The sequence below is a fragment of the Glycine soja genome, chromosome 5, assembly GCF_004193775.1.
Source record: "Glycine soja cultivar W05 chromosome 5, ASM419377v2, whole genome shotgun sequence".
NCBI lineage: Eukaryota > Viridiplantae > Streptophyta > Magnoliopsida > Fabales > Fabaceae > Glycine > Glycine soja.
Window position 1 is genome coordinate 37,583,325 of NC_041006.1, and position 113,781 is coordinate 37,697,105.

A 113,781-nucleotide genomic window follows, 5' to 3' on the forward strand; every position below is an offset into this window, starting at 1 on the left:
TTCTTGATGCCATTTTGCGGGCTTTTGTAGGCAGTTGCTTCCTGCACCTCTCTGAGGACACTACTACCCTTCTTGTTACCCAGCACCCCATTGCGACGGCCACAATTCACCCAGTTACTTTAATTGTGGCATCGGAGCCTAACGATGTAATTTGCTCTCTTGGTTTAAATACTTTTTTTCCAAAATTTAACGTTTTTTTTAAATAAAAATTGATAAAATAAGTTTATTTTATTTTTTGTCTTTACAATATTAAAAAAAATTAAACAGTAAATTTTTTTATCTAAAACACTTATAAATTTAAAGATGAAAAAAATAAACACATCTTGCCATAATTAAAAAAATACAAAAACAAAAATAAAAAAATGCATTAAATCACGGAAAAAAAAGTATTTAAACCCTTGTACTGGTAGTATAAAAATTGATTCAATTCCAAATTCAAGATCGGATGAAGGGGTATTATAAATTATTACACTTAGGTGGAATCATAAAAAATAATGATTTGGTGTGCGGATAGGGAGGGTTCAGCGTAGTACCTGTGTGTACCCACAACACAACATAACACCGACTTTTCTCTCAAACCAACGACATAATTCAGCTGCTGCACTGCAAAGGTTCATTTCCAATCTCTAAACCCTAATTTTCCTCCCTCCAATTCACCTCAAGGAACCACGAAACTAATTCACTTTTCCTATTTTCGATTGGCTTAATGGAATTCCCTTGTTTAGGATGCTATTCAAATGTTCCGTTATCCCTTTCTCTGCTTGTATTGAAATTGGGTTTAACTATGCCCTCATTTTTCTTAATCAGATTGAAACTTATTGTGAAGAATGAACGTGGATTTTGGTTTTGTGCTTGGGATGTGAATTTTTTTCCTTCACCCTTGAGTCACTTGTACTTGGATATGTGCTTTTACCTCTCTATATTCTGGCTTTGTGGATATATGTTAACATATGGTATAACCAATATGTATATACTATTGGCTTCTGGTGTTTTAGTTTTCATTTCTGTTTCTATCACTCTATTTTATCTGTATAGAATGCACCTGAAATACTTCTAAATTCTGTTAACAATCTCTGTTATGGTTCCAGGTTTGGACAGTGTTACGTGCTTCACGAAACATGACCTCTGCTCACGACCTTACTGGTATTTTACATGAGCAATATCCTTGATCCATTTTATTGTTTTACTGTAACTTTTCCATTTATAATGAGTGGATTACCCGCATCTTTCAAGTTTAGTTAACAAATAACAACACATGGAGCAATATCATTGGTGTTTTTGTGTCTAATGGGATTGTTACAACAACAATAGCTTTGTCTCAGTCTAATGGAATTGTTAATGGAGAAACTTCTATTCAACAGAAATTAGTAAAGTTGAAGATGTAAAAGATGAATAACTACTGTTGTGAGTGTAGTAAAATCTTCTTTTATCTTGTATTTTGTGTGCTGGAATTATTCCTTAGTGAAAATCATAAGAAATAGTAAAAAACACCTTTCTTAAAGAAAAAAAAAATGACAATTTTCACGAACAGAAAGTTAAACTCTTTATTTGCATAAAACTCATGTTTCTTACTGTCTAGTAACTTTTAATCTTTGGCTACAATTCATAGGGAACTACACTGGATGTTACCCTTTCCGTATTAGTTGCCTTGTGAAAATTATTTTGACCACTCAGTGTGATAGATCTATAGCTCCCTAGCTTTTGGGTTTGCCTATGTATCTTTTAATCATGTAAGTCATTGAACCCATACTCTTGCACAGAAGCTGCATAAAATGATTTATGCCTTATCTTCATCCTCTTCTTTTGCAATTATGTTGTGTGTAAACCCCTTCGCAGTCCACCCTTCAGCAAGGCAGAAAGAGGTAAAACATGAAATAGACATTTAGCTTCACTTTTAATCATGCGTTGAGAAGCATCTTTTTTGTATGTCTTGCCTAGGGACTGCAATCAATATATTCTAGCTATTTTATTTTTCGTTATTACACATGGCTTCACCTTACACTATCTTTAAACTTAAAGTATCTTATTTTATCTTCATAATTTGAACTTCAAAACTTATTTCAACTTTAATAAGTCTCGTACTCCTCTAATCCAGTAACCATTTTTGTTTTTACCTAACTCCTGCACTGGCCACCCGTCTGACCTACAAAATATGTCAATGTATTGTTACTGCTTTGCTGTTCATTAGAGTAGAACCTAGCCCTCAGCAACTCTAGTGTACTCTAGACTCTAAACTTCACTGTGTGAAAATGGTGAACTGTAATAACTAATAACTATGAATGTGTTCATATATTTGTATTGGAAAAAATTTAAGTCTCACATTGGCTAGAGATAGTGCCAAGATAGAGTATATAAGTGGGAGACAACCTTTACCCCATGAGTAGTTAGCTTTTAGGATTGAGTTAGGCTCAAACTCACATTTTAAGATGGTATCAGAGTCTATCCAAGATTCATCAAAAAGGGTCACCCACCATATTATCCACGTACCAAACCAAAAAGTGTTGGACGTGAGGGGGTGTATTGAAAAAAACCCAAGTCCCACATCAGTTAGAGATAGTGTCAAGACAGAGTATATAAAGTGGGAGGCAACCCTCACCCCATGAGTTAACTTTTGAAGTTGAATTAGGCTCAAATCACATTTTAAGATATTACATGCTATAGCTGTACTACAATACTAATACCTGGAACAAGTGAAGCCAAAATGTCTATTTCATGTTTTTCCTCTTTCTGTCTCGCTGGAGGGTGGACTGTGGAGGGGCTTAGACTTTAGATAATATTAGTCTTTAGATAATATTAGTCTTTAGGTATTATTCATATTCATCTACTTATTGTGATTACTCGCCTTTCTTATTTCTGCTTTATCTATTTCCCTGTCTCATGGTATGGGGTGAAAATATCAGTTCCCCCTTAAAGTTGTCTCTTTGAACATAAGACCCCTTTGCATTCTGACTTAGTAAGAAATGAAGAGTCATTTGTATCTATTGCTTGAGAATATTTATGTTGCTTTCCCTCTCCTTTGTATTTCTTTTTCCACCTTTGTTTATGATTCTCTGTTTTCTTGACTGATCTATTGAATTAGCCCTCATCCAGGCTAATTTTTTAAAAATTCATAAAGGGATTAGTTTTAGAATGCAGGAGTTTGAAGCAATATCTTGTTATGTAGCTGAGGAAATTATTTTCTAGCAAAAAAAGTGTGCATTAAGTTGAAGATAGGTAAATTTAAGATGAAAGGAATGAAATTATAAGTGCTCACATGTTTGGTAGTTGAGAGATTTGGGCAGAAAAATTCACTTCAAACTAATGTTTTTTGACAATCACTGTTTCTTCTGTATTTACAAACTCAACATAAATCTGGAGTTTGTGTTCCTATTGTGATATATGCTTCTGCATTCTGATTGCAGCTCATGCATTATAAAACACTAGGTTCGTTTTTAAGATAGTGTTAATTTTTTATTGAGCTTCTTTGCTATTATCCTATTGGAAATTTGGTGTTTTTCTTAAATTGAACTATTGAAGCATTTCACTTGTTCCCTCACTCCATCCCAAGCACAAATTTACTGTCTGAACTTATGTAGCAAAATGTCTATCCAGATAATGAAGATGATGGACAGCAGCAGTCAGAATCACCAATGCAGCCCCCATCTGTAAATGGAATATCTGATCCAGGTATTAGTACCCAGAATGTCAATGTACAGTATGCAGCACCTGGCCAGCTTGGAACTGGGCATGCAATGGTATGAACTTCAAGTTTCTTTGAGTTCTCTTCTGATTTTGTCTTGGAAGAACAAAATATAAATTTCTTCAATGATTTGACATCATCAGTCTAATTTGAATCAGCGTCCTAATATTTAATCAATTCCAGAAATACTAAGGAATATTTTGTTTTATATAGGCCATAGCCATTGTATATCATCCAATGTGTCTTGGCTGTTGTAGGTATAAGATAGACACACATTGCTGCTGTTTTGTCATTGAAGCAAATTGACTCTGAATATTAGCAAATCATGATGAAAATTTTCCCCAGGTTTATTCTTCCTCTAATTCATGAATAAATTGGCTCTTAAATTTTTTTTCCCCGTGAAGGTGGCATTCCTAATTTGCCACAGCAGGCTAATTTGAAAAGTAGCTATTATATGAAAGGAGTTCTGGATGCCATAAATTTCTTGATCGTGTAATAGTTAAAATTGAATTTCTTAATCAGTACCTACTTTGGCATGCGAAAACTTAAGGCTTCTGGTCTGGCAAATAATGATGCAATCTGAAGTTTTTCTTATAAAAAAGTGTTCTTTAGAGGTTGTGTTTGGTGAATTAAGGTTGATTTTTAAGAAACCAGAGTTTTTTGTCATGGATATTGAAGGTAAATGAATAATTGCCCGAGTGAGTACTGGTGTCGGTTGTTATTTAGATGTGATATTAAAGTTTGTTCAGAATCACTGTTTGCACTAGAATTGTTCTTGGTATTTGATTTTAAAATGTAAATTTCTTATGCATTGTACTAATTTATGTTACTTTCTTATCTAATTGAAGGTACCACATGTGTATCCATATCCAGATCCTTACTATAGAAGCATCTTTGCTCCCTATGATACACAACCTTATCCCCCACAAGCCTATAGTGGGCAGCCAATGGTTTGCTCTAATTCTTTAATGTTGATTCTATTAATATTATAGTGGCTTCTTGTGTCTTTTTCTGATCCTCCAATTATTAAGCCTTATCCTGTGCCAGGTCCATCTTCAGTTAATGGGAATTCAGCAAGCTGGTGTTCCTCTGCCAACTGATGCAGTTGAGGAGCCTGTGTTTGTCAATGCAAAACAATATCACGGTATATTAAGACGTAGACAATACCGTGCGAAAGCTGAATCAGAAAATAAAGTTATAAGGAATAGGAAGGTATATCATTCTCTGCATCTTTATAGTTCTTTCTAATGACACCAAAAGTAGCGTTGTTATTGTTGTAAGCTGCCTGCTTCTCTTCTCTGGAAGTACTTGTTCTTATAATAAATCTTGCAGCCATACTTGCATGAATCTCGACACAAGCATGCACTGACAAGACCAAGAGGATGTGGTGGTCGGTTTCTGAATTCAAAGAAAGACAAGAATCAGAATGATGATGTGGCATCAGCTGACAAATCACAATCCAATATCAATATCAATTCTAATAAAAATGATCAAACTTCATCAGATAGGGCATCCTAAACTACAGAAATGATGATACCTTAGACAGTGGGGATCTATTGTATATCACAATATCAATAATACCTGCTTTGGATATCCCACTTTTGCTTCATTCTAGCTTTGTACAACACTGTAGGTGGTGTGTGGTAGGTAGCGTTAGGGTGTCGCATGATGCAGGTAAAATGTAAATTGAAGTGATTTATCAAATATTGTCCTTTGGTAGGGGAGATTTTTATGGTGAGCATTTCTTTGTATTTGGTTCTGTAGAGAGGTTAGAGATTGGGGTTTTGTTTGGTTGAATCGTATTTATTTACCTTGCTAGTGACAGTCGAAGAAGTTTCAACCATGATTGGTGATGGATATTGATAGTTGTTTTTGTTCAGTGATTAATAGATAGATAAATAAGATTCACATGACTTGCTGATATTGAAATGAATCCCGTCTTTCGTTAGAATTTGTCCTACCACCCTTCGCCTGCACGGGTTACTTGAAAAAATAAATGTTACATACATTTTATATGATTCTTTTATATCTATATATTTTTTTTAAAAAAAGTTGTAACTAAAAAAACATTTTAATTTTTTTACCTGCATCAACACGTTAAACTCAACTATATCACTATTTTATAATATTGTTTATGAAAAGAAAACTAAATTTACTAATGATAAAAACTCAATTATATATATATATATATATATATATATATATAAACATTCATATTAATTATTACATAAAAATTAGACGTAATAATAAAATAATATTTATAATTCTAAAGAACAGTCAAATAATGTAATGACAAAATCCGCAATATTTCTTTAAAACTTCCATAATAATAAATAATTATAAATTACTCTAATATAATAAAATGAAATAAAATAAAGAATATAGTATTTGTTATCAATAACTATTATTTAATTCATTAAATAATTATAAAATTATATTCCAAATTATTATCCTCTAGGTATTAAAATACTTTATAATCATATACGGGACATTTTCTTACTACGTAATGTTATTTTATTATTTTTTTATTTAAATAACACTATAAAAAATAGGAGAGATTAAATTGAGTAACTCATTTAATGTTGTTCTCATCTTTATCATTTTTTTAAAATTTAATAGTTAATAATAGTTATTTGTTATAATCATTAGATTTAAATAAAATAAATTGTAAGGTCGAAGAGTAATCATCTATCTATATACTACCTGTAAAGTAAACTTGAACTTAGTCATATCAAAATTCTAATTTATCAACAATTATAGATTTGATATGTAAAAGAAGCTTTAAGATTTATTAGTTGTTGGATCAAATTTTTAATTTATATCATTCAATAAATATACATCATACTTACATTTGTGAGTTATTAGATTGAGATTTTAAGTCCACAGAGGCCATTGATTTGACTAACAAGTTCAAGACATTTTTCTTCCACTCACCCTCCCCTCCTCAATAATTACATAATCTTTTCTTTCATCTCTCCATTGAATTTCATGATTTTTTGCATCCTCTTTGTGAATTCTCCTGGTCTGAATTTGAATCTTATTTATCTTACTAAAACATTTTGTTACTTTTGCCTCTTCTCGTGAGGCATTTTCTTTATGTGAATTTGTATTTCATTTATCTTACATATTTTTGTTTTGTGTGCATACACATATTTGAATTTAGGAAAATGATTGTTTAGTTGGTGAATAAATTTAAGTAATCATTCTTATCTTTGAAATTGAGTAATCATCATTATCTCTAAAATTGAGTAATAATCCTTATAGTGCATTTTTTTTCTTCAGGTGTTACAATAATACTTAATCTGAACATAGAAAAAAGTAAAGCAGTGGGGTAGGCGATTAATTGATAGTGTTGGAGATTCAGAAAAGAAAAATAAGCATAGAGAAAGAATTAACTTTGATCAGAAGAGAGAAAACAAATAATGAAAAAACTCTCGTATTTTATAAACATTTTTTTTATTGTGTTTTCTTTTTACGTCTTCATCCTTTTTTAAAGATTTTTGTTACGTGTTTCATCTCTTCTCCTTTTCTTTAGAACGTCTTTATTCTTTGTGTGTGTTTTTATATGTGGTATCATCTATGTCATGAGTATGTCTTATTTCAATGCTTGTATGAGTTCATTAGGTTCATTTTTAATTGTGGAAGTTCATAATTGTGATTTCTCATTGCGTCTCTTTTAATCCTTTCCATCTTTTGTTTGTTTACACACATGAATTGGGTTTTCAAAAAAGAGTTAATTGTTTTACATTGATTTTGAAATTATAAAAAAAATTATGATAATTTTCCATTTTAAAAATCAAATAAACTTTAGTGGAATTTTTATCAAACAAACTAAAAAATATTTATGTGCCAAAAAATTAAATATATGTCTGTTTTTTTATAAAAATAAATCAAAATCAATTCAAGGGCAACTAATTACATTTAATGAGAAATTAAATTGATCCATTAATGATATTTATTATATAATTTTAAAAAATAATTAAGTTTTTTTAAACAAAGCAATCAAGTTAGAAGCATATGTTTTCAACTCAGATTCTTGCATATCCGTTAATTGGACCTGATTAGATTAAAGGGACCTAATTACATTTAACGAGTACTTAATTTGCATAGATTAATCATATTTTTTTTACAGAATACATAAATGGTATTAAGTATTTTTTTATCAGAGAAGAAATATTTAGTAAGTATATAATTTTAAAAATGTTAACTAAGTTAATAATATGCATTTCCAAATATAATTATTGCCCTCTGCATCGTAATATAACTTCATTGTATAATTTTATAAATTTCATGCTAAAAAGGAAGAAAACTTAAGAAATTTAAGGGTTCATTTAATTTAATTTTTTTTTCTATTTTCATTTTGTGTTTTTATTTTTTGAAAATAATTTTTATTTTCAAAAAATTTTAATTTAGAAAATATGTGAGTCTCGAAACAACAAAGCATCAGATTTACCAAAAATAAAAAAGATTATGGTATTGCACATTTAAATCACAATTATGAAATGTGAACTTGATTTTTGTTACTCCATTTTCTCATACTGCCGTAAAGGCTACTTTTTTTTTTATCAAAAAAGGGTAAATATTTTCGTTATTTTTTTAATGGGGGTATGTTTTAAAAAATTATTCTACAAGAGATAAGTTATAACAGGTGTTATGATTTATGAGTTAGAGGTTATAACACGATTTTTTATTTTTTTCACGAAAGTCGTAAAATTATCTACTTAATTTTTTTTATGACTTTGAAGTCATAATTTTTTTTTTAGTTTTACAATTTTAAAGTTGTAAAACCTTTTTTCTTATAGTTTACGATTTTAAAGTCGTAAAACATTTTTTTTCTTTTTTTATGTTTAAGTTTTTCTTTTCAAATTTATAATTTTTTTAGGGTTTTTTTCTTTTTTTATAATTTTTTTAAAAAAAGTTATTTAAATATATAATAAATAATATTAACTTGACTTATTATTAATATATTTTTTATGATTTTATTTTCTATGTTACTAATTTATTTTAATGTTTTATTATTTCAACCATGTTATATATTTTTAATATTATTTTATTTAAATATCTTTATTCATTTAAAAATTATATAATTTATTAATAAAAATACTTAATAAACTTAAAAGGAGATATCATGTGCACACATTAAAACACTGCATTAAATAAGCTCCATGTAAAACCAAAATGGTGCAGTCTTATTCAGCATTTTGTATCACTTTAACTGCATGTTAATCTCTGCATTAAACGCAAAAATATAAGTGCATTATGCAATGAAAATAGCCCAAAACAGCAGACCAAGCAACTGCAAATTCGCGCGCAAAGAAGTCAAGAAGAAACAAACGACTTCAAAGTCATGCTCCTTCCTACAATTTCACTGTTGGGGATTCAATGGTCAAGATTGAAGCATCAAAGAAGAATGGATGGCGCTGCTCCAACTGAATTATTGAAGTAGTGGAAGATCACACGACTTCATTCTTCATTTTGTTATTTTATATATATCCATATATTGATGGCATGTTGTTGGTGTATACGCGTTCGTATAGTTATGTTTTACTAATTAGGGTTAGTTATTATTAATTTAGGATTTAGTTAGATTAAATTATTATACATGTTAACTTACTTTTGTTTAGTTATTATTTTATGTTTTACTAATTAGTGTTTAGATATTATTAATTTAGGGTTTAGTTAGATAAATTATTATACATATTCAATTATTTTTTTAGTTATTATTTTATACTAATGTATTGATTATGTTGTTTTTAATTTTATTATGTATTTTTATTAATAGATTATCTAAATTTTAAATGAACAAAAATATTTAAATAAAACAATATTAAAAATATATAACATGTTTTAAATAATAAAATATTAAAATAAATTAATAACATATCAAATAAAATCATAAAAAATATACTAATAATAAGTCAAGTTAATATTATTTATTATACATTTAAATAATTTTTTAAAAACTTAAGAAAATTATAAATTTGAAAAAAAAAACTTAAACATTTTTTTAAAAAAAGCAAAAAAGTGGTTTATGATTTTAAAGTCGTAAACCATAAAAAAAAGGCTTTACGACTTTAAAGTCGTAAAACCAAAAAATAAAATAAAAATTTCTTGCGATTTTAAAGTTGTAAAAAAAAAATAACTAAAGTTATAAATAATTTTACGACTTTTAACTCAGAAATCGTAACACTTTTACGACTTACTCCTTTTTGGGTCATTTTTTATAACATATCCCCGATTGGAAAATAACGAAAACATTTACTCCTTTTGGTAAAAAAGAACTGTCAAAGGAAGAAGAAATTATATAGTATACTTTTTTTAGTTGAATATAAATTAAAACCTACAAATGAATAAATCATGTAAGCTTTTTATAATATTAACAAAAAGCCCAACAATTAATTAATATAAAATATAAATGATGAAATATGTCTTCAATTCATGAAAATATTTGTTTTTACCAAAATCTAGAAATTGAGCACATTAGGATTGACACGATGAATGTGGGGTCCCATACCTTACAAGTTGGTTTAGAAAGGTGTCTTTGTTAAGAAGACAAGAGGGAAGACCTGCAAAAAAAGGACTTTGACGCTGAAATAAGAATATAAGTTAAGAGAAATAAGTAAGTATATGCATATAAGTGTCGAAAGTCCGAGGTGTGAGTAAATGTGAATGTTGTGTTTGTAATATGCGGAGCGTTCGAGGGAACCTGACATTTACACGAGAAGAGTAGAGTAGTGGGTCATTGTTTGTAAGGATCGTTATAGCCTTTACAGATAATTATCGGATTATAGATAATAGCTAGCTTATAAATAATGTCAAAGATAAAAACTAATAGATGATTGTACCTTGCAGATAACGTGTGTGACTTTGTAAATAATGTGTGTGACTTTGTAGCCAATTAACTACGTGCGAATATATAAAGATATTCAAATACATACATTTAAACATAAGATGTTAGAGATAACACACACGTCAATTAAGAAGTCCGAGTGTTAAGGGACAAACACATATACATGTCTTGAAGTGCTATGTAAGGTATCACGTGTATTTTGTGAACCCGCAATATTTAAAAAAAATAAAACTAAAAAATTAAAATGAACTGAAGAAAAAATAATATGAATTTTTAATGTTATTAATGCAATATTTTTATAATATACAACTAAATATATTTATATTTGAATAACATTAATTATTGTTATTGTTTATTTTTAAATACAATACATATTCAATTTAATAAATAAAAAATTTAATTTCAATAATAGGAATTTTAACTATCTTATAATTTAGGATTATTTTCTTAAACCAATTTTAATAAAATTATATTTAATATATTACTAAATATTTTAACAACTGATAATTTTATTTATATAAATATATTTTAAAAAAACTAAATACAGATATAAAAGAATATAATTTATATTTTTTTATTTATACATCTAATATTAGTATTACATCATTAATATTAGTTGGAAAAAGAATAAATCATAATAAATTTCAACTTGCTTACATTTTTTCATAATTATCAATTAAAAATGTAATTAATTATTTTTATCAATTTTAATATAATTATATTTAATATGCTACTAAATTTTTTAAAAAATTATTTTTATTAATCTACATAATTTTTTATATATAAATACTACATATAAATATTTTTTAAAATATGATTTAATCGAAGGGTTTAAAATCTAGTTTTTATGATAAGAATCGTATTTTTTTGTAGTACATATTTTTGAAATATTATTTAATTTTTATTTTCTCATCTTTGTCATTCGTATCTTATAACGTGACAAATCAATGTTGAAATTCTACTAAACATGGAAAAAATTAGTCATTCAAGAGAGAATACTTGCAAGAAAAACAAGTTATCAAATAAAATATAACAAATCATCAATACTTTGTTTATATCTAATCTATATATATAAAATCCATAATAGGCTAGAGCATAGATCTAGCACTAATGTGTAATTCCACCCCTAATTTGTTCCGGTCTCCTAGGGTTCTATTCTAACAAAGATGGCAGCGATACTCAGTGAGGACCTGATAGTGGAAATTCTAACATGGGTTCCAGTGAAATCTCTGATGCGTTTCAGGTGCGTTTCCAAGTCTTGGAATTCCCTCATCTTCCATCCCGCATTCGTCAAATTGCACCTTCAAAATCAAAGGGCTTCCAAAAACACCCACCTCCTATTAAGGTGCCGCCGAGATAGCATGCTTAATCTGTCTGACGAATTCATCGGACCCTGTTCTATTCACGGTTTACTTGAGAACCCATCATCCACTGTTGATGATGCTTGCCACCAATTACACCCCGGATACTTTTTCATAGGTTCCTGCAATGGCTTGGTTTCCTTGCTTTATCATTCTCGTTCTCTTGTTAGACATGGATCCATAGAATACCGGGTCCGGTTTTGGAACCCGGCCACAAGGATCATGTCCCTAAATTTGTCTCACTTAACTTTCCATTCATCCCAGGATCATGATCCTGGCTTTGGGTTTGGTTACGATGATTTGAGTGACACTTACAAGGTGGTGCTTCTCCTTTTGGACATTAAAACAAACAATTGGGAGGTGAGAGTTCACTGCTTGGGTGACACTGACACTTGTTGGAGAAATACTGTAACTGTAACTTGCCCTGATTTCCCACTTTGGGGAGGACGCGATGGAAAGCTTGTGAGTGGCACTCTTAACTGGTTAGCAGTTCGCTGGGAAACCGATACCGTGAATCAGTTGGTAATTTTTTCGTATGATCTAAACATGGAGACATATAAGTATTTGTTGTTGCCTGGTGGTCTTTCTGAACATGCTGATAACCCTAGTCTTGGGGTTTTGAAGGGTTGCCTGTGTCTTTATCATGGTCAGGAGCAAGTCAGAACCCGTTTTGTTGTTTGGCTAATGAGGGAATTTGGAGTTGAAAACTCTTGGACTCCGTGGCTGAATATGAGTTTTGAGCTTGTTCAACTCTTTCCACCTTGGCAATTATTGGCAGCGCCTTTGTGTATGTTTGAAAATGATGATGTCATGTTGCTGGCAAACTACCCGCGTTCCCAATACATTTTCTATAATCGGAGAGATAATAGAATAGTCCGTACTGAAGATTTCAACGACAAAGTGCCGCTGTTCTCCCATGATGATTATGTTCAAAGCTTGGTTCTACCCTATCGAAATTAAGCTACCCTACATTTCCTTGCATGAATTTATGTTAAATTGCGTAAGTGATTTCAGAACCTTGCTATTTAATGTATCCACAGGACAGAGAGTGTGAATAATTTTGGTGGTTCCTTAGTTTAATTGATTCTATTTCTATTGGCAATTGCTAATTGTGTGTGTCTGCTTTGGTTTTGGCTGAATTTCCTTTTCCTGGTTGATGCCTTGTTCTCATCTCCAATGAGGCAAGGGAAGTATTTGGTGTTCCACTTGAAGTGTGTTTAGAGAGTAGATACTCATTGACATAATGACTGAAGCTGAAATCCACTGAAAAGGCCTATGTCACTGACAGTAACACTGTATTGTATAACTGTATAAGTTATACATGTCATGTGGCTAATTTGTACTCAATTATGACTGTTGCCCTTTTGAGTTTTGACAACAATGAAACAATGTATTTTCCTTATTATGGTGCAAAGTACTTTCTTTGTTTTACAAAGTTAAACTACGGTGCATTTCATTACTTGAAACTCATTTCTTATAATGGATATCCAATACAAATGTGTACATTTCATTACTTGAAACTTTACTTTTTTGTTTACATGGGCATCTATAGTTATAGGAAGATTACCAACCCACTCTGATGCAAAATAGCCTTTACTGCCAGGTACCACTGTTAGCACAGTTATAACTTGGCCTGTAAATGCTATACAATTCACATTTCAATCATAAGATGTTAAGGTGTACATTTACCAACTCTTGACACTAAAATCTAAATCATGTGTAAATTTACAATTTCAAGCCTTCCACCTTGGTCTAAAATTGCTGTAACTTACCCAGTTACAGTGGAAATATCTGGGCCTTGCCAGTAGGACTAGTTTGTAATATGAGTCATTAGGCTGGGTAAGTTTCAGGCACATTGCAAGCGATAATAAAGGTCTTGTATAAACAGAATTGTGGATTCAAAGTACAATTGTGACCATGTTTACTCCACTATTTATATTATTCTTTTATAATATTTAAGGGGATTGTAGTAACTGTTGAATAATTCATTGACTTCATATAGTGAGTAAACTTAAAGAAGTATTTTAGTTTTGTTGAGAAGTGAAAAGGCAATAGTATAGAGTATATTAACCTTGAGTGACATTATATTTTATTTTTTATGGGCACCGTTTTGATCAATTGAGCTTGAGTAATGCATTACGAGTTAAAATACTCCTTACCTTACATCTTTATATTTTTTTTCTCTCACTCTCTCCCTTACCCTCTCAAGTGTTCAACCTTTGTAGCCACCATCAAAGATGGAAAATGTTGTCGAGGACTTGCTAGGTGTCCATGTGTGATTCTAGTTTCGGGTTTTCTAATCTTCCATTTTTAACTTCGCATTTTGTTTTTAATTTTGATACCAATTTCTAGGGCTCCAAAAATTATTTTTTATTGTTAGACGATGTATATTACTACACCTAGAATTTATTTAAAAACAAATGGACATTAAAAAAATGAATATTCAGTTGAGGAAATAAGTATCCAATTTTAACCTTTCAATTAAGATGAGGAATAAGAGGAAGGAAGGAGAAACACGTACCAAGCAGAAAATAACAACACGAGCATATATACCAACAAAATTCCTTTCATAAGAAAACCCATCCATTAAGTTATCCTTTCTACACTACACTACAAAACACAACATACTACTACCGGTCAAGGGACAAATCCAAGAAAACATTAATCTAGAAAAGGCAATAATTTTAGCTTATTCACGCGTCTTTATATTGATAAATTTTTTTAGTATTTTTATAAACATAATAATTATTTCGAAAATGCTTCTTGGTACGAAAGAAAATTCGTATTAAAAGTATGAATGGCATGACACACAATTCCCTTTCATATTGACTTTCTTTCAGCAATTAGCCAATATTTCTTATTAAAACTTCAATCGAACTTCAAGTCTTCCAGGCCTTCCCCTCCTCCCTTAGGGTAGTGATAACAACTAAATAATGTAAAGCCCACTTATAATTGCAAGTTTTTTTTTCCTTGTATTTGAAAGGCAGCATTTTTTGCTTATTTTATAAGTGTCCTTCTTATCAAATAATTTTTTTGGTTTAGGGACCTTCTAAAAACTTCATAATCGAATTGTAGAATCTATTTTCAGAAGATATACCAAACATAAAGGACTCTTTTATTTGTGTCATAGCACTTGTGAGAGGGCATTCATGATTAGTAGGAAATCTCGGCTAGAATCAGAAAAAAAAAATGTTATTTTATGTTTCTAATACTATTTTAAATTATTATTTTTTAAATAATTGCATTGCACATCAGAAATTGAAACACACACGGCTACACAATAGCTATTTCGTGCGTTTTGGTCTAGTACATTACTGTTTTTTATATCATAATTTATGCAGCAACCCAATTATAGAAAATGCTTTTTCCACCTTAGTTTTTCCTTTTAACACCCAAAACTTTGTTTGTTATTTCTCATTTTTTATACACCTTTGATGGAAATACAATTTTGGTGTACACTATACATAATGAAAACATGTTTTCATTAAATTAAGGGATGCATTCTCCATATAAATGTTTTCATTAAATTAAGGGATGCATTCTCCATATAAAATGAAAATGCATTTTAGTTATGCACAATACACGACAAAAACACATTTATGTTCTGTAATTAATTTTAGATATAAAATAACTCTTCTTAAAAAAAATGCCTTTTTTTCAGTTCAACAGGGCCAAAGAAGAGAAATTACATTAAAATAAAAGAGGAGTTGACACTCCACTAAGATAAGCTGGGAGCAACAAACTCAAAATAGAAGGAAGTTTTTGATTCGTACTTTTTTTTTATTCATAGACAAAAGGAAGTTGCTCGTACATCATAAAATCATCATGACATCACATGCCAAGTTTGCCAATGCATACCTTTTAATAGTAGTAAAAAATCTAATTAATTATGACATAACTTTCTCTTTTTAATAGAAATCGAATATGATACAAATAATTTTTATTTTCATTGAAATTAAATTAGGTATGATAGAAGTTAACATTTATAATAAATAATTGAATTAACTATGATACAATTTTTTTTAGCAGTAACCAAATTAATTATGATAAAATCATAACTAATTCAATTGATTAAAAATGGTAATTTATGTCATCATTAATTCAAAAGTATTTTATATCATAATTATTTCTATTACTATTAAAAAAATAACTTTTATCATCAGTTATCATTAAAATAATTTGTATCATAAAGTTTACCATTAATGAAAAGAGAATATTCAAACAAAATTGAATGCGAGGGAGTAGAGAGAGTGAAGGTATGAAAATTATGTGTGTATATATATGGATAATAAACAAATATCATAAAAGGCGCAAATTATATATATTTTTGTTTGGAGAAGACCGCAAAATATTTTTATGAGTGACAATATTTTGGTTTAAAATGAAATTATCAAAGAAAAATGTATTATTTTCTATTACAAGATATAGGATAAGGGATAATACATCTGTCATATCATATCCGCGCAAAACAAAAAACCTTTACAACAATTGTAAAATAACTATCCTATCTTTTCGTATATTAGCCACCAAATAAACTCTAAACTCTCTTTGCAACTCATCTCTATATTCTTGATTTTTTTTTATAAAAAAAAGTGAACATATGATTCTTTTTAAGAGGAACATGAGATTATGTATTCAGGTTTCTTAGGAAAAAAAGATTTATGTGATTGATGAGATAATTAAGCCAACAGTTCATATAGAGATAAATAAATAGAAATAAGACTCGGGTGGGGTATAAATGCATTAGTTTTTTTTTTCTTAATGGTCCAATTCAAGAGGGAAAAAAATCCTGATTACTTTAGAGTTGAATAGTAAAATAAATAAAGATTGATTAAAAATTACTATTTTTAAAAGTTTAAACTCGAATAATATTCATACAATTTAATATTAACTTTAATATATTAATCCTTTATTATTTATGTCCAATCATTTTACTATAAGTGTACATACCATAAAAATTAAAATTTTAAATAGTTAAATTTACTTTTAAAAGTATAATATGATGATGATAAATAAATTCTTGAAAAATAAAAAATAAAAAATTAATTTTTAAACGTGTAAAAAATATGATAAATTAATCTTATAATTAAATTTATAAGATTATTTTGTTATCAAATTGTAAAGGTGAAATACTAGTTTGATAATAAGGTGTATTTTTGGAGATTAATTTAATATTAAATTATTAAATTTAGGATGAATATGTAATTAAATTATGTAGAAAGTTAATTTATTATATTTTTATACATTGAAGAATTAAATTTAAATTTTTGATTATTTAGCTAGAATAAAAGTAAAGAAAGAAAAAAAAAAAAGGGTTTGGACGACAAGCGTTGTTGTATGGTAGTAGTAGCAGTGATCCTGAGTGGGGATTCGATAACATTACTGGATGGATGGATGGATAGACATATAAGAATGGCTGAGTCCGTAGCGTAAGAGAGAGAGCTTAAAACCCTTTCGCTGCGCCTCATCCAATCCTAAAACCTTATCTCTAAATTCATTCCAATGGATTCTTCTTCTTCTTCCGACCCTTCTCTTCCCCAAACCTCTGTTCTCCTCTCTGACCAATCGCCCTCTCTCCCTCCCGCTTCCGACTCTGAGAACCACCATGGCTTCGTAAGCGCTGAAGATGGCGCTTTGGAGGCCCAACCCTCCCGCCCCCTTCTCGTCAACTCTTCTGAGCCCGTCCTCGATTCTCCTCCCGACGATGCCCACAGGCCCGTTGCGAAGGTGTCCGGGGACGATGATGAAGACGGTTCCGTTGTTGAGGGCGCGGACGACGTCGTTGAGGTTGCGAACGATGTCGTTTTGGAGGAAGGCGGCGAGAAAGAGGAATCGGGGCAGGCAATGAAGGAGGGGGATTTTAGCGATAGTAACGAGGTCTTTGTGGAGGCTTCTGGCGGTGATGATGATATTAAAGAGATTCAGAGTGGTGTTGTTGCCGTGGAGAATGGAGTCGAACTGAGTGGTACTGATAAAGGGTTTGAGGCTGCTGCTGTTGAATTGAATGAGGAAGAGGCGAAAGAGAAGGAGGTGGAGGAGAAAGTTAACGACGGTGGGACCGACAATTCGGATTCTGTGGTGGATGAGAAGAGTGAGGGTGTTGATGTTGAAAAGGACGATGGTGGTGGTGTAGATGCTGTTGTTGATAGCGTCGAGGTTAATGTGTTGGGGTCTGGGGTTGCTGTTGTTGGGGATGAGCTGGGGGTTGATGAGTCTGAGATTAAAGGGCTAGAAGAGCCGGAGAGTCGTGGGGTGAGTCTGGATAATGGTTTTGAGCCCATTGAGAAGGGTGAGGAGGAGGTTGTTGATAAGCTTGTTGATGGGGGTGATGGTCAATCGGGTGCTGAAGGTGTTGTCGTTGGTGGGGATGATGTGTCTGGTGAGAATGGAGATGATGGAGATGGGTTGAAGAGTGACATTGTTGTTCCTCCCGAGGAAGGTGGTGGAGGTTCGGAGTTTGTTGAGAAAGATGAGGTAAAGATGGAGGGTGATGTTGTTGAGGGAGAAAATGGGAGCCGTGTGGAGGAGGAGGTTGGTCATCATGGTGACAGGGAGATTGATGATTCGGAATTGGATGGGAAAATTGGGAGCCATGTGGAGGAGGTGGAGGAGATTGGTGCCAATGGTGACAGGGAGATTAATGGTTCGGTGTCGGATGAGAAGGGTGATGGAGTGGTGTTTGGAAGCACGGATGCTGCCAATAAGTTCCTGGAGGATTTGGAATTACAGCAATCACGTGCCAGCGGGAGTTCCCGGGATGATGGCCAGATTGTTAGCGATTCGGATGAAGAAGAGGAGACTGATGATGAAGGAGATGGCAAGGAGCTGTTTGATACTGCTACATTGGCGGCTCTTTTGAAAGCGGCGTCTGGTGCGGACCAGGATGGCGGCAGTATCACAATAACCTCTCAAGATGGGTCCAGGCTTTTCTCTGTTGAGCGCCCTGCTGGTTTGGGATCATCGCTCTCCTCAGGTAAACCTGCCATGAGGCAAACTCGTCCGAGTCTTTTTACTCCTTCCATTAGTAGAGCTAGTGCCATTTCTGATAGCAATTTGAGCGAAGAGGAGAAAAAGAAACTGGAGAAATTGCATGAAATTAGGGTCAAATACTTGAGACTGGTTCATAGGCTGGGTTTTACTACCGAAGAATCAATAGCAGCTCAGGTACTGTACCGGATGACACATGTTGCGGGGAGGCAAAGTGGTCAAATGTTTAGCGTAGAGTCTGCAAAGGAGACTGCTTCCCAGCTTGAAGCTGAGGCAAGAGATAATTTTGATTTTTCTGTAAATATTCTGGTTCTTGGGAAAGCAGGTGTGGGCAAGAGTGCTACGATCAATTCAATTTTTGGTGAGACGAAGACCAGCATTAATGCTTGTGGTCCTGCTACTACTGCTGTGACAGAAATTGTTGGGGTGGTTGATGGAGTGAAGATAAGGATTTTTGACACACCAGGCCTCAAGTCCTCTGCATTTGAACAAAATTTCAATACAAAAGTCCTGTCCGCGGTGAAGAAATTGACTAAAAAATCTCCCCCTGATATTGTGCTGTACGTGGATCGCCTGGACCTGCAAACTAGAGATATGAATGATCTGCCAATGTTAAGATCAATTACCAGTGTCCTGGGTTCATCAATATGGCGAAATGTCATAGTCACTCTGACCCATGCTGCCTCTGCTCCTCCAGACGGGCCATCAGGTGCCCCATTGAGTTATGATGTATTTGTTGCTCAAAGATCTCACATAGTTCAACAAACCATTGGACAAGCTGTTGGGGACCTACGTCTTATGAATCCGAGCTTAATGAATCCAGTTTCTCTTGTTGAAAATCATCCTTCTTGTCGGAAAAATAGAGATGGCCAGAAGGTGCTTCCTAATGGTCAAAGTTGGAGGCCTCTCTTGTTGCTCTTATGCTACTCAATGAAGATTCTTTCTGAAGCCAGTAACGTTTCAAAAACTCAAGAATCACCATTTGACCAGCGCAGGCTGTTTGGTTTTCGTCCTCGCTCCCCACCACTTCCATACTTGTTGTCTTGGTTATTGCAGACACGTACCTACCCAAAACTCCCTGCTGATCAGGGTGGGGCTGACAATGGTGATTCTGATATTGAAATGGCTGATTTATCTGATTCTGATCTAGATGAAGATGAGGATGAGTATGACCAGCTCCCACCATTTAAGCCTATGAAGAAATCTCAGGTTGCTAAGCTTACTAAAGAGCAGCAGAAAGCATATTTTGAGGAGTACGATTATCGGGTGAAACTTCTACAGAAAAAGCAATGGAGAGAGGAGTTGAGAAGGATGAGAGAGATGAAGAAAAAAGGTAACACTAAAGAAAATGACTATGGTTACACGGAAGAAGATGATCAAGAGAATGGAAGTCCAGCAGCAGTGCCAGTTCCATTGCCTGATATGGCCCTGCCACCATCCTTTGACAGTGACAATCCAGCCTATAGATACCGTTTCTTAGAGCCAACTTCTCAGCTCCTGACAAGGCCAGTCTTAGACAGCCATGGGTGGGATCATGATTGTGGTTATGATGGTGTAAACATTGAACAGAGTCTAGCCATCATCAATAAATTCCCAGCAGCTGTTACTGTTCAGGTAACAAAGGATAAGAAAGACTTCAGCATGCACTTGGATTCCTCAGTTGCTGCAAAACTTGGAGAGAACGGATCAGCCATGGCAGGCTTTGACATTCAAAACATTGGAAAGCAGCTAGCTTACATTGTTAGAGGAGAGACCAAATTAAAAAATTTCAAAAGAAATAAAACTTCTGCTGGTGTGTCTGTGACATTTTTTGGTGAAAATGTGTCTACTGGGCTGAAAGTTGAGGATCAGATTGCTGTCGGGAAACGCGTGGTATTAGTAGGTAGCACAGGGGTTGTGAAGTCTCAAACTGATTCTGCTTATGGTGCCAATGTTGAAGTGCGGCTTAGAGAGGCAGATTTTCCAATTGGCCAGGACCAGTCTTCACTGAGCCTTTCTCTTGTGAAGTGGAGAGGAGACCTGGCTTTGGGGGCTAATCTTCAGTCCCAATTTTCTGTTGGACGAGGTTATAAGGTGGCTGTTCGCGCTGGATTGAACAACAAGCTCAGTGGACAGATCTCTGTGAGAACAAGTAGCTCAGACCAGCTTCAGATTGCCCTTATTGCTATTCTTCCGATTGCCAAGGCTATCTACAAAAACTTCTGGCCTGGGGCTAGTGAGAATTATTCTATCTACTAGATTGTGTCTTTTTGTTTGCGTTGCCAGCAAGGAAAAGTAGACTACGAGTTTATCATATCATGTTGCTTCTTTTCGTTACTGTCTTATTATAATGAGTTTTTTTTTCTTAGTTTCGTCTAGACTATTGAATTCCTGCTATATTAGTGCTTTTATGTGCCTGAAAATTGTACTGCAATTGAGATGGAACCTACAAGAAATTGATTCATAAATTTTGTTAGCATCTATTTGAATAATGTTGATGTCAGATTATGCTGTTATTGCTGATTTCTTTGCTTTATAACTTCTGTTTATTGGTTATACATTGAAACCTGTTTGCTGAGCAATTCCTGAATATGATAATGTGCCTAGTTTGATTGGCCCAGAATGTGGTTTGCAACTCGATGGTATCTTTATATTTACTATTGGCTAAAAGGCTTTCTTTTGTCTCCCATTTTATTCCTTTCTTTTCCTCTTTGTTTTTTTTCTAATCTCTAGCATGTTGCTGCATTCTTAGATTTCTCTTTATGATAATTAACAATGCTTGTCTATTGACATTTAATTAAGCATGATTTAGCTTTCCAAGTTCTGCAAATGGACTGAAATGCAATGTGAGGTTTTTGATGTCCTTTATGGAAGACAATTTTATTTAAGGTAAGATCATCAATGGATGACAGAGCCTAGCAAAGCCCAACGTATCACATTATGGAGAATATGATCGAATCACATAATGTCAGAATTTCTTAATTAATACAAGGTTTGGAGTTTATTTTGGTACGAGTAAATGTTCCAACAGAAATCACTCTAGATATATAGATTTTATGCTTAATTGAGTTATTGATAGGTAATTTAATGAATGAGAGGCTTTAATCCTATCATTTCAATTGTTCAAATCAAATCTCCATACCTTTATAATTAATTAAATCTAATTTATAATCAATTTTATAATGACGTGTTAGAGATTATGTGAGTTGATATAATGATGTGACATTCAAAAATGGGATTTGAAATTTGTAAAAAATGTTTTATCCTTGCTTGATTAGAAAAAAAAAGGAAAATTTTTCAAAAATTAATTTGGGTTTAACATCTTCATTTCTTTATTTTAATTTAAATATTTTTCTTTCTTTATTATTCATAAGAAGTATTAAAGCCGAAGGAAATGGATAGAGAAATTATTCTTTGCCGTCATTACTAACCATATTCGTCAATTATTTGCTAACCACGAGGGACCTCAAAGTTCAAAAGGGAATTGCTGGCATCTTTTAGTTGCAAGTATCTGATTGTCAAGTGAATCTAGCCAGCAATCATTTAGTATTTGTCTTACTGTTACAAAAAAAAAAACTGCGTGGTTTTTGTTTTCTTATTTAGCAGAGGTTGTTGGATCAAAGAAAACTTCTTAGTCATCGTTGTTATGGGCACACCACTACACGTAACTTAGTGAAATTGTTATTACATCCAATAATTTCACAAATTTCTCATTTTATCCCCTAAGTAAGAATTGAACTTATCACTTTCAGATTATTGACATTACGTCCTAACCAACTAAGTTAATAGACCAATTATGTTATAAAATAAATAATATTATTATATATAACACTAAGCTTTCTAATGTATATTTAATGTACATGTAAATTTAAATAATAAATTTTGTGACAATTAATTTTGATATAACTTATACAAATTATTTAATCTGTATACTTTTTTATAAATAAAATATATTTACTATTAAATAATTTAATATATTAATAAATTAAAAAAACACTTACGAATTACGTGATCTGTAAGTATTTTTTTAGCTCATACGGATTAAATAATTCGTATGAGTTATATCAAAATTAATTATCACAAAATTTATTATTTAAATTTACATGCGCATTAAATACACATTAAAAAGTTTAGTGTTATGTATAACAACATTATTTATTTTATAACATAATTTGTTTATTAGCTCAATTGGTTAAAATGTGATGTTAATAACTTAAAAGTTACAGACCGAGGGATAAGTAATTCGACTCATTCACATCCAGATTATGGATGTTTGAAATCCATATTATGCAAGGAGACATTGCTTTTGCTAATTCGAATTAAAAGGTGATATAAAACCGGTTTGATTCTTATTTGGGTCATTAATTTTAAATTAATTAGTAACACATATTTTTTTAAAAAAAAAACTTTCAAGTTGGGCTTATACGGATCCTAGCAGTGTCCCCTTGTTATTTGCCCTTGTCCACCTATGAATATGATTCTATTCTCATCATTAATAATGCTGCTAAAAGGTTACACGGAAAAACAGTCAAATTATTATAGACTTACACTAAGCCCTCTAATCATAGCCCATAACATTACCTTTCAAAAAATAAAAAAGTCCATAGCATTTAGGATTTAAGTAGAGCTCCTTTAAATTGTGGTATAATATAATGTAGCAAAAGAGGCACATCATATATGGATTAGAACTAATCAATCAATAAAAGCATTTCCCTATCATGGACAAGCAGCACTTTTACAATCAGCCTCAGGCTCGGTCCAAGGATAAAGCAGTTCAAATTCTTATTTTAGACTCATCAAAAAATATATTTTTTATTATTAATATATGTATATCAGCCTTCTTGTATTTTTCTTTTATCATTGTATAACAAAATTTGGAAATTGACGGAGTCAAAGTTTGTAAGAATTACCAAAAGTGAGTACCGATAAAATCATGTTTGGGAATCTTATTCAGAAATACAATAATAATGCTTTTGACTTCAACAACTTCTTAATTATTTGTGACCCAGATTTTGAATTACCAAGAACATGAAAAATTTAGATTTATAACCTTTTGTTCACATATGAATTGATACTGATCGTTGAATGAACCTTACATTACCTACTCATTATTATTCCTATTATTTTGCTGGTACGTTATACCATTCTTCAAATAGCATCAATTTTTTCTGATGATTCACTATTATAAGCGCATTCCAAATTCTGAAGATTATGAATACTTGTCTTGGCGGCTTGACTTGATTCCAGCAATAATTGAGTAGTATACTATAATATATATATATATATATATATATATATATATATATATATATATATATAAAATACATTTCAGTCCAGAGGACTTGCATGATTAATTTTCAATCCTGAGTTTTTCTTTATAAACATTCTAGTTAAATTATGGATGATATTATCAAGCTAGTGTGTGTTAATATTACATTATTCTTCATCCCAAACATTAAGATCCACAAATTTGAAGTAAATGAATTTTTTATTGAGTATAAAAATGTGTCAAGTCAAATTAAATTTTACCCAACCTATACATATATCATATCTCCACGAGGCCTAACCATTTCAGGGAGTTTTCAACATAGCCAACACCCAGAGTAAAACTATTCCAAACAAACATCAAATTCTAGGCGCTCTGTGTTGCACTACCAACACCACTATAAGAGATACACATTTAATATGTCTTCTCAGAAATATGGCCACCAAATTAATCAATTTTAAGATACAAGACTAAGATCAAGTTGACTGAAATTAGAGGGATTCTAAAACGCATTTTACCTAAAAATACAATTGAATAGAATAAAATTCGCTGAAGACCTCTTTTTTTTTATGTGAAAATCAATTGGCTAAGTTAATTTTATTATAATTATTAAAAATGTAAGATACTTATTATATATAACAGTTAAATTATGTAATTATAATATTAATACAATTAACTTGGCCAATAGGATTTCCAAAAATAAAAATGGTTAGTTAAGGAGATAAATTTATTATTTTTTTATTAAATTTTGGGAGATATGTATTTTTAGTCAATTTTATCTACATCCTTATTTCTTAAAATTGATGAATTTGATTCTCACATTTTTAAATAGTTTTTTTTTATGTACATGGTAGCTATGTTATGCGTGACAACCATGTGACTGTCATGTTAATTGTAGCTAGCCAATAAATAATTTTAATGACATTATGAGTGAAAGTTTAATTTCACAATTTTTCAGAAATGGAAGGATCACTTTTATTAATTTTGAAATACAAATAGTAAGATTAAAAATATAAGGACGGCAAGGATCACTTTACTAATTTTGAAATACAAAGAGTAAGATCTGAATTAAAATATAAGGAATTAAAATATATTTATTTTCTAATAATGAATGACTAAATTAATCAACTATTGGAATGAATTTTGTCCATCTCAACATAATATTTTTTATTTTCATTTTTCATCGTTAGAGCTCCTCACATGAGTTTTCTTCTTCTTCTCTCTCTTTTATTATATTCACCTGAGCTTCTTTTATGACCCACCCATGAAAAATGGATAAATAAATCTAAGCAAATACCAAAGTCTTATTTGTGATATTCGTTCAAAAATTAAAAAGAAAAATATTTTTATTGAAAGGTATAAAATTATGTTATTTATAACTTTTTTATACTCTTTTATGGTTTTTATAATAAATATTTTTTATTTTAATTTTGTAATTAATATTCTAAAAATATCTATAAAGGTAAAAGAATGAATCAATTTATGCAGGTTGAATTCCTGATACAAGACAGCCAAGTTGGGAACTTAATTGTTAATCGATATTATGTCGGGTAAATAAACACATCCGAGTATAACTTGCCATTTAAATTCACAGGATTTAATTTGTTAAATACCGCAACTAACCATGACAATAATAAATGATATCTTGTTATAATTAATTGCAGTGACATTACATAAACAACCAATATATAATCGCGGGGCTTCCTTTTATTGTCACAGGATTTTTCAGACTCATAACTGTCGACATACCCTTTCACACTTCTTTCCATCTTTATATTTCCTTCCAATTAAGTATCTCATCATAGGCTTTCCAATCCAAGCTTCTAATATAGGTGCAATGTCACACAAAAAGAGAGTAAAAAACTCTATCCAATTTCTCTGTATATCAACCTTACATGTTTCTTCTCTTGCATGGATCCCTTTGACACCTCAAGAACAAGAGTGAGATTCAGGAAAAGTTTAAAATGAAAGTAAAGACACTCTAGATTAATTGAGAAAGTTGGTGGGAGGGGTCTTGTAAAGAAAATAGATCATTACTCATCACCCAAAAGTCTAGGACACTCTTTTGGTGCATGTCAAGAAATAGATCATCACCCATCGTCCACCAAGGAACAAAAAACCCTTAGGTCCCCCCCTTGGGACTTGAAGGGGATCTCTACCTTAATTTATATTTGTTTTTCTGTTAAGAAATTAATGTATTATACTATATATGAAAAGGAGATTTCAGTGGACCCAACCCCCACTCTGTCCTAAAACTCCTCCTCTTCCAAGAAGTTATAGGCGCAAATTGATTTATCCAGAAGGATGCAATCATGCAAAGCCATGCATCTATTCAATTACAAATTATTACATAAGATAATTTTATTGATTTTTATAATAATTATTCTTAAAATTATATTTATTACTACAATTTTTTATTTACAGTGTAACTTTTTTTTTTAACTTTTGTCCTGTTATTCTCTTTGGATATGAAACATATAAACTTTTATTGTGGTCCAGATTCAAGAAATCTTCCAACCCCATACAATGCTCTAACATTTCATTCTGGCCAAGGCATTCCTCACTCAATCACGTACGTAACGTGGGAGTTGGCACCGAACGAATTTTCAAACAAAGATGCTGCTAGTATTTCGTACGAATTTGCTAATACCAAAATGTCACAAATAGGTACTTTAACCAATCATGATGTGTATAAATCACACGTATAGATGAGTTAAAATGAAAAAAAAAGAAATTACCCGTCAAATTGTATGAATTCAATTTGTACTCTTTAATTTGTCTAGTTTGTTTTCGTATTCTTTATCATTTTCCAATTTCAAATCCTCGTAAATGGGCCAAGTTAAAAGGTATTCATTGCAATGTTCAAGTGATTAAAAGGAAGACTAAAAGCAAAATGTAAATCTAATTCTTAAAATTAGTCTTACTAATCAATATGGTTTTTGACATTACAAAAAACTGTACTACTATTTATTTTAATACATGTTGTTGTTGTGGCAGATGTACGTGCAATTACGTTATTCCCTTAACCGCGAGATGCTGTTTTAGGTCAAAGTTTGCGAACCTGGAACCTTTACACCCTACACCACACTCTGCAACAACCAGCACACAAAACGCTTGGCCATATCTTCCTGTCTGCTAACTCCCTTCACGCCTAACGTACCATGTCTACATCCCCATCTCTCTCTCATCTATGCACATGCATTATACTACATGCATCACATGCCCCCCACTCATGCATGCATCACAACCCATCAACATTGAATTTCAAACCATTTGTCATGAAATGAAATAGTGTTATCCAACGGATTAACCCTATACCCAAATTGTTTCCACCATCTGTTTTTTTTTTATTTCTTTTAAATTCACATTTTGAATTAATACTTGCCACCTAACGTTTTGAAATAATGAATTAGTGAATATTGTACCAAGCATTCCTTTAATTGATCCACAGACAAAATGTACTTCCACCAATATCTTTGTCTTGCTCAAAGAGGAGATAGATTATTAATTAAGCATTTTTTAGCCAAAAGGCTTCCTCATTATAGATGTGTGATATACTATTTTCCCCCTCTAATTCTATTTTAATTTTATTACAAAAGTAATACAGACTAAATAGTAATAAACAATCATCAAGAGGGAGGAAAACCCCTATCATCTTTAAATATAATTTGAAAACCATAATTTAACTTAATAAAATTGATTTATTAGGTAAACAATCTAATTCAGTTAACTAAATACAATACGTGAATAAGTATTTTTATTTTTACAAATAAAAAAATGATTTCTAATTTATCAGAAATTATTAGTATCTCAATATCTTATTATTACTTTTTACAAAAACATCTTAGTAAATTTTTGGCTATTATATTTACAAGACTCCTTCTATATTGTCTATTACATTAATTGTTTTATTTCTAGGTCAGGTTTTACTTTTGGAAGTAGTTCTTGACATATTCTAGGAAAGGTTCTAGTTTCTTTTCACTTTGGTGTATTAATTTAAGAAGTGTTGTTGGTTGCTTTACTGATTTTATAATGATAATATATAAGGATTAAAATATTGTTTGTATACGAATGGAGTTGGGTTCGGGGGAAGTAGTTATTCTCTTAGTGAATTAATGTTTAAATACTTGATGGGGGGAGTATTCATGTATAGTATTCAATCTTGTTTTCAACATGATTATCTTTGAAGTAAGAGACCTTGGGAAAACCAAAAACTATACTATTTGTATTTTCAATGTAGTAGTATGTTTGCTTGAAGAAAAAATATTATGGATAAATTACACATCCTCTCTTGAGATTTGAAAATATTACATATGTCTTCACTCCTTTTAAAAAATCTACATATATTTCTTATGAGATTTTTAAAAAATTACATATGTCCCCTAAAATTTAAAGAACTTATATATATATTCCTTTTGTTTTAAAAACCTACATAAATTTTCAAAATATTGTTTAAGCATTTGACAACAACAAATCATGTGTATTGACAATGTTGATTAAAAGAAGGTTAAAATATGTTTATTGTCTTTATAAATATGAAAATGTTCAAAATATGTAATTATAATTTTTTTGTCTATTTTTCATCATTTAAAAAAAATTAGATTTGTTATTTTTTTTTCTAGAGCTAAGTTCGGGTATATTTGATCCTATGTGTATGTTGTTATTGAAAATGTTAGATTTTTTACTTTTCTACATGGATTATATGTCCGAAGTTATATCCAAACCTGAAAACTTACCGTTTCTATAATAAACATACATGTAACTTTGGATGTATTAAAACTTAATTCTAGGATAAAAAATAACAGATTTAAATTTTGTAACAACGAACAATAGATAATTTTTTTTTTAGAGACAGATTTCAAATATTTCATATTTATGAAGACAAAAATATATTTTAACTTTTTTAATCAAAATTACAAATACACATATAACTTGTTACTATCAAATATTTAAATAATATTTAAAGGATTTATATAGATTTACAAAGTAAAATTAAAACATGTGTAATTTTCTAAGAAGAAAAATGTACAAGTTTTACAAATAAAAATAAAAACATATACAATTTCCTTAAATTTCATGGGAAATATGTATAATTTACTCCAATATTAATGATTTTATTTACACAAATATATTTATTAAACACCCATTAATTAATTTAATAAAAAAGTAAGAGAATATTTACAATGAGATCTTTAGTTTAAAAGCTCCAGCTGATAAAATGCAAAGGATCCATCGTATACTATTTTTCAAAAGAAATTTCGATAAGTAAAAAAGACAGATGATGTTATTAAAAAAAAGACAAATGATAGTTTTTTTTTTTATCAAAATAAATGAAACCAAACCATATAAATTTTTCACCGACGTAAATTACTAAATTACAATTAAATCGTGTAATCATTAGTAAAAAAAAGTCTGTTTTTGATTCTGCTGTGCTTTTGTTGGCAGGGCCTAAAAATAAGCTCCATGTCCTTTCATTTGCTATTCTCTCTCTTTTTGATAAAAAAAAGAAATTGTTGCTTTTCATTTTGGCATCACAGAGTATCAGAGAGAAAGAGAGAGAGAGCGGTTTTGCAGAAAAAATCCAAGTAAATTTAAGGAGCCACCACTGTTCCAATCAGCCCCTTTCATTTTGCAGTGCCCGTTTATTTTTTCGTGTTTGCATTCACCGTTCCACAGAAGGAAAAAAGAGTGCTTTGTTCCATCTCTTTCTGTGGTGTGTCTCAAGATAAAAAGCTCACTCACTCACAGCAGCAACAACCCTTTTACCTTAACTCTTGAAACTTTGTTCAAAGTTTGGATTTTGAGGGAGCATGATCTGATGAAGGAGTGTGGAGGCTCTCTTGGGGGAGAGGGCAAGGAAGAAGAGGACTACACAAAACAAGTGTTGTCTTTTTGAACCCCAAAAAAAACGTTTTTTTTGTTTTGTTGTTATGGCACTTTGTATGCAGAGTCAGCAGAGAGATTCAGCATCAAACAAGCTGCTCATGGATTGTGGCAAGTATGTGAGGTACACACCTGAACAGGTGGAGGCTTTGGAGAGGGTGTATGTTGAATGTCCAAAGCCTAGTTCTTCCAGAAGGCAACAAATCATTAGGGAGTGTCCACTCCTTGCTAACATTGAAACAAAGCAGATCAAAGTGTGGTTCCAGAATCGCAGGTAGGGAAGAAGAGAACCAAAACATGCATATCATTGTTTGGTTTCAACATTGCCACATCATAAAAAAACTGTTTTTGTCATGTTTTGTGTGTGTGTGTGTGTGTGTTCTATGGTTGAGGATGCTCAAAGGGTGTTTCTGAGCTTCTTTCTCTTTGTAAAGTTGAGTTTTTTGGTGTAGTATATTTGTTATTCAGGGTTTTTTTTTTTCCTTTTCAAAAGTAGAATGTCATAAAGTGGTTTTTCATTATTTGCATTTTTTTTTAAATGTGCTATCTGGGTTCAATTTTAGAGAAAAAAGAGAAAGTCATCCCTCTTGAAAGGAAGATCTACTGGGAAAGTTACTTCATTTTTGTCATTTTCCTTGTGGTTATCTAACTAGTTAAGATCGATCGTTTTTATTTATTTATTTCCTCTGAAAAGGAGTTTCTCTTCTGGAGTTGATTAAATGGGAGATAATGACAGCTGGCTGTTCATTTTTGCTGATGAGTTTTTTTCATCTGCTTTCCTCCGACCTTCATCATTTTTGTTTTAGATCATTTTCTGATGTTTCTGTGTAAGATGCTTTAACAGAAATGCTCATATGATCATTTGCCTTTTGTTTTGGGATTGGTCATAGATAAGATGAAGGATAATGACAGCTGATTTTAATGACTTTTCCCACTAGATTAATCAGTTTTCAACTTTAGCTTTTTTTTTCTTTCATTTTTCCTCTTTAAAGATTTTTTTTTTCATGTCTCTAATATTTTCTCCTTTTGAATTACGGAAGAGAGGAGATTATGTTTTGTTCTACACTCTAAACTTTGCTCGAACTAATTTTTTCACCTTGTCCATGCATTAATATTTTTTTTTATTAAATCAACATGCATATATCATGTTTCTAACCTTTTATCTGCAATTCTGCATTGACTGATTAAAACAAGTTTTAGTCTTGGTCTGATGGTAGGTATTTTAATTTAGTATGTAATTCTTGTTAAGGATATTAACATGTATAATAGTCTTGGTCTGATAGTGTAAGGGACTTGTCCAAAAGTAAAGTGGGAAACTTCAAAGAGTGAAATGAATAATGAATGACTATCATACAATGTTATGGTAAATTGTATGGGAAAGATGACCTACTCTACCTGCCTTATACTCTGCCAATTTTCTTCTGTAGATGTCGTGAAAAGCAGCGGAAGGAAGCCTCTCGTCTGCAGACAGTGAATAGAAAGCTGTCTTCAATGAACAAGTTGTTAATGGAAGAGAACGACCGACTGCAGAAGCAGGTCTCACAGTTGGTTTATGATAATGGATTCATGAAACAACAAATACATACTGTGAGTAACTTAACCTTTGAGCAATTGCTCTTCTCAATTATCATTCTGAATGTTCATTGGTGTACCATTCTATCTATATACAAGAATATGTGTAGTGTACTATTTTATTGTTATTGAAGAATCTCATTTACTGGTTTCTTAACAGGCATCTGCTACTACTACTACTACTACTGACAATAGCTGTGAGTCTGTGGTAGTGAGTGGTCAACACCAACCGCAAAACCCCAAAACTCAGCATCCCCAGTGGGATGCCAACAACCCAGCTGGGTAAGTAACTTCATTATGCAAACAAATTTGTTTAATTAATATATACTCATTCACCATCATTACGGGTCTCTAATTCTTTATTCTGCCAGTCTTCTTGCTATTGCTCAGGAGACCCTAGTGGAGTTCCTTTCCAAAGCTACTGGAACTGCTGTCAACTGGGTCCAGATGATTGGGATGAAGGTATGACCTACTTCTTCATGGTCATTGCTTGCATAAATATATTGGTATAATTATATTTTGCCTCATTTTTTCTGTCTTAATGTAGCCTGGTCCGGATTCTATTGGAATTGTTGCTGTTTCCCGCAACTGTAGTGGCGTAGCGGCAAGAGCCTGTGGCCTTGTGAGCCTAGAGCCCACAAAGGTATTATGCTGTAATGAAGCTTATTCATTGCTGAACAATGAAACCTTGTTTTATTGAACTAATTGCTTTCCACATCATCTCAGGTTGCCGAGATTCTCAAAGATCGTCCATCATGGTATCGTGACTGTCGATGCCTCAATGTATTGAGTGTAGTCTCCGCAGGGAATGGGGGCACAATAGAGCTTATGTACATGCAGGTCTACTGATTATTTTATGCAAAAAGAAAAAAGTTGAACTGTAGTTTAAATTATTTTTTAATTATTCCTCTGTTTTTTTCTTGATATTTAAATTTGATTTTTTTTCCAGACATATGCACCAACAACATTGGCAGCTGCAAGAGACTTCTGGACTCTGAGATACACTACTAGTTTGGAAGATGGAAGTCTTGTGGTACTGAGTGGAATCTTGATTGTTGTCTTTTTCTTGATTTAGGATGTGGCTTCTTTCTTAGGAAGAGTTTGTCTCGACAGAATGGCTATTTTTTTTTTTTTTGCCTTGCAGATTTGTGAGAGGTCCTTGACTTCTTCAACTGGTGGCCCCACAGGGCCAGCTGCTTCAAACTTCATACGAGCTGAAATGCTTCCCAGTGGCTATCTAATTAGATCCTGTGAGGGTGGTGGATCTATCATTCACATTGTTGATCATGTGGATTTAGATGTAAGGAAGATTATGCTATTCAAATCATTTTTTAAATTTCCATATATTTGAACTTCTTCTTCCTAAGTATATTAATTTTGTTTTTGATGTAGGTTTGGAGTGTTCCTGAAGTACTTAGACCCCTCTATGAATCACCAAAATTCTTGGCTCAGAAATTGACTACTGCTGTGAGATTTCTTCTAACACTGCATTATATGTTTCACCATGCCAAAAGTTGTGATTTAAATTTCAAATATTATTGTGCAGGCATTGCGACATGCAAGACAAATTGCACAGGAATCAAGTGGAGATGTTCATTATGGTGGGGGTCGTCAACCTGCTGTCTTGAGGACATTTAGTCAAAGGCTTTGCAAGTAAGGCCCTTTCATATTTGGTGGTTGCATAGTTGGACATTTGATTAATCACTTTGTCTTCATCAATCCCTGCTGACTAATAATTTTTTAAAATTTGATTTAGAGGGTTCAATGATGCTGTCAACGGGTTTGTGGATGATGGTTGGTCACTGATGGGTAATGATGGGGTGGAAGATGTGACCATAGCCATAAACTCGTCTCCCAACAAGTTTTTCGGTTCCCATTACAATACATCAATGCTTCCAGCATTTGGAGGTGGGGTCATGTGTGCCAAGGCATCAATGCTGCTACAGGTACTTCTCAGACCAATCTATGTGACTCTAGTATAGTAGCAGCAATCAATTCCAAGAACTCCTCCTCCTTGTTCCCCCATGTCCCAACTTGCTAGAATCTTCTGGATTTTTGGAGTGTTTATCTTCATTATACTCAATTATAAAACGGTGGTCTGCAGAATGTTCCTCCTGCTTTGCTTGTTCGTTTTCTGAGGGAGCATCGTTCAGAGTGGGCTAATTATGAAGTTGATGCATACTCTTCTGCATGTCTCAAAGCTAGTCCTTATGCAGTTCCTTGTGCAAGACCTAGTGGTTTCCCAAGCAGCCATGTCATTATACCACTTGCTCATACTATTGAGCATGAGGAGGTATTAATCTTTTTCAGTGAATGATTGATGAACTTCATTTTATAATTCCTATTTTTTTATATGCTCATTTTCCACCCACTGCAATGATGCAGTTCTTGGAGGTAGTTCGTATTGAGGGTAATGCATTTCCCCCTGATGATGTAGCTTGGGCATGTGATATGTATCTAATGCAGGTAAAGTTATTTTTGTGTTCGGGTTGTTGGTCTGCTCATCTTATTTAAGCAGTAACTAGTAACTGTTACTGTGAATGATTTTTATTTACCTTATTATGCAATTTGATGTGGCAGCTGTGCAGTGGAATTGATGAAAATGCAATTGGAGCGTGTGCACAGCTTGTGTTTGCACCTATTGATGAATCATTTGCAGATGATGCTCTCTTACTGCCTTCTGGTTTCCGTATCATACCATTGGATCCTAAAACAGTTAGTGACATTTCTCATTAGCTTGATAGTTTTGAAGGGAATTGGTCATGAAGTTATTTTGTTGGATTTTTTATTTTTTATTTTTTATGTTCAATTGCCATTTCACTACTTCATTTTATCTTTAGTTTGAGGGTCTAAAATTAGCATGAACCATCCAGGTTGTAAAAATTCATAATTGTCATATCTTGGTGCTTCTTTTATACAATTTATACCTAGGCTGTCTAATTGGCTGACTAAATAATTATCTATCTTGAAGTCTTAGTTCACATTTGTTTCAATGAAGTGATTTGGGCTTTTAGCAAAACCAACCCTTTCTTACAGATGCTATGCTACTACATATGAGCATGCATTGACTAACTAGATTTCTTTTTTCTGTATGTTTTGCATTGCAGGATGGTTTGGCTTCAACTAGGACATTGGACTTAGCATCAACACTGGAAACAGGATCTGGTAATGCCCGCTCAGCTGGTGAAAGTGACTCGAATAACTACAACCTTAGGTCGGTCCTCACAATTGCATTCCAATTTACCTTTGAGAACCATTTGCGGGACAATGTGGCTGTTATGGCTCGCCAGTATGTGCGTAATGTTGTGCGATCTGTTCAGAGGGTTGCCATGGCAATTGCTCCCTCTAGGCTCAGTACACAGTTGGGGCCAAAGTCATTTCCTGGTCCACCAGAGGCTCTTACCTTAGCAAGATGGATCTGCAGAAGCTACAGGTTTGTATTCTTCCATTGATCTTGTCTGTAAGTCTATTTTTGTTATGATTAATGTAGTTTCCTAAATCATTTGATATCCTTGTCTTGAGTTGTCTTCAAGGTTAGTTAAAGTACGTATAAATAACTTACCTTGTATTTGTTAACTTGGTTATTCACCTTGTATTTGTAATTTTTAGCTGTGTCCTGTAATTGTCTGAAAAAGGCTCAGTTTCAGATACAAATTGCACAAATTTTACCATCTTATTTCCTGTGGCTGGTATGATATGGTAAAGATTGTTTCTTTCAGGCTCCACACCTGCACAGAGCTTTTCAGCGTTGAGTCCACATCTGGTGATGCAATCTTGAAACAACTTTGGCACCATCCAGATGCAATATTGTGCTGTTCTGTAAAAACAGATGTAAATCACTTGCTGCCTCTATATAATCCTAATCTGCCTCAATTTTTAATTTTCCAGAAGTTTCTTATTTTTAGTCCAATAAACTCTATCAAGTATGGCATTTGACTGCCAAAATTATGCAGGCATCTCCGGTGTTCACCTTTGCAAACCAAGCTGGACTTGACATGCTTGAAACCACTCTTGTTGCTCTTCAAGACATAATGCTGGATAAAGTTCTTGATGAAGCTGGCAGGAAGGTTCTCTGCATTGAGTTCTCCAAGATAATGCAACAGGTGATTCACTTGTAAACAAATTCATGTCCTGGTCTTTTTAGTGTTTACTTTTTTTTATTGGCAAATGTTACTTGTTAGAATGTTGTTTTGTTAGCAGAGGGGATCGAAAGCTGACATTTTCTCCCTTCCCTTCTCCCTCAACCAACCCACCTTATATATCCTTTTAGTGTGTACTAGTCAATAATTAGTGCTCTTATCTTATTTGTCCTTTTTCATTTCAGGGATTTGCATATCTGCCAGCAGGAATATGTGTATCAAGTATGAATCGACCAGTGTCTTATGAGCAGGCCATTGCATGGAAAGTTCTCGATGATGATGATTCCAATCACTGCCTTGCCTTCGTATTCATGAACTGGTCTTTTGTCTGATGGGGGGAACCATCATTTAGATACTTTATTATATCTATTAATTTATATTTTGAGTACTTTACTAAGATATTGTCACACCAACAACGAATGTAACTAATGACTGGATTTCATGAACTCATGGTTGTGTGTGCCATTAGATTAGCTTTGCTTTATGCTTTTACCAAGGATGTACCTTTCTTACTATATAAACTCCTTGTTGAAGTATAGCCTACTTATTCCTAAAAATTATCCTTCACTGGCAGTTTAGTTTTTGTATTTATTTATTTAGAGTAGTTACTTAGTCTTTTAAATTTATAAATCTCACGTATATATCTTTTTGGTTTTTAATTGAACTCTATGGCATTGTGATTTATGTAGACCTTCGTGGAATAAGATTTTTTATTGTCTTAATATCTTTGTAGGTATTAGAGTGAGATGCAAAAGTAGGATTTTTTTCGTTTCAAAATAAGTGTCAGATTTAGATTATCTTACATGTACTAAGAAAAGTTAATAAGTAAATAAAAGTGATAATTTTACAAAATTAGTTTTAGTATTAATATTAAATTGAAACTCTATAATGATATTTATTGGGGATATTAGTAAAAAAGTAATTAATATCATGTTAAAAAGTTAAATATGACATTTACTTTGGATACTTTTTTTCTCAAAAATGTGATGCTTAATTTGATAAATTCATGAATTAAATTGCGAATGCCGGACTTGAATTTGTCAAAATATTGCCTAAAATGTAAAGTTACAGAAGGTGTATCACGGATTGGTTGCTTAACAAGCTTGATTTGTAGGTGTAATGTGTTGAATGAGGGTTTTTCTTTGCACCTTTTTTTAGAGGCGTTTTGATTTTGGCAACAGATCCAGCAGGATTCCATTGTTATTGTTCCCGGAACATGTCATGATTGTGTTTTACTTGTTTGTTGAAGGAAGCGTGTCTTGATTTCAACAATAATGAGTGAGATCTTAGAAGGAATGTTTTATGATCAATTTTCTACCTATTTATCGTTTGTATTTCTATTTATGGTCTCGGAGGAAATTCAACTTTCTGTCTGTCACAATTCTTTCTTTTCAAACAAGTAATGTGAAATTGTGAACTCTGTCGCAGCGGGTTTTGATGTTAAACTTAAGATTAAAGTAGTGCCTCTTCCTTCTAGAGAATTTAAAACTAAGATATATTTTCTTATTTAAAATATTACATTTTTTAAAGAGACTATTTTAATATAAATGAGTGTGTCAGATAATAAACTATGATCGAATTACCAATTGTAAATGTGTTAATAGGATCACTTTAGTTCTTGAATTTGTAAAATGTTATCAGATTAGCCTTTCAATTTAATTTTTTTTAAAGTTTCTAAAAATGTAAATCAAACAATCACAATCCAAAATTTAAAAAAAAGACTAAATTGATAATATAATATATATTTAGAGACTAAAATTACTTTAAGTAGTGACGGCCACATTGTGATACATTGCATGTGAAATAATAACAGGATTTGAATTTTAAAATATACAGTTAAAGAATTTAATTCAGTGTAAAAAGTTTTTTATTTTTGTCTTGAGTTCAAGTTCTTGTGTAGTCGCTTCAAATATTTGAAAAACTTTTCTATTCTTAATGGTCTTACTGGCTCAAGCAGATTTTCTTACAAAATTTTTAAGATTTATAATTTTAGGATGGAGATCCTCTCCTGCCTATAGTGTCGAGTTACTGGATTCACCTCCACCTGGACTGGATGAAGCTATTGGGATCTCCAAGACAGGAATTTTATGTGCTGTGATTAATTATTTCATTGCTAATTATTAATGTAATAATCCCTTCTTTGCTTTCCTAACAATTAAAACCCTCATGTCAGTACTTCAGTTTGTTTGCATGCAATAGTCAACAAAGCAGTAAACGGAAATGCCCTGAAGAAGAGAGAAAGACATATATCCTGAAGAAGAATTGATGAAATGAATGTAGAAACATTTCTATACAGTTTGAATCTTCACTCACTGATGGAATAATAAATCATGCCACCTTTGGCTATGACATAAAGTCCTGTTTATGGTTGTCTATTTCTTTAAGAAATAACTAGCTACTTCAAGAGTCAGTGTATGTAAAAAGTGTCTAGATTCAAAACAAACAAAAAAAAAACGAAAATCAGAATCAGTTCACTGAAAAACTAAAGCAAATTGATGATTACAATCTCTACTTACTAAGAGAGAAATTTCTTAAGTTTTCAAAATAAAGCAAGCTAAATGTTGACTAAGGAAACTCGCAAGTTACAATAATTCTCTCTATGGAAACCAAGCACTTTCGTGCAGAACTTTGCACAAGGCCTGATCCTGTTTTGGGAGTCACCACAAAGTACAGAATTTACCCTCTTAGGAAAAAATTCCCACTAATATGATCCTGTTATAATGAAGATCAGCCTTTTTTGTTCTGGCATCAAAATGACAGATTGTTTCAAAAATATCAAACCAATTGGTCTTGACATTGCTCATGTAAAAAGTTAAGTTAAATACCAAAAATGAAATAAAAAAGGATATGAAATGATAATATAGATAGATACGTATATAATAGATAATAATACTATGCTTTGAGATCCTTTATTATGAAGTAAATTAAATAATTCAAAACACAAGGTGGTACAACCCCTGGACATCATTTCAATATAGAAATGAATTTAACTAAAAGGCAACTAATGTGTACCAGCAAGCATATTACAGGTTTACAACACAAACAACATGGAATCCAGAGTTACCATCTTCTCCTTGCTTGACTATTTGTCAGATAGGAACTCTGAGGTGTAACCTCCATACTTTATCATTATATTAATTGAATCACCAATAGGGCGCAACACCTATTCATACATGACAAAGAAATTCAGTATAGATGCAATTGGCACATAAAAGATGAACCAACAAATTCATTAAATATGTAGCACACAGAGACATTTACTAGATTTTTAGCAACAATAGTAAATAATTATTTCATGTCACTTGACTAAATAGATAGCAACCAAACAAACACATGCTGAACTCTGAGTCGAACCATGCCTAAACTGGAAGGTGGCAATTAACATGAACAACATTAATATTGTAAACCAATAATTCACACAATAAAATTACCCATGATAAAGCGAAGTAAACTCGAATGAAAAATTGTTAGGCCAGCCAATTGATCTCCTATTATCAAGGAATTTTATGCTTATCTGTTTGTTATTAATTAGACTTGTCTGTTTGTTATTAATTTGAATTGTATTTGCTTTGAATTGATGATAACACAACAAGTTGTTATATACCAGGTTGTTAACCTGAATCTTATCTTTTATAATCGTTTGTGTGTATATACACCTCCAAAGCAATAGAAAGGCTGAGTCATTATCATTCAATTATGAGTAATGATAGACGTACAACAATTTCTTCAATAAATTGTACAACGCATGTCATGTCAGCCAAAAAAAATCAAATTTTAATTCTAATTAATGAAGAATAAAAAGTCATCGGAAGAAATTATATGGGAACCACAAAGGCAACTATGGTTCTAACCAGTGATTATGCACACATGAACAAAATAAGATACAAGAAATAGAAAGGTAGCAGTGTTATCTTTTAACAGAATAATATCAAATTTAAAATCTTAACTAAATTAACCCCAAATCTTTTACAAATCACATTTATGATTGATATCAAATTCAAAACTTTCAAAAATAATACTACTCCATCATCAAGTTGGTTTATCTCCTCCCACGTTATTGGAAATCATAAATGTTCTACCATTATTGTACCGTGAAACAACCACAAAAGCTCTTGCCATATTTATGCATGGTTGCTTCCCAGAACAACAATGATAGAGGTGGAGGCAAGAGAGACCACAAAACATGAAAATCTATTTTTTTTTTTTAGTATAAAAAATGTAATTAGGATTGAACCCTGCTTAATTTTTTTTAATGGAAACTTAATTATCTTTTTTGTTTGTTAATTAAAATTAAAATTTGATTTTTTGGCTGATGTAATATTTGTTTTACAATTTATTGTAAAAATTGTTGTTCGTCTATCATTGCTCTTCAATTATCTACTACAAAAATGTTTAATTAATTTAAATGGACTAAAAAAACAGTACAAAGGGACATTGATAATAAATTCTTATTTGCGTACATATCCTTACTCTTATTTATATAGTCAAGACTGTCAAGTTCAGACCACATCCATTGTACTCCGATGCCTCCAAATTTCATCATTTTACCTTATTTTAATAATTACACAGAGCATGGGTCATACCGTTTTTGTACTAAAGTTTACACACGACTAGAATAGAGACAGTTAGGTAATGCCAATGTCACACTCATCACTCATGCTTTGTCTGTTTAGGAACTTTTTTTTTTATTTAGATGGTGAAAATTGGTTCTATTTTTTTTTCTGATCATTAAATGGCTGCTAAAACTCAAGCTTCCCTCATGTTCTTAGATGGCATGTCTCAATTTTTTTTTACCTTAATGACTCTTTTCTTCTGAATAATATCAATAATAAATAAAATAACAGCATGTGAAAAAATTGTAACATTTTTTTCATGTTTTCAACTTTTAAAAACATTATATGTAAATAAATATTAAAATTAAAATATTTCATGTATTAATAAATCACGTGTATTATATTGAAATTTTATTTATTTATTAAAATATAATTTATAAAATATTTTCAATATAATTTTTTTCAAAATTTATAAGATATTCTATAAAATTATTAATATTGTTTTACCCATTTTGGTAGCATTGATGAAATAACAATAAGTATTTTAGACATTATATAAAAATAATCAATATATGGCTAACATATTTTTTTTTAAAAAAAATAAATTATGTACTTATAGTATAAAAAATTTTATGTTATCAACCAATTATAAATGATCATATGTAATATATTTTTTATTTTTATAATAAATATCTTAAAAATTATACTATCAATAATTTTTAATTGATTAAGTAAAATTATTTTGCATTGATGATTATTAAATTCTAATTTTTAATAGGATAACTCTACTGTCATTGTAGTAAAACTTTTTTATTGGTTTTCTTACTAATATTCTAAAATCTTAGACCAGTTTGTTTATTCAGGTGAATGGACAAATGTTTTCAAACAATATAAAAGGTCTTATTTATTTATTATTTTCCCCCAAAGCTCATTTTCACCCTATGGCCATAAACACTTTCTCACACCACAATGCAGCACTTGCATTAACTGCCAGAAATAGTGAATTAACTTTTTAATACAGGAAGATCTTGTACTGGAAGTGGGGCCCACTGGATCTTCAGCCGCATTTAAAGCCAGCACCATTATCCATCCCATTGTATGTATACGTATGAATGACTATGTGTATGTCCTAAACATACCATGGATCATTCCATATTATCATGCATGATGAATTGATCACATATCACTACTTTTTTGTGTGTGTGTTTTTCTTTTATTTTTCCGAAATTTGGATTGTCCCCGGTTAAGTAACAGGACCCTTATTTTTTTTTTATGAGATAACAATGATACACGAATTTAAATCATTTTAATTACAAATACAAATGATAGACAATTACATTTAAATTATTTTTATTTAAAATATTATTTTCACTTTATTATTTTTTATTAATGCTAAGGCTAAAGTTAAGAAACAAATTTACCATCACATAAATTTCAAAACAGATAAATAAATAAATAAATAAATAAACTTTTCAACTCCACAAACTCAAATATGAATAAATAAATCAACTGACATAAGATTATTTCAAATTTAATTAGATGTCTCGAGTTTAAGTTCTAATACATAACACTTAAGGAAAAATTTTATGATGTATAATAATTTTATCTAATTTAAATAAGATTTAATTATATAAAAAAAAAAAAGCTCTACAAGCTCGGTCTCTATTCCATTTTAACAACTTCGATCCCTTTATTTCTTCCTCTCTCTAATGGTGCCTCTTTCCAAATCATTGTCCCAAAAGTAAACACGTAGATCTTATTAGCATCAATGTATGGGGAAAAAAAGAGATTCAAAATAAGCACAATTTTGCATGCAGTGTTTAATATGGTTTCTTAGCATGTAAAAGTTGGAAAGATATTGTAGATCTCGAAATCCAAGGAAAGTGCGTATCTTAATTCCTAGCTCTTGTAATGTCACGTTAGGGAGTGAGATTCCAGATGCCAAAAAGAAACGCACATCGGTGTCTTGCAGCCTTGCAGGTTTTAAAAGACTAATCAGAACAACAAATTAAAGCACTGGAGAAGAAGAAATCAAATACTAGTGGGGTAGGAGGATACTTGTGTTCTGTTCTGTCATCATCTGTGAACTTTTCACTGTTTTAAACATTTTCGTGAACTCAACTGGGTATTAATTTCTACCTCTTTTGCTTCAAATATGTAATTATGTACATAATAATCTTTTGGTTGTCTCTTAATTGTTTATTGTAAGATGGAAACAACCGGCTCGTTCGTGTGTGTGTGTGTCTGAATAGGACTTTTTGGATTGTTTTGTTTGTTTCGGTTCTAGAGTTAATAATTATTGTTGTTCTATTGTTTTTGGGATTTTGTGTTGGGTCACACCTACTCACCGTATGAACTTTGGGTTAATAACTTTTCTTTTGTCATAACGACAATGACCTTAAGATTTAAGAATGCTTGAAAACATAACTTATTACAGTAGATCATTTTGCAATTAGGGTTTCTTTGGTTTAATTTGTGATTTAACGACTGTTTGAAGATCTTCTAACTGAAATCAAACCTACACTTAATCTCTTAAAGTAGGATTAGTAATTTTATTATGTACTACCTCTAGACTTAAAATCCATGTATACTCTTTAAATTTAGTATTTATTTCATTTAAAAAAAAAAACTCTTTGCATTTCACCAAAAAATTTCAGGCTTCAACATTTCGTTGACTCTCAAAAGGTTTGGTTCTAACTGTGACAGGAACACCATCATCGACTTTGGGGGCACCTTTCTGTTCATTCAATCCGTTAAGTATTTGGTTGCCCAAGAATTTGAGAACCTGTTGGCCTATTTAAATGACTTTAATATCCCTAAAGTAATTTATTAAAACAAAAACAAATTATTTTTTTCCAAAATTTTTGGTGTAGATAACCTACTCCAACTGAAAAAAGTGAGTATTAGCAATTCTCAAATTTAAAATGTCCATATACTTATTCGAAACCAAAGATACAGTTTTTAAGTATTTTTAATAGACTTTTGTTATTTATACCCCTATATCCCCTTTCTACCCCTTAATTATCCATTATACTCTTTTTTCTTAAAAAATACATCCTTTTTATTTCTTAGAAATATATTTATAGAATTACATATACCTATTTTGAAAATATATCTTCGGAACTATAATTCATAATTTTTAAGATATATTTCTGAAATAAGTATATATTTTTTAATAAAATATCACTTAAGAATTAAGATGGTTGACAAGAAATAAAAAAATGACAAATGCTTATAAATTCATATTTTTTAATCTTATTTTCATCCTATCGTTAGTACTCTTTAAATTATATCTAAAATCTATTTTTTTATCTTATCTTCATTATTCTTTAAACCGTAATTTTAAATTATCTTTATCATATATTCATTATATAATATCGCATTTTCATCATTATTATATAATATTTTACATTTTCTTTCATGTGGTAATTACGTTCATCACTAACTTTATGTGTGACTTAATCATTGATGTATATTTGAATTAAAAAAAATGAATAAATGCACTTAAAGAAAAGAAACCATTTGACAAAAGTTAACGTGATCCAGATCCATAACAAATTGGACCCATAGGCCCAGTTTGGTGCTAATGAAACGATGCGTTTTGCGATGGTAACGAAAGAGAAAGACAATGAAGGAGGTAGAGCAAGTGCAGTTTTGTTTTATTTGTTGAGAAGAGAATAATGTCGTCAGAGAAGGAAACTGAGAGTCGGAAGTTGGGTTCGGAAGAGATTTCACGCGAGTTCAAAACCCTAGTCAGCTCCAATGATCTCCACTCCCTTAACCACATGCAACACACCATGTGCGTCTCACAATCTCCAATTCAATTGGTTTCTAACTTTGTGTGTTCGTTAATTGATTTATTGAAATGTTTTTCAGATTGGGAAGGTTGCAGGACAGCAATGCGGTGTTGTCGCATTTCAATGACTTCTCCCAGCACTGCTTCGCTGAGATTTCCGGCGACATCGCTAGAAACACGCGTGTTTTGAAGTCTGTCAAGTCTGACCTTGATTACATCTTTCAGAAACTCAGGTATTCCTTTTCTTTTCATAGCCTTGGTTACTCTCCAATGTTAGTAGGTTTGTGAAATATGGGTTCCAACTTTTCTATCATTCTTGTAAGGCTATATATATATATATATATATATATATATATATATGACCGTATTAGTTCATCAATATAGGTCAAGTTTTTACTCTTTACTATTTTGAGTTACTAGCTAGTGATATTAGAGCCCCAATCAAAATGGCCTGATTCTTTATAGAGACTTGGAGAGAATATGGCAACGAATAGTGGATTTTTGCCATCAGTGATTCCAAAGTTTGGTGGACTTATTACTTGAGTATGCTCATGGAGAATTTTCTGCAATCTAATTGAGGAAGGAGTTCAACATTGAGGGTGCAAGAGTGAAAGATATGAAGGCAAAAAATTATCTCTTCCAAAGCAACGAGATCAATTCTAGAGACCATTTTGAACAATGATATATATCTAAAAGCATCTAGGACGCCTAGAAGAAAAAGAATCAAGGGACAGTGCAAGTATAGTGTTGGGAATGTCAATTGCAAATTTTCAAACGTTAATTCAGGTGAGTGGTTTTCAGATATAATAAATTGATGAGGGAAAAATGGTGACTATTTTGTGTGTGTGATGATAATTTCTAAGGGGGCTGACTGTTGGAATTGTAAGAAATAATTAATCGGTGTTTATCCAAAAACTCTTCAAAAGTCATTCACCGCCATTATAAGAGAAAGTCCCTGTGAAGAGAAGAGACACCACCTTAAGTTGAAGGGGGTTCATATGAAGGATCAAAAATCTTAAATAGAAGAGATGTGAAACAAAGATGTGAAAAGATCTCTTGTGAGTGAGAATGTTATAATCCCTTGTAACTCTTGAGTGGGAGTCTCAGGTTTGTAGGGTGATAAATTATTTGGGGAGGGTTTTTCCAAATTTGTCCAGAAAACTTCTAATCTTATTTGAGATGGTCCATATTTGTTGAGATGTTTTTGTGGATGTAGGCCGGTGGTGTCAAACTATTAAAATTATGTCTCTTTCACTATTTCTATCAGTAGTGTGATTTTGTGTGTGATCCTATAGTCAATCTTTGTTGCTGCAGTTTCTTGCACCTGTCAAATCATTTACATAAGAGGAATTTTGAATAATTTTAATCCTGATCAAAGTGATGGCACAACAAGTTTCTGTGACAGTTATTCAGCAATTGAGCTTTCAAAAAGTCCTGTTTTTCATGGCCATAGCTAGCACATAGATGTCAGATTTTACTTTTTTCGTGATCTCACAGGGGATGGAGTTGTAAAGTTAGTCCACTGTCATACTCAAGAACAATTTGCGAATATAGTGACCAAGCCATTAAAGCTTGATTTGCATGTAAAGCTTTGAGGTCTTTCAGGATTATGTGTTGGTCCAAATGTAAACTGAATGATTTGATATTCAGTTTAAGGGAGGATGTTGAATTGTTAACATTTGCATTAGTTTGACTTTGAACTAGTCTTTAGATATTTTAGTGATTTCCTTATCTTTTAGAAATTAAATATTGACTTCCATTTTAATCTTCACGTTAGTAGGTTTTACTGGGCTGCAACTTTATGTTATTCTTGTATGTCTATATATATGGTTTTATTAGTTTATCAACATGGCTCAAATTTTCACTCTTTCACTATTTTGAGCCACCTACATGTAAAAATGTCCTAATTTGAAGATGATAGTTGAGAAGGGAGTAAGAAGCAAGTGAATGATTTTGTTTTATATTTTGAAGATCTTATTCTTATATGCTATGTTCAAAGGGTGTTATTGTGAAGGAGCGTGTCAGATATAAAATCATTTGTGTTCTGCTCCACCTAACAACTTAAGCCTTTGGTTTTCTTGTGTATGAAAATTAATAGACAGATATTCATGTAACTCCTTCTTCATTGGTTATGCTCCTAGGGAATTAGCATTCATTCTTCTTATCAACATATCACAGGGTGTTTTAATGGAGATGGGCCTGCTGAAACTGGCTTTTTCAAGTCATAATCGATTCTGCCTATATTTATCTTCAGTTGTCTGAAAAGAACTGTCACTGTATACCTATGTTAGTTCCTGCTATTTCCTGTGGTTGATCTACATGAAAACCACGAATTTCTCCTCTAATTGGTTCTATCCCCATACTCCCTGTGTGGGCTTTCTCTCCAGTCTCGAGCAAATCAAGTTTATCATATATATGTCTCACAATTAAGATTAGTTCTTAAATTTCAATGATGTCCCACATAAATACATTACAATAATACATAATTTAGTTGAATTGTTATACTTAGAGTTGGAGGCTTTGGTTGTGATTGCATAAGCATAAAGGTTTCCGCACTTTGTTATTGTCTCCTCATGTTTTTGTTCATATGGTGAATGCAATTTTGGGATTCGACACTTCCGTGTCTCTGTATATGGTTCTTAAGATTCCGTTTATGGACCTGATCTGGCTTGACAATTAGCTAGCTGGTGTGTTGGTTCTAAAGACCAATCAGCAGCTAGGATTTTAAACAAAAATGGGTCTTGTGTTAATTCCTTAGATGCTCCATTTCTCTGTATGTTACAACTTACAAGTATCGAATATCCTAGCTAGATTGCTAGTATCTACATTTTGACGTTACAAATTACTAAGTTTTTGGTCTTCACCCGAAAAAAAATTGCGAAATTGAGGAGTGCCACATGTGATAAACATGATAGATGATAAAGTGAGGCAACAGTAAAATAAGGATTGAAAGAGCATAAGGTAACTGTATATAATGTAATGGAACAACCACCTATCTGTGCATGCTACCCCCCAAGCCACACACACATTTCTATTTTTGTGGGTTCTTATTTTCTTATGTTATTTACTTTACGAAGTCTTGCATTAAAAGCTTGGTTAACCCTCTCTTGCAGAAGTATGAAATCAAAAATTATGGCAACTTATCCCGATGCGTTTCCTGAAGACTCAACGAGCGAAGTGATTGATAGGAGACCGGATCTTGAAATGCCCAAGTAACTAATGTTATTAGAACACAGATTAGAAAGAGTTATATGAGAGTTTGTTTCTTCTTGGTTTTTCTTCTATTCTTAATAAACTTGTCCTATTTGTCACTATCGTTTTACCAGAGCTTCTTGCCCTTAATCAAATTCTCTAAACTTTTTGTCTATACACTTTTATATTGCAGACAGTAAATGCATTACGTCCAAATGATAAAATATTAATTTCAGATAGAACTTTGGTTTTGTTATGGATGACTATGGAAATACGGGCGGCGGTGGTGCAACTCGTGTGCTTCACTTGAGCAAAAACGACTGAACAAAGAAAGAGAAACCCTCGGCCAACATTATCATTTTTAGTCTCTGAAATTATAAAAGAATCTAAATTTTGGAAATTAATAAATTATCAAATGAAATTTTAAAAATCAAAATTACTGTCTCATGGATGAATATGATCTACAAATTTTAATTTCATTAGTTTTGTAGTCCCGAGACAAGAAATACTAGTGATACTTTTCCTAACATTTTTTCGAATACTCTCTCTATGATTAGTTAAAATTTAATAAAAATCATCATTTTTTAATGATTTTCTTTCCTAATTTATATTAAATGAAAAGAAAAACTTACTAAAATTGGTAATTTTTAATAAATTTTAATCAATCATAATTTCAACTAAAAATATCGTTAGTATTCATCTTCTTGAGATTATTACTATCTTTGGTCCTATAAATAAGAAACAAAATAAATCATTAAAGATCAAGAAAAATAATGGTCACATTTAATGCCACCATAAATTTAAATTGTATTACAAAAATACCTTTAAGATTAAATATGATATTCACATTTAATGTCAATACTCATAATTCAATGAATAAATACCTAATAAATAGAATTAATAATAAAATTAAAATATAAAAAAATTTAACCCTATAAGTTTGAAAACTAATCATTATTTCTTATAACCAGTAACACAATTCATTTCCTAAAATAGTAGTTTTATATTCACAATTTAGATATTAAAATAGTAATTAGTTTGTGGGGGTCAAGTGAGGGGTGGTTTGATGATACGTTTGAGTGGAGAATTGAGGAGGGTAGAAATTTAAGATTTCGGAAGGACACGTGGTGTGAGGATGGGTGTCTAAAAAACATGTTTCCTAGAATCTTTGTTAATTCCGAACAAGGAGAAGCTACCATAAAAAATATGAGGAGGTTGGAGTATGGTAGGTGAAGGTGGGATCTTATATGGCAGAGGGAGTGCTTTGAGTGGAGAAGGCCTTGGTGGAAGAAATGTATAGATTGGTGGATGGTATCACCATTTCGGGACATGGAGATGATGCTTGAATTTGGGCGGAAGATATTTCAAATTCATTCACTGTGAGATCCAGCTATGAAGCTTCACATAGATTAAGAGTTGGGAGCCAAGAGAAGGACATCTTTATTAGCCTATGGAATATGGAAGATCAAAGTGCCACCATACGTATCCTTTTTTTTTGGCGGGTCTTCCTAGATAGGTTTCCTTCTAAGGATAATCTAATCAAGAGAAACATTGATCTTGAGGATGATAATGGTTCCTGCCCCCTCTGTCACGAATTGGCCAAGACACTTACATCTTATTCTCTTCATCTCTTGTCTTGTTGCATACAATATCGGTACAATGTGCTAGGGGTACTCAGCGAAAAAGCCTTGATTTGATTGGTAACAAGGCAATTGGTGGGCAACAGGTTGGAGTGTCATCGTTAGGAACTTATGGCAACAAAGTAATGTTATGGTGTTTGAAGGAAAACCTTTCGATAAGGTATGGCACAAAATCATGTTTTCTATGTGGACTTGGTTAAAGTCATACCACAGATTTTGGTGCTTCATTCCAGCAATGACAGTGCAATCCCTCGGCGTGCTTGTTGTGAGTGGTGATGGACTTTCTCTGTGATGTGTGGCTGATTGATACATAAGGCTCGTATCTTCCCGTATGCAGGTTCTATGTAAGCTAAGATTCGACCTCTTTTGATTAGGTCGGCGGCACTTGAGACATCATCTTTGTTTCTTTACAGCTATTGTTTCATAGGCCTCAATTTTTGAGGATCCCGATATGTGTATAGATTTGATTACTGTACTCAAATATTTGCAATCTTTGAACACTTCTGGTGCAAGTTAATGATGTCATTTGCTTACAAAGAAATATATTAACATAGTAATTTACTCAAATTTATTAAATTAAATATATTAAATACCCCGAGACTAACGAGAAGTCATCAACACAAGAATGAAAATGTCTTTATAGGGTAGCTTCCTACCTCTGATGCAACTAGTCAACTGTTACTTTACAGTTTTACCGCATGTATTCTGAGCTATGCAACATTTTTTTCGAGAATGGTGGAAACATGCCATGAATTAATTTAACGCTTCAGGATACCAAAATTAATAAAGAACTTGCTAGATTAAAGAAAAAGACGGACAGGTAGTGTAGTACCATAATACCAAACAGTAACAAATGTGATTGATTTAATTGAAGTGTGGTGTTAATAAAACTAAAAAAGTAAATCTGAGATACTAGCTAAAATTGACGGTGAAAAAAATCTAGTTAAGAGCAGGAAGGACTACTAGAACTAAAAAATATTGGGACCTTCATAGCCAGAAAACACCTATTACATAACAGATTGTCCACAAAATATTAAATCTTTTTCAAGTATGCCCAAGTCAATCATCAGATAGAAAATAAACAGACTAAATTAAAACGAAAACTCAAAAACTTAAAAGCCAACTATATTTCAGTATTTCCCACCTTGCTTCTACCCCTGTTGAAAGTAACAAAGTAAGCTGCTCTGCAACAAAGTAGATCTGAATTTACAAGACAGGAAACGACCAAACAAGTAAAATAAAAAAAAAAGAGAAAAAAAAAAGGCTTAGAGAAGGATAAACCCGAACAAAAACCAAAAGATATAAGCATCTTAGGCAGAAAACCCTAAAAAACCCCAAAACCCTAGGAGTAAACCCTGTTAGGAGCTAACCACTGTAAACAAAACCCAATGAGAAGGGATTGGTGCTAGCATTCTATGAACTAACTCCGCCCAGCCAATCTCAATATACAGATCTTTATCTTCACTAGGCAACCAATCACACTATCTTCAGACTGCAAGAGAAGGCAAGACAGATCAAATCCGGGCGGTACCAAATTGCTGATAAATATACTTCTAAGAACACCAATATATGCCACTGAAGTGTATTGGACCGCCTCCTTCAAACACAGTAGAGCTTAGACACCATTAGAAACAACCCCATTGGCTACAATCTTACTCTCGGGAACAACTGGTTTAGCACCCTTTGGGGCTTCTCCAGTTTTTGTAGCAGATCCATTCTCGGGAACTTTGTGGTCATCACTATCCTTCTCAGCAAGGGTAGACTCCTTGAGCAATTCCGAGCTAACTTCAGATTTTTGAGTATTAACTTCCCCATTTATCTCAATCTTCTCATCAGCAGGTTTCCCTTCCCATACCTGCATCAGTAGAGTTAAGATAACAAAAATACCTCATCAGCACACGCAATCTATTTTCACTTAATTAGAATAATTGAAATGTGACTTGCCTGCTTTGGGAATTGTTGCTTTGCTTTCTTCTCCAAAATAGTTTTCTGGCGAGCCTCATAGAAGCCAAAATCATCCAAAATGCATGTCTTGCTGCTATATTCCTTGAAAATTTTAATTAATTTCAGCCCAGGCTCCAACATAACCTGCAAACATAAACTTGGTTGATCAGATTAAAAACAAAACATTACAAAGAACAGACAACTACATGCGCAGAACCAAATTACCTCTTGTGTATCCCTACTATTAGTGACAGGTTTGTTCTCATTGTTGTCCAAGGTAATGTGCCTCAACAAATTGTTAGGAACATCCTTAACAATGTGCCACTTAAGAGGAAAGCAACCATTCCACTTGTCTTGCTGCCAATACTCAACACTCTTGTTAAAATCAACAGGACCAATCATCTCAGCAAGCCCCACAAATTGCCCACTGGTATTAACCTGCATAGGCACATAACAAATTAGCTATAAATAACCAAAACTGCAATTAAAAGTAATGACTGCCATCATTCACAGATACTTACTGAGAAAAAGAGAAAAACAGGGGTGCTGCCAGGTTTCTGCTGTGCCTCCTGATATGCAGCATCAAGCTTCTCGTTGCCATTTTGTGTACTAGCCCACACATTATACTTAATACTCTTATGGATATCATCCTCGCTGTAAGACTTGATGACAAAAAATTTGGCATCAGTATATTCTTCTGGAAAATCAGCTTTGTTATATTGATCACATTCCAGAATGGTACTAGTCTTGTCTTTCTCTTCATCTGTGCCTAAAGTTGCAGGCAAAGTCTGCCCTTTGACTGCCAGAATAGTTGGTGCAAAACCTTTTTGGTTTTTGCCACCCTTGGCCCTAGGCCCTCTGTTCAGCTCGTTCAAACCATCTACGTTCTCATTGCCATAGCCAAAGTAGCCACCACTTCTTCCCCTAGTTTTGTATTTACTGTCAACAGCTAACCAAGCCCGTCCATTAGTGCGGGAATCATACCCATGTGTACCATAACCCATTCCAGATCTGACAGTGTTCCCATATTGACCATATAGTTTGCTTGGGTACATCCTATTTATGAAGCTATGTGTGGCTCCCATGGCAGGCATTGGTCTTGGGTGGTGCAAGCCCTGACCAAAAAAACAAATTGTGTATAAATAATCATAACAGCAGTCTAGATAGAAACATGACAGTATATCACAGTAAGATTTATCAGAACAGATGGACCAAGCAACAAATCATTAGGACTTGAAGGCCATCAGATTTAACAAATGGAACAAAGTAAAACCAGGCACTTCAAAATAGGATACTTACCATAAACTGAGAATTAGGGCGGAAAGTTGGGTTCCTTGAGGCAGTGTTGTTGCCACCTGATATCGAAGAAGTGATGGTTGTGCTACTTACAGGCCTTGGCTGCCCATCTGAAAATAGTGGGGCATCTAGCCAGGGGATAGGTGAGCGTACTCCATCAAAACCAAATCTTGGATCCTGATAACCTGAAGTTGGACCCCGACCTGGCATAGCAACCCTTTCATTCGATGCTTTGGAACTAAAAGATGAATTCTGATTGGCCTGTTTAATAGAAGCAGCAGCATTATTACCTTTTGCATTCCCACCATTCGCAACACCATTAGAATTTCCATTGGCTGCATCGACAGGGAGAGGCTTTTGATCAGCAGCTACAGAGGTGGAAACCTCACCCTGAGGTAGGACAGCAGGAGTAGGTGTGAATGGCGCACTGGTTGGTGTTAACGGTTGGAAATATGGAGGATACTGATAGTGTTGAGGCCCATACAACTGACCATCATTCCCCATGGTTGGAACTGGAGACCCTGCTGGCGAATAGGGGCCATAGGGCGCATATCCATATCCATGGTGATAAAGTAGAGACCCATTATCCCCATAAACTCCCTGCAAATGTTATAATATATTAATGTAAATAAAAACATTAGCAGCAGAATGACAAAGCCAGCACAATAATTTTGGAAAATGAGAAGGAAAAAAAATACTTACTGAAGTCATCTCAACTCCTTCCGAATTCACATATCTTGAATACTCATCCCACTCGTTACCAGTTCCATCATAACCTATAATAAACAAAACCTTGTCAGCTTGAATAAGATTTACATGTGTTTACAGAATTTTTCAACAGGCATTCCATGTCGTTTTTCAGAAGCACTTATCCATAAACTTACCACCGTAATAATAGGCAGTGGATGGGTAACCATTTGGGAGGTAACACATAGTAGGATCAATAAAATCCTGCAACACGGGGGTTACAGACCGATCATACGACTGGATCTGGCCATTCGCGGCATTTCCTGAATCAACTGATCCATACTGATTCCCAGTGGCCTACACAATTGAACAAATCCACTCAATACCACACAATTCACTAAAAGAACACAGAAACAGGTACAAATACATCTCGCTGAACATTCCAAATTTATACCACTAACACAAGTGAGTGAAATCACGAATTTTTCAATAGCAGCCATAAAAAATACAAGATTTTACCTTTTTGGTAGGCTCAGGAATCTCCAAGGGCTTGGGCTGAGTTTCTAACGATAGCTTCTGTAGCAAATCAGTTGCTTCTGTGCAAACAGGAGTAAAGGAACACAAAAACATGTCGCAAAATCGAACTTTTCAACAACCTCAAAACCTAAAACTCGCAAGACACAAATAAAAATTCAAAAAACCTAAAAGAACCAACACCCCGCAACCCCAAACGAGTCAATCTACCATAAAGTCAACACCGTCAAAAACTCAAGCAGATTAACAAGAACACAAGAACAGAAATACTCCAACGCCCGAACATAAAAAATCAGCAAGCCACACAACAAACCCTAAAAGATCACCCTCCCCCGAACCCAAAAATCAAGTTTCAGAAACAAAAATCCACCGGATCCAATAAACGATTCAATACAACAGATCAAGAAAATACAAACAAAAGAGAGAAATTGCATAGCAGAGAAGGATACGATCCGCGGGATTAGCAACGGTGGCCATGACGAACCAACCACGAGATCTGTTTTTCTTTGGAGGCGGAATAGAGAAAGGGAAGCCCTAAATCCGAATCTGAATCGGAGAGGGTTTAAGCCCCAAATCGAAGAGTTGAGAAAACCCTAAAAGGAGCGAAGAAGAGAGGGAAAGAGAAAAAAAAAAGAAGAGAGAGAGAAGAGAGAACACAACGGGTCTCGCAGCCGCCAAGGGTTTGGGTTTTTAGGGAGAGAGGGTTTTGTTCCTCCAAAAGCAGTGATTCAAATAGCACCACCACCTCTTTTTATGCACTCTCGCTCCCTTACCCGCAGGTCACTCTGTGATCTCATTTTCCTTCTCCCATTGGTGGATCCAGCCACGTGGCGCCTCTCCACTGGACTTCTTCTTTGGAAATTATTTCTACGGTCGGGTCGTTGTTGGTCTGTCGTGCTTGTTTCTTTAAGGCGGTGGGTGATGTTAGTGAGACCCCTTGTGAATCTTGTAGATGCGGGGTTTGGGCAAAAGATGGAAACCCTAATTAGAAAATGACACGGATGTCCTCGTCCAGCTGGACTTGTGGGCCTTCTTCGATTTTTTTCTTTGGGCACCTTCTGTCATGTGCTCCACCACACACGTATCGTGTTCAAATTCATTTCCAGTTTATCAAAAGAAAAAAAATAAACAAATAATAATTAATTACATATTTAAATCTTATACGTTATTATGCGTTTCAATTAATACTTTTAATAATAGAATTCAATTATTATAAAGATAACTTGGATTTTAGCTTTAAGAATGTTGGCAATTTTTCTCTACATTAGATTAATCGTTTTAAATTTGAAAGAATATATAAAATGTTTATTATTATTAAATAAGTACCTTCGATATTAAGATACGACATTTAAAATTATTTGTTAGTCAAGATGGGGAAGATAAAAATAGGACCGCCGCTTACATTGTTTTGATTAAATCCATCTAGGCATCTATTGTTTGATAAATCAATAGGATAAAAGAAATTTTTCTTTGCCGTAAAAAAACAAATTTATCTTATTTTATTTATTAGTTCAAATGTTTAAATTTGATTGAATAAAAAGTTTGTTTTATCTTAAAAAATAGAATAGAAAAAGTTTAAATTGCAATTTTAGTTCCTTATTTTTACAATTTGATAATTTGGTCCTCTGGAATTTTATTTATATATTTGATCTTTCTACTTTCATAAATTTACAATTTTAATCCTTATATCAATTAGTATTTATTGATTTGACACTTCTTTACACATGTATAGTGCAAGCATTCCTCTTTCCTACACGTGTATCATTGCTTCAATCTCACTTAGACATGACAAAAAAACTTATATCTTTGAGTATTAGTCCACCCTCATCCTGACCTTGATGGGAAATTTCTGCTTTGATCAAACATGGATACAGGTATAGGTAATACCTGATTTTTTCAAACAGGGACGGGTATGGGTATGTACCTATCAACCCCTACCCATACTTATATCCGACAATATAATTACTAGATTGCCCTTTAATGTAGGATTATGTATTTCATAATTAATTTTATTAAATTTATACTTAATAATCATTGTCTATTTTTTTTATTTTTTTAAAGACTAAAACTAAAACTTTAAGGTAAACATAAGTCATAAGGGATTACGATCTCTCTCTTAAGTCTCATGTGTTCAAGACAGTTTTTAGGTGATGAGAATATGATTTTCATAGAAAAAATTTTATTGTGACATGATTTTATGTTGGGTGATGGCAAGTTAGTTATCTAAGCTTAACTCCTTGAATAAATAATATATTTAGTTTTGTTTTAAAAAATTAAAATTATTTTTTTATGATTTTTTCTGAACTTTTTTAATTATTGGGTGGGGACAAGTATGAGGTGGGTATACCACAGAGATGGGGATACGAAAAAAATCCATATCCGTCAAGGATGGGAAGGAGAACCACATACCCATCATCGCTCCGTCTCGTTGTCATGTTTAATCTCACGACTCAACAACTAAACTTAGTCTTCTCTGTGTAACAATATCAAATTCTCATTATGTATTTCCCTTGATTTCCAACACGTTTTCTCCTTTGTAAAAAAATAAATAAAACCAATGTGTTCCCATTCCTTAATCCCCTACATCACAGCCCATGTCCCTTACCATAAAACATAGAAGAAGAGAGAAACGTATAAAACAATAAGAACCATTAGTAGATCTAAAAAAAAACCATCATTATATCTAAAATAAAAACAAACAAAATAGAGAGAGAAATTGGAGAAAGAAAAAACTATAATCAGGTGATGCACGGTGAAAATAGTATTTCCTATATTTGTTTATGTGTTTCCTGTATTTGGTGGAGAATGGTGATGTGCAAGGACCAGTTCACAAAGTTGTGAGGTTCATCTTCGCAATGCAGAGGTTTTGACAAAGAATTTATGATGGTAGGACGATGGCAACGAGGAGGGTGAGAATGGTCCAAAAGACACAATAACAACATAGGTTATGGTGAGAGCATTTGTTAAGATGGTGGTTTTTGGTGTTTTGTTTTGTTTAGATTTTGTTGTTTATGCCTGTTCAAAATTAGGATTTGATTTGTATTTCTCTGACTCAGGGTTAAATCCGGTGTTATGTCTCATCAATTCATCTGTGATTTTTGTTTTGTTTCTGTCTCATTAATCCGGTGTTATGGCTGTTCACAGTTTGAACGTAACTTATGCATGCAATTAATCATCTGATCCGCATAGGGTTGGAGTAGTATTAGAAATCCTCCTTCATGTCCAGCGCAGAATCTCCCCGTGTGTGTACTACTTCAGATGAAAGTCCTTTGTTGACTAATAAAGTTGTTAAGGGTCCACGCAAGTCTGATGAAATCTGATTATTCTGGGGTGTGATGAAAAGCTTTGTTGTTATAGGAGCTGAATATGTAGTAAGACCTATTTACAGTTTAAAAAAATGAAGTTTAATTTCAAGATTTGTATTAATAGATTTTTTCGCAAGTCTGATGAAACAAACAAAATAATTTGATCATTAATTACTGTCATAGTTAAGTTAATAAATGGAAACCTTTGCATTAGGATTCGTATGGTGCTTTTTATTCCCCCAGTATTTACGTTTGTATGAGTAACGAAGGACTTGTTTAGAGTGACAGTTAAGTTTAAATTTTTTAAACACAAAACATTTTGGTTGAGTCTAAAAAAATTGAGACATCAAAGTTATATAAAATTTAAATCACTAGTAATTCAAGTCCTTTGTTTTTAAATAACTTTATTTTATTTTTGTAATTTGCTTATAATAGAAATATAGTCAATATAAAAGTTTAGATTGAATTAAAAACAGTCTTAATTAAAATAAATTATAAATTAATGAAGAGATTGAAATTTAATAATAATATAACTTTATTTTTTTTAGTTTGGTTATTAAAATATTTGATTACACATATTAAGAGTGTGTTTATGTGTGAGTGTGTATGGGTGTAATTTATTTAAATTTAAATAAAGTTAAAAAAGTTTATTTTATCATGACACACTAACATTTTTTTCCTGTAAAATCTGTCGAAGGTTTACTTTTCTTCTTCTTTTTTTTTATTTGCCGTTTTATTATTTCCCTTACTCAAAATTGACTACATTTTATGAAATTTTGTCTTAAAATTTTAACAAAATTATATTGAATGTAAAATTGATAGTTAATAATATCATCAGTTCTATACAACATATTATTCAATTTAATAGCCATAATAGGCAGAAGCAATATTATTGAAACAGGACTTGGCTGTGCAACCGATAAAATTTCAGCTCAGATTCAATTATTTAAACAAAATCATTTAAAATAATTTAAACCAGATCATCGAAACAAATGACGTCAAAATAATCAATACAGTATGTAACAAAATGAATAAAAGATTTTAATTTCTATGATTTAACAATTGAATTGGTCAATAGATCATTTAAAATAATTTTAACCAAATAATCGAAACAAATGACGTCAAAATAATCAGTACAGTATGTAACAAGATGAATAAAAGATTTTAATGATCAATTATTTAACAATTGAATTGGCCAATAGAGTTTTAATTAGCCCAAAGATATCAAATGGTGGGTTTGGCTATGACCTTGGTGCTTTTCCGGTTAAAGTAGTCAAGTCCAATCTAGTTGTGACAATATTAGTTTTTTTTTTCTTTTACAGAACAATACTATTAGTTAATGATGTCATTATTCAAAAAATATAAAGTTCTAATTAGTCCAAAGATATCTATTCGTGGATTTTGTATGAAATTAATGAGTACACTCCTGACATGATTTAACTATAAAAATAATACAAAGTCTAAGTGAGATTGGTTAAATAATTTTCTTTTCAAAATCACATATATATTTTATTGAAATCAATTTTATTTGAGTTGAATAAAATTATTATGAACAATAAAATATTTTTCATCAAATATTTAACATAATTACATATAACACTTAAATATGAGATTACGAATAAATTATAATAATTACATTTTAATTCTTCAACACGTTTAGTGGTAATTAATTTATTTCACATTGTATTCTTCAAGAGATTCTCGAAAATATTTTTAGAGTTATCCCTTTTCGAGCTACATATGAATAGATTATATAGATTAAAAATTCATTTTATTATTTTTTATAATGCCATTGAGTGCATGTTATTGCATTTAATTATTGTCATTTTAATAACCATCTCAATTACATCAATAACACAAGGACACAATTGGCTGCTAACGGATACTTTCCTTCAATTGTGTATTTATATACAGATTAAAGTGTACCTTTTAAGAAAAACATTTTATTTAAACGATTAAGGCAAATTAAAAATATATTATCCCATAATTATTAGTAGTATGTGTTTTTTTTCCTCCTGCATTTAATAAAAGCTATGATACTACTAGTTATTCTAATATTTCTTTCTAACCAAATAAACTCACTTTATTGGTCATAGCCCTTTTCATTGGTTTAACACAAGAATAAAGAAGAATTTTATGGAAGAAACCAAAAGGTTAAGAATGAAAAAAGGTGGTTAGGATGTTGGTTGCAAAGTTTGTGTATTGGATAAGAAAAAATATCCTCACCAATGGATTTATTGGGAGAGGATATGTGCATTTCTCTCCCAATGGGTACACTCCAAGAGAGGAAATATTAATTGGAGAGAAGTGAGAACAAAGACAAAGAGAAGAAGGGTGAGAGTGTTTTGCATTGGAATTGGTAGAGACTAGAGAGTGATGGAAAAAGATTCGTGGGTATGCATTATCAAAAACATGCACCTTCTATATTGCCCGCACTAACACATCAAAGTGCACCAAAGCCACATTTTGAATCACTACACTACACCCCAGTCGATGTGGGCCCTTTCCATCTTCCCCCCATAGCCAAGCCAACACCCAACTCATCAACATCATTGCCTTCTCTGAATTATTTCCCACTCTTCCCTTTTCTGTCACCAAAAGCCATGTCCCCGTTCACATTTGATTATCATAATACTTAACCACTAGATAGGACTCAAACCGTGTTATTTTTTTTCCTCCTTTGCACTAGTTCTTGTTTGCTTTTGTTGTGTGTGTCCCTTCCTCGCTCCTAAATCTAAGCTATGTTTCTTGAGGAGTGAGATAACAGCACACAAAAACTGATAAAAGAAAAAAAAAAGTTGTGGCTCTTGTGATGGGGTGTTGATAAAGGAGCTAGCTGGTGCTGCAAGGGTGTGTTTGGATTTTGTATAATGGGTAATTGCTGGTGTAGGTGGAAATCATCAGAGTATAGAGTCTCATCCAATGTAAAGTCAGGTTGGTTTACTAACAAAAAACTTGCCTTTCTCTGTTTTTGATGTTTTTCAATTATTTATCATTGCCTGGAACGAGTAAGTGTTTTTGGTTTGTGATTTGTTGAGAGTTTTGATTAGATTCCTTATTTTCCTCCTTCTGGATTCTGTTTTCAGCTCTTGAAAATGGTTTATTCATCTCCTTCTTTTCTTTTTTCAATATTTTATCTTTGATGGGTGTTTTTCTCAAGGATTTCATGTTTTGGAGGTTTCCAATGCTCCCTCCTTAATTGCTTTCTTAATCACCCTTTCATCTGGTTCTTTTTTCATTGAAGATTTTCTGTGTTGTGGTTATTAAATCATTTGAATCTAGCTAGTGGAACTTTGATACGTAGTATTATTAGCTTCAAATAGCTCATCCTTGTAGGCAAGTTGATATTCTGCAAATCATTGAAAGACAAAGAGAACAAAAAAAAAAAAACAGAAATCTTCATATAGGAGCTACATGTTGTCTTCAAATCAAATATATTGTTTTTTAACTTTCCTAAAGTTACTTCAGTGTAGAATCTGTTAATATGACCCCTAATCACCTTTTCCTTATGTGTCTGCTTTAAAAGTGGGTCGGCTTGTAATTCTCACGTGGATAGTGGAAAGCCTCTTAACAATAGTGCATTGAGTATTATCTTAACTAAATTTCTATGAAAATTAGGGGTGGTTTTTAAAATATAATAATCCGCTGCTTCACAATTATAATATATTCCCACCATCTTATGCTTTTGAAAGAGTAGTAATTTTTCTTCTCTTTATCCAATACGAGAGAAGAAGTTTATGTTTAAATTTTTTATTTATAGATATTTAACTTATTGATAATTTTGTGTATAACATTCCAACGGATTAACTGATTAATGTAACATCTGGTTAGTTTTTCTGAGAAAATTGGATGAATATATATAAATGGGAATAAATATTCTCTTAAATTTCAGAGTTTCATTAAATGTGCATATCATTGGTTCTCATTTCTCTTATTGATTCATCAAAAGAACAAAACCAGGGAACCAAACAAAGGCATGATGATAGTAAGTTACCATCGAATCCTGAAGAAGTAGAAGATCTACGGCGTGACACAGCTGCAAATCCTTTGATAGCATTCACTTATGATGAGTTAAAGATAGTCACAGCAAATTTTAGGCCAGATCGTGTGTTGGGGGGAGGAGGATTTGGAAGTGTTTACAAAGGGTTTATTTCTGAGGAGTTAATAAGGCAAGGGCTTCCTACCCTTGCTGTAGCTGTTAAGGTTCATGATGGTGACAACAGTCATCAAGGGCACAGAGAATGGCTGGTACACTTTTTGTTGCCTTTCTGTACATTTTTTTTGATAGATGAGAAGTCTTTTATGGAAGCGTGCTACGTCTGCAAGACTTGAGAGTGTGTATAGGATACTTTACAAGGAGATCTCAACTTGATTCCTACAAAAAGTATCTTTTTGGATGGGGGAAATACCCATTTGGCTTCAGCTTCTGGACTGTGAAGTTCCCCCTCCACTGTCTTTCTGAACATTGTTTCGTATGAAGTTGTCTAACTGTAAAGTCATGGTGTTGCTTCACATGCTGTGTTTATTCTACTATTTGGCACACATAAGTTAATGTCACAACAAAAATATATTGTTGGTTTAAAAATTGTTGTAAGATTAATAAAATTAAGGTTTTGGTTGCTTTCTAGGCAGAAGTCATATTTTTGGGGCAGCTTTCACATCCAAATCTAGTCAAGCTAATTGGATATTGCTGTGAAGACGAGCATAGGGTGCTAATATATGAGTACATGTCCCGGGGAAGTGTGGAACACAACTTGTTCTCAAGTAAGTATATCTTGCCACTTTTTTCTTGATATTGAAATGAAAGCTTAGGATAATTGCTAATGCATGTATCCATGGCTAGCTATGAATCTATTTAAAGATCTCCTAGCAAAAAATGTTACTGTTTTGCTTTAGTAGATGCATATGCATCTATACTTTTTACTTAATTACCCCTTTATGTTGTCTCCGACAATGTTGACACTTGAAGAAAGGAATTTAAGATAAAGTGATTTTGGTTCCATTTTGTAGCTTCGTGGAAAAATACCGAGTTAGGAAGTTTTGGGCTTAAGACGTTGGTTCTTTGTCACTTCACTAAGACATGTGCTTTAGATGGATTTGATAAGGACAAAAGTTTGACAGTAACATTACATAAGGAAATAAAGTGTTGTTTTAGCTATACTAAATACAACCTTTAGTGATCATACTCGATGTCAATGTTAAAAAAGACTATGACTATTAACCATCAACATTCCTTTCACTTTTGCGATTTAATCCGTAAAAAAGAAGTAAATTACACTGGCAACTCTATTATTTTTTCATATTGCATATGGTATTTTTATTTTTTTTAATGTTTGCAACATTTTTTTGATAAAGACACACGATGTAATATTTTTTAAATAATTATGAGAGTTAGTATAATATATAGAAAATGTCAGTGTGATACTTTCTACACAAGATATTAGTGTAGAGATTAGAAAAAAAATGAGACATCACGTGTAATCTGAAAATATCTCAACAAATGCACACTTTTAGGAAGAAGTTACCTCAGTGAGCAGATGAGAGATTTCTGAATGTAAATTCTTGGTAGGTCCTACACCATTGTCCAATGCAATGAGCCAAGGAGTGTTTTTGTGCTCGGAAGACCACTTACTGTTTTAACTTTTAAGCCAGCTACTAACTTTTCCAGTTCTAGTTTTACAATGTTTTCCGAGCTTTTTCACTGTAGATTAATTCATGTTTGGGTTACTATTTTTTTGGGGTCCAAGGGTTACAGAGGTTGACCTTTAAAATAAGGGTTTTCGTATGGGCTAGAATCCCTTATTTTGTAGAAGCCCATTAAGTACTAACTTCAAGAAATTAGACAAAAAAACGATGAACTTTTTTGTTTTGTTTTTGAGAATAACAATCATCATCAACTTAATATTACCGGGGTTGAAAAAAAAAAACTGGCTACTTATCACATGAGTCACTTCTTATGACAAGATATATATTATATTTATTAGAGCTGCTAGGGCCTAAGAGGTCCCACTAATCAAGTGGTGTCTAAAGAATTCCAACCAGCCATAGGAGAGGAAAAGGTGAATGCGAAAAAGCTTATTTTCATTAAAAAAAAAAAGAATATTTCTTTCATCCCTCTTGTGAAGTATGAAATGAATTGAATAGAGATTGAAAGAAAAAGAAGGGAGAAAAAGTAAGAGATATGAGTTATATTGAATACTGTAATAAAGAAATTAAAAGAGGAATAAAAAATAAAAAAAATAAAAAAAAAATGAAAGAAAATAGTAAAAAAAAGGTGATACCTTTTCCCTATTGCTAAACCAACTTTATGTGATAGGTTGTCCTATTTGCTTCACATTAACTAGACCATTTTTCATGGGAATGAAACGCGTTTGCTGGATTAATGGGTCATTTAGGAGAATTCGTTAAAGCATCATTGGTAATTCCTGTAATTATAATGCCTATTATAAATAATTTATATCATTTTTATACTCTTACTGAGTTTTGTAGCCAATAGTTATTTCCATTGGAAGTTTCTATAGTTAGTAGGGTCATGCCATTAAACATCAAACCAGATCAATCTCATCCACAATATATTCAAATAACCTGAGACGAATAAAAAAATGATTGAGTGAATTACCTTGGACATAGCATAGTGCTAGTGTATGCTACACGAGTGCATAAATTATCATAGGGTTTTTTCCTCGCATAAGTTACTATTCCAAATACCTAGGTGCGGGGGCTCCACAAGGCCAGCCACTCTATGTCTTATACGTGAGGAGACAAGTCAGCTAGACATGTGACTAACTATATTAGTTTTGAGCTATGTTCAAACACAAGAACTTCTTAATCATGCACGGTTCATCACATTATCTTTTAAATAATTAAATTATTATTTGATATATATAAAACGATATTTAAAAAAAGTTCATTTTGTTATAATTCTTGCAAAGTACAAGTTTGCACAAGTCAAATAACAATTAAAGTAATTGCAATAAACCGTGTCAAATAATTACAAGTTGTTCTTTTAATAAATGGTAAGATAATATTATTACATTGAACTACACAATGTATGCCTTGTCAATTATATGGATCACCAACCTACTTAACTTCAATCCACAACCTTTAAATTCCAAAGATCAGCATGAGTTCTGTTTAATTAGTAAAATGAAATTATGTAAAAATATTATCTTCTAGCAAGTATACCTAAAAATGTCTATGTAGTTTCTCTGAATCACACACCCTCCACTATGAATACTAATTTAGTAGTTTTCACTTTTCAGTTTCACACTCACATTCTCTCTTAGAAATTTATGGAACATCACTCAATCAGAACGAATTCTAGGTAGTTGAAAAAGGGAGACTCCTTAACCCTTCAAGATAAACTATTTTCAGGATTTGAATCCATGACTTCATAGTCACAGAGCTGCAACCTTATTATTAATTTATTAAGACTCACTCTAAGTCTCTAATTGAATAATGAAAGTTCTAGATCTTTGCAAAGAATCATAGGGAAAGTCTTCCTTAATAACTAATGGAAAAAGCATTACACGCTTTATGGATTCTCCAAATATTAAATGTTTTTGTTTTGCATTTGATTTTTTCTTTTTAAAGTAATTAAGATATTTTACGCCGATTGTTTAAGAGGGTTCAATATTAGACTTGGATTCTTTTTGTGTTAGAGGATTATTTTATTGGAGAAATATAGACGCAGAGTTAATGTTGCAAGGACCCTACCACGATATAATCATAAAGTCCACTAGTTATATTCAAAACTATGTCTTTATTCAACAAAAGAAGAGACTTCAATGTTTATTATTGTTTTTTCGTTTGTATATCTAATGTGTCTTTTCTTGAATATTGCAGAAATTTTGCTTCCCATGCCATGGTCCACAAGAATGAAGATTGCGTTTGGCGCTGCGAAGGGACTTGCATTTCTTCATGAAGCAGATAAACCTGTCATCTATCGAGATTTTAAGACATCAAATATTTTATTGGACCAGGTCAGCACACTTAAATATGTCAGCTGAAAGTGAAAAATAAAAAGCAATATATAACGAAAATGTATAGACACTAGACAGACGAGGAATTAAAATTTAACCATTTAAGCATATATATATAGGGAGGTGAATAAATAGTGCTTTCCATAATTTGTTTGTTTAGGGTCTAATTTGGATTTAGCACAGATTAGGTAATTTTGACATAATTCTTTGGAGTTACACGCTGACAGTAAAGGACACAAAGCTATTGATGTTTGATGCTCAATGCTCACAAGGCAATTTAGCTATTAAATATTGTTGTTGAGGTCATGTTGATTATTGTGTTCTTCAAGATAAAATATGTAGACTTTCATAACCTTTGGTGTTTATGATTTATTTTATACTAAAATTATTGCAAACTATAGATACTGCTTGCAGTTATGTTGTCAAATTTTATCATAGCAAAACGCACATATGCTGCTGTTTAAGACACAAGACTCTTGCCAGCTAACTATAGATAGATAAGCTTTACTAACAAATTGTAGTTATGTTGACAAATACTGTATTTTTCAAAGATGCTTGTACTATTAATAATTGGCATCGTTTTAGTTATTTCGTGGTTCTGCTTAAGCAATCATGCACAACGAACTAGTATTTGTCACAAGACCAAAGCACACAAACTAGTATTTTGTGATATCTCTGGTTAGATTTCAGGTGTTGAAGCAGACAGCAAAATGTAATTTTTGCATTGGTTTCTACTTTCTACCCCTGTACAGCAAAGACCCCAATGGCTCAAAAATAAGCCAGCTTTCAACTAACCATCTTGGCTTTTTATGTTTCAAAAACAGGACTACAATGCAAAACTTTCGGACTTTGGCCTCGCTAAGGATGGACCAGTTGGAGACAAATCTCATGTTTCTACTCGAGTAATGGGAACATATGGTTATGCCGCACCTGAATACATAATGACAGGTAAAGTATATTCTGAAGCTGGAGTTCTGTACTCATTTGAGAATCAAAGTTCATATTTTCACTAGGCATAAATTAAGGCCAATGTAGAGAAATTATGGTTGCCCCATATTTTTAATAAAGTTTAATTTTTATGCATAGTCTGCCTTAAGATTTTTTATATTATCAACTAATGAAAAATCACATTAGGTATAATTTTTAAGGTAACTTGTATAAAAGAATATATCTATGATTGGATGATAGACGATAGTATAAAAACCCTTTAAATTAAACTCTTAGTATAATACAATTTGACATCATAATTATATGTTGTGCAGGTCATCTGACTCCTAGAAGTGATGTTTACAGTTTTGGTGTTGTTCTTCTTGAACTTCTCACTGGAAGAAAATCTTTAGACAAGTTAAGACCTGCTAGAGAGCAGAACCTTGCAGAATGGGCTCTTCCTTTGCTGAAGGAAAAGAAGAAATTTCTAAACATTATAGATCCAAGGCTGGATGGTGATTATCCAATTAAAGCAGTCCACAAGGCTGCAATGCTTGCATATCATTGCTTGAACCGCAACCCAAAAGCAAGGCCTCTAATGCGAGATATTGTAGACTCGTTGGAGCCTTTGCAGGCACACACAGAGGTTCCTATTGGAAAAACATTGACCATAATCAGTGAGGTTCCTGAATCTGGTTTGAAAATGAAAGATGAAGCAAAATGACACAAAAGAGGGTGTTGTTGTAGGTTATCAGTTTCACTTCATGTTCATTGGGGGAGAGGTTTTGCCTTAACTTCTTGTGTTTATTAACATGATATATAGGCGATTTCTTTCTATTCTATCCCTTTCTTTGCTTTTCAACATGGTTGTCATATATGTTCAGCTGGATTATTGTATGAACTGATATCTAGTTAATCAGAAACAAACAAGCAATAGCAGCAAAACAGGATATTGTTAGACGTTCTTCTGTTTCGGAGAAAATAGTTTATGCCTTGAGATTGTTTAAGAGTTTGGCAATGTTATCCAATCTGAAATTGTTATGTAGGCTAAATTTGTTTATTTTTATAATAATTTAATTGAAAGTCATATTTTTTTATGATTTCTTATTTGACAAAGTATTTTTTTTTTTTTTACATTGCATACAAATGAAACTCTTTTATTTGAATATAATATCTTTCCAATATAATGAGAAAACAGTTCATTTTTTCTAGCCAAAAACTTTTGAAAATGTCCATTATCCTAATATTTCTTGCATAAATCAGTGAAGAACACATGAGGCTACCTAGGCCCGGACCGGTAGAGGCTAAGGAACATGAACTGAAATACATTTTCACTGAAATATTATATTAAATTTTGTGTACTTTTCCCACTGATATACACTCCTACCATGTTAGTTTGGTGGGTAAATTTAATCTTGAACAATGTTCTTATTTTTATTGTTATCTGACCAGGAATCTTTGCAAGTTAGACTCTGAGTTTAACCCTTAGGTCAAGTGCGATTGTTTCTGTGATTAGCCCCTTAATTGCGGGTAATTGTTAGCTAAAGTCCTGTCTAAAGTTGTGTTTTCGGCCTATGTCTGTGGCCCATACTCAATAACAAACATCTTAGCCTAGATGGGCTTTGTTATTCTCACCCTGCTTCGCTAACTTCACACTCTTATTTACGAAAGAAATGGTGTGAATTGACCTAAAAAAATAATCTTTATCTTTATTGAAAAAAAAGTTCATCAATAGTAATTTTAAACAATTCCTAAAAAAATTTATTCATGAAATTAGTAATTAAAATAATTTGATGAAGTGGTATTATCTTTAACAATTAATTAAAATATCATTTGTTTCCCAAAACAATTTTATTACTAGTATATAATACTCATGACTATTTATAACATATATAGTCAATAACTTCCTTATTATAAGACTGGTAACATACTCTTTCTAACATACACTCCACCATTATGACTTGAAATTTATTTAAAACTACAAAAGTAGGGAAAAAAATAATTAAAGAAGTTGTGGGATTCATCAAAATTTGTAATTTTTGATAAATTTCAGTTAATAATAAAAAATATGATATTAATATTTTTTATACGACTTTATTTTATCTTTCTTATACATTAATAATCTTTTGGTTAAAATATTCTAATTTATTTTAATCTATAATTAAATGCTCATTTGAATTGTTACTTTCAAGATTGAAGAAGTGAACAAATTGTCATTAATGTTAAGAATAAATTTTAAAAAAATATTACAATTAAATTAAAGATAAATTTAATACTAATATTTAAATTAACTAATTTTCTTGATAAACTTTAGCAATTATGTAGGAATAAGAGGAATAAGTTCTATCATTCCAATCAAGATTCTTAATTATTATTTTTTTAAAAATTTTATCTCAATGAAATTGTTGGCGACTTGGAGTTGGAGAGTCGTAGAGGTAGTACAGCCACGTCTCAAACTCAAACTTTGCAAAATCGAAAAAGTACACGTGGCATGATACTAGTGAACTGAATGGATGTTGCTTCTTAAATCTTAACCACTTCAGCAATCTACGTTCACAACCTCTCATCCATGTTTTTGTGGCCCCAACAAAATGTTAACTATGCACAAGCACAACTTCAAGCACCAACCAAGGGGATGCTCCACTCATAGAACTCAACATAGAAACTGGAACTAGAAGTAGCAGTCACTAAGTTTTGTGCATAACCTTAAACCATGTCATTGCCTACCACTACTAGTGGTCACTCATCTATTTACTCTGCACTTACATTGCCAAGAACCACCCAAATTCACCCAACCTTGTTTTCTCCCACCACCAAGTTCTTTTCTTCCAAAAGCCCCTCATATTCAGGTCTTTCCAATTGTTTCTCAAACACCCTTTTGTCAAGACCTTTGCTTTTTGCTGTCAAGGCTTCATCTGGGGTTGGCTCAGAAGCATCCAAACAGGAGAGTGACAAGAGTGAAGAAGAAGAAGAGGAGGAGGAACCGTATGAAGAGTATGAGGTGGAAATTGAGCAGCCCTTTGGACTCAAATTTGCAAAGGGTAGAGATGGGGGAACTTACATTGATGCTATTGCACCAGGAGGATCAGCTGATAAGGCTGGAGTCTTCACTGTTGGGGATAAAGTAATTGCCACCAGGTGTGCTATTCTTGTTTTTAAATTTTTCTCTTTCTGCAAGTTTCTTATTTGGAGAATTAGATAGAAGGTTTATAGATGTGGTATAACTTTGATATTAGTAGTTGGTTAGCATATTATGTTCAAGAGAGTTTATTGGAGGTCTTATACTCTTATTTATTCTTGGTTGGTTTATGGTTGTGGATTTTGATGAGTTTAACTTTTATGCACTGTTAGTGTAAAACTTTTTAGAATGTTACTAATCACAAATCATGCTAAGTATGATTTTTATAATAGTTATCATAAAAGTCAACAAACTTATTGTGAGTTTGTGATTGGATGACCCTTTTCAATATGACTTTATTTAGTAACAACAACAACAAAAGTCTAATCCCATTAGGTAAGTGATCCATGTTTTGGTTTATCAACATGTTTTACATTGGCTCCCTAGGGCCTAACACAACCTTCTTCTTGGTCTTGGGACTTGTTATGAAACCATTAGCGTCGTTTCAGACTTTCAGTATAACTTTGGTCCTTAAAAATAATTTAGACATGTCATAGAATTAAGGTTTCTGAATGGTCAATAAATTATCCTGTATATTATATTTGGGGTGGTGGTGTTTGGGCGGGGGGGGTGTCTTTTTATATGTATGAAATGAACTTCAAAATCCTTTTGGGAAGTAAACTTGTATACTTTATGTTTGATTCATAATGTCTGAGTGGTTGAGATATGACCAATATCTTCAATATCTACAGTGCAGTTTTTGGGACCGAAATTTGGCCAGCTGCTGAATATGGAAGGACAATGTACACAATTCGCCAAAGAATTGGCCCGTTACTCATGAAAATGCAGAAGAGATATGGTCAGTTCAATATGTATGCATTTTTGCTATGTTTCGAGTGCTACTCTAGTAAGTAGTCACTTGTGACCTTTGCTCATTGATCTCAGAGTCATGGTTCCTTATTTTGACAGGAAAAAACATTGATTCTGGTGGTGAGTTAACTGAAAAGGAAATTATCAGAGCTGAGAGGAACTCTGGGTTTATCAGTAACAGAGTGAGAGAAATTCAAGTAAGTTTCATCATGATGATAAAACTGCAAAATTGTAGTCCTTACATTCTCAAACCATTTTGTATATAATATTTTCTCTACTATAGAAAGATGTCACTGCTGTACTTCCATGTGGGGTACAAACATCCATTATCAATTCTCGAACTTGCAAAAATTTCAGATGCTAAATGCTTTGAGGAAAAGGGAACAAAAAGAGCGCAGGGAAAAGGATTTGAGGGAAGGATTACAACTATATAAGTAAGACTTGGCAATTCAAAATCGTTTTCTTTTTTACCCTCTATGATGTGTCCAGTATTCATTTCTATCATTTATTTATCTAGCCCTTAACATTTCATAGTGCAACTTTGCAATTATATTCTTCCAAAGGGATGAAGTGCAACATCTTGTCTCCAATCGCAAATTAATAGATGTCATTATTGCACTATGTGTGAAATTTATTTTGCAATATATATAGGGAGTATTAGGTGAGGTATGAGAAGAGTTAATCTTGATTCTTGACCATGGAATTATATGGTCACCTTATATATATAATCTTCAAGGTTGGGCTAGATTTATTAAATTTTTCCTTTAGGCTAATTACTCACGTGGTCTCTTAATTTTATTTTAGGTTGCGATTTGGTCCCTTATTTACTAAAACTAACACTAATTGTTTTTTATTTTGGGGCACGATTTTGTACTTTTTTTTATTGATTTAAGACGTGAAACTTATCCCATTAGATTCACTTACATGAAAATTATGGGTTATTCAGACCAAAAAGGACATAAATAAGGTAGAAATTGCATGAAAAGTGTGTCTTATGAGCATCTAGAAAACTGAAAATCTCCAAAGATCGACTGGAAGATTACTCATGAGACTCACTTTTCACGTGATTTTTATTATGTTTATGCCCCTTTCTTGCTCCGAACATTAGTTGGATTTTATAGTTTTTATGTAGGTGAATTTAATAGGACAAGTTTCATGTCTTCAATAAAAAAAGTTCAAAATCCTGTCCCAAAATCGAAAATGATAAGTGTGCTACAACATTATTTGAAAAGGATAAATGTGTCAAGACATTACTTAAGGGACCACTTAAAAAATTTTAATAAATAAGGTACCAAATTGCATCCTAACAAGTTAAGGGACCACATGAGTAATTCAGCCTTTCCTTTATATATAAAATGTAATCTGCTTTTAGTATCTGGCAATTGTCTTCAATTGATATATATATATATATATATATATATATATATATATATACACACACACAACATCCATGCTTATGGCCAAAAACTGGTTAAAGAAAATGCTTGCTTCACTTTCCAAGCATCCAATTTGCATTATATATAAATTAAAAGACTGACAAGAATTGATGCCATCTCACTGAATACTGATAATACTACTGTGCACTCTGTTCCTGGATTAAATGCGGAAGGAATGGCAAATATGATGAAGCACTAGAGAAATTTGAGTCTATTTTAGGATCAAAGCCAGAACCTGAGGAAGCAGCAGTTGCAAGTTACAATGTTGCTTGTTGTTACTCTAAGCTAAACCAGGTATTTGTTTCCTTCCGTTCGCTACTTGGAACATGTAATTTGGTCTTGGGTTAGTTCCTTATTATCCTTGCGGAATAGATATAATCCCTTTACATCTGAATGTAACTAATTTAGTCCAGTAAATAAAAATTTTATTAGTCTAAATATGTATAACCTAGGGACCAAATTATGTGTATGGAAGGATCAGCTAACCAAACTTTTAAATTATTGAAGGACCAAATTTGTCCCCTGCATATGTCTTGGGTTGGGACTGGATCTACTTATCAGAACTAGCTAAAATTTTCCTATAACATCCAATATCTAGTTTTACACCTGCTAGGTTAGGTGATACACTGAAGTCCCATAGCATTGACCAATCCCAAACAAAACCTGTGAAAATTAAGTCTCCTGTTTATCTTACTTTTCCCCATGTAGAGATGAGTAGCTTTCTTGTAGTCATTGGATTTTCAACAAGCATCTGATTCCTCAATTTTATTTTTATAATTATTTTTTGATTCAAAGGGACGAGTAGAACTCCGGTACCAAGGAATTTATAATAACTCACACATACTGCTCAACCAACTGAGCTAAACCCCCTTGGTATTAGTCTGTATTATATGCCCATATTTATACTAATAAGGACAATGTACTTCTTAATTAATCCATTAGTCTTTCCAACAAATGATTCTATGATTTATCTATCTATTAATATACTAATAGAGTAATAAATATCTCTTAACAGATTCAAGCTGCACTTTCTTCACTAGAAGAAGCTCTGAATACTGGTTTTGAAGACTTCAAGGTAATCAACCTACTTTAAGTTATTCAATTATCATATTGGCTAAGCATCTAACATTCTTGCAATTTTAACAGAGAATAAGAACTGATCCTGACCTGGCTAACGCAAGGGCATCAGAGGAATTTGATCCTTTATTGAAAAGATTTGATGAATCTTTCATCAATGAGAATGCCATCAATGCCATCAAATCTCTTTTTGGATTTGGTAAGAAATAACCCATTGTGTGGACAAAAGCATACAGTTTGGCCGACTAAGGAGTTGGTTGAGCAATATGGTAATTATTTCCCATGTATAACTTTATAGTTTAACTACATAGGTCCCTCATTTTTTGTCCCTTCAGCGGGATCTTGTTTTATGTACTAGTATAATCAAGCAAAATTATAAGAAACTTATTTATGATAATAAAATTGTGCATTTCCATCACCTTCTACTTTGTTGCATGTTGTTTCCCTCAAATGGCCCCCTAAAGAACCTGATTTGTTTTGAAGCAACCAGGTATGTATGAGAGGCTTGAATCAAGAGGATTGTGCTTGTTACATGTCATGGACTATTGTCCTCTTAGTTCAAATGGTTACGATTTACGAAGCAATCCTGGGCATGACTTGAGTTATAGATTATGCAGCTTGTGTTATTGCTAGGTTGTGATTCTCAAAATCTTTAACATCTATCTTGATGAAATGGCACTAACTCCCTCTTTCTTTTGATGAAATTACTCATTTTTTATGATGTTTCATGCAGCTGTTTTTCAACCATCAATAGATACCTTTCTATAAAATTGTCAAAAGTTTTTTTTTTTTTTACTGTTTCCAACTTTTAATTCGCTCACAAAATTCCCTTTGTTTCTATAATTTTGCATAAACATTTTCATATTTTATAAATGGATTGCAATTAAATCTCTATAGTGCAAAAATTTAAAATTATTAAGTATTTATACTACAATTTTTTTTGAAATAATATTGGAGTAACACCAAAGATAAACTAACATAACAAAGTTGTAGGTTTTACCAATTGGATTATTTTCTCTTTTTTGATTTTGGACTTGAATTTCAATGTCTCGTTTCTCTATCGCAATGACGATTAGCTCCATAACAGAATAATCAAAGTTTTATTGAAACCAATACTTCATAGAACTCATGGAAGCAGTACAAAAAGCTGGGGCTAATCAATGTAGCATTAAGTTTTTTTTCTAATACTAACTAGCAATATAAGATGACTACTTAGAAAACTTCTAAACAATGTATTACGCGTATGATGAAGGTGTTTGACTAGAAATGGGAAGGATGAAGTCGAATTGCAAGTCCTTTTATTGGTTCTAGCATGGGATCATACTTGAACATCTCATCAGGAATCACCAAATCCCACTTGAACCGTTTCACGATATTATGCATGAACACAAGAATCTCTAGTCTAGCAAACTCTAGCCCCAAACACATTCGGGGGCCACCTCCAAATGGAACATATGAAAAGGGTGTAGGCCCTGCCCCTTCAAACCTTGAAGCATCAAAAGTTTCCGGATTCGAGAAGAGCGTTGGGTCCTTGTGTGATGAACCAGTGTTCCAATGCAGCTGTCAAAAAAGATCATATATGACATGATCAACACGAGACAAGGTTGTCTCCTTCTAGCATACTAGCACCTCTTTTACACTTTTACTGTATATTATATTTGTAAAGAAGCAATGCTTTTCAGAAGTTTTTGTCACCAACAATCATTACTTCAGTATTTTTTAGCCTCAAAAGAATGAAGGCTGGTTTCGGTCTAATGTAACATAAGAAACATCAAATAGTTCATAGAAACAAGAACTGAAAAAGAAGGAAAAAAAGATAACAGAGACTTAAAAGATTGAAACAAAAGTTAAATTAAACGTCAACTGAATTAGTTGCTTGATTTAAAATATTTGTTGGTCAATATAAGAACAGAATACCTACAATTGACAGTAATATGACAAGTTTTAAAAGTATAGACTGTAATGTAACTAGTCCCTTTAGCCTTGATGTTATGTTACAATAAGATCTTAACGATACAAGAAAATACAAATTTGAAGCGTGTGTATGAAGTTAAAAAGGGGTATCATTTGGCTATTTGAAATCATAAACGAGATATTTTCCCAAGTCCAAGGTGTGATATGAAAATACTTCATGACCAAGGTGTGATTCCAATGAATGCAGAGTGAAAAAAGCAAGATAGTAGTAAAAAAGCATAACAAAAGATATGAAACATACCTTCCACCCTTTAGGGATGTTATAATCAGCATAGGTGAAATCCTTTATAGCTTCTCTGTAAGCACCACTCACAGGTGGGGACAGCCTCATGACTTCAGATGCAACATTCCAAGAGTATTTCATTTTCTGAACATCTTCCCATTGCAACAACTGCCCTGCCTCTTTCCCTTGACTAATTTCAAGTTGTTCTGTCATAAAGATAACTTCAACATTAATCCAATCTAGTTTTAGGTAAGAGTATATTGCTGAAAATTAAAGGCGTGAAATAAGTTGTCAGCAATAGCTTGCTACAACAATTTTCTTTCTACTACACAAAAGTAAACAAACATGTTCAAGGATTTTATTACTAACCTTCCAAGACATGTTCATAAACTTGAGGCAATTGTCCAAGATACTTCATGACCAATGATAACACTGATCTAGAAGTATCGTGACCGGCAAAAAGTAGAAGAAGAATGTTATCAAGAATCTCCATTTCAGTCATAAACCTTCCACTGGGGTCAGATGTAACAAGCATATGTGATAGAAGGTCCTGAGTAGGTGATACCCTCTTCTCCTCCAAATCCACTTTCCTTTTCTTTAGAATCATTTTAATTTCTTTCCTTATTACATCTGCAGCTTTCATTGCCCGATAAAACCTTGTTCCAGGAACGTTGAGGGGAAAACCAATGATCCCTTTCAGAAGTTCATCAAATTTTAACGAAAGCTTTGATATATGGTCAGAGTCTTCAATGCTTAAAAATAAGCAACAAGCCAATTCAAACGTGTATAGTTGTACTATTGGATAGACACACACCTGCTCCTTTCCTTCAAAATTGCAAAGTAATAAAAGTATTAATTATTAGAAAAAGGTATGGGAAATATTTGAAATATATGAGAGATTTGAAAAATATGCAAGAGTCCTATTAGAGATTTGTTTTAATAGGAAATTAGGTAAGTTTTGTAAGGATATGTCGTGAGAAGGAAAATAAGAGTGTGAGGGAGAGATTGCATTGCAATAAATTCTACAAGCTAGATTTGTTTGGATTATAGCAGTTTTCTGCTCCACACTTGGCTATCCAGCGTTTACCGTGGGCACGATAACTAGCACATCAGAGGTGTGTCCTCCCCAGTCCTCTCAATGCTCTAACGCCCACACCAGATATGGACCTGTCTCAATTTGATTCTTCTCATCTGTGGAAGTAGGCAAGTTGGGCTGGAGCACTATAAACTGTTTATGATTTGTTTGTGATGCTTTTACCCACTCACTAGTAGTTATGTAAGCATGTGAAGAAAGGATAAAATATTTCCCAATAATGTTGAAGAGGATGTGGTATTCCCCACCAAGATTGAAGAAGGGCCACTTAGAGTAAGTTACCTCTATCTCTATCAATCTTTTGCTTGATCATTGATTCATAAATGTAATCAACAAGGTGTCATTTAAGGCATCATTTAGTATTGATCTAATTATATGTCTTTGGTAGCACAATTCTCATATGACCTACCCAACACAGTTAAGCTTTTATGTAACATTTCTTACCTTCCCAATATGTATCTATATGGCGCTGAGCAATGCTATCCATTTTTGGCAAATAGTTTCTGAGTGTTTCTGCATTAAGAAAGCTCATGAGCAACCTTCTCACCATCTTTGCCTCATCACCAACCTTATTAACCAAGGACAACCTTAACAACCTCCTCACCGAACTAGGCCACCACACTTGGACATTCTTGTTCTCATTACTGAATAGGAACTTGTTCCCAGCTGGCCCGCAAAACAGAACAACAGGATCTCCAAACATTGAAGTTTTGAACACCCTGGAGTCATATTTCTCCTTTCTCTCTTGTATGAACCTTAACACGTTGCCCTCATTCATTGTGCGCAGAAACTCCAAGGTTTCTCCAACAACAGGCCATCCTAATCTTCCAGGAGGAAGATTGAGGTTTGGATGTTTCCCGAGTCTGAAAACTTTAATGATGAAATATAGACAAAGGACAAAGAATGCCGAAACTGCTGGCAAGACTACAAGGTTGGTCACCTCCATAAGATTTAGTGTCATTAAGACCTTAACTATTGATGAAGGACACAAGACAACAGAGAGTATGAAAGACAATTCAGGGAACCAGGAAAACTGAGGTGTAAGATGGTTGAAAGACAGAAAGAGCTTGCTCTTTGGAATAGGACTGAAGCAGAGAAGTTCAAGTTAGGACCATATTTAGCATTTTACCATAACATTTGAGACCTGCAGCATTGTCATTATTAGACACTTGGTCAGATGAAAGCTATGCCATAAGTCCATAACAAACGTTGAGGCTGTTAAATGGCCACTTCAGTGTTTGTTGCCTTTTGAGATTATTTTGTCGTTTTGCAATGACTAAATGATAAAATTTTTGTATATCACTTCCCCTCTCTTCTGGACCGCTGATGAAGTTCTGTCATGTGAAATGGTTAACAACTTCTATCTATACTGATGATAAGATAATATTTTTGTGATTAAAAAGAAAAGTAAAAATATAAAATCAGAGAGTTTTTATTAATTAGTAATAAATAAAGTTTGAGAAACAAGAAATTATCAAATGGTTCAAACCACCCCGTCATTCATGGTTTATTAGATAATTGATTAAGATATCTTAAATTAACGAATAACACAATTAATTTTTGTTAGGTGATTAATGAGTATATCTTTAATTTAATTAATATATCTTTGATTGTCAATATGTCACATGATTATTGATTGGAAGCATAGATGATATGGTGATCCTAAACCACCTAATAATTTTTCAAAACGAAAATACATCCCAGATATACTAAGATAATAACCTAACCTGTCTTGTGGTGCTAGTATTTGCACATTACATAGGTGGAATATATATTGCAAGATGAAACTTGTAGAAAAAGTAGTGTTGACATTGCTTAATTGGTTTCTTTGTTTTTTTGTTATAACTTTTCAATTTACTAAGAAAATAAATCATGACTAGTAAAATCTAGCTAATAATTATTTTCACCAAGAATCGAATTCGAGTATTACTCGAATAATTTAACTTTAATTTTAACACATTAATCACTTGTATTCAATCACTTGATTAATTGATTTCTTTGTTTTGTTTGATAGAAAAAAAAGAAAAAAAATGAATGAAAAAAAAAGGTGAAACATAAAGTAAATTATAAAAAGGATTTTTTCCTATAGAATAATGATAGTTTTAATAAATAATAATAATAATAAATTTTAAATTATAACTTAAGATTGTATGTACTGAACCCTGAAAAAAATATATTGTGTGTTTAAAATTTTAAACATGTTGATAATTATACTTTTAAATATGTTAAATTTTAAATATCAAGTGTATAAGCTTAAAGTTTATGAAATTATTTATATTTTTAATATGGATCATGTTTTTCGATTGGAAGTGGTGCATATGGAAGTTGTTTCAGTACTTGCACCTCTATTGAGATGCCTGAGTCGCAGCATCAAGGCTGAGCCAAATTGACCAAAAAAGAGCCTTTATTTTTGTCCTAAGTGCGCATTCTTCCTTCAAAGAGCGCACTAGTTGCCTTTCCCGGAGAGCATTCCACCAGTTTTTGGCGACTTTCACTGTGGATTTATTAATGACTCATGAGTCAGTTTTTAACCCATTAATTTAGTAATCTCATCAAAGTCAAATCCGAGTCTCATAACATTCACTATAATAATACATGGTACGTTTATTGGTGCGTGCTATAACATGTAAATGAGTGCACAACAACGTACCCTTGAACTGAATATCCTTTAATTTTACGTGGTAACCCAAGATGAATGCCTTAATCGCATGAAAGTGCATAACCCACCCACACTTTGTGATTCATGATAACCCCACCCACGTGTCCCATTTATTAAAGGAAATATCCTTGTCCATACTGAGCCTATGGAAGCGTAAGTGACGAACCTAGGTCAGATTGATTGGTAATGATACGTTGGGGCTCTATATATCCTCTTTTGGCTAGAATTTTAATTCAATCATCCATCATGGTTGTTTAATACTATAAATGAAGTGGATGACAAATGTTTCAGTCCACAAATTATTTTATGATCTCGTTTTTTCTCGAACGCATTGATCGAGTTACAACATACCAGTACTTACATTTTAGTCTCTAATGTCACGTTCAATCTCATTTACTTCTATTAATTCGAAGTCCATTTAACTAATAAGTCACTACATAAATATTATTTGTCACGTTCCTTTATGACTTTATAGTTTTCAGATATCCCATAAAACCATCAGCGTGAATTCAAGTGTGGCATAGAAAAACTATATATAAATATTGATTTTTGCTTTTAGTCATTCATAATCACTTTTTCTTGTCTTTATCCGAGTATCTTTTATACTTTCAAATTGAAATATTCCATCTCTTTGAAGATATTGAAGTTGCTCTAAATAGAGCTATTTTTATTTTAATAATCAAATTAGAGTCTTTTGACTTTTTAGTAGTATTCTAAAATATTTCTACAAAATTATATTCTTTAGATGGATTATGTGACTAATTTTCAAAACTTTGTTATGCTTAAAACTTTTAATGATATCTTACATGAAAATTGAATCTAAATCTCTTTCATAAAACTCAAATTATATTATCAACTTATAGTTTTAGGATATAAATATGAGAGACAGAAAAATACACACCTTAACAAGTGAAGTTTTCTAAACGTGAATTTAATTTAATTCTGAAGCACCTGATTCTTTTCAATAAAATGTTTGCCCAATCAAATCATCCCAGAAGTTATGGACCTCAGCCTCATACAGTTGGCTCTGACAAGAGATTAGTGGAAGGACTAATGGACGAATCAAGTGGTGACAAAGTTGATGGTTTCGTTTTGAAAACATGTACTGTCGAACATTTGAAACTTCTGTGGTTGAGATTATCCAAGACAAATTGTATTGCATTTGTCTACTCCTACATCATCATTGTGTTCACAATTTGGAGGAAGCTTTGGTGAACTCTCTCTCTATATATATATGCATGCCATTATCCTTTTGTCTAATTTAGAAATATGCCACTTTTAGCAACAATTCTGTGCAGACCCACTATTCAAGGCCTCCATCGTTTGAGTTTTATTTCTTGCCAAAACACTAATTTTATAACCAGTGTATTTAAAAATAATTATAGTTTGAGTTTTATAACCAAAACACTATTCAAGGCCTCGATCGTTAGAGTTTTATTTTGTTAAAGTATTCTAGAGTGTAGAGTGAGAGGTCGTGGCAAAAAAAATAAAATAAAATATATATATATATATATATATATATATAAGAGGGAGTAAATTGGTATACAAGCTCCTACAAAAAATCTTATAATTTGTGTATACATATAAATGGATTTGAAGATAACCAACGAAAGTTTTCACAAGCAGCCATAATTATTTTATAACAAAAATGCTGGGCAGAGATGTTTATGTGAGTTTCTTTGGGTATGCATAATTAAGTATGATTCAATTAACACAAGCGAGAATCAATTGTTCTGCCTCTCACAAAAGCTATAAAGCATGCAAATGGGGAAATTTTCTCTAAAAGAAAAGAAGTAAACCATTTTGAATTGAGGATTGTGTCAATGATTAAAGATGCAACACCAAAAATCCATAATACTCAAGATTGCAAACACAATATCATATAAGGAAATTCAAATAGAAGCAATACATGTTAATCGGGGAGCTATATATCTATGAATGATTATTACTTTTCAATATCTTTTTGAGGTCTATAGAATATAGAACCTTTGCCTTGCAATTGTTTGCATCCCATACGGCATGCCTTTTGGCACTCTGAATCTGCTGCGAATTTTATCTTCATGCATATGTTCATGCATTTACCGAAACATGTCGATACGGGTATCTTGTCACGTTCAACTTCGTCACCAAAACCTGTTGCTGAATCTACTACCACCACCACCAATGGCATGTATAGAACCAAGATCACCGCCAAACCTAAGGATTTGTAAACCATTCTATTGTATTTGTTGTGTGCCAAAGAAATGCAAATGTATCGAAATGTATGTAAAATGGAAATTTCCTTGGAATGTTGCGTGTGTGTGTGTGTGGTGAAAAATCAATTGGTTGACTTTGTTCCAAATTGGGTTTAGGAATTTGTTTTCCAAAATTAAAAATTATAGGAATTTGGAATCACCAGCACGGTAAAGAAGTTGTATAGTACTCAAAGAAGATAATCATCGCCACTCCAAATAAGAAGATAAATCATTAACTTTGTAAAAAAAAACAAATAATATAGCAAAACAAAATCAATACAATAATTTATCTAATTACATATGAGAGAATATATTGGACGACATACAGTTGTTAAACATAAGTACATAACCACCACATAGCAATTAAACAGTTAAATAAGAAAATTCGTCATTCTAAAAGGTTCTATTTTAATTCACAATTAAAACATGGATAAATAGTTAAATTTATCCTTGAAAGTAAGAAGCACTCACAAATTAATTTCTGAAAAATAATAAATTCAAAGTTAGTCCTCAAACATATAAAAAATGCAATAAAATAGTTTTACAAATAATTTAATGATAAATTGGTTCTTAAAATTAAAATTTAATGTCAAATTGATCCTAAAAATATAACTAATTATTAAATTGATCCTTCAAAATTATAATCTAATGACAAAATGATTATACAAATTAAACAATAAAATTAATTTGTCACACTTTTTTCACATTTAATGATTAAATATATATTTTTCATCTTTTAGGAACCAATCTGCATAACACTTTTGAATAAATTTTACTATTTACCACTAAAACATTCATAACATTCTTATTGTTTAATAATACAAGTATTAATTATGAGGTTCCACTTTTGCTATCTTAATACACACAACACAAACAAGTATTTAATAGCATAGAATTTGGAATCGGAAAAAGAAATTATTTGTAACATTTATTGGGATGGATATTAGGAATTTTTATAGATTGAATTGGTTTTAAAGAGAAAAATTATTCGATCTAAGTAATTTAGTTTTGTTAATTTATCACCTAATTGGTTTAATTTAAACTTTTAATTCAATTTAATCCAATTTAATTTAAAGCAATTTAGATTGGATCAATTTTTTATTTTCATCCTATTTTTAACATCTTAGAAAGTACTAAATGAAAGGCAAGATATATAATAAATGAATTAAAATGTCAAATATTATATTTATATATCTTTATATAACTAATAATAGAATACTTATGCATTTTAACTCAAATAATTAGTAAATTTAAACATATTTTTTATAAATAGATATAAGTTATATGATAATTTTATAAATTTATAAGAAATAAAAATAGAAATAAATTTATAAATAAAAATATATACATATATAAAAATCCAATTTTTAAGATCAAATTCAATCGAATAAAATAAAAACTTATAATTATTTTCGATTTCTGAAAACCGTTAATGGACAACCCACATAAACAGATAATAGCATAAATTTCGAAGTCAGAAAAACATGTAAAAAAACAAAATAAAAAGAAGTCAGAAAAACATGTAAAAGTAAAAAGAATTATGCGGTGAACGTGGATCGAACACGTGACCTTCAGATCTTCAGTCTGACGCTCTCCCAACTGAGCTATCCCCGCTTGTTAAATATTAATTGGTTAATAGTTAATATAACTGTAATAAGTGATACATCTTCTTGTCATGCAACCATAAAAACTATCCTAAAAAGAAATAAAATAACTGAAACAAAAACGTAAATTGCGAGATTCATTTCTCCCACGGGAGAAGTAAATGGAGTTATCCACACTTTCATTTCTCTCTTTACAATATATTGACCCTTTTTTAGTTTTAGTTACTCATATAATAATAGTAAAAAAGTAAAACTAAAATTGGTACGAGTTTAAAATTGGAAAAAGTCTTGCTTTGACATATTAAAACAAACTATTATCTATAATAAATTTATTTATTTTTATTATAATTATATTGAAAAGTATATCTATGTTGATTGTTTATTAGTGCATAGCAGTCAATTTTAAAATAGAAAATTGTTATGTTAGTATTATAAGTGTTCATAAATATTCAAACCATCATGTTATTAATTTGAGTGAAACTGAACTCAAATTCCTTAAATAAGATTTTATGTTTAAATTTTATAAAATAAAATAAAATAAATTTAAAGAAGAGAGGCTATTAAGAATAGTTGACAAAAATTAGTTATCAATTTTAATTTGAATTGACTTGGATGAAATTAGAATGTTAAACTAAACAAATTAGATCATGAATTAAAGAAAATTGAAATGACCATATAATTGATTTTTTTTTCTTAGAAAAATTGATTCTATCTATTTTAGAGACTTCCCTATTGGCACATTCTATCCATAGCAAGAGAACTGGAGTGGAAAGAGAAAATAATAATTATGGCAAGTGATGTGATGAAAATTGAAGAGATAAAAAGAAATAAATTTGGGTAGGAATGGAATGGAAGAATGTGTTTTTCTAGATAAATATCTTTAGAAATGTCATAAAAGAGAGGGGCTTTCTGCGCATGTGGGGGAAATGCCCCGAGTACCGTAGTTAGCTAAGAAATAATTTTTTACAAGAAGGTTGGCTAGAGATTTTTTTTGTAAAAACACTAACCCTATTCATTTAACAATGAGAATACTGGAATCTTTTTTTTATTTATGCTACTAAAATATACATGAAAGTAAAAGATTTAAATAATCTTTATAGTTGTTTCAAACATTTTGAATGAAATGACATAACTATATTTTATTTACAAAAAAATCTAGTTATTAATCAACAATTATATGTACATTTGTTTACCCTAACGTGCGCCCTTGGAATAAATCGAGAATCGAGATGGTGTTGAGAGTGGCACATGTCTCACTCCGACTCTCACCACGATCATTCTTCCCATTTCGATTACTATTACCAATCCAAATTTCTCCAAAACAATGTTTTTATTCAAATTCCATCGTTATTGTTAAATTATGTCGAAACTCTTTTCTAAGCCTGATGTTGTACGTTGTCATTTATGATTTATGCTGTTAGAGGAATCATTTTACTAGAGAGGAAGGAACATCTACAATTGAATTTTTTTTTCATTGACAAATATTAGATTTTAATTATTATTATTTTTGTTAGCAGAATGGAACCCATGATCTTTCTCTCCTTCCAAACTCCTTTTACAACCAAACCAACCTTATACTTTATAATTTCACATATTGTATGCTTATTAGTTATGAAGCTCAAGTAAGCATAACATCTTAACAAATTCCATTCCAGACCATCTTAAATCGAACAGGTTGACATTTTGAGCCTAATCCTCCTTTGTGTCTCTTCTTGACTTTTGTTCTTGCCGGAGTGAGTTACAAATATTTTTATTAATAATTACATAAACGAATTGCTCATTGTCTTGAGAGTATCATTCCCTCATCTCAGAATAAGGGAATACCAAACATAATAAGAGGAGTGAGAATTTCATTCATTTTTATCCATTACTATTCCCATCAAGCAAAGCAATTCCAATGAACCAAAAGTTAGCTAATTGGTTCGTACAGAAATTCACAGAATGCCATTTCCACACTAGTGTTGTCATCACAAGAGTTGCTATGGTTGTAAATGTTATCCAATAACCTGCATTATGTGTTCACCTTGATTCATTACTCAATAGATCTAAGTTCTTGTGACTACTCCTGCAGTTGAACAAATTTTGACAAGTTGCTAGAAATTTTGAGTTTATATATTAAGAAATCCTGCTTAAATTTCTTCGATGAAATGTTGTGTTCTTTTTGGGAATTTAGAATATAAGAAGGATTTTTTGCTTTGTATTTGTCCAAATTCTGGGATAATTTGCTGCGAGTTATTGTCGTTAGACTCTTTATTGTGTCTCTGCTGACTATGCTTTATGCCCTTTTGACAGGAATTTGCCTGCTAATTATCTCCATGAAGTGATGTATTGAGAGACTTTGGGTGGTAAGACACACGAGATCCTCAATTGCAGTCTCCTGTTTCTCAGTCAGTTCCTTATCTGATGATGAAAGCTTTTTCTTTTCTTTTTTTCAGAATAAGATGACACCGAGGACTTTAGTAGTGTTCAGGCTGCCTCCATTGTATAAAAGCATCTTTTACACTTAGATTCTTGTGGCTGATTGATTGATCTCTTCACATTTTATACCCTTGTAAAGAGTGATTTGTGAGTGGTAATAACTGCCCTTGAAAGGGAGTGTTGTGATATAAGTTACTTCAAAACTGAACTTTGTATAGTATATAGTTGACCTTCAATCATCACATATTTCTGAACATTTTATACCTTCAATCATCACATATTTCTGAAAAATTGACCTTTTTTCATACTTTTTTCTTTCCTTTAACATGAGGTCGTTGGGAGGCTCATTTGCTAGAAGCTAAAGAATCAATGGTAGCAGTACCAGAATGCAAAACTAGGATGTGCAGTATTCCTCTCTCAAGTGTTTTTGGTCCGAAGAAAGTTGACTATTATTCTCAAGATTTTGAATGGAAGGAAAAATGAGAGGGCAAAATTTTCTTCCCTTTCATTTTTGTCTCCTCTCCAATATTAGTATCAGGATAATCTGGAGGATTTTGACAAAATTATTCTCAAGATTTTAGTAAAAAATTATTCTCTTACTTACCTATACTTAAAGGGAAATCCTAATGCAAGGACCAAAACAAAAATAACAATAAGAAGGCAGAGAAAGAAATTGAAAAAAAAAATTAACAAAGAACAAAACAAAATAGATACTATATTATATAGGGATAAAAAAAACTTATATTGAATTTGACTCCTTAATTTGTAATCTTACAAGTCATGTCATTTAATTTTTTTTTCTCTTTCAAACCATATGCTTTATTGTATTATGATACATTTTGTGGTTACTATAATATTGGTGTAGAAATATTCATTAATTTTATAATGATTAACTTTTATCAAGAAATCTGGTTAATCATCTTTAATGGAGTCTTCCTTTTCAAACATATGTTTTATATTCATGAAACATGAATTCATTGTTTAATGAGATTAAATCCAGTATCACTCGAATTAACAACTTGTTTGTTTTTATTATGATACATGTTTTCAACTAAAATAAATCAATATTAATTTTTAAATTAATTATTTAATTATATGAGATTATTAATTTCTTTATTTTTTGTAGTTAATATTTAAATTTCATCAATCAATATTAAGTATAATAAGATAGATGTAAATCATGGTTAAAATATAATTATATCAATTTTTTTAGATTTTTAAAATTTAAAGATTTGAATATCTATTTTTATATTTAAATTTATTTCATTTTATTATTATTAAAATAAATTTTCTATCAGTTAAATTGATTTTTTTAATTATTAATTTTGACACTAAGTCAATCTTATAATTGTTTCATATTTTTAAGTGAAATGAAACTAATTAAGATCTTTTCTAGATTTTTTATACTCTTTTCGTCCCTACTTATAAGACATAATTGACTAATTTATCCTTATTAGGAAACTTAATTAATTTAGTTATTAACATTAAATTTTCATATAATTATAATATTTTTTAAATTTATCCTTAACCTGAGATTCTATTATTTTTCTTCAATCTCCATAGGAAAGAGAAATAGATTATTCAAGATATTTAAGTCAAATAATATAACAGAAAGATAAAATGAAGTCTTATAAGAGAAAAAAAAATTATTGACTGTCTTATAATTGGGACGGAGGGAGTTTTTTTTTTTCTAAACCATAAGTATTTTTTGCTGAAGTGAATTTTATTCAAGTCAGGTGTTAGGTGATAAAATTCTTCCTCCAAATATTTAACACAATTGTATTTCTTTTATTAGATAAACTAATGTATTTAATGAAATTGTTTTTTATACGCATAGTTATAAATCCGAATCTGAGTTGTGAAAATATATGAAATTTGAATTGATAAATTATAATGATAAGTTATTCAGAAGATATGAAAATATTTTTTTTATCTGTTTGAGTCTTTGAGAAGATGTAAAATTGGAAAATGGAAGATTTAGGATAAAAATATTTAATTTTACGTTCAGATTTTTTTTGTTGAATATTAAATATATTATAAAGATTATATCTTTTGGTAAAAGTATATTATAATCATGAAATTTCCTTCAAACAGCATATATTAATATGACATAGATCAGTTTTATTTTGTAACATCAAATCATGCTGAATCGGTAAGTCGTATCATCTTTTGAAGAGGAATCTCAAGTGGTTGAAATATATATCTTAATATAATAATGAGGACATAAATTATTGGCTAAATTATTGTCCATAATCTGCAAAGTCCAGGGCCCAAAAGGATGTTGTTCTTGATTGAGGCTCTTACTACAATTTGATTTAGTGGTTAATATCATATTATTAATTCTGATTACATTTTTCCTCCAATAGTGTACTATTATAGAATATATAAATCCTCATCCTTTGTCCACTTTTCACTTCACAAGCACCTTCTAGCTAGCTCCATGTAGATTATTTGATAACTAAAGTATCATTTTTGTTTTACGTTTTTGTATCTCAAAGATGAAGGTCATATTTGCCGTACGTCCTTCTAAACTTTGTTATTGCTTCACCTAACTTGTGTGCTAGAGTAAGGCCTGAGGCAAGTCCTAGCTTCAATGTTGTTAGCTACGGAGCCAAGGGGGATGGCAAAACTGATGATTCACAGGTATATTTTTTCTAGTTTCATATAATTAATTGTCTTTATAAATGAGGCTACATTAAACCTATTTGGCAATACTACTTGTAACGTGTGCGGTGCAACTCAGGAGACTGCAACACTTGACATACCAGGGGGAAAAACATTCATGTTGCAACCTGTGTCGTTTCAGGGTCCTTGCAAACCAGAAACCATGCTAGGAATATCACATTTGAAGATATTGTGGTTGTTGGGGTTAAGAACCCTCTGATTATTAACCAAAACTATTTTGGGCTTGAAGAAGAAAGTAGTGGAGAAGGAAATGCAGTGCAAATAAGCCAAGTTACTTACCGAAATGTGAAGGGAACTTCTAGTGTGAAGGATGCAGTTGTACTGAATTGTGATCCCACTGTATTGGACGATATTTGCATAACCACTGAAGATGGCATGAAAACACAAGGATCATGCACCAATGCACAAGGGATGTGCTCTCACTGTCATCCAATTGTCCCATGTCTTTCCAACAAAGATTAATTTAGTGTCACGTCCACATCATCCAAATTTCTTGTCTTTCTAACTATTGAAATGGCATACTGAATTTTGTTTTATTTTTTAAAAAAATTTAAAAGGCTATATTATAAATAAAATTCTTCCTTTCTTTTGAATATATAATATTCTCTTCTTTAGTTGTTGATTTTTATTATTCATTTATTTTTATAACTACTATAAAAGTAATGATATATATATATATATATATATATATATATATATATATATATATATATATATAGACCTGATTCCATCTTTTAAGAGTTAGACCTAAGGTTCTTGATGTATAACTGGTCGCATCCTCCGTGGGTTGCACGGATGTATAAAACAGTATGAAAAGATCGCGTTTGTTTTTCTTTTGTTTTGGAAATCTTATGCTTTGCAAATATTTGTTTCCCACTTCATACATTGCAAGGAAGTGTTATTCTGTTGTACACTTTTATAACGGAAAAATAATTTCATGAAAAAGGTATGTTTGGAAATTAGTAAAAAATCACTCACATGGAAGGTGAAAATAGCAATTTCGGATATAAGAATGGCAGCACATTGGTTGGGCTACTTCTGTACAGTACTAATAAGTCCATTTATGGATGTGATGGACTCTGTCCAACCAATAAGTAATATTTTTTTTCATTATAGGTTTTATTTGGTTCTATTTTAGAAGTTATCTATCTTAATTTCATTTATGTATTCATCTTCTTACTTTTTTATATAATTACAAAAATAAATATTACTGTAAAATTTTGTAATTTTATATATCACTATTGAGCTTATTATAAGTTGAGAGCTAGTCAGGAAAACTTTAAGAGAGAAATATTAATCGTCCTAGGAAATGACATACGACGTTATTCGATAATCAACATTTAAATAATATTAGGGCGATGAAGAGAAACCAGTGCATGTTTCACTAAATTTAAACTAAACATTATTACCTTCGAGTTAGACTGCAAACAGAAATCACTAATGGCAATGGCATGGTTTTAATTTTTAAATAATCTAATGAATTCTGAGTTTGGTTTCATTCTGACGCAATGCAAGGAAAGGCTACGTTGGATTCAAAACTCTACTAGGAAATTTGTTGGACAACTTGCCTATTCTTTCGTAAGGGTATCCTGATTATATGTTAGTCAACATTGTTTTGGGTTTATTCTAAATTGTATTTATGTCATTATTATGATTGGAATGATAATTTTGCAGTAAAAAGAAAATTTAAATAATACGTATTCTTTAATTTTTTTTATATGAACGACGGATATTTAAATAAGACTACTTTGTTGCTGTGGATTTCCTCTATTTTTTTAGGTCTACTCTCTTCTTCCTAACTATGAGTTGTTTATTTTCTTACTTATTTATTAAATATATATTTCTCTTGAAAAATTAAATATTTTTCTCGGAATCATTTTTACTTTTAATGTTTATGTTCAAATTTTATCCAAATTAAAAAATACCTTAATAGTGTTTGATATATATACTAGTGTTATTGAAATAATTTTACTTTATATCGAAGTTTTTTTTTTTTTGCAATGATAACAATAAAGATAAAATCTAATATTTTCATGCATATTACTTAAACTTCTTTTCACTAGGCTGGCTCACTAAAAAATTTAAAAACAAATACATCGAAAATAGGTTATTATTGGTTCAACACAAAATGTACCATCAAAGATCAAATTAAAAAAAGTATTCAACCAAAATGATTAAAATCTAATTGAAATTTATATAATCGATACCCAAAACAGAACATGGAACATGTATGCCTGTATTCAATGTTCATTTCCTTCTCTCTTCTTTTCATATATATTCTTATCCTTTTCAACTGTTTAAACACCATTTTTTTGTTTACTTTTATATATGCTCTTCTCTTTGTAAATTTTGTTTATTTGTTTTTTTAATTTTTCAGAATTTAAAAATGAATTGGGGCAAAATATGGAATTTAGCAAACGTTACCATTTTTCAAAGCTCCATTGACCGTGATTCTAAAGCAGGGATAATCTTTGCCTATGATATGGGTGAGTGATGCAAACGTTTCCAAGGGTTTAGAACCAGATCCACAGTCATATAGTTTTATATTATTGATTAACTTTATGTTGGTGAAGTCGTCTATACAACTATATTCAGTCAATTTGTTCACATGAAAAGATTGATGAAAATTGAAAAATGCTAATGTCAGTAGCGTTTTGAGTGGATAATCTTTTAAAATGAAGTGATGAAAATGCTATTAGTATTAACGTTTTATACACGTAGTTTACATTATTAATCTCTGAAATCCACGTGTTATCCATTTGAGATATCAAAAATTCACAATATGCTACGTGAACAACATATGATGCAGTTTATATTTAGATAAAAGGAAATAAATAATTTCTGGAAACACTACATTGACTAGCATGTTCTACTTTAATAATACGTTTCAAAGAACAATCCTAATCTGATTAAATGTTTGTAAAGTGAAACTACTACCTTACTATGATGAAATGATCAATCAGCCAAAAACAAAAGGTAAGGTGGTGGGTAAAGTGAAAGCAAATGGAACATACTAAAAATAAAGGCCGAATTATAATAGTAATATCACATCCCAATGATGCACCTCATTTTCTTTGTTTTAGTTGCTATTTTCAGAAATTAGGTGCGTATTTAATTCAGAATATCTTTAATTTTTAGAACTTGAAAGAAAAACATTGCACACTCTATTTTTTTTTAATTAGCAAACATGCTTGGAGTGCTTTTCTTTGTTTTTGGTGTGAGTAAGAATTTTTTGTATTGGTAGGGTGTGTTGTCCCAATGCTTAGCGGACTCTGTGGTCTGTCTACCCTGTGTGTGGATATGAGCCACTACCACAAAAACTCCCTTAAGTTACGGTCCAAATTCCAAACTGATTCAGAGAAGAAAGTAATGCATAGCTACCACAGAAACTTCAAAAAACATTTGGTATCTTCATATGCCTTTTTCAAATTCAATGATACACCATTAGGGGGAAAAAGTAACGTTTAAGTCAATCAATCATAAAATTTATGAGTAAATAGTTTATTGTAAAGAAATAATATTGTCATTCAATTCTTAATTGTCATATACGTTTGGACATTCATATGAGTTTTACCTCTTATAAAAATTTGTTTCCACATGTTTGTCGGATCATTTTTATAATTGAGTTAAAATTATAAATGTGACTTCCATCGAATTGAAGTTGAATTTAAAGTTATTCTTTTATTATTTTTTCATTAAACGTAAAAGTTTTAAATATAAAATCAAGTTACATTAAACTTATTTTTAACTAAATTTTACAAAGTTGGGGTCAATCAAACTTGTTTTCTCAATTATAATCCAAACACGCACTATATTGACTTTTGTGTATTGAGATGCATGTTTTTTCAATTAGTTGCCCTCAATTCAACCGGTGTTGAAAAATAATTAATCTCACGTTGCTTTGGTTTTTGTGCCATAAAATGTGTGTTTTTTCATTGATTATGATTTTAAACAATTAACTAAACACATATTAAGTCATTAGTCGGAATGGAAATGAGTTGAAATCTTTAAGTAAAATTTTAAATTTGAATATAATAAATAAAAAAAATGTGGTCGAAAAATTAATTTTTTTAATAATTTTCGTTATGAAAGTAATAATAATTTATGGCAAAACAAAAAAAGTTCACGACTTTTTAACAAGTAATTGAAATAACTCATAAGAAAAATCCTACGGCAATTCATGACATATCTATCTTCAATTAATTAGAATGTCACTCTTTCAATCATTGAAGTAACTGTGAGCATAAGGTTTCCCTCTTATCCATGATAAGCCGAACATATATCTATCAAAGTACACATTAAAAAATATTACAAAATTACCAACTTATGATAGCTAATAGCTTACTTGTTTAATACTACGATAGATATATGTCTTATAAAATGCTCCGTTGTGTCAAAGTTGTGCATTTCTTTCACAATCTAAATTCTTTATTTATTTAACATCATTTTTATGATATTTTTTACTAAAAAATATTTTAAATGCGAAAAAACTGCTTTAAATAACATTAATGCAAATAGCATATGAGGAATAAATTGTCAACATCCAATGTCAAGACTCAAGAACAGGAATATTGTTTTCATTCTCTTTCGTTATGCTTTTCGATAGTTCATTCATTTTCCAACCATATTTGCTAATAATTAAGTGATATCCCACCTTGTTGAAATGCTTTGCAACTTTCTAAGATCTATCTAATCTATAGTACATATAAAAGAAGACAATGCATTTTGTAGTCATCATATAGAGCTGACCCAATAAGACACTATGATCACGATTCCTTATAAACTTTTTTTTTCGAGGGATAAAAGTAAAACAATTGTTTGCAAACTTTAAAAGATGAAAATATGTAGACCCCAAAGAATTGTTTTGATCAAAATTCCCAGCTTGTATTCCTTCCCTTTTTTCATATGGCACATATATACTATATTCTTCTCTAATACTATAAGTTATTTCAATCCTACCTTTAAGCTTTCTAGGACCATTTGCAAAAGTCTCCCACTTGCCCACCATTATAGGACCCTAAAAGCGCAATAATTCGATAAAAAAAAAAAGTCGATTTTCTATCAAAACCTTTACGGCCTTGCTTTAGTTTTTATTTATTTATTTACATTTGTTTTTGTGGTTCACATTAATATTGAGACATTTGAACGAGACATATTTTAATTCATATGAATCTGATTTTAGTATGGAGTTGTGCAATGGAAATGCGTCCTTTAGAAGAAGAACACCGACACTGACACGAGAACATGCTCTGTTTGCACATTGTAGATGATGCTGAAAAATCAACACTGCAAATATAGTTGGCTATGCAGAATTTTATTATAAGAAAAATGCTTTCTGGTTTATTCATTGAAAGGCCTATCTTTATATGTGCAATAACAAATAAAAGCCGATTTATATATAAAGGAATGGTGTAAAGGAACAATGATGAGAGTTATTTTAAGATAGAAATATAAAAAGAGAAAAAAGCTTAAAGAAGAAAAAGGAGAAAGATAGAGAAGAAAAAATGAGCAATCTTTTGTGTCATAGTTGTAAGAATCAAATCCAATCAAGGGTACATCCTTATTAAGTGTGTGTTTGATTGTGTAGAAGGAAAAAGAATGAAAGGAAATTAATATATATATATATATATATATTTGAATTAAAATAAAAAGAAAAAAGTAAAAGATTTACGCTATTTTTAAATAATAATTTTCTATTTTCAACCAAGCCATTCCTAAACGAATAATTCATTCGACAGCAGCATAATTTAACTGATTTGTAAGGTTAGGTCAGTTTTAGTTGTTGCTAGCAAATTAGTACTTTATATCCATAAAAAAAATTACTACTACTTTTTATTTTTAAAAATAGCAAAATACTACTTTTCATAATAAGACATTCTTATGTTTGTTTGTTTTTTGCATGCTAAAATTATCTCTTCTATTTAAGTTGAATATGATAATTATAATCAGTAAATATCTCTTTTTAAATGTTGGCTTAAAGATTTTTTTTAGTTTTTATAATTTAGTGTTTTTTTTTAATTTTTTATTTCATGTAAAAAAAAAATTTCTTTTTAATCCTCATAAATTATGTTTTTTTATTTTTCATTATTATAACACTTTAGATAACATGTTTTTTATGTTCAAAGCATTACTTAAAAGAGCTTTAAGAACTAAAAATAAAATAACTATCATTTATAAGAACTAAAAATAATAAAAAATTATAAGAGCGAAAAACAAAAAACACTAAATAGCAAAGAATAAAAATATATTTAAATCTTAAATATTTATTAATGTATTTATGTATTCAATAATCAAAATTCAAATTATATTGATTAAAATAAAATCATTCATGTTAATTAATTTGCACGTTAGATGGAAAGAAATTATATTTCAGATATAATTTTTCCAAAAATAACTTTTAAACATCATTTACTCCTAAGTAGGATGAGTTTACAATTACACTTTCTACAACAGTAATGAAAATTTGTTACCAGAAGTTAAAAAATTGTTGCCTAGAATACAACACCGATTTTTCCACGTGTATAAAGTGACAATTATGTGGATGGTATCAAGAGAAGATATAAATAACACTTATTTAAATTTAAATAACAATAAGTTTAAACAACGAATTTATAACATAGACCTCCATCCAATTTAATCAAATAACAGATCTCAAGTTTGTTTCCCCAGAGGATTCAATTTTTTCTTTATGTATTTCAAACAAACAAAAAATATTGAGTCGCTAACCAGTCAGAGGGTTCCAGTTTATTATTTTAATAAGATGTATTATTAATATATGAAATATTTTAATTTATGATGTACCTTATAATCAAGCAAATGTAATGGAAAGCAATAGATGCATTGTTTATCTTTAATTCATTCTTATTTGTAGCTAGTTGTAATTTGATAATATTATATTGATTACATCTTAACATCATAATTAATAATTATGCCATGGACAATTTTAATCCATATGCTATATTTTAACATATAGCTTAAAGTGTCTCATTTTTTATTTTCATATTTTAGGGAAAATAGTATTTTTTTTTAAAAATAAATAAATAATAATATAATGGCTTGCTTAAAAAAAGGGATTGCATTAATGTTTGACACTAAACCTTATTGGAGAGGAAAGAAAATGAGAAAGAAAATAAAATTTTGAAATTTAAATAGAAGAGATAATGAAAGGAAAAAAAAGTTTAAATTTTTGTCTCATGAAGCTAATTATTCTTTTTTTTTCATTTTCTATCCGATAAAAAAACAAAGAAATCTTGATTTGTATTTATTTTTTCATTTTATTCTCTTCCAAACCGACCATAAGATTCTTACTTAGGGTTCATTTTACACAATTCATTCTGTTAAATCTGTTTGGAATGAGTGAAAGTGAAATGAAAGAAAATTAAAAGAAAAAAAAACATATATAATGATTTTTTTTTTGTTTGATGAAAGAAGAAATGAAAGAGAAGTTGACTTTTAAAAAAATTAAACTTTTCTTTCTTTTTACTCTCCCTCCAATTTAAATTTTAAATTATTTTCTCTCTTATTTTCTTTTCTCTCTACCAAATACAGGATTAATTAAATTCACCACTTGGAGAAACATTATAGTATTAAATCCACGTAACCGTTAGTCAGATGTTTTAAAAAGTGGATTATCAATCATTCCAAAATTATTATTAGGATTTACATGGTGGTCAAACAAATAGTAGCCAACACAACAAAAATAAGTAATAATTTAGTATGTGTATTGCATAAAATATATATTTATTTTAAATAATTAAATTTTTTTAAATATATAAATTATATAATAATTAAAAGTTATAATAAAAATTTAAAATATAAATTATATTTGAGTCTTATGATAAATAATTTATGTTGTGATATAATATTATTTTTAATAATTGGTTTTTAAAAAATATTAAAATTTGAGTGAGAACTAAGAATATTAAAAAATATATATTATAACAGACAAGAAGTATAAATATATAAATTCTAACCCTCTGGTTGAACAATGACAATTATAAATATTATAGTATAAGAAGTAAAAGCAAATAATTATAGTATAGGAATTATAATTTCTAGCACTCTCCAGATTTTTTGTTGTCACAAGGGAATTGACATATACCATAATAAATGATCATTAAATGTATTTAACTACTATGATTATTTAATGTATAATAAAAAATTAAATTTTTTAATTTATACAACGAGAGTATTAGATTTTATTTATTTTTACTTCTTATCTGTTATAATAAAAAAACCTCAATCCCCCTTTTGCAAATTGGGCGATTTCAGGTTGTTAAATTTGTAAGCAAATATATATATATATATATATATATATATATATATATATATATATATATATATATATATATATATATATATATATACCTACTCCTAATTAAAATATAGTAAAACTAGGGTGTTTTTTTCCGTAAGAATTTTGTAAAAATAAAATTTGCTGCAAACATTAGTAGATTGTTTGCACGTGGTATTTTATACACAAATATCATGAAATACAAAGAAAAGAACTATAAAAATCAGCCTAATCGTAAGTGGTTCAAATTATATAAACCAAATCATAAATTCTAGATTCAATGCGACTATTATATAGAAAATAAAGAAAAGTGAATAAGTCAGATATTTATATTTTATATTAGTATGAGGTAGTTAAATGAAAGTGTGTAAAAAAATAACATGAAATAAAATTATCATTATCATTAAATTGATAAATTAATATTTTTTATTCATAAATTTCGGTATAATATAAAAAATTTATAATAATTCATCTATCATAATAAATTAATTATTTTTTTTATCAGAGAATGAACGTCAAGAGTATTTTAAAAATAAAGTTATTCAATGGTGGAAAAAATGTTCTAAATAAAATATTTTAAACGTGCAGTATCACTTAGGAGGTGTTCAGTTATTTTTTGTTTTTCATTTTCGCTCAAAAATGGTGATTGAAGATGTGTTTGGTTGGATTTCTAAAAATCTTTTAAGTAAAAATAAAAATAAAAAATAACTAGAAAATGAAAATAATAAATTCTCATTTTTAGTATTTTTACTAATTGAGAATATAAATCTTATTTCGGATAAAATGAAATTGTGTTGAATAATTTTATACAAATCTAAAGATATAAAAAGACAAAAAATCACTATATCATAAATTTTATTTTTATTTTATGAAAGTAAAAAACAAATCAAATATATTTTCAAACCAAACAATTTTTAAAAAATAAAAACAAAAAATAAAATTACAAACCAAAAACACTTTTAATGTTTTTATCTTCCCCGGAACAATCTTGTGTTACTTGGGTCAAAGACCAACATTGGATTCCTTTTAAAGTTTCGAAGATCCAACCGTTGCGAAATTCCCATTTTTTTATTATTTTAAATTTACCATTCAAAACTGGGCGCTCCGTACCGTACAGAAATCGATTCTGTTCTGTGATGGTCACGGGCGCGCCTGTGAGTGTGATGATAGTGGCTGTACACGTGTAGGGTCAGTGATGCACTTTGGGTGAATGTGATGACGATACCTGTCACTTACCCCTGCTAGTACTTGTGCACTGGATTATGACATCTCAAATTTTGCATGCATATGGATAGGATTTCACTTATCTTATGTCAAATTCACTTTACTTTTTTTTTTTTGGATTAAAACTTTTATTAAGTATAATTCATTCATATCAATATTATCAGATTCTTCTAAATGAAATTCAACTTAAATTTACTAAATAAGATCTTGTAAACGTGATTATAAAAATAGTCTTCGTTATAAGTAGTAAGAAAATTTCTCTAACAGTTATTAGTATTTTTTTTATCCTATATCAAACATCACAAACATCTTTTAACTCATTAAATTAGAGACCAATTTCATCTCGATACATCACTTTTGTTTTGTTGATTCAATTTTATTTGGTTACATTAAAAAATCAACATAATCTCCTAAATAAGTCATTTCCTAATTTTAGGTGGAAGTGTGTAACCTTACACTTACACCACTACCGAAGCTCTATAGGTTTTACAAATATTAGTATAGTGTACAATAAAGAATAGGAATGACTTAATAAAAATTAGTATAAGTTAAAAAAATTGATATTTGATTAATTAATTGTATTATAACATATAGTATGTTTATTTATAATTAGATGTCAATTATATATATATATATATATATATATATATATATATATATATTTATTAATAACTAATTTATGTAAAATTTAATGTACAACTAATAAGATAACAATAAATAAGATATAATAGTTAAATTTATATTTCATAACAAAAGTTATAGATGTCTATGCACGGTTATGACTATATATTAAAAGATATGCCATAAAGTTTATGTGGATTTTATCTGGTTGTCTTTTTCTCTCTCTCGAGTTTCTGTTCTGCTTATTTGTGACAAATGTTACTGTTAGTGAATAAGAGAAAGATGTTCTTTTTTTTTTTACAATTAAAACAGGGAAATTTTAATGTTCTCTTTAATTTTGAATGAGGTTTTTTAGAAGTGTATATAAAAGAAATAAAAGGTAAAAATAATTACATATAATGTTAAACGTCATATAAATTAATTGATTTTGAAATAATAGAATTATTACTTAATATTTTAGTTTGGCATCGAGGAGGAGATTTGTTCTTTTATGTTTTTTCCCTTAAACAAATAATAAAAGATAATATTTTTATCCAATCATTTATATTTCCTTCCTTCTCTCTTCCTTTTAAAACAACAAAGGGATTAATCCTTGTCATTTAAAAAAAATAGATTAATAACATTTTTTTTCCAAAAAAATATAAAAAGATTAAAATTTCATATATATATACAAAAGGAGAAACATGTATAAAAAAATTATACAGCCATAATATTAAATTACATCGGTGTAATTTGATTAACTATTATACTGTTTATTAATTTTTAATTGGATAATATTTTAGATTTAAATTTTTTTTCACATAGATCATATATATAAAATAATGTATTAATTCAAAATTATTTACTACCTCATTCACATAAATCAAAATCAACCTAATATAAATTTTTTTAAAATTACTAAAATATGAATAATTTGATTATCTGTTTATTGATATTTAATTTTAATAAAATTTGACACATATAATCTTAATAACATATAAATATAATTTAAAGAATTTTTAAAAATCACATTTTATATTAAATTATAAAATAATATAATAATTATTTAAGTTACACCATTATAATTTTATCTTTTTTTTCTCATATATATATATATATATATATATATATATATGTTTTTTATACTCATTCTTCAAATAATATAATATTGTATTGTTTACTTTTTATGTGTGTTTATTTCTTTTTCTTTTTTTTTTCCTTCTCCCAAATTTATCCTACCTAAACATAGCTAAGGCATTTATTATGTCATTGAAATAGATTTTGTCGAAACAAGCTTAAACAAAGCCAAGGCATTTATTATGTCAATGAAATGGATTTTGTCAAAACAAACTAAAGTCAATTCTCGATGCTTTAATGCCAGTTAAAGCTTTAGTACACACAGGACATCGTTAGTCAGTTGCTAAAGAGCGATGAATTCTCGAGTGTTTGGTATATATCACTTATTTTTACAAATTTATTGATATTTTTTTTCAAATAATGATTGTTTCCCGAAAAGTAATATTTACCAAAATATGGTTGAATTGTCTCATTTTTTTTCCTGAGTTTTTTAGCACTGCTATATGTTACAAAAAATTAAAATACGAAATGCACGAATCACTGAAAACAAATGACATGCAATTATTTTATAAAATAATAAATTAAAACATTAAAAGAAAAATAAATTAAAACTGAAATGAACAAGTGGTTTATAATCAAATTCAGTTGATCCGGGAAGAAACTTCCACCAAAATCGAAACAAATTTAAAAAAACTCAAATAATAATAACTCCCGCAAATTTTAACCATGAACGTGTTGCTTACGAGTTTAAAGCGTTACGTTCCTCATCAACAATTGACAATTGTTGTTGTTGCTTATGAGTTGGAGAAGAAGGTTTCATGATGCACCGAACAAAATGTGCTTATATTCAATTTTGATGATGTCATCTTCGATGTTTTTATATTATTAACACTTAAAAGGAGAAGACTAGAGGGCCCGAAGCAGGATGTTAAACACTTAAATAGGCAATTTAGACAATCACTTTGAAGATAAATTTGCACAAGAAAAAAAGAGTACTACATTTCCACGTTTTGGAGAAAAGAAAAACTACATGAATGTGAGAGGGATCTTGGTGTGATGGTGTCTATGGGTATGTGATATGGGTGCAAATGCAATGCAAAGGTTTTCACTAATATGTAGTCTTGCCCAATGTAAAATGTAGGGGAGCCCTTAGATGCTTGTGGTTTTGTCCTTGAATCCACGGTGAGGGTTGATATTGTCACTTTACCAAGGCACACAATGTGACAACCAACCAAAGATATTGCAAGTAATGCACTTTGATGCATTTATGGGCAATTAAACTAGTATGAGAATGTGGGTTTCATCTAAACACTTGTTGAATAATTTAAAATCACTCAAGTCATTTGGTATTAAGGTTAAATTGTCGTCCAAAAAAACTTTAGTAAAATAAAAGCATAATAGATATACAATGATTTGTAATAAAATTTAAACTTAATAAAGCTTAATGAAAAATATTGTAAGTGATGTCATAATTGGGTGTAAACACAAGCTAAGTTGGTTTAGGTTTAAAAAATATGAAGTTCAAATTGGTCAATGTTACAGAATTACAAAACAAAAAATCAAAGACTTGTGTTGAGTGATGTACGCATAATTGAGTCATATTTATACCAATAATGATTTATATAAGTTTGTATCTTTTTAATCAAATAAATTAAGATTTGAATTCTAACTTTCAATATGAATTAAATGGTGGTAAAAAAAAATATTCATCTATCTTATATGTACTGATGATTCTTGATAAAAATTAACTAATATTTTCATCAAGAAGTTACTTCATATCAATACAATATACAACCCTAAAAAAAAATTGCATCATATTCCATGCATGCAAATTTGACACCTAAACTGATAAAATTGGTTTTTTTAATTTTAAATCCAGACCAATTCTATAGTTTGAAGCGACTTGAATTTCCTCCTTTAATTTGGAGCCCTAGATCCTTGTCCACACATAGTCCTTTGTCTAAATTTAGTTGTTATTGATTAATTATCAGATCATGTTTTTTCCTTCCTTTTTTTAATTTTTTTAGATAAAATATGTTTTTCATTTATTAAATATTTCAAAATTCAACTTAATCACTATAAAAAACTAATGTTTCTTTGGTCTTTACATTTCAGTTCCCAGTAAACTACACGGTTTTAGTTTATGACAAGAGACTAAAATCATACCACATTTTATAAATGTAGAAATTAAAAACATATTCTGTAAAAAAAAAGACATTAAATTTTTATAAGACTTAAAATTAAAATTTTGAATTTTTGGAGGGATAACAACATATTTGATCATATTTCCTAAACAATAACAAATTATTACTCAAATGAGTAATCTATAGCATTATCGTGTTTACTATTTGAAGCTACATTTACGATTATACTTGTAAAGGTGTACCGGATTTCAAAACTGAGAAAAAAATGTTAAATGAAAATGAACCCGAATTGCATATTTTATTCATAAAGCTAGTAAGTACTCAGTACTCACCAGTCACCACATAGGTTGTTAGAAAGAAATTGTGCTAAAGTTATTTGAGATTATGAAATTGATTTACTATTTTTTACAAGCTTTAATTTTATTTTAATAAAAATATTAAATTTTTAAATAAAGTCTCATATAGCCAGGGGAAAATTAGAAGAAAAATGTTAGGGGGCCAAAAAAATCACCATAGGCCAAAGACTAACGAACTTAATGCTTAGGGTCAAGTGTTTGTGGGGACGAATTTTTATTTTAATTAACAATAAATGCTGGAGGCTTTTTTATATTTTGGAGAACGACTGTCCCTGTACACTTACACCTAGTTCTATCCCTCCATATACAATTCTTTTATTTTTATTTTTATGGAATAGGTGTTTACTTAAATAGTTAACCCAAGTGTAGAATAAGTGTGGAAATGGATCTTTTACATTTCAAAAATTAATTACACCTAACGGAATTCTTATCCTATTGTTTTTCTTTATACTTATAACTTTTTATGACAACTGATTTTGATCGTTGTAGTTATTTGTGGTTTAAATTTTGGGATAAACATGCTATAATGTGAAGTATTAATAATTTTATTAAAAAAATTAATTGATTGTTTTTAGTAAAAAAAATTAATTATATTTTTTTCATTAAAAAATTTAAATATGGGATCTTAATTAAATGATATGAACTTAGTTTCATTTGAACTCATGACATGTTTGGTTTGAAATTTTGAATAATTATAAAACTGTAGTTAGTCTGTTACAAAATTAAGTTCCTTCAAATAGGTATATATTTAATATTTTTTTAATATGTATTTTTAAAAAGATCCTTTAAAGAATATTATTTCTATTTAAATATTATAATTTAAGCACGCGTTAAGCCTCGATTATTAATACAGTAAATTTATATCAATTTAAAATAAACAATACAGTAAATAAAAAACCTTATTTATGAACCTACATTCTATAGGACATGTGGTCTGGGAGATCTAGAAACTAGTGCCTTCGTTCGCATAGAATATATTATCATCAGTTTAATTGTGATTGACTTCTAGGCTTAATTTTAAGTATGTATGTAAATGTAATAAAAGTTAGTTAAAAATATTTATTATATAAAAATATAAAATATAATAATTATCATTTTTTAATTATTTAAAATCAACCCTAAAATCTGATGTGTATTTCTATCATCGCAACTATTTTCTTGAGATGTTTTGTCTATTGGGTGGTGATGGAGAATTGTACTACGATTCCTTAAAAAACGGAATACGATTCAAAAGGAAATCATATTTTAGAATTGGAACAAAGGAATCTTTGTCTTTAGATTAACACTAAATTAAATAAATGAAACTCATGGCCGTGGATGCGACGCCAAGTTACAGGTGATTCTCTAAGAGAATTGTATAATTAATTATATCTGCAAAATAATTTTTCCATCGGATTCCCTTGTGAATGATTAAATATAATCCTTTTTTTTTTTTTACTGAGAAATGGACCCACTTATTCATTTATCAAATGATGAATTGTTGATTGACATTATCCTTTTTGCTAGAGTGGGTACTAATTGCAGTGATGAGCCAAAAATATAACATACTAATTATTATTTTCTTTAAAACTGAGCACGGTGAGAATTTCCCAGTTGCATTTTTTAAAGAATGTTTCACAATTGCAGCGCAGGAATTCGTAGTTGAAATTTTTTATTATCAATCAATATTTTTTTTTGCAAATATCAATTTTGGAAAATTACAAAAAAAATTTATTATATACGACGATATTCTATATATTTTTGTGTATTATAATTTATAATTAAACATATATTTGGCTGCACGTCCAAAAAAATTGACACACTTTTGTATTGAAGTAAATGTTGTTAACTTTTTCTTAATGAATTGCACTTAAAAATTTATAAAGAATGACGTAAGGTGATAAAATGGGTTAAACTTGCTAGGTAAATTCATAAAAATATGATAATAGATTAGATGATTTAACTCGTTAACTTGTTTTAAGTTGTCAACCCATCAATCCAATGGATTGAAGGTAAGATAAGGAGTTAATTCACTTAGCCTACTAATATTAATAACATATTTAAATAATTTTATAATTTTATATAATTAAAAAAGAATGAATTATTCCCTACAAAATAATACTAATACCATAAAAAGTATAAATAATTATCTATGTTTTATTTTCCCCATAAAAATAATTGATTCAGTATCACCATAAATTAATATAAATTCACTCTCCATTAATCCACTTTTCACTAATGGGTCAACCCACCTCGCACATATGATAAGTTGAATGTGAGTTTTTTCTAGGAATAAATAGGCTTGTGTTATTCAGAATAAAGAATAGAACAGTGTACATCTTGTACTAAACCTCTAACTTGAGGTGTAACCTCTTTAAGCCAATAATTACCTCTGGCAGTTTTTTTTTTATATATAATTGTGAATTTAAGTTTAATTTAATTTTATGAAATTGGTTTATAAAGTAAAAATATTTTTTACTTATATTATCTTGATAATATTGTATAATAGATTTTGATATTATTTTAGAATTGTAAATTTAAATCTAATTTAATCTTATAAAATTATTTTTTAAATACAATTTACTCCCACTTATATATAGGCTATTTTTTCAACGTGGTTAACGTGGGATTTGAGTTTTATTTCACTAACGTTAATTTGTTTTGCCAATCATAAGATAACCGGACATGTACAATAATAAAAATAGTAATTAAATTTTTAATAAGTTATTTTTTCATTGAATGAATGAATCTAATAATAATGGAAGAGTAACGGATAGTCACGGTCAGAACTTGGGACAAAAGTTGCTCCTGCTTTTACGCATAATAAGGAAATTTTCAGTCTTTTTAAGGAAAAAAAAAAGAAGAAAATTTCATCTCAGGTTCCGCCTGAAAAGTGAAACCCTTTTAAAGCAACAACAAGTATACTCGAAAGAAAAACTCTTTGGTTAAATTTTATAAATAAAAAATAATTTTGCAATTTAAGTTAAATAATTACATTATCTTAATTTTTTTTATCAACATTTTCATTATTTTTATATATTCACACATTTTAAAAAGCCTCTTCCTTTTTTTATTTTTGAAATGCATAGGATAAAACGGTAAAAGCGGATTGGGTCTGGCACAGTAACACCGACACACAAACAGTGAAACACGATTCACAGTTCACAAATTCACATCAGTATCTATCTAAATGACAAAACTAGCACAAATATTGTATGATAGAATTGCAGATAAATCTTATTTCTTGGTGATTATAAATTTGATTAAATTATAAATATAATATTTATTAAAATAAATTAATTCTTTGAATAGATGTTATTATCTTGAAAGATTAATTCTTAATTTTCGAAAAATAATATCATTCAAAAGAAAAAAAAACCAACAAAACTAGCGTGTGGACACTGCCACGCATTCATGGAAATTACAAACATACAGACCCACACTCACTCATCTCTTATTTTTCATCTTTTTTTTATATTATTTTCCCATGCTTTTCGTTTTCCCCTCGTGCAAACCTCTAAGCTATTTTTCTATTTTACTTTACTTTATTATTATAAAAAAATTACCCAAAAAATAACATTTTTAAAAAAGGAAAGAGCGAGAAGGCGATGATGATATTGTTAATCTGAAAGTGAGAGGAAAATGACAAGAAAGATGGAGCTAGAAAGTGACGGTTTTTGTTTAATTATTTAATGAATCAATTATTCAATATAATATGATGATGGAAAGTGGAAGGAGAGAGAGAGAAAAAAAAAGAGTTTTTTTTTTAAAGAAAGAGGGAATAAAACAAAAGAGGGTTAGCTTAGTATGGCTGTTTGGTGTTTAGTGGGTACCCTTGCCTTCATAGGAAGTGAGAAACTAGGCTAGTTAGTCCCATTGGATTTTTTTTTTTTGTGGCTGAAGAAGGTGAAAAGGGGGCAAGTTTCACTCTTCAAGGGGTTTGAAGGGTGTCAACTTGTGTTTTGAGACTCTGAGGTTGAAGCTGCATTTTTTTTAAGGGTGGGGATGGGTTCTAGTTGTGGTTGTGGTGTGACTCTTGTTCTTGTTTTCTGCTTATGGGGTGTGTTGATCTCCCTATCTTCTGCTGCTAGGCTCAGTGCTTCAAGGCAGAAGCTTGAGGTTGCTAAGCATTTGAATCGCTTGAACAAGCCTCCTGTTAAGACCATTCAGGTCTGTCTCTCTCGCTCTCTTTCTTTCTCTCTCTTTACTTTTGACTTCATGTTTGTGTGTGTGTTTTGGGGTGTTCTTCATCCACCCCATTTTGGTGTTTCTTCTTGTTTTAATCTGTTTGGCACCCAATGAAATGACCTAGTTTTGTGAAGAAAAAAATATTACTTTTTTTTTTTTGCCCTTGTTTGCTGGAGGGGAGATGCTACTGAAATGGTTCTGTACCTTTCAAACATTTTCACTTAAAATAACCCATCTTGCAAGCTGCTGCTACCGATTTTTTTTTTTTAAGTATTAGGTGACTTCTTTTCTTTTCTCTTTGTTTTATAAAATGTAGATCTTTTGTGTGGATGTGCTGATTTTTCAAGCCAACTAAAATTTTCCTTTAATTTTTTTCTCCTACTTACACCCCTGTAAAAAAAATAATAGCCCATTTGATGGGAACTATAGATTGAATTTTGAAGCTGTAACTAGAAAGTACTGTAAGAAAGAAGTAGGCAATGATTTGCCTTTTTTGTTTACTTATTTTCCCTTTTTAATCAGCTACCGGGTTTTGAGAAGTAGAAAGATATCGGTTTCAATTTTGTTTCATAGTATTTCAAATGTTAATAATATGATGATATGATTTTGTCAATGTTGCAGAGTCCAGATGGGGATACAATAGACTGTGTGCCTATTTCGAAGCAGCCTGCATTTGACCATCCTTTCCTCAAAGATCACAAGATTCAGGTCTATTTTCCTCACAAGATCTATTTTTTCTGTTCTTTGTTTTTCTTCATTTTTATGTACTTTTTTTTTACTAACAGCATACTTTGATTTAATAGACAAGGCCTAGTTTCCACCCTGAAGGGCTTTTTGAAGAGAACAAGTTATCTGAAAAGCCTGATGCAAAAACACATACCCCCATCACTCAGCTGTGGCATGCGAATGGTAGATGCCCTGAGGACACAATACCCGTCAGGAGAGCCAAGGAAGAGGATGTTCTGAGGGCAAGTTCAGTCAAAAGGTATGGTAGGAAGAAGCACAGAGCAATCCCTAAGCCTAGGTCAGCTGAGCCTGATCTTATTAACCAAAGTGGTCATCAGGTAAGAACTGTTTTGAGTGCCTTGTATTGTTATCTGGTTTTCTTGTTTCCTCTTTTAAGTAGTAACCTTGGTCTAATTTCCTGATGGTGTTTTTGTGGGGTTTTTTAATCAGCATGCAATAGCATATGTTGAAGGAGACAAGTATTATGGAGCAAAAGCCACTCTAAATGTGTGGGAACCCAGGATTCAGCAGCCTAATGAGTTCAGCTTGTCTCAGCTTTGGATATTAGGAGGCTCATTTGGTCAAGATCTTAACAGCATTGAAGCTGGCTGGCAGGTACTAAGAAATAAGAATCACTATTCATTTATACCAAGTGTGCAATCGAAGTACCTGCCCTTGACTCTGAATTATAATTGTAAATTGTAATGACTGTTGTGCATGATAACAGGTTAGCCCAGATTTATATGGTGATAACAACACGCGGCTATTCACCTACTGGACGGTAAGCTTTGATGTTATTTTTTTATGCATGGCTTTGATTTTTTGTTTTAATGTTTGTGTTAGTCCAATTTATTATTATTTTTTTTTATCAAACTCACTGCATTTTGCAGAGTGATGCATATCAAGCTACTGGCTGCTACAATCTTCTTTGCTCTGGATTTATTCAAGTCAACAGTGAAATAGCAATGGGTGCAACCATTTCCCCAGTTTCTGCATACCGAAACTCCCAATTCGATATCAGTATACTTATCTGGAAGGTAAAATCCCAGGAATCTTCCTGGTTATTAATCTGCAGATGGAAACCACCCTTTAATTAGGTCTCATGCCATTATTCTTCCAACTAGGTGTTTGGCATGTGGACCATATTGTAATGTCCCAGGTGTTTGGATTCTTGGAAACCTCTATCATCTTTCAAGCATTTGTATGAAACATACATGACATGTGGAGATCCAAGCCTATGTTTTCTAATTCATAGCTAATATGGGAATCTTGAGTTTTTACCGTGTTCACTTATTAACTGGCCAGTAAAAGCTTTTTTTTTTTAACCTAGTATCAGTAGCATTCTTCGTGGTAGTGGTACCCTAGTTAGAATCATCTTTATAGTACAGATCCCTGGTATCTCCTCCCAGTTTCTTTCGATCAGGATATGGACCCCAATTTTACTTGATGATGGGGACACTGTTAACAATTCAGCCTGCAGGAACTTTGAAAAGTCATGAATTGCTTATACTCATGTCTGTAAATGCACAGAACACATGTTGTGTTTTCAACCTTCATGCCCTTTTTAATTTACACACAATGCTCTTTTCTGTTGATGAGCTAAACAATATACTTTTAAGTCATTAACTTTGTTGGTACTAATTAGTTATCTTTTTTTCTACTTTCCCTCCTTGTAGGATCCTAAAGAGGGACACTGGTGGATGCAATTTGGGAATGACTATGTATTGGGGTATTGGCCTTCTTTCCTGTTCTCATATTTGGCTGACAGTGCTTCCATGATTGAGTGGGGAGGTGAAGTTGTAAATTCTGAGCCTGATGGTCAGCACACATCAACTCAAATGGGAAGTGGTCATTTCCCTGAAGAGGGTTTTGGCAAAGCAAGCTACTTCAGAAACATTCAAGTGGTTGATAGCTCCAATAATCTCAAGGCTCCCAAAGGCATTGGCACCTTCACTGAGCAATCAAACTGTTATGATGTCCAAACAGGCAGTAATGGGGATTGGGGCCATTACTTTTACTATGGAGGCCCCGGTAAAAATCCTAATTGTCAATGAGTAATGATGAGAGGAAAGTAAAAAAGAAAAAAGAAAAAAATTGCAGCCTCTCTTGTATCATTGAATGCAAGTGTTAAAGCCCTTCCTTCTCTTCCATCTTGTATACCCTTTTTTCTGTAGTGGAAAGTTTTGACTCTTTTTTTTTTTTTTTTTCCTTCTAATATTGAAAGATTCTCCATGTAAGCTAGGGGAGAAGTGTGGCCAAGTTTCTCAAAAGCCTAAAGAAACAGGCCTGCCTTTTATAACATCTTTGTATTTTATTTGTTTGTCCACTCCTCCTCCCTCTATAAGAGTGTTTGTCAATGGCAATGGAGCTGGTCTTTTGTGATTACCAAAACTAGAACTTATTACTTACTCTCAAAATGAGTCACTAATGTTGTTACATTAATTTTAAATGATTATTATATGGTACCTATGGCTATGGCCATGCTTTGAATGAAAAATGAGTCAAATAAAAAAGTGAAAAGTACTGTGAGACCAGTGAAAGAAAAAATGAAATTGTATTATTATTTAGCTTTGGACTAAAAGATGCCTGAAAAGGGTTGCATGTGAGTGGCTGACAGTACTATTTGTTTCAATTTCAACTTTTTTCGTGAAAAGTGGGCCCACTTCTTCCACCCCACATTTTCAATCGCTTTCTACATCCTGCAAATCCATCGTTGTATTACCATTAAAGCTTGTGAACATGCGGTGCTAAAAGTCGTAGGTCCAGCTCCTTTATATGGATTTATATATATTATTAATTAAGAGTCACTAATATTATCGTCTTAAACTAAAAATAGAAATTTTAAATTCTGAAGGATTGGATTAGCAGTAAACTTGATACTAGGCAAGTTATGCAATGGATTATGTGGAAACACTTTTTCAAGCTTTTAGTTATATAAGTTAGTAGGTGTTAAATTGATACTAGGTGGGTGTTAAATTGGGTATTCCTGCAGCCTAATTGTTTTTGTAAATGTTAAATTTTATTTATCTAATCAGATTATTATACCTACTAACTTATATAAATTGTAGATATTTATAACTTGTAAGTTATAACAAATAAATTGTAGAAGCATGTTACGAAAATAAATTAAATATTTTTTTCGTCCCTGTAACTTGATATTTTTTTTTTCATTTTTTCTGTAATTTTTGTATTCTTAAAGCATTTTATATAGTGTTTTTAACAATAAAAAAATGTTTTGAACGGTGAGAAAATGTTGTTTAAAGAGCTTTAAGAATAAAGAATAAAACAAACATATTTTGGGATGACTAAGATGAAAAAAATAATTTGTAGAGACAAAAATGAAAAAAAAACACTAAATTGCAAGAAAAAAAAAATATTTAAATAAAAAATAAAATAAAATAAAAAGTTTGATTTTTAGACAATCTTTGTCATTAGTTTTTTACATAAAATATTAAAAAGATTCAATATGATGTAAAAATTATAAGTCATCATGTTATTTTTTTGAAATAACAAGCAATTCACTTTTCGTGTTATAGTGTTATCATGTATATGTTAAAATATAAGTATGGTCCCTTAATTTTTTTAAAATTGATTTCTTAACTTTTAAAAATTCTAAAATGATCCCTAACTTATTTAATTGATGACACATTTATCCTTCTAGTCATTCGGAAATATTTCTCATTTTGGATTTTTAAACATGATTTTGAATCTTTTATTGATTAATCTAAAATGTAAAATTTATTCTATTAAATTCATTTACATGAAAACTACAAAAATTAACTAATGTTTTAAAAAAATCATAAACATAATAAAAATTGAGTCTCATAAACAATAAAAAAATAATATAATATTAGATTTTTTTTGTTTGATTAGTCATAAAACTCATTTTTCATGCCATCTTTACCTTGTGTTATGTTCCTTTTGGTCCGTAAATTAATTGATTCTTAGTTTTAATGTTGATAAATCTAATGAGATAAATTTTACTCTTAAATCAGTAAAAAAAAGGTTCTAATTTGTGCCTGGAAATTGAAAATGGTAAATATTTGAAAAGAACTAACATGTCATTAATTAAATAAGTAAGGAGATCATTTTAAAAAATAAAAGTTAGGAAACTAATTTAGAAAAATAAATAAATTAAGGGAGCATTTTATATATTTTATCCCCATGTATATTAACCAGAAGGTTCTTAGTGACTCATTGGATTTGCAGGTGAGTTAGCTCTCTTTTGAAGATAAAGTCTACCAATATAAATTAAGCTGACAAAATAAGATGCTAACATGCAAGCTGGCATATATGCTTGGCTAATCTATAGAAACACCTAGATTGAGCACTGTTCTGATTTCTGACCAAAGCTAGTGCCCAAATATGCACGAGACAATGAGTAAGGTTACGACCTAATCTACTACTCTTCAAATAATAATTGATGTACCCACTACTAGTATTAATTTGTTGGGTATTGTATGACTTCTTTGTAAATATTTTTTGACATAATTCAATAAATTTGATTATGAAATTTATTTTACTCCAACACTGTTTTACAAGAATCCAAAAGAATATGACTTCGTTGCAATGAGTCAATTACATTTAATTACGAGTCAATCCTTGCAACATGCAAAATTTTGATCTTAACTTTTTCACTTTTTTCGTTAGTCATTTTTTTTAATCCGTATACATCAAAGGCATCTACTAGTGATTAGTTAATCAACTGAGCTACTCCCTAAAATAAAATTAGCTACTTTATCTCTTTAAATCTTGTACACTTTTGAGGACTTGTTGCTTATTTGATATGTTTAATAGTTTAACACTTGGAATTAGAACATATTATACAAATTATATTATCTTATATATATATATATATATATATATATATATATATTATAACATGTTATTTCCATACCCATGTAACCAGAGCAGAGCCTAGCCTGGCAGTGACAGTGGCAGGTTTACATGTTGATGATGGCAAGCACAAAACTCCTTGCAAACCCAGTGATTTGTCAGCAGCTCAATTTGGTGTATGGTTTAGGCATTGTGTTAGTGTTATTGGTTAATATTCTGCACAAATTTTGGAAAGGGGCACTGCAATATTGTCTTCATTGTGTCAAACAAATGCAATGAAATTGTATACGCTCAGCATCAACATTAAAAAAACTTGGGATATATAATTCAAAAATGAAATTGCCTTCCAGTTCTGTTTTTGCTTTTTCGTTCTGTTACACATGTGTGCACACACATGTATTGGAGTGTCATTAAAACGTATCTAGATCTATAGAGTATATACAATCTTCTATCATTTTCCATATTTTTTATGAATAGTATCGGTTCTGAGATGTAGATTTCCCGAATATTTCTAATAATTAAATTTAACGGGTTTTGAGGGAATTGAAGGTTCATGATTGGATAAAAAGCTAACAATGATGAACTTTAACACTGTGACTACGAGGATCGATGTTTAGCACTAGTCTTTGTGACGAGGGAATATTCGAGCCGAACACGAGAAATTTAGGTGATGTTTATGTAAAGATTTTGATATTCAACTCAGTGCATACATTACAGGATACAAGAGATAAAAGTTAGACAACACCTCAATTCCTATGGAATCTATTTATATTATTTCTCCTTCGCCTATTGTGACATTTCCTTATCAATAATGGTGTGACAATTGCCTCAATAAGCAAATAGTAACAAAATTCATATTATTAATTGAATTTGGATCATGGTTCAATTATTTACATTATATTGTAATTCGTTCATGGTCCAAAAGGTTCTTAACGGGGTGCATAGGAGGTTTGATTATCAATCCTAGTTTATAGGGTCAATTAAAAAAATTAACAATTATTATTTGTCAATAATAAAAAAATCCTAATTTATTGGGTCAACTATTTGGCTCATTTTTTTTATGTGTCCACCTCTTCAAATAGGGATCAAGAACAGTTATCCTCAAATCAATGAACTTGGTTATGGTTCTTCTAATAATTTCAATGCTTTTTCTTAGATTTCATCTTATTTTAAGATAAGATAGACTCTTTTGTTTTTTCGACTCTAAACTTCTAATCTTTTTTTTTTTTTTGGGATTTGACCGGGTGAATGTACAATTGTTTTGATGATTGCTTTCTCTTAAAGTTTTTGGTTTTTGTCTAGGTTTCTTCTTTTTATATTGCCTATCTTTCTATCATTCTTGTTTTCATTTTTTTTGTTAGTTGAGTTGGGTTTTGATTATCCTTTTCATTTTGCTAGCTTTATACCCTGCTTCTATGTTTGGTTAATAAAAAGAAAGTGAAAGGAAATAAAATAAGAAGAAAAGAGAGTGAAAAAAAAAAGAAATTTACCCATTCAACATCTTTAGTTATAACTTAAATTTAGATGTTTTTTTAAAATTAAACTACCATTAATTAAAATTAACAATCTATTAAGACATAAAGTACTCATCATAAATCTAGAATATAATTTATGTGTTAAAATATTTATTTATTATAAAATTTAATCATAATGTAATTTATATATTTAGAAATTTGTATTCATTATAAATTAAAAAATTCATTCCATAAACTAAATATTTATTCTGTTATTCAGTGCACTGGTTGCTTATAAACAACATGTGGTGAGACCCATGACACGACCTAGCTATATCTCATCTCATTGTTCAAATTTAATTTCTACTCGCATATTTTGGATCAAAAGTACTACAACCATATTTCTCTAACTTAGTCTCAACTCCAAAGCTACCTCCTTGTGGTTTAAAGTTTCCTTGAAACTCACGTTTTTTATTTACAATAAGACATCATTGTATTGACTAGGACTTTTCCATGCTCTTTTTGTGTAAATTTAATGATTTTAAACCTTTTTTATATTTAATTGTGTATATGATTAAAATCAAAACTATTTTGAATAACTTCTCATCAAATCATTAGTTTTATTTAAAATGTGTTTTTTTTATGATTGATGGTAAACAAACAAAAGTAAATCAGTGAGTAAGAACCCAAAATGACTGAAGAAAAAAAATTATCCACAAAAAGTAAAAAAAAAAGTCATAAAAAATAATCATAAAATAAAACTTATTTTCGACAGCAATGTAAAGCAGCATAGTACTCCATTATTAGAACCTTGTAAAAGCACCAACTATAGAGACTCTTCATCAGTAAACATCAAAATGAGTTTCTAATAAATTTCCGACAGGATTCGTACTGAGAAGTCAATAGTAGTATTTTTCTTCTTCTTTTTTTTTCGCATAGAAGTAAATTAGTTGTTGTAAAAAGGAAAAGAAAAACAAGAAGAGAAAAAAAAAATCATGAAGTAGATGTACAAAATGCTACACATAAACAAGTAAAAAAACTGTACAAAAAGCAAAATTCTTAGAAAGAATGTAATGAAATAAAACAATCATAAAGAGGAAAACTCACCTTCAATGTATATTAAAAAGGATTCCAAATCAATAATGAAAAACTTCATACTGAAATAGCACAGAGATAAAGAACCAGGAATTGGAATAAAAAAGTTAGTAATGAGATATAAACGTGGAAAAAACGGAAAAAAGAAAGTTGTGAATAAAGTTTATTTATTTATATTTATGAAGTACCTCATCGAAGGAGGTTTAGTTTTATCCTCCTAAGTCCTAATACTCCGGTAACTCTATCTTCTTTTTTTACTCTATCTTGTAAAAGTGAGAGTCGTGGAAATAATTATTAGGAAAAATAAATAAAAAATAAAAAATCCTATTAGTTCACGTAAAAAAAGGTGAGTGTATTGAAAATATAAGAACATTAGATAATAATAAAAAAGTAAAAATATTACTGATTTGTTTAGGGAAAGTGGAGGCATGGAGAATATAAAAACATTAGCTAAAGATATAATCTAAAAAAGAAGAAAAAAATGCGATTATATAAAGCTGTAGGATATGAATTAATGACAGAGAAAGAAGTCAAGAATGTTTCGGAACAGTGGAATACAATAAAATGAAAATAAAAGAAAAATAAAAACATTAATATAAATGGAAGGTTAAACATTTTGTAGAAAATCAAATGCACGAGAAGAGAACATGTGCTATTTTTTAACAAAGCAGAAACTATATTTTATAGAAGTTTTTTTTGCGGAAGATATTTTATAGAAGTTATGGATAGTTAGATAAATCTGTGGTTCAAATAAAATTGAATGTTTGATCAGATAATATTTTTTTTGGCAGCGGATTAGATAATATTGAAAGCTTAATACTCCTAACAAATAACAATAGAAAGGTA

At 31.0% G+C, this 113,781-nt stretch overlaps 10 protein-coding genes and 1 non-coding gene across 15 annotated transcripts; 8 read left to right on the plus strand and 3 right to left on the minus strand.

Annotated features, from left to right (window-relative positions):
- The first annotated feature begins 468 nt into the window (after positions 1-468).
- LOC114413001 (nuclear transcription factor Y subunit A-7-like) lies at positions 469-5,608 on the plus strand. Of its 3 annotated transcripts, none has more exons than XM_028377144.1 (6): positions 469-611; positions 1,089-1,143; positions 3,592-3,734; positions 4,528-4,629; positions 4,727-4,891; positions 5,012-5,608. In XM_028377144.1, exons 2-6 carry the CDS (start codon positions 1,119-1,121, stop codon positions 5,195-5,197), a joined length of 621 nt encoding a protein of 206 aa, XP_028232945.1. In that variant the 5' UTR covers positions 469-611; positions 1,089-1,118; the 3' UTR covers positions 5,198-5,608. The 3 variants fall into 3 exon arrangements, with proteins under 3 accessions (XP_028232945.1, XP_028232946.1, XP_028232944.1); XM_028377145.1 differs by lacking the exon at positions 469-611 and adding an exon at positions 631-953 and having other exon boundaries at positions 3,576-3,734; XM_028377143.1 differs by lacking the exon at positions 469-611 and adding an exon at positions 631-953.
- A 5,997-nt stretch (positions 5,609-11,605) lies between these two features.
- On the plus strand, positions 11,606-13,331 carry LOC114413002 (F-box/kelch-repeat protein At3g23880-like). Its single transcript, XM_028377146.1, has one exon. The coding sequence runs from the start codon at positions 11,696-11,698 to the stop codon at positions 12,848-12,850; it is 1,155 nt and encodes a 384-aa protein (XP_028232947.1). The 5' UTR covers positions 11,606-11,695; the 3' UTR covers positions 12,851-13,331.
- Positions 13,332-17,267: 3,936 nt separating this feature from the next.
- Positions 17,268-21,372, plus strand: LOC114413003 (translocase of chloroplast 159, chloroplastic-like). The gene has a single exon (XM_028377147.1). It carries the CDS (start codon positions 17,393-17,395, stop codon positions 21,113-21,115), a length of 3,723 nt encoding a protein of 1,240 aa, XP_028232948.1. The 5' UTR covers positions 17,268-17,392; the 3' UTR covers positions 21,116-21,372.
- Positions 21,373-29,602: 8,230 nt separating this feature from the next.
- Positions 29,603-36,289, plus strand: LOC114413004 (homeobox-leucine zipper protein ATHB-14-like). Its single transcript, XM_028377148.1, has 18 exons — positions 29,603-30,279; positions 31,433-31,592; positions 31,738-31,859; positions 31,949-32,039; positions 32,125-32,220; positions 32,304-32,417; positions 32,527-32,610; positions 32,722-32,877; positions 32,970-33,044; positions 33,124-33,230; positions 33,334-33,523; positions 33,682-33,870; positions 33,963-34,043; positions 34,158-34,292; positions 34,685-35,010; positions 35,297-35,408; positions 35,531-35,680; positions 35,902-36,289. The coding sequence occupies exons 1-18, from the start codon at positions 30,053-30,055 to the stop codon at positions 36,046-36,048; spliced, it is 2,562 nt and encodes an 853-aa protein (XP_028232949.1). The 5' UTR covers positions 29,603-30,052; the 3' UTR covers positions 36,049-36,289.
- A 7,612-nt stretch (positions 36,290-43,901) lies between these two features.
- LOC114413005 (kxDL motif-containing protein 1-like) lies at positions 43,902-47,436 on the plus strand. Of its 2 annotated transcripts, none has more exons than XM_028377149.1 (3): positions 43,902-44,068; positions 44,146-44,298; positions 47,179-47,436. In XM_028377149.1, the coding sequence occupies exons 1-3, from the start codon at positions 43,950-43,952 to the stop codon at positions 47,279-47,281; spliced, it is 375 nt and encodes a 124-aa protein (XP_028232950.1). In that variant the 5' UTR covers positions 43,902-43,949; the 3' UTR covers positions 47,282-47,436. The 2 variants fall into 2 exon arrangements, with proteins under 2 accessions (XP_028232950.1, XP_028232951.1); XM_028377150.1 differs by lacking the exon at positions 47,179-47,436 and adding an exon at positions 45,380-45,829 and having other exon boundaries at positions 43,903-44,068.
- A 2,426-nt stretch (positions 47,437-49,862) lies between these two features.
- Positions 49,863-54,087, minus strand: LOC114413007 (YTH domain-containing protein ECT4-like). 2 transcript variants are annotated; one of them, XM_028377152.1, is made up of 10 exons: positions 53,808-54,087; positions 53,344-53,420; positions 53,022-53,181; positions 52,840-52,913; positions 52,428-52,737; positions 52,141-52,340; positions 51,363-51,956; positions 51,067-51,279; positions 50,842-50,985; positions 49,863-50,752 (listed from the first exon to the last, which is right to left on the minus strand). In XM_028377152.1, the coding sequence occupies exons 1-10, from the start codon at positions 53,833-53,835 to the stop codon at positions 50,513-50,515; spliced, it is 2,040 nt and encodes a 679-aa protein (XP_028232953.1). In that variant the 5' UTR covers positions 53,836-54,087; the 3' UTR covers positions 49,863-50,512. The 2 variants fall into 2 exon arrangements, with proteins under 2 accessions (XP_028232953.1, XP_028232952.1); XM_028377151.1 differs by having other exon boundaries at positions 52,141-52,737.
- Positions 54,088-58,989: 4,902 nt separating this feature from the next.
- LOC114413008 (probable serine/threonine-protein kinase PBL16) lies at positions 58,990-66,554 on the plus strand. Its single transcript, XM_028377153.1, has 6 exons — positions 58,990-59,597; positions 60,613-60,911; positions 61,292-61,427; positions 64,509-64,645; positions 65,470-65,593; positions 65,908-66,554. The coding sequence occupies exons 1-6, from the start codon at positions 59,534-59,536 to the stop codon at positions 66,294-66,296; spliced, it is 1,149 nt and encodes a 382-aa protein (XP_028232954.1). The 5' UTR covers positions 58,990-59,533; the 3' UTR covers positions 66,297-66,554.
- Positions 66,555-68,187: 1,633 nt separating this feature from the next.
- Positions 68,188-72,496, plus strand: LOC114413010 (protein MET1, chloroplastic-like). Its single transcript, XM_028377156.1, has 7 exons — positions 68,188-68,710; positions 69,443-69,549; positions 69,660-69,757; positions 69,918-69,994; positions 71,170-71,290; positions 72,012-72,071; positions 72,143-72,496. The coding sequence occupies exons 1-7, from the start codon at positions 68,286-68,288 to the stop codon at positions 72,281-72,283; spliced, it is 1,029 nt and encodes a 342-aa protein (XP_028232957.1). The 5' UTR covers positions 68,188-68,285; the 3' UTR covers positions 72,284-72,496.
- Positions 72,497-73,067: 571 nt separating this feature from the next.
- LOC114413009 (beta-amyrin 28-monooxygenase-like) lies at positions 73,068-76,352 on the minus strand. Its single transcript, XM_028377155.1, has 4 exons — positions 75,808-76,352; positions 74,640-75,095; positions 74,289-74,476; positions 73,068-73,633 (listed from the first exon to the last, which is right to left on the minus strand). The coding sequence occupies exons 1-4, from the start codon at positions 76,322-76,324 to the stop codon at positions 73,334-73,336; spliced, it is 1,461 nt and encodes a 486-aa protein (XP_028232956.1). The 5' UTR covers positions 76,325-76,352; the 3' UTR covers positions 73,068-73,333.
- A 5,445-nt stretch (positions 76,353-81,797) lies between these two features.
- On the minus strand, positions 81,798-81,870 carry TRNAF-GAA. Its single transcript has one exon. It is a non-coding gene; the product is annotated as a tRNA-Phe (tRNA).
- A 22,562-nt stretch (positions 81,871-104,432) lies between these two features.
- LOC114413011 lies at positions 104,433-107,992 on the plus strand. The gene is made up of 7 exons (XM_028377157.1): positions 104,433-104,806; positions 105,446-105,532; positions 105,628-105,888; positions 106,001-106,165; positions 106,278-106,331; positions 106,441-106,587; positions 107,227-107,992. The coding sequence occupies exons 1-7, from the start codon at positions 104,642-104,644 to the stop codon at positions 107,602-107,604; spliced, it is 1,257 nt and encodes a 418-aa protein (XP_028232958.1). The 5' UTR covers positions 104,433-104,641; the 3' UTR covers positions 107,605-107,992.
- Positions 107,993-113,781: the final 5,789 nt, after the last annotated feature.

Bases quoted from the DNA above. Each gene is read 5' to 3' on its own strand.
- LOC114413010 (XM_028377156.1), top strand. From the start codon at position 68,286: ATGTCATTGCCTACCACTACTAGTGGTCACTCATCTATTTACTCTGCA. The intron at 69,758-69,917 runs GTAAGTTTCATC...CAAAAATTTCAG, and splicing joins ACAGAGTGAGAGAAATTCAA to ATGCTAAATGCTTTGAGGAA. The intron at 71,291-72,011 runs GTATTTGTTTCC...ATCTCTTAACAG, and splicing joins GTTACTCTAAGCTAAACCAG to ATTCAAGCTGCACTTTCTTC.
- LOC114413001 (XM_028377143.1), top strand. The intron at 3,735-4,527 runs GTATGAACTTCA...ATCTAATTGAAG, and splicing joins TTGGAACTGGGCATGCAATG to GTACCACATGTGTATCCATA. The intron at 4,892-5,011 runs GTATATCATTCT...TAAATCTTGCAG, and splicing joins AAGTTATAAGGAATAGGAAG to CCATACTTGCATGAATCTCG.
- LOC114413005 (XM_028377149.1), top strand. From the start codon at position 43,950: ATGTCGTCAGAGAAGGAAACTGAGAGTCGGAAGTTGGGTTCGGAAGAG. The intron at 44,069-44,145 runs GTGCGTCTCACA...AATGTTTTTCAG, and splicing joins AACCACATGCAACACACCAT to ATTGGGAAGGTTGCAGGACA. The intron at 44,299-47,178 runs GTATTCCTTTTC...CCTCTCTTGCAG, and splicing joins TACATCTTTCAGAAACTCAG to AAGTATGAAATCAAAAATTA.
- LOC114413007 (XM_028377151.1), bottom strand. From the start codon at position 53,835: ATGGCCACCGTTGCTAATCCCGCGGATC. The intron at 53,421-53,807 runs GTATCCTTCTCT...CTGTTTGCACAG, and splicing joins CGTTGCTAATCCCGCGGATC to AAGCAACTGATTTGCTACAG. The intron at 53,182-53,343 runs GTAAAATCTTGT...TCAATTGTGTAG, and splicing joins TTCCTGAGCCTACCAAAAAG to GCCACTGGGAATCAGTATGG.
- LOC114413004 (XM_028377148.1), top strand. From the start codon at position 30,053: ATGGCACTTTGTATGCAGAGTCAGCAGAGAGATTCAGCATCAAACAAG. The intron at 35,011-35,296 runs GTTTGTATTCTT...TGTTTCTTTCAG, and splicing joins TGGATCTGCAGAAGCTACAG to GCTCCACACCTGCACAGAGC. The intron at 35,409-35,530 runs GTAAATCACTTG...AAAATTATGCAG, and splicing joins GCTGTTCTGTAAAAACAGAT to GCATCTCCGGTGTTCACCTT.
- LOC114413008 (XM_028377153.1), top strand. From the start codon at position 59,534: ATGGGTAATTGCTGGTGTAGGTGGAAATCATCAGAGTATAGAGTCTCA. The intron at 64,646-65,469 runs GTCAGCACACTT...TTTCAAAAACAG, and splicing joins CAAATATTTTATTGGACCAG to GACTACAATGCAAAACTTTC. The intron at 65,594-65,907 runs GTAAAGTATATT...TATGTTGTGCAG, and splicing joins ACCTGAATACATAATGACAG to GTCATCTGACTCCTAGAAGT.
- LOC114413002 (XM_028377146.1), top strand. From the start codon at position 11,696: ATGGCAGCGATACTCAGTGAGGACCTGATAGTGGAAATTCTAACATGG.
- LOC114413009 (XM_028377155.1), bottom strand. From the start codon at position 76,324: ATGACACTAAATCTTATGGAGGTGACCAACCTTGTAGTCTTGCCAGCA. The intron at 75,096-75,807 runs GTAAGAAATGTT...GCAATTTTGAAG, and splicing joins TATAGATACATATTGGGAAG to GAAAGGAGCAGGTGTGTGTC. The intron at 73,634-74,288 runs GTATGTTTCATA...CTTTTTTGACAG, and splicing joins ACATCCCTAAAGGGTGGAAG to CTGCATTGGAACACTGGTTC.
- LOC114413003 (XM_028377147.1), top strand. From the start codon at position 17,393: ATGGATTCTTCTTCTTCTTCCGACCCTTCTCTTCCCCAAACCTCTGTT.
- LOC114413011 (XM_028377157.1), top strand. From the start codon at position 104,642: ATGGGTTCTAGTTGTGGTTGTGGTGTGACTCTTGTTCTTGTTTTCTGC. The intron at 105,889-106,000 runs GTAAGAACTGTT...TTTTTTAATCAG, and splicing joins TTAACCAAAGTGGTCATCAG to CATGCAATAGCATATGTTGA. The intron at 106,166-106,277 runs GTACTAAGAAAT...GCATGATAACAG, and splicing joins GCATTGAAGCTGGCTGGCAG to GTTAGCCCAGATTTATATGG.